The 114,649-nt window shown below is 49.0% G+C and overlaps 65 non-coding genes across 65 annotated transcripts; all 65 read right to left on the bottom strand.

The window, feature by feature from the left end:
- Positions 1 to 16,389: 16,389 nt before the first annotated feature.
- Positions 16,390 to 16,471, bottom strand: TRNAS-GCU (transfer RNA serine (anticodon GCU)). Its single transcript has one exon. It is a non-coding gene; the product is annotated as a tRNA-Ser (tRNA).
- A 92-nt stretch (positions 16,472 to 16,563) lies between these two features.
- TRNAS-GCU (transfer RNA serine (anticodon GCU)) lies at positions 16,564 to 16,645 on the bottom strand. The gene has a single exon. It is a non-coding gene; the product is annotated as a tRNA-Ser (tRNA).
- Positions 16,646 to 18,058: 1,413 nt separating this feature from the next.
- Positions 18,059 to 18,140, bottom strand: TRNAS-GCU (transfer RNA serine (anticodon GCU)). The gene has a single exon. It is a non-coding gene; the product is annotated as a tRNA-Ser (tRNA).
- A 92-nt stretch (positions 18,141 to 18,232) lies between these two features.
- TRNAS-GCU (transfer RNA serine (anticodon GCU)) lies at positions 18,233 to 18,314 on the bottom strand. The gene has a single exon. It is a non-coding gene; the product is annotated as a tRNA-Ser (tRNA).
- A 93-nt stretch (positions 18,315 to 18,407) lies between these two features.
- TRNAS-GCU (transfer RNA serine (anticodon GCU)) lies at positions 18,408 to 18,488 on the bottom strand. The gene has a single exon. It is a non-coding gene; the product is annotated as a tRNA-Ser (tRNA).
- A 93-nt stretch (positions 18,489 to 18,581) lies between these two features.
- TRNAS-GCU (transfer RNA serine (anticodon GCU)) lies at positions 18,582 to 18,663 on the bottom strand. The gene has a single exon. It is a non-coding gene; the product is annotated as a tRNA-Ser (tRNA).
- Positions 18,664 to 18,756: 93 nt separating this feature from the next.
- TRNAS-GCU (transfer RNA serine (anticodon GCU)) lies at positions 18,757 to 18,838 on the bottom strand. The gene has a single exon. It is a non-coding gene; the product is annotated as a tRNA-Ser (tRNA).
- Positions 18,839 to 29,439: 10,601 nt separating this feature from the next.
- TRNAS-GCU (transfer RNA serine (anticodon GCU)) lies at positions 29,440 to 29,521 on the bottom strand. Its single transcript has one exon. It is a non-coding gene; the product is annotated as a tRNA-Ser (tRNA).
- A 93-nt stretch (positions 29,522 to 29,614) lies between these two features.
- Positions 29,615 to 29,698, bottom strand: TRNAS-GCU (transfer RNA serine (anticodon GCU)). Its single transcript has one exon. It is a non-coding gene; the product is annotated as a tRNA-Ser (tRNA).
- A 93-nt stretch (positions 29,699 to 29,791) lies between these two features.
- TRNAS-GCU (transfer RNA serine (anticodon GCU)) lies at positions 29,792 to 29,873 on the bottom strand. The gene has a single exon. It is a non-coding gene; the product is annotated as a tRNA-Ser (tRNA).
- Positions 29,874 to 37,156: 7,283 nt separating this feature from the next.
- Positions 37,157 to 37,239, bottom strand: TRNAS-GCU (transfer RNA serine (anticodon GCU)). The gene has a single exon. It is a non-coding gene; the product is annotated as a tRNA-Ser (tRNA).
- An 8,382-nt stretch (positions 37,240 to 45,621) lies between these two features.
- TRNAS-GCU (transfer RNA serine (anticodon GCU)) lies at positions 45,622 to 45,703 on the bottom strand. Its single transcript has one exon. It is a non-coding gene; the product is annotated as a tRNA-Ser (tRNA).
- A 91-nt stretch (positions 45,704 to 45,794) lies between these two features.
- Positions 45,795 to 45,876, bottom strand: TRNAS-GCU (transfer RNA serine (anticodon GCU)). The gene has a single exon. It is a non-coding gene; the product is annotated as a tRNA-Ser (tRNA).
- Positions 45,877 to 45,969: 93 nt separating this feature from the next.
- TRNAS-GCU (transfer RNA serine (anticodon GCU)) lies at positions 45,970 to 46,051 on the bottom strand. The gene has a single exon. It is a non-coding gene; the product is annotated as a tRNA-Ser (tRNA).
- A 91-nt stretch (positions 46,052 to 46,142) lies between these two features.
- Positions 46,143 to 46,224, bottom strand: TRNAS-GCU (transfer RNA serine (anticodon GCU)). The gene has a single exon. It is a non-coding gene; the product is annotated as a tRNA-Ser (tRNA).
- Positions 46,225 to 46,317: 93 nt separating this feature from the next.
- On the bottom strand, positions 46,318 to 46,399 carry TRNAS-GCU (transfer RNA serine (anticodon GCU)). Its single transcript has one exon. It is a non-coding gene; the product is annotated as a tRNA-Ser (tRNA).
- Positions 46,400 to 46,491: 92 nt separating this feature from the next.
- Positions 46,492 to 46,573, bottom strand: TRNAS-GCU (transfer RNA serine (anticodon GCU)). Its single transcript has one exon. It is a non-coding gene; the product is annotated as a tRNA-Ser (tRNA).
- A 91-nt stretch (positions 46,574 to 46,664) lies between these two features.
- On the bottom strand, positions 46,665 to 46,746 carry TRNAS-GCU (transfer RNA serine (anticodon GCU)). The gene has a single exon. It is a non-coding gene; the product is annotated as a tRNA-Ser (tRNA).
- Positions 46,747 to 46,839: 93 nt separating this feature from the next.
- On the bottom strand, positions 46,840 to 46,921 carry TRNAS-GCU (transfer RNA serine (anticodon GCU)). The gene has a single exon. It is a non-coding gene; the product is annotated as a tRNA-Ser (tRNA).
- Positions 46,922 to 47,014: 93 nt separating this feature from the next.
- TRNAS-GCU (transfer RNA serine (anticodon GCU)) lies at positions 47,015 to 47,096 on the bottom strand. The gene has a single exon. It is a non-coding gene; the product is annotated as a tRNA-Ser (tRNA).
- A 5,015-nt stretch (positions 47,097 to 52,111) lies between these two features.
- TRNAS-GCU (transfer RNA serine (anticodon GCU)) lies at positions 52,112 to 52,193 on the bottom strand. The gene has a single exon. It is a non-coding gene; the product is annotated as a tRNA-Ser (tRNA).
- Positions 52,194 to 52,286: 93 nt separating this feature from the next.
- On the bottom strand, positions 52,287 to 52,368 carry TRNAS-GCU (transfer RNA serine (anticodon GCU)). The gene has a single exon. It is a non-coding gene; the product is annotated as a tRNA-Ser (tRNA).
- Positions 52,369 to 52,461: 93 nt separating this feature from the next.
- On the bottom strand, positions 52,462 to 52,543 carry TRNAS-GCU (transfer RNA serine (anticodon GCU)). The gene has a single exon. It is a non-coding gene; the product is annotated as a tRNA-Ser (tRNA).
- A 93-nt stretch (positions 52,544 to 52,636) lies between these two features.
- On the bottom strand, positions 52,637 to 52,718 carry TRNAS-GCU (transfer RNA serine (anticodon GCU)). The gene has a single exon. It is a non-coding gene; the product is annotated as a tRNA-Ser (tRNA).
- Positions 52,719 to 52,811: 93 nt separating this feature from the next.
- On the bottom strand, positions 52,812 to 52,893 carry TRNAS-GCU (transfer RNA serine (anticodon GCU)). The gene has a single exon. It is a non-coding gene; the product is annotated as a tRNA-Ser (tRNA).
- Positions 52,894 to 52,986: 93 nt separating this feature from the next.
- On the bottom strand, positions 52,987 to 53,068 carry TRNAS-GCU (transfer RNA serine (anticodon GCU)). The gene has a single exon. It is a non-coding gene; the product is annotated as a tRNA-Ser (tRNA).
- Positions 53,069 to 58,040: 4,972 nt separating this feature from the next.
- TRNAS-GCU (transfer RNA serine (anticodon GCU)) lies at positions 58,041 to 58,122 on the bottom strand. The gene has a single exon. It is a non-coding gene; the product is annotated as a tRNA-Ser (tRNA).
- A 93-nt stretch (positions 58,123 to 58,215) lies between these two features.
- TRNAS-GCU (transfer RNA serine (anticodon GCU)) lies at positions 58,216 to 58,297 on the bottom strand. Its single transcript has one exon. It is a non-coding gene; the product is annotated as a tRNA-Ser (tRNA).
- A 91-nt stretch (positions 58,298 to 58,388) lies between these two features.
- TRNAS-GCU (transfer RNA serine (anticodon GCU)) lies at positions 58,389 to 58,470 on the bottom strand. The gene has a single exon. It is a non-coding gene; the product is annotated as a tRNA-Ser (tRNA).
- A 93-nt stretch (positions 58,471 to 58,563) lies between these two features.
- On the bottom strand, positions 58,564 to 58,645 carry TRNAS-GCU (transfer RNA serine (anticodon GCU)). The gene has a single exon. It is a non-coding gene; the product is annotated as a tRNA-Ser (tRNA).
- Positions 58,646 to 58,738: 93 nt separating this feature from the next.
- On the bottom strand, positions 58,739 to 58,820 carry TRNAS-GCU (transfer RNA serine (anticodon GCU)). Its single transcript has one exon. It is a non-coding gene; the product is annotated as a tRNA-Ser (tRNA).
- Positions 58,821 to 58,911: 91 nt separating this feature from the next.
- TRNAS-GCU (transfer RNA serine (anticodon GCU)) lies at positions 58,912 to 58,993 on the bottom strand. Its single transcript has one exon. It is a non-coding gene; the product is annotated as a tRNA-Ser (tRNA).
- A 93-nt stretch (positions 58,994 to 59,086) lies between these two features.
- Positions 59,087 to 59,168, bottom strand: TRNAS-GCU (transfer RNA serine (anticodon GCU)). Its single transcript has one exon. It is a non-coding gene; the product is annotated as a tRNA-Ser (tRNA).
- A 93-nt stretch (positions 59,169 to 59,261) lies between these two features.
- TRNAS-GCU (transfer RNA serine (anticodon GCU)) lies at positions 59,262 to 59,343 on the bottom strand. The gene has a single exon. It is a non-coding gene; the product is annotated as a tRNA-Ser (tRNA).
- Positions 59,344 to 64,819: 5,476 nt separating this feature from the next.
- On the bottom strand, positions 64,820 to 64,901 carry TRNAS-GCU (transfer RNA serine (anticodon GCU)). The gene has a single exon. It is a non-coding gene; the product is annotated as a tRNA-Ser (tRNA).
- A 93-nt stretch (positions 64,902 to 64,994) lies between these two features.
- TRNAS-GCU (transfer RNA serine (anticodon GCU)) lies at positions 64,995 to 65,076 on the bottom strand. Its single transcript has one exon. It is a non-coding gene; the product is annotated as a tRNA-Ser (tRNA).
- A 91-nt stretch (positions 65,077 to 65,167) lies between these two features.
- On the bottom strand, positions 65,168 to 65,249 carry TRNAS-GCU (transfer RNA serine (anticodon GCU)). The gene has a single exon. It is a non-coding gene; the product is annotated as a tRNA-Ser (tRNA).
- Positions 65,250 to 65,342: 93 nt separating this feature from the next.
- On the bottom strand, positions 65,343 to 65,424 carry TRNAS-GCU (transfer RNA serine (anticodon GCU)). Its single transcript has one exon. It is a non-coding gene; the product is annotated as a tRNA-Ser (tRNA).
- A 91-nt stretch (positions 65,425 to 65,515) lies between these two features.
- TRNAS-GCU (transfer RNA serine (anticodon GCU)) lies at positions 65,516 to 65,597 on the bottom strand. Its single transcript has one exon. It is a non-coding gene; the product is annotated as a tRNA-Ser (tRNA).
- A 93-nt stretch (positions 65,598 to 65,690) lies between these two features.
- On the bottom strand, positions 65,691 to 65,772 carry TRNAS-GCU (transfer RNA serine (anticodon GCU)). Its single transcript has one exon. It is a non-coding gene; the product is annotated as a tRNA-Ser (tRNA).
- Positions 65,773 to 65,865: 93 nt separating this feature from the next.
- TRNAS-GCU (transfer RNA serine (anticodon GCU)) lies at positions 65,866 to 65,947 on the bottom strand. Its single transcript has one exon. It is a non-coding gene; the product is annotated as a tRNA-Ser (tRNA).
- A 93-nt stretch (positions 65,948 to 66,040) lies between these two features.
- Positions 66,041 to 66,122, bottom strand: TRNAS-GCU (transfer RNA serine (anticodon GCU)). The gene has a single exon. It is a non-coding gene; the product is annotated as a tRNA-Ser (tRNA).
- Positions 66,123 to 71,091: 4,969 nt separating this feature from the next.
- Positions 71,092 to 71,173, bottom strand: TRNAS-GCU (transfer RNA serine (anticodon GCU)). Its single transcript has one exon. It is a non-coding gene; the product is annotated as a tRNA-Ser (tRNA).
- Positions 71,174 to 71,264: 91 nt separating this feature from the next.
- Positions 71,265 to 71,346, bottom strand: TRNAS-GCU (transfer RNA serine (anticodon GCU)). The gene has a single exon. It is a non-coding gene; the product is annotated as a tRNA-Ser (tRNA).
- Positions 71,347 to 71,439: 93 nt separating this feature from the next.
- Positions 71,440 to 71,521, bottom strand: TRNAS-GCU (transfer RNA serine (anticodon GCU)). The gene has a single exon. It is a non-coding gene; the product is annotated as a tRNA-Ser (tRNA).
- Positions 71,522 to 71,614: 93 nt separating this feature from the next.
- On the bottom strand, positions 71,615 to 71,696 carry TRNAS-GCU (transfer RNA serine (anticodon GCU)). Its single transcript has one exon. It is a non-coding gene; the product is annotated as a tRNA-Ser (tRNA).
- A 93-nt stretch (positions 71,697 to 71,789) lies between these two features.
- On the bottom strand, positions 71,790 to 71,871 carry TRNAS-GCU (transfer RNA serine (anticodon GCU)). Its single transcript has one exon. It is a non-coding gene; the product is annotated as a tRNA-Ser (tRNA).
- Positions 71,872 to 71,962: 91 nt separating this feature from the next.
- On the bottom strand, positions 71,963 to 72,044 carry TRNAS-GCU (transfer RNA serine (anticodon GCU)). Its single transcript has one exon. It is a non-coding gene; the product is annotated as a tRNA-Ser (tRNA).
- A 91-nt stretch (positions 72,045 to 72,135) lies between these two features.
- TRNAS-GCU (transfer RNA serine (anticodon GCU)) lies at positions 72,136 to 72,217 on the bottom strand. Its single transcript has one exon. It is a non-coding gene; the product is annotated as a tRNA-Ser (tRNA).
- Positions 72,218 to 72,309: 92 nt separating this feature from the next.
- Positions 72,310 to 72,391, bottom strand: TRNAS-GCU (transfer RNA serine (anticodon GCU)). Its single transcript has one exon. It is a non-coding gene; the product is annotated as a tRNA-Ser (tRNA).
- A 91-nt stretch (positions 72,392 to 72,482) lies between these two features.
- TRNAS-GCU (transfer RNA serine (anticodon GCU)) lies at positions 72,483 to 72,564 on the bottom strand. The gene has a single exon. It is a non-coding gene; the product is annotated as a tRNA-Ser (tRNA).
- Positions 72,565 to 72,657: 93 nt separating this feature from the next.
- TRNAS-GCU (transfer RNA serine (anticodon GCU)) lies at positions 72,658 to 72,739 on the bottom strand. Its single transcript has one exon. It is a non-coding gene; the product is annotated as a tRNA-Ser (tRNA).
- Positions 72,740 to 82,312: 9,573 nt separating this feature from the next.
- Positions 82,313 to 82,394, bottom strand: TRNAS-GCU (transfer RNA serine (anticodon GCU)). The gene has a single exon. It is a non-coding gene; the product is annotated as a tRNA-Ser (tRNA).
- Positions 82,395 to 82,487: 93 nt separating this feature from the next.
- On the bottom strand, positions 82,488 to 82,569 carry TRNAS-GCU (transfer RNA serine (anticodon GCU)). Its single transcript has one exon. It is a non-coding gene; the product is annotated as a tRNA-Ser (tRNA).
- A 92-nt stretch (positions 82,570 to 82,661) lies between these two features.
- On the bottom strand, positions 82,662 to 82,743 carry TRNAS-GCU (transfer RNA serine (anticodon GCU)). The gene has a single exon. It is a non-coding gene; the product is annotated as a tRNA-Ser (tRNA).
- Positions 82,744 to 82,834: 91 nt separating this feature from the next.
- Positions 82,835 to 82,916, bottom strand: TRNAS-GCU (transfer RNA serine (anticodon GCU)). Its single transcript has one exon. It is a non-coding gene; the product is annotated as a tRNA-Ser (tRNA).
- Positions 82,917 to 83,009: 93 nt separating this feature from the next.
- TRNAS-GCU (transfer RNA serine (anticodon GCU)) lies at positions 83,010 to 83,091 on the bottom strand. The gene has a single exon. It is a non-coding gene; the product is annotated as a tRNA-Ser (tRNA).
- Positions 83,092 to 83,181: 90 nt separating this feature from the next.
- Positions 83,182 to 83,263, bottom strand: TRNAS-GCU (transfer RNA serine (anticodon GCU)). The gene has a single exon. It is a non-coding gene; the product is annotated as a tRNA-Ser (tRNA).
- Positions 83,264 to 99,527: 16,264 nt separating this feature from the next.
- Positions 99,528 to 99,609, bottom strand: TRNAS-GCU (transfer RNA serine (anticodon GCU)). The gene has a single exon. It is a non-coding gene; the product is annotated as a tRNA-Ser (tRNA).
- A 93-nt stretch (positions 99,610 to 99,702) lies between these two features.
- Positions 99,703 to 99,784, bottom strand: TRNAS-GCU (transfer RNA serine (anticodon GCU)). The gene has a single exon. It is a non-coding gene; the product is annotated as a tRNA-Ser (tRNA).
- A 93-nt stretch (positions 99,785 to 99,877) lies between these two features.
- Positions 99,878 to 99,959, bottom strand: TRNAS-GCU (transfer RNA serine (anticodon GCU)). The gene has a single exon. It is a non-coding gene; the product is annotated as a tRNA-Ser (tRNA).
- A 93-nt stretch (positions 99,960 to 100,052) lies between these two features.
- TRNAS-GCU (transfer RNA serine (anticodon GCU)) lies at positions 100,053 to 100,134 on the bottom strand. Its single transcript has one exon. It is a non-coding gene; the product is annotated as a tRNA-Ser (tRNA).
- Positions 100,135 to 100,227: 93 nt separating this feature from the next.
- Positions 100,228 to 100,309, bottom strand: TRNAS-GCU (transfer RNA serine (anticodon GCU)). The gene has a single exon. It is a non-coding gene; the product is annotated as a tRNA-Ser (tRNA).
- A 93-nt stretch (positions 100,310 to 100,402) lies between these two features.
- On the bottom strand, positions 100,403 to 100,484 carry TRNAS-GCU (transfer RNA serine (anticodon GCU)). The gene has a single exon. It is a non-coding gene; the product is annotated as a tRNA-Ser (tRNA).
- An 82-nt stretch (positions 100,485 to 100,566) lies between these two features.
- On the bottom strand, positions 100,567 to 100,648 carry TRNAS-GCU (transfer RNA serine (anticodon GCU)). The gene has a single exon. It is a non-coding gene; the product is annotated as a tRNA-Ser (tRNA).
- Positions 100,649 to 114,649: the final 14,001 nt, after the last annotated feature.

Below are 114,649 nucleotides of genomic sequence, written 5' to 3'. Positions count from 1 at the left end.
TCAGGCGGCACATTCGGCTTTGGTTTGAAGCCCACCCGCCTCCCCTGGGGCGTCTTTGTCGGTGGTCCCTCGGTGGTGCTGGTCGCACCCTCGCCTTGGTCCTTGGTCTGGTCGTGGGGGCGTTTGACCGGGCCGCCAAGAGTCTCAGTCCGGTCGCCGTCTTTCACAGCCTCGTCCTGCTGCATTGCCGTCATACAGTTGTCGGGCGGGTCTTCACTAATGGTTCCCGTCGCGGGGCCCACAGCAGTCGCGCCCTGCGCCTTCCCACTCCGCTTCTCAGTACCTTGAGCAACCGTGCCTTCTGCGCCGACGGTCGACGTCTCGCCGACTGCCGCTGTCGTTACCAGGTCTCCGATGCCTGTAGCGGCGTCCTCCGTCTCGACCACGTCCATGACGTGCTCTGCGGTCACGTCGTTCACTGCTGGGCCTGTCACGGCGGCGTAGGATTTGACACAGTCGGCGTCAACATGACCGAACCGTCTGCAGCGAGAACAGCGCGGAACTTTACACTCCCGGCGGACGTGCCCCGTGCCTTGGCAGCGCAGGCACTGCATGGGTCGACCAGGGACGACCACCAATGCCAGCTCTCCGCCGACGCGGACCTGATGAGGAAGGTCTTCCATTTTCACGCCGCTTTTCAGCTTTAGAAGCACAGTCCTGGTTGTCGACGTCTTGTCGCCCAGGCCATGGACGCGCCACCTTTCCCGGCTTACCTCCTCCACCTTGCCGAAAGCCATGAACGCCGTCCGTATGTCCTCGTCTGCAACGCCATAGAGCAGCCAGTGAAGCCTAAGCTTCACCTGCTGGTCTTGCGGGTCCACGATGACACACCGTCTTCCCTTCACTTGCAGTTCTTTAAGGGCCATGAGGCGCTTCGTCGCAGTGGCGTCAGACAGGGTCACCGCCCAGACGTGGTTTATCAGGTACGCCCCTATGCATACCACGTCCGGCAGCAGTCCCGTCGGCAGTAGGGCGTCTCTAAAATCTTCGACCTTGTAAGGTCTGGCGCGTACATCACCGTGTAAAAACACGGTGTTAAAGGCAACTCGTCCTTTCGGCAGCTGAGGCAAAATAAACGGATAATCCTTATCGTCGTCGGTGATCCTGTTTCCGCGACCAAAAGTGGCCGCTGTCGCTGCCCCGGAAGAGGCCATGACCCTACGATCCGAACAGCTCGGCTGCCGGATGCAGAATGACCACTCGGCCACCTCTCTTTTTTTTATTTATTGCCGGTCTTCGACATTACTCAGACGATACAGTTAGCACACACTTATGTATCACAAATTCCAACCATTGGAGAAAAAAACAACGGAAGGTGCGTAAGGAAAGCGACCGCACAATAGAGTCGTCTGTCCATATTGGACTGGCTTTGTCAAACTAAAATTCCTTCATGGCTGTCAGGGGTTCTAGCCTAGACAGCCAATCCGGTACACATTCTTCTATTTTCTGCATTTCAATAAATCGTGACATACATTCTTTGAAGTAAGCACGAGTCAGGATCGCAATGGTACCCTGACATACGAGCCCGCCATATACAGTGTAGAGCATTCAACATAACAAAGTCATAGGGAACCCCGCCGTCATCTTTAATGGCCAGATACCTGATACCTTGGGGGTCCACCGGTAGCTCTTTCTTCAGGGTTCGCTTTCAGACGTCCCAGAAGAAAACTGCCGCCCAGCAATGTAGGAAAACGTGATCTATATTTTCGGGCTTCTTGCATATCAAGCAGTGCGACCCCCAAGGTACGAGACAACCCCGTTCCTCCAGAAAGGTCTTCACGGAGAGCGTTCCTGTGTGTAGCTTAAAGAAGAAGGGTTTTACCCCTGGTGGCACCTGCATGTGTTTTACTCTTAAGTACATCCTGTCCTGGCCCTCCACTGTATATCGCTCTGTATAAGGGCACTGGGAAAACAATGTCGCATACATCTCTATACAATGTTTTCCTTTTCACTTCACAAAGGTAATAATTTGTAAAACGAACAGAAAGGAAGTCTACACTGTCAACCACTTCCTTGAAATAACCACGCAGCGTTCCCGTCATGCTTGCCGTGCTAACAACATGTGCCGGCAAAGCGTTACTCAACCTTAGCTAACATACGGCGTGCAGAAATGGATCGCGAACATCGCGAAAAAACAAAAATTGGTTTACAACTTGACGAACAAAAAGATGCGCCAGGCCCACACCCCCATCCTTCACTCTTCTGAACAAATTTGTTCGGCTGCACCTTTCCCATGTTGATCCCCAGATGAAAACTGCGAACACTCTGTGCAGCCTTTGCACATTTACTCTAGAACAATACAGCGTTTGCAAGACGTAATATAACTTAGTAATAAAAAACACGTTACAAACTGTCGCTCTTGCAAAAATGGACAGGTTAGTACCTTTCCATTTGTCTACTTTTTCTTTCAGTTCCTTGGTTTGGTTCCTCCAGTATTCGTAGCTGCTATTATACCTGTCGAAGGGAACACCCAGATACCTGGTAGGTGTCTTCACCCAGTTCACGTTCGCGAAATAGTCGGGTGCAGAAAACCAGTCCCCGTGCCACAGCTCTAGCGATTTGCCCGTTTACTCTGCTACCCGTTACGGCGCAGAAATGCTTTACTACAGATATTGTTTCCGTTACACTCGGTTTGTCAGTGCAACACACTGCAATCTCATCTGCATATGCAAGCAACTTCACTTCTGTCGCTGCCAATCTGAAACCACGTATTCCGTCATTTTCATTAATTGCTACACACATTGCTTCTACGTAGATAGCAAACAATAGCGGACTGAGGGGGCAGCCTTGGCGCACGGACCGCATGATGTTAATGGGGGCCCCCAGAGACTTGTTAACAATTAATCTTGTTGTGCAGTTCTGGTACGCCAAGGCCACGTCCTCAGTGATGATGGAACCGACATTAACATGATCTAAGATGACAAACAAAATAACGTGAGCGACACAATCGAACGCTTTCTCTAGGTCGAGCTGAAGAACTGCAACACCGCCACCGGTGACGTCACAGCACTCGAGCACACATCGCATCTTATGGATGTTTGAAAAAATAGATCGCGCTTTGATGCCACAAGTTTGATGGTCTGCGACTATTTCCTTGATGACTCCCTGAAGCCTGCTAGCTAAAACCTTCATAAATATTTTATAATCGACGTTTGTTAGTGAAATCGGTCTGTAGGATGACATGAATCTGAGTTTGTCTATTTGATCGCTCTTCGGTATTAGAATGGTGTGCGTTTTTCCAAAGGAAGGTGGTAATGATTTCTTTTCGTATGCGTCATTAAATACATGTGCAAGCAAAGGCGCCAGCTCTCTTTTAAAAGGTTTATATAGACCCGCGCGCTGAGTCCATCGGGTCCCGGTGATTTACCCATGTTCAAATCGTCGATTGCCTTTTCGACTTCTCCTGCCATTATTTTTTCCTCTAATCGCTTTTTTACGTCATCGCTCAAACGTGGCATGCGATGCAGAAAACCTGCTTTAAAACCCTCAACATTCGCTTCCTGAAATGCGAAGAGCGACCGATAGTACTCAAGGAAGGCGCGCCGAATGCTATCACTGTCTTCAACGACATTCCCATTAACTAAAATCTGCTCGACATGGTTTCTTCGTCCATACGCCTTCTCAAGACCCAGCGCCCTTTTCGTGGGCGCCTCTCCTGCCGCTAGTGCATCTGCTCGTGCTCGCATGATGGCTCCTTGATAGCGTTCCTTGTCAAACAGTTCAAGTTTTTCTTTGACGTTTCGCACATCGTCTTTGTACGCACCAGGCTCTTTGCACTCAAGCGTTAGCAGCTGCCGAAGCAGTGTTCTTAAACCCTTTTCTTTCATTTCCTTCTCGAATTTTTTACAACTGGATCTTTCTATCGCTTTCATTTTAATCTTTTGTTTAAAACATTCCCACTTCTCGACGGTTGTTCCCGCAGCATCACATTGAACTTCATTAACCGCATCCCGTACTAAATGTAAAAAGGGCTGGCCATTTAGTAACAAGGCATTCATTTTCCACATATCCCAGTTAAATACATGTCTCCTTTTCATTATACCTACGTTACATTTCACCAGGCAGTTACTTGACGCCCCCCTTCCAGACATTCATAAACATCATCGAGTTCATTTTCATTAATTAATTTTGACAACACTTCGCTGCTTCGGTCACGCACACAAGCATTATTGATTCTGTCTCCAGCACTCATCACACAATTAAAGTCACCTAACAGCATCACGCGCATATTACAACATACATATTGTGTAAGGTTCGAAAAAAAACGGACGCGCTCATCTACTGAATTCGGCGCATATACGCATATGACGCGGAATTCAGCATCACCCATAACAATATCACAGAGCACAATCCTTCCTGACTGACACGAAAAAATACTTTGAATCTGCAGTCCAAGCAGCTTTTTCACAAGAAGAACGCACCCTCCAGCCGTGCCTACCGCATGGCTAACCACCACAAAATACCTAGTCGTGAAACGTCGCACCATGCTCCCGGTCTCCTCCTCTCCTTCAACCTTAGTTTCCTGGACGGCTAGTACGTCTATGCCGTGGTCAGTGACCAACCGTAGGACCTGACTTTGCCTACGACTAGCCGCCAGCCCTCTCACGTTTAATGTGGCAATCCTAAGGGACGGTATTTGAGCCATCTTGATCTAAAAGAAAAGTAGGCCCGGAGGATGGTGCTTACCGCTCACGACTAGCCATCGGCTAGCCGCCTCCGGGACCTCCCTGCTTATTGGGGTCCTTAGGCGTGGGCGCTTTGTCGACAGGCTTTTTTTCAGGCGGTATGTTGGGCTTTGGCTTGTATGCCATCCGCCTCCCATGAGGTGTCTTCGTCGGCGGTCCCTCACTGGTACTGGTTGCCCGATCCTCGCGGTCCTTCGTCTGGTCGTGGGTGCGCTTGACGGAAGCAGCAAGAGCCCCAGTACGGTCGTCGTCGGTGACGCCCTCATCCTGCTGCATTGCGGTCGCGTCGTCAGGTGCGTCTTCACTGACGCTTCCCGTCGCCTGCCCCTCAGTCGTAGCGACCTGTACCGCCCTACTCGGTTTCTGGGTAGCCTCAGCCGCCTTTCCGTCTACCTCCAGAGTCGTCGTCCTACTAGTTGTGGCTGTCGACACCATGTCACCGGTTCCTTGAGCCGCATCCTCCACCTCGGCCACGTCCATGACGTGCTCTGCCGCCACGTCAATAGCTGGTGGGCGTGTCACAGCGGCATAAGACTTGACGCAGTCAGCGTCGACGTGGCCGAAACGTCTGCACCGGGAACAGCGGGGGACTCTGCACTCTCGGCGGACGTGTCCCGTGCCGTGACAGCGCAGGCACTGCATCGGTCGACCAGGAACGACGACCAAGGCCAACTCACCGCCGACGCGGATCTGGTGAGGAAGGTCCTCCACCTTGACGCTGCTCTTCAGTTTGAGAAGGACGGTCCTGGTCGTTGAGATCTTGGTTCCCATGCCTTCAACGCGCCACCGCTCCCGGCTCACCTCCTCCACCTTGCCGAAAGCCGCGAACGCCGTCCGGACGTCCTCGTCGGCAACGCCATACAGCAACCAGTGAAGTCTAATCTTCACCTGCTGGTCCTGCGGGTCAACGATGAGGCACCGTCGTCCCTTTACTTGCAGTTCCTTGAGGGCAAGCAGCCTTTTCGTTGCGTTCGCATCGCAGAGGGTCACTGCTCAGACGTGGTTGATTTGGTACGCCCCTATGCATACCACGTCCGGAAGCAGTCCCGTCGGCAGAAGGGCGTCCCTGAAATCTTCCACCTTGTACGGTCTCGCACGTACATCACCGTGCAAGAACACGGTGTTAATCACCACTTGTCCTTTAGGCAGTTGCGGCAAAATAAACGCATAATCCTTATCATCGGTGAGCCTGTTTCCGCGGCCAAAAGTGGCCGCTGTCGCTGCTCCACTGGAGCCCATGACTCTGCTGACCGCTCAGCTCGTCTGCCGGAAGCAGAATGACTCGGCCTACTCGCTTTTTTTAACTTTTATTCAGAAAAGGCATGTACATACATAAAACCCACCTTGGTCTGCTTGACCAGTGTGGTTAATTAAAAATTTTTCATTCGTACCAACTCATCAAGTACCCAAATCCAATCTGGTGGCTCGGTTAAAGTACTATATACCTCGCGCATGTAGGTTATGCTCTCTTATAAAGTTTTCTCTGGCTTACTTTGCCTTGGCGTCTGCGTGCCTGACTCCCATTCTTGTGATCCAAAGGCTATGTAGCCCCAGTATCATGATCATGTCATAGGGGAAGCTGTTTTCATTCTGTACTGAGAGATATCGAATTCCGTGTGGTGTTATTGGTAACTCTTTCTTCAGGGTTCGTTGCAAAACATCCCAAAAAAAGACTAGATCCAAACAATCAATGAACGTGTATTCGATTATTTCTGGTTTCTTGCACAAAAGGCAGTTTGTTGTCCACGGTACAAATATTTCCTTTTCATCAAGCCATGTTTTTACAGGGAGTGTGTTTGTGTGTAATTTGAAAAAGAATGTTTTAACAGCTGCTCTAACAGTCATTTTTCGAACTCTTTTTTATACATCTTGCCCTGGGCCTGCAATGTTTGGCGATCTGTATAATGGTACTGGCATCATTACATCGATTAAATCTTTATATGGTTTCTTTCTCGGTACAAGGCTCAGGTACTCGAATGAGAAGCGTGCTTTAAGTATCCTAAACGACGTGACTAATTCCCTGAAGTAACCTTTTACACCACAGTCGATTGCAGCCACACTAGACACAACAAATTCGGGCAATACATTCTTAAGGCGCATTTGCATCATCGCTCTCAAAAACGGGTCTCTCGTGTCCCGCAGGAATATAAAACACGACACAATTTGTCGGATGAACTGATGAGAAAGGCCGAGGCCTCCGTCTTTCACTGGGCGAAACAGATTAGTGCGGCTGATTCTCTCCCAGTTGGAGCCCCAAATAAAAACCGCAAATATTCGGTGCACTTTCTGCACGTTGACGCGTGACATTGACAAAAACTGCAACACATACCACACTTTGGCAATCAAAAAAACATTGCACGCACTGGCCCTAGCAAACATCGATAATTCGCGGCCTTGCCACCCTCCAATTTTTTCCTTCACCCTTGGCGTCAGGTCATCCCAGTAATCTGCAGTTTGTTTATATTGCTCGAGAGGCACGCCTAAATACGTAGAAGGACTTCTTGCCCACGTGATGGTCGCAAATCTTTCTGGTTTAAAGTCTCATATTCCGTGCCAGAAACCGACACTTTCTTCCCAGTTTATCGCGGAACCTGTCTGTTTGCAAAAATCTTTGGTGACGCTTATGGCTTCTTCTATGCTATTGCGGTCAGTGCAAAAGATTCCTACATCATCAGCGTAGGCAAGGATTTTCACATGATGCGTCTGAAGCCTGAAACCATGTACTTTTTCATTAATAATAAGACTGAGGCAGAAGGGTTCAAGATAAAGAGCGAAAAGCAACGATTACAACGCACATCCTTGTTTTATAGATGACCGGACGTCAATACTCTGGGTGAGGTTCTTGTTAACTATGATGCGTACAGTACAATCATTATAAGCCATGTTTAAACCTTCTAATAACACTTTGCCAATATTGACATGTTCAAGCACAGAGAAAAGAACATCGTGTGCGACACGGTCGAAAGCCTTGGCGAGATCGACTTGTAACATAGCAACTCGTCCCGAGATGGCATCACAACATTCCAGAACGCTGCGGCCTACATGCACATTTGTACATATCGAACGTCCTTTTATTCCACACGTCTGGTGCAGTCCAACGAGAAGCATAATAACGCTTTGCAAACGTTTAGCTAAAACTTTGGTATAGATCTTATAGCCCACATTTGTAAGAGTTGTTGGGCGATAGGCCCCTACTGATAACAGTCTAGTTGGATCATCTGTCTTCGGTATCAAAACAATATGGGCAGCGCGGAAGGAAGGCGGTAGCCGTTTTTCCTCATAGGCTTTGCTAATAACGTTATGCAAAATTGGGCTGATTTCTTCAATGAATATTTTGTAAAAGGCTGCTCCTATTCCGCCCGGCCCAGGTGTTTTTCCTGGAGTTAATTCTTTTATGGCACTTTTCACTTCCTCTATACTTATTGGCTGTTGTAATCGCGCCTTACATTCTTCATCGAGCTTAGGCATTAGATTAATAACCTCGGTTCTCAGCCTAGTTCTATCGCCTTTTTTATTCGCAAATAATTCGCTGTAATGTTCGACAAATTGCCTGCTCAATTTTACTCCTGTCTGATGTCTGTTCGTTACGGTAGTTGATCTGTCGTATTTCGTTTTGAGCCGCGTATTTTCTTTCGTCACACATCGCTCGCTTGTTGGGCGTTTCACCCAACCATATCTTTTCGGCTCGTGCCCTTATCGCTGCTGCTCTGTACTTTTCCGTTGCAATTACTTCTAGTTTGCTTTTCACATCGCGAATTGCTTTTATATACATGCCGGGATTGCCGCTTTTCATACATATAAGAAAATCGAGTTGGCACTGGAGTTCTTTTTCATTACACTTTTGCTTTTGACTAATAATGGTTCGCCTTTCAATCGCAATAATCTTGACGTCGTTCTTAAAGTTTTCCCACTCAGCTACCCACCCGTGTGGCCCTTTGGATGTCATTTGTTTAAGTCTTTTTGTTACACATTCCATAAATTTTTCATCTTGCAAAAGTTTCACGTTGAACTTCCACAAAGCCCAATCAAAATGGCTTTTTCTGAGGTTGCTTCCTAGTGTAGTCATGACAAGGCTATGGTCGCTGAAAGACACATGTTTCACTTCATAGTGGCCACAATCCCTTGCAAGGTCAACTGTGACATAGATTCTATCCAGCCTAGCACAGCTTCCGCGCTGGTAATGGGTATAGATAGGGCTACTTCCTCTTAACAATAAATAACCGAGGTCTTCTAAATAATATTCCTGGAGCAGTGAAACAAGCACTCGCGACCTTTATCTCGTACAGGGGTGTTCTTGGCTCGATCTTCAGCCAAACATACACAATTAAAATCACCAAGCACAATTAACTATTTATCACTTTTTAAAAATTGTTCTAAGTCTTCAAACAAAACAACACGCTCATAATCGATGTTTGGCGCATATATACAGATAACACGCCATTGCCTTGCGCAGTACGAAAAGTCAACAACAAGCAACCATCCCGCCTCTGACGCAACTACTTTTTCACCTTCAATGCCCACGTTGTTCCTTATATAAACTGCACAACCCCCAGAGGTGCCTATAGCATGGCTAACACAAACATTGAAGTGCCTTCGAAAAGTTCCCACCATTCGATCCGTCTGCTCCTCACTTTCTATCTTCGTCTCTTGCACGGCTACTATGTACAAGTTATTTTCCAGAAAAAGTCGATTAAGTTGATTTTGCCGTTTCTTAGTCGCCAATCCCCGTACATTCAAAGTGGCAACACGTAAGGGAAGAGCAAGTTTTTCGTCCTTAATTTGTGAAGAGCACTGGAGGAGAACAGGGACCAATTACTAACATATAATGAAATCACGAGGCATTATTACATCAACAGAAGGGAATTCCCAGTGCCACACGCTAAGCTCAATAGAGCTCAAGCGGTGACTCTGAGATTGTTGCAAACAGGAACTTATCCAAGTCCAAACTTTATTAACAAGATATATCCTGAAAGAGAGATACCAATCAATTGCGAGAAGTGTAATGGCATCATTACTCTGGATCACATGCTTTGGCAGTGTCCTGTGACTTTCACAGACTGTGACAAGGAGAGAGACTGGTGGCAGCGAGTCCTACACAGTGGAGGTCTTTTCGATCAAGTACAGGCCGTCCAGAAGGCCCATGATACGGCGGTAAAGTTAAACCTTACTGTCCCGACGTGGGAGCCGCCTGCGTCAACCTAAGGGTTGATCTTCAGGACATTAAATAAAGTTCATCATACCATACCATATCATACCATACTCGGATCGGGCAGTGTTTACCCCAGAAGTCAAGGATGCAGTGGAGTCTTCACTCTGTTGTGGCAGTAGTGGGTCAGGATGAACTCGCTGCCCATCGCCTGCTTCCTCAACCGAAGTTCGGTAGCTGGACGGGACAGCATCGTCTAGGCGGCGTCGCTTATTCGGTGCCATCTTGCTCACTCACCAAGGGGAAGCGGATCCCCGCCTTTATTTCGGCGGTTTATCCACCGGGCGTCTATCAGGAGGAATGTTTGGTTTCGGCTTTAATGACGTTCGTCTCGTGAACGCCGGTTTCAAAGGCGGCGCCCCGCCACCTGCACCACCCAGATGGTCCGGTTCGCCGACACTGTCGCTGTGCATGCGCTTTGCCGACGCCTCTACAACACCTTCCATCGTTTGACACTGCACTGTCGGTGTTTCATTTGGCGACGTCACCATAGTTTCACTAGAAGGTTTCCCTTGATGACATTTTCCATTCATTTTGTTGTGCACGTCGTCACTGTTTGCACCGGCCAGATTTTTTTCACACGTTATTGTTTCAATAGCTGGCTCACGTTGTTGTACCGCTGCCGGAGGCGTTTCCACAGGTTTTTGTTCCTTCGTCACCGTGGCAGCTGCTTCTTCAGCTTCAGCCTCGTCCATGATATTATCCAATATGTCAGCGTCCTTTCTGTGGCCCGTTATATTTGCGTACGTGGGCACGCACTCGCTTTCGTCATGGCCGAATCGTCGGCACCGTGAGCATCACGGAATCCGGCAGTCGCGGCGGATATGCCCTTTACCCTGGCAGCGCAAGCAAAGTGGCGCCTTGCCTGGAGTAGCTACGAGAGCAGGCTCCCCAGCCACACGTACTTGATATGGAATATCTTCAGTCGTAACCCCGGCCTTCAGCTTGAGGTTCAGCACGCGCGTTGTCGTACCTTTTTCAGAAATGCCAAGGACACGCCAGCGCTCCTTTGTCGTTTCCATAACCTCGCCGTATGGCTCAAAGGCCACACGTATGTCGTCGTTCGTCACATTAGGGAGGACCCAGTGGATTTTCACTCGGACATCTTGGTTGTTCGGGTCTACTACCAGACATTTTCTGCCTTTCACAGTAATATTCCCCGCAGTCAACAACTTCTTCATGCTTTCATGCCTCTTGAACGCAAGAGCCCACACACGATTCATCTGAAATGCTCCTAAGGCGTCAACCTCAGGCATCAGTTCCAAACGTCCAAGGGCATCCCGGTAGTCTTCAACTCTGTACGGCCTTGCTCGTAGGTCACCGAGCAAAAAAAGTGCATTCAAAACAATACGACCTTTTGGCAAATGAGGCAGGAGCACTTGGTAGTCCTGGCTGTCTTCCATGTCGTCCCTGTTTCCGCGGCTAAACTGGGCTGCTAACACCGCCCTGTTGGAGCACATGAAAAACACGTCCGTAGGCTTTCGCGGCCGGAAGTGTAATCCCACCACTCGGCCACCTCGCCCTTTTTTTTCATTACTGCCGGTAATGAGCAGTACATAGGAAGTACAGCATAAGGAACATATATACACAGACAGATGAACTTCTCATCCGTTAAGAAAAATTATTAAGTAAAAGCCGCCTGTTATATGTGAGCTGGCGTTGTTTAAAATTCTTTAAGATTAGCCAGGGGTTCTATCCTGGTCATCCAAGGCGGTGGACACTCATGTGTAGCAAGCACATCAAGAAAGCGTGTTATTTCTTCTCCAAAGAAAACACGGGCTGGTCTTGCATCGGGTTCGCAATAGAAGCCAGCCATGTGGGCTCCCCATATACAGTAGAGGCCAGTTAACATTATCTGATCAACAGGTGTTCCGTCCTCGTCATCTATCGGTAGATACCGTATGCCATGTGGATCAAGAGGAAATTCTTCCTTTATTCTTCACTGTAGAACATCCCAAAAGAAAACTCCCGCCCAGCAGTGTATGAAAACATGGTCTATTGTTTCTGGTTGTTTGCTCATGAAGCAATGTGAGCCCCAGGGCATGTAAAAGCCCCTTTCTTCTAAAAACGTTGCAACTGAGAGTGTACCTGTGTGTAGTTTGAAAAAGAAAGTTTTCATTCCAGGCGGTACCTGCATTTTTTTAACACGTTTCAAAACATTCTGGCATGGGCCTCGACTGTATGTGGTTCGGTACCGAGCTGGGGGAAAAGGCTGTCCAATAGATCATTGCGCAGTCTTTTCCTTGTGACCGTAAACAAATATTCTTTGGAAAACCGTACAGCAAGGAATCGAACACTCAGCACAATTTCCTTATAAAAACCGAACACTGCCCCCGGTACACTTTGAAGCATATAATAAACTCGGGTAACAAATGCGCTAGCCTAACCTAGCAGACTGTTTGAAGAAATGGATCATCATTGTTTCTGAAGTGAAAGAATCGTACAACTAACTGCCTCACAAACAGGTGGGCCCGCCCTATCCCTCCATCTTTCACCCGTCTGAACAGATTGTTTCGGCTGCATCTCTCCCATCCAGACCCCCACAAAAACACTGCAAAAACTCTGTGCAATTTCTGTATATTGGCTCTGTTACAAAAAATGAATTCCATAACGTACCATAGCTTAGCCACGAAAAACAAGTTGCAGATAGTAGCCCTGGCAAATACTGAAAGGTGTTTGGCTTTCCACGCCTCAGCCTTCTCGTTAACCCTTTTAAGCTCGTACTGCCAGTATTCATCGCTCTCTTTATAAGCTTCAAGTTGCACACCCTAGTATTTTGCTGGTGTTGTCGACCACGTGACATTCGCAAAGATAGCGGGGGTGTTACGCCACTCCCCATGCCAAATACCGTGGAACTTGCTCTAGTTTACTTTACTTCCAGTGATTTCACCAAAATTTTTGACAACATTTATCGTTTGCGAAACGCTCTCGTTGTCTTTGCTACACAGGGCTACGTCATGAGCATAGGCCAGCTGTTTCACTTCTGATGCTTGCATCGTAAACCCATGAATACATTTATTCTCAATCACTGCCAAACACAACCTCTCTAGATAAATACAGAACAAGAGTGCAGTTCCTGGCAGCCTTGACGAACGGAACGTTGAATGCTAATCGGGGCCCCCAGTGACTTGTTAATTATAAGCTTAGTACTGCCGTTCCGGTACGTCATGGCCACCCCGTCAGTAATTATGGACCCGACATTCATATGCTTTAGAATTAAAATTAAAATAACATGAGCAACACATTCAAAAGCTTTCTCCAAATCAAGTTGGAGAATTGCAACTCGCGACCTTAAGGCGTCGCAACATTATAGAATTGATCTCCTTATTTGTATTTTTGTGGTAATGGCACGTCCTTTGATGGCACATGTTTGGTGCCGACCTACTATGATTTCCATTACTGACTGTAACCTGCCAGCGATTATCTTCATGAATACTTTGTAATCATGGTTGGTAAGTGATATTGGTCTGTACGACGTTACATGTTTTAGTTTCGTAGGCTCGTCGGTCTTAGGGATGAGCACAGTGTGTGCTTCCCCGAAAGAATATGGCAATGCGTTTACTTCATACGCTTCGTTAAAGACGTCAGCGAGAAGAGGCGACAAGTCTGATTTAAACTGTTTATAAAAAGCGGCGCAAAGGCCATCCGGACCAGGCGATTTTCCATCTTTTAAATTATCAACGGCCTTTTCCACTTCATGTGCTGATATCGGTGCCTCTAGTCTGTTCTTCGTGTCATAGCCGAGTTGCAGCATGCGTCCCACAAACGTTGCTCTAAAGGCATCTACGTCAACAGGATTCGATGCAAAAAGCTATTGAAAGTGCTGGAAAGACACTTGTGCTAAGTCCTCACAGTCGGTTATTTCGTGATTATCTACTTCAAGTACATCTACGTGGTTACGCCGTGGATGCCTCTTTTCAAGACCGAGCGCACTTTTACTTGGAGCCTCATCAGCTGTCGATGCCTCTGCCCTTGCTCGTAGAATCGCTCCCCGATATCGCTCTTCATCGCATAGCTCCAATCTCGATTTGATGCTACGCAGATCGTCATTGTGTGCACCCGGTTGGCTGCACTCTAAGCCCGTTAACTTTTCCAACACCACCCTTAGTTCTTTCTCTTTAACTCTTTCTTCGTACTTTATTTTGCAGGAGCGATCGATGGCGGCTAGTTTATATCGTTGTTTAAGGTTATCCCACCTTTCGGTGACGCGCACCACGTTGTTATTTTCAACTTCTTTCAGGTGTTCCTGTGAATTCCTTAGAAAAAGCTCGTCATTTAAAAATTTGGAATTCATTTTCCACATCTCCCACGTGAAAGTGGGGTGTTTTGCTTTGCGTCCAACATATGTCTTGACCAAACAGTGATCAGTGAATGAAAGAGGCGTGACACCGTAGCTGTTACACAGGAGTATTACGTCTAGTGACACGTACATTCTGTCTAGACGAGCGTGACTATTGCCCTGGAAGTGTGTATAATGAACCTCGCGTGTTCCAACCAGACAGTCAGCCACGTCGTCTAGGTCGAACTCGGCTAATAATTCAGTAAGGACATGGCAGCCTATGTCATTTGTTCTTCGGCCTGTTCTGTCCCGATCTCGGAGTACACAATAAAAATCCCCCAGAATTATCAGTTTTCTGTTCATGCAAATGTGCGTCCTTAAGGATGAAAAAAAAACAGAGCGCGCTCTTCACAAATATTGGGTGCATATACACACAGAATACGCCACGAATCATTACCAACAGTAATGTCAACGTACACTAATCTGCCTGAAAGGCATGAAAATAATTTTCGATAGATAAAACGGGCAGTTTCCTATTAAATAAAATAACACCGCCGATTAACCTTTAGCATGGCTCACTACCGCGTAATACAAAGACGTAAACCTTAGCACCGTGCCACAGGTCTCCTCCCCCCCTTCAACCTTTGTCTCTTGCACGGCCAGAACGTCGAGGTCTTGGTCCACCATCATCCGGTACACTTGGCTTTGTTTACGCTTGGCGGCCAGACCTCTCACGTTTAGCGTGGCTAAGCTAAGCGTTGGGTTGGTTGCCATTGCTAATACGGCAAAGTGAGACAGGCCCGGAGCACGATGCTCACCACAACGTCTAGCCAGCGGCTAGACGCCTCCGGGACCGTCCGGTGGTCTGGTGTGGTCCGCGGACGGCTGTGGCTTGTCGCCGGCCTTCCTATCCCGATGAATGTTTGGAGAGGGCTTGAAGCTGCTCCTTCTCGTCAAAGTTGTCTTTGCAGGTGGCCCGTCGGCATGGTTCTTTGCAGCTGTTTTTCCGTCGGTAGCGTCTAGCGGCCTCTTAAAGGTAGCGTTGCCGCTCGTATCCATAGGGTAGCTGCTTGGAGGCGGATCCCCACCTTCTGTCTCGCATGCGGCTTCATGAACTACAAGGCAGTTTTCCTAGCTTTTTTCCCGCTCTTCCGCAGGACCCGTTGTCGTCCCATCTTTCTTTTCGAGGATAACAAATACATCTTCCGTATCTTTCGCTGCCTTCGATGTCGCCTCCGCATTTTTGGCGCTCTCCTTGTCCCCAGGCCCCTTGGCAGCGTCCTCGGCTTCAGGGGCATCCATCCTCATCTGCGCGACGACCTCGTTCGCTGGTGGCCCCACAGCTGCAGCGTACGTGCGTATGCATTGATCTTCTGAGTGCCCAAAGTTTCGACATCGAGCGCAACGCGATACCTTGCACTCGCGACGGATGTGTCCGACACCCTTGCATCCTGGGCACTGCATCGGCCGTCCAGGCGCTACGACAAGGGCCAGTTCACCGGCAACTCGGATTTGGTGCGGGAGGTCATCGACTTTCATCCCGCTATTCAACTTCGACAGAACGGTCCGTGACGTTGAGGCCTTGTCGCCTACTCCTCTGACACGCCAACGTTCTCTCGTCACTTTCGCGACCTTCCCAAAGGCTGCTAGCGCTGCCTTTATATCTTCGTCCGCCACCCAATACAGCAGCCAATGAAGGCGGAGGCGTACCTGTTGGCCTTGAGGGTCGACGATTATGCAGCGACGCCCCTTCACGTTGAGCTCTTTCAACGCCAGCATCCTTTTCGTTGCCTCGTCACTCCAGAAGGTGACTGCACATAGGTGATTGATCTGGTAGGCTCCAAGGGCCATGAATGACCAACTGCAGCAATCCAGTCGGGACGACTGCATCTCGGAAGTCATCGACCCTATAGGGCCTTGCTCGCACGTCGCCATGCAAGAACACGGTGTTTTTCACGACAGGTTCTTTGGGCAGTGGTGGCAAAATAATCTGGTAGCTCGCTTGCTCGTTATCGTCGATAAGCCTGTTACCGCGGCCAGTGGCCGCAAAAGCCGCTCCTTCAGAGCCCATGATTCACACGTCCGTACAGCTCGGCTGCCGGAAGCAGAATGTCGGCCGCCTCGCCCGGACGTCAGGTACCTCTCGTAAGATCTCAGTCAATCGTACATCTGCGCCATCAACTCAGCCTACTTTTCAGCGACAAAAAGCGCAAAAAGTTCGACGAGGGTGGGACTCGAACCCACGCGGGCAGAGCCCAATGGATTAGCAGTCCATCGCCTTAACCACTCGGCCACCTCGCCCGGATGTCAGGTACCTCTCGTAAGATCTCAGTCAATCCTACATCTGCGCCATCAACTCAGCGTATTTTCAGGGACAAAATGCGCAAAAAGTTCGACGAGGATGGGACTCGAACCCACGCGGGCAGAGCCCAATGGATTAGCAGTCCATCGCCTTAACCACTCGGCCACCTCGCCCGGACGTTTTTTTTTTTTTTTTTCTTTATTGCCTGCTTAGACATTAACACACAAAAAAAAACAAATCCATATACACAGTGCACCCACATCACATCAGGTGGGATGGTCGCTAAAATTTCTTGAGGCACACCAGCTCATCAAGGATGCTAACCCAGTCTGGGGTTTCGCTTTGTGCACGATACACTTCTCGTAATAGTGACATACTTTCAATGAAGTTCTCTCGCGCAGAGCACACATTCACATCAGCATGACGTACAGCCATTCTTGTTTTCCACAAACTGTGGAGACCCAGCAACATGAACATGTCGAACGGTGGCCCGTCATCGCTTTCAACTCAAAGGAACCGAATTCCATAGGGGTTTATGGGGAGTTCTTTTTTAAGAGTGCGCTGCAAGATGTCCCAGTGAAAGACAGCGTCCCAACACTCAATGAAGGCGTGTTCAATTGTTTCAGGCTTTTTACACAGCCGGCAATCGGTAGTCCAGGGTACGAATATTCCTTTCTGTTCTAGCCATACTTTAACGGGGAGGGTGTTCGTGTGTAGGTGGAAAAAGAAAGTTTTCGCAGCAGGTCTTACAGGCATCCTTTTGACTCGTTTCAGCACATCTTTTCCTGGGCCTCCACAATAAACACTCCTATACAGTGGGATAGGTAACATACTGTCAACTAAATCTGCGTACAGTTTCTTTCTTCTCACTGAGCACAAGTACTCCAGCGAAAAACGTGCGCAGAGTATTCTAAAAGATGCAACGACTTCACGATAGTACCCAGTCGCTCTAGTGATAGCACTAGATGTGGACACAACAAATTCAGGCAGTTCTGTTGCCATTTTCGCCTGAATGACCGTACGGAGGAAAACATTTCTTTCATCTCGCAGGAAGATGAACCGCGATACGATCTGTCTAATGAACAAGTGTGAGAGCCCAAGGCCCCCATTTCGAACTGTGCGAAAAAGATTTGTTCGACTGGATCGCTCCCAAGTGGAGTTCCAGATGAAGGTAGCAAACACTCGATGCGTTTTTTGAACGTTTACACGGGACATGAACATTACTTGCAGTATGTACCAAACTTTGGCAATTAAAAATATATTGCAAGCTGAAGCACGTGCAAACACTGACAATCCCCGGCCCTGCCATCCTTTTATCTTTTCTTTCATTGATTCTATTTGGCCGGTCCACAACTGTGTCGAGTCCCGATAGTGCTCAAGGGGCACTCCTAGATACAGTGGAGGCACTGTAGTCCACTGCATACCGGCGAATTTTGTGGGTGTCGCGTCCCAGCTTCCATGCCATATCCCAACACTTTTTTCGAAACCTCGCCCGGACGTCATGTGCCTCTCGTAAGACCTCATTCAATCCTACATCTGCGCCATCAACTCAGCCTATTTTTCAGCGACAAAAAGCGCAAAAAGTTCGACGAGGGTGGGACTTGAACCCACGCGGGCAGAGCCCAATGGATTAGCAGTCCATCGCCTTGACCACTCGGCCACCTCGCCCGGACGTCAGGTACTTCTCGTAAGATCTCAGTCAATCCTACATCTGCGCCATCAACTCAGCGTATTTTCAGGGACAAAATGCGCAAAAAGTTCGACGAGGATGGGACTCGAACCCACGCGGGCAGAGCCCAATGGATTAGCAGTCCATCGCCTTAACCACTCGGCCACCTCGCCCGGACGTCGTGTGCCTCTCGTAAGATCTCATTCAATCCTACATCTGCGCCATCAACTCAGCCTATTTTTCAGCGACAAAAAGCGCAAAAAGTTCGACGAGGGTGGGACTCGAACCCACGCAGGCAGAGCCCAAGGATCAGCAGTCCATCGCCTTAACCACTCGGCCACCTCGCCCGTATGTCAGGTACCTCTCGTAAGATCTCAGTCAATCCTACAGCTGCGCCATCAACTCTGTGTATTTTTTAGGAACAAAATGCGCAGAAAGTTCGACGAGGGTGGGACTCGAACCCACGCGGGCAGAGCCCAATGGATTAGCAGTCCATCGCCTTAACCACTCGGCCACCTCGCCCGGACGTCAGGTACCTCTCGTAAGATCTCAGTCAATCCTACATCTGCGCCATCAACTCGGCGTATTTTTCAGGGACAAAATGCGCAAAAAGTTCGACGAGGGTGGGACTCGAACCCACGCGGGCAGAGCCCAATGGATTAGCAGTCCTTCGCCTTAAACACTCGGCCACCGCGCCCCTTTTTTTCTTTATTACTGTTTTCATGGTACATACAAAATATACACACTTTACAAATGGTAAAAGTGCCACCAGTCTTTCGTGTGCACGTGGCTTTAAAAACGCCTAAGTTTAGCAAGCTCATTCAATAATCTAACCCATTCTGGTTTTTCATTTTGAGCATCGTATACTTCTTTTATGTAACAGACACTTTCAATAAAATATTCAGTACTTCGAGCATGTACATCCGCATGTCTAACGGCCATGCGCGTGCGCCACAGGCTGTGCTACCCTAATAACATAAACATGTCGTAAGGCACTCCTCCTTCGTTTTCCGTTGGGAGGAAACGGATGCCATAGGGTGTTATCGGCAAGTCTTTCTCTATAGTTCGCTGCAGGACATCCCAGTGAAACAAGGCGCCCCAGCAGTCTATGAATATGTGTTCAATTGTTTCTTGCTGATGGCATATTAAACAGTATAGAGAGCAGGGAATAAAAATACCTCTTTCCTGAAGCCACGATTTTACTGGTAGTGTATTGGAATGTAGTTGAAAAAAGAAAGACTTTGCCGATGGCCTGACAGGCATAAGTTTTACCCTTTTCAGCACATTTCTTTCAGTACCTAAACTGAACATCGATCTGTACAGCGGTACTGGCAGTACTACATCAATTAAATTTTTATACAGACGTTTTTTTAGGAACGTGACTGAGGTATTCCGTTGAAAAGCACACCTTCAGAAACCGAAATGCCCATATCACTTCTTTCAGAAATCCGCTCATAGGGCGACTGTTTACTACACAACTAGATATAATGAATTCAGGAAGAGCCGTACCTAGTCTCAGTTGCATCACATTAATGAGGAATGGGTCTTCTTGGTCTCTAAGAAACGCAAAACGAAACACTATATGTTTCACGAACAGATGTGCCAGTCCGAGCACTCCTGTTTTGACGGATCGAAATAGATTTGTTAGACTGGTTCGCTCCCACTTTGACCGACTGAATAAACTTTATTGAAACCAGCAATAGATGGTGGCTGGGCCTAGGCCTCCCACGTGGGGACGTCGAGGTGTTGCCTCCTCGCCGCCTCGTAGGCCTGCTGGGTCGCCCAGAGTTGGTCGTCAAGGTTGGGGCTACGCAGGGCAGCGTGCCATCTCGACGAGAGGGTCGTGGGGTTAGTGTCGGGGTATTGGTGTGTACAGTCCCAAAGCATGTGTGGAAGTGTGGCTGGCTGTGTCTTGCAGATATGGCACGTGGGATTGGGGTAAATGTCTGGGTAGATCTTGTTATAGAGTTGTAACGAGGGGTAAGTATTGGTTTGTAGCAGGCGGAAAGTTGTAGCCTGCGCTCGGGATAGTTTGTTGTGTGGGCCGGGGAAGGTTCTACGCTCTAAGTAGAAGGACTTCACAAGATCATTGTAGCCTGTCAGGCGATCCCTACCGGTGGGGGCAGCCTCCCCTTCTCCCGCGCGGTTAACTAGGCCTCGCGCTAGGGAGTGGGTAACCTCGTTGAGGTTGGGGAGGTGCGGGTGGACGGTGCCTACATGAGCCGGGAACCAGACGAGTGTAACCTGATGGTCGGTTGAGCGGGGCGCTTGTTGCAAGATGCGCAAGGCTTGGTGTGAAATACGGCCGTTGATATAGTTGATAACGGCGGAGCGGGAGTCAGAGACGATGGTATGGCATGTTGGGTCCAGTGTGGCGAGCGCGATGGCCACTTCTTCAGTTTCCTCAGCGTGTGGGGTTACTAGGCTGATAGCATGGTGGAGAGAGCATTCACGCGTGGTGACGGCTGCAAAGCGGGTACCGTGGGGTTATTCGGCGGCGTCGACGAAACTCACACCGTCGTGGCGAGTAAGGGATTTGGTGAGAACCGTGGCACGTGCTGTGCGACGTGCGTGGTTGTATTCGGGGTGCATGTTTTTGGGGATAGGATCGGCGTGAATCCAAGCTCGTATGGTGGAGGGGATCTGGTGGTTATGGCCGTGTTGATGGTGGTAGGTGATACCGTGCGAGGTGAGGATATGGCGACCCGTCGCTGTGAGAGTGAGTCTCTCCAGGTGAGAGCGACATTGGGCCTCGATGAGCTCGTCCAGTGTGTTGTGGACGCCTAGTTGAAGGAGGAGGTCAGTGCTGGTGCAACCGGGGAGGCCGAGGGCTTGTTTATAGACACCGCGTATAAGGATGTTGATCTTGGTTTGTTCAGCCTTGTACCAGTTTAGGTACGCAGCAACGTAGGTGATGTGGCAAATTACGAATGACTGGATTAATCGGAGCAGATTCTCCTCTTTCATACCCCCACGGCGGTTGGAGACCCGCTTCAAAAGTCTCATGGTGTTGGCTGTATTCATCTTGATTTTGACGAGGGCCATGCCATTCGCTCCGTTCGCCTCTATGAGCAAGCCGAGCACACGGATATTGGTGACGAGGGGTATGGGGCTGCCATCCATGAGATGAAGCGCAATGTCTTCGTAATGGCGTTTAGCGGTGGAGTATTTTGGACGGCGGCCACGGAGAGTAGGCCTGTAGAGAAGGAGTTCGGACTTCGCAGGGGAGCAGCGAAGCCCCGTGCCTTGGATATAGGTCTCGACTGTTTCAATGGCGGATTGTAGTGCCGTTTCTATTTCGCCGTCACTGCCTTTGTGGGCCCAGATGGTTATATCGTCAGCGTATATGGTGATGGGTGACACCGTCCACTTGCTGCAACTCCTTGGCAAGATCGATCATGACAAGATTAAAAAGCATTGGGGAGATAACGGAGCCCTGGGGAGTTCCCGCGCTGCCCAAAGTCTGGGCGTCGGAGCGGAGATCCCCCACCGAAAGGAAGGCCGTGCGATTAGACAGAAAGTCTCTGACGTAATTATAAGCGCGCGCACCGAGGCGTGAGATGCGGTCAAGAATGGTGGAATGGGCTATGCTGTCAAATGCTTTTTCGAGGTCGAGGCCGAGTATAGCTTTAGTAGTACGTGTTCTATCTTCTAGTATATGGTGCTTAAGTTGTACCATGACGTCTTGGGTCGACAGGTGGGCCCGGAAGCCAATGACAGAGTGAGAATACGCTGCAGTGTCTTCCAGATGGGTGTTAATTCGCGTGAGGAAGGCATGCTCCATAACCTTTCCCACGCATGAGGTTAGTGAGATGGGGCGAAGATGATCGAGGCTAGAAGGTTTGCCAGGTTTCGGAATAAGGATGACCTTTGCTGTTTTCCAGGCCGGCGGAATGGCACCATTACGCCAGCAGTCATTGATATAATCTGTCAGGTGGGTGACGGAGGCATCATCCAGATTACGGAGGGCTTTGTTAGTGACCCCATCGGGCCCAGGGGCAGAACGGCTGTTTAATTTATGCAGGGCGGCTTGGATCTCAGCGACACTAAAGTCTTCGTCCAGTGGGGGGTTGGGGGCCCCGGTGTAGGAGCCGTGAGATTGCACTGGGCCCACGGGGAGATACTTGTTGGTGAGGTAGTCTAATACTTGGGCGCGGCCCTGTTTCTTCCTTTCTGTATAGAGAAGTTTAGTGAGGCGATCTTGTTGGGAAGAGCGGGTGGCTTGACTATCGAGGAGGTGTTTGAGAAGCTTCCAAGAAGAGGGACAATGGATCTGTCCGTCAGCAGTATTGCACAGTTCAGTCCACTGCTGACGTCTCAGAGTGAGGCAATGGGCTTCGATTTCCTTATTAAGGAGGGCTATTTTAGCGCGGAGGCGCGTGTTGAGACGTTGCCCTTTCCAGCGGGATAGGATGGATGTTTTAGCCGCGAGGAGGTGGGCCAGTCTACTGTCCATGCGCTCGACGGGGGCGTCGGTGGTAACGGTGTGCGTGGCTGCATTGGTATCGGAGTGGAGATTTCGGGTCCATGCATCAATGTCCGCTATGCGTTCCGCGTGCTGGTCAGCGGATCGATGCTTGCGAAATGCATCCCAGTCAACCCAAGTGAACTCACGGGGTTTGGCAGTAACTGCAGCCATCCGAGGGATAAGTATGACAATGATGCAATGGTCACTACCGAGATCATGTTGTGTGTTGCTCCATTAGGCGTTGGTGACGTTCTTGGTAAATGTCAGGTCGGGGGTCGTGTCGCGGGAAGTGGAGCTACCGAGGCGTGCGGGGAACGTGGGGTCTGTAATGAAAGTGAGGCCGAGGTCTTGGGAGTCTTTCCAGAGGTTTTGAGCCGCCGTCGTCGAATAGCCATATCCCCATACCGTGTGGGGGAGGTTGAAGTCTCCACCGATAACGAGGGGGTTGGTGCCAGCTACGTTAACGGCCTTCTTGAAGAGGGTGAGAAAACGGCTTCGAACTTTGGCAGAGGGATGGCTGTACACGTTAAGGAGAAAAATACTTTCCTTACGTCTCCTGGTGGGGATAAGTTCAACGAGAAGGTGTTCGATGTTTCGGTCGTGGAGATTGTGTTCGATGGCGGTGATTCTCTTGTGGACGAAAGTGCAGAGGCGGCGAGAAGCATGTGGCGGGATGAAAGGTTGGTAACCTGGGAGGGTGACCGAATCGATATGGGTTTCCTGAATCATGATGACGTCCGGTTGCCGGGTGACGGTACGAAGGTGTTGACGGATGACTGGCTGTTTGCGGAGATAGCCTCGGCAGTTCCACTGCCAGATAAGTGTATTTCTGTTAGTGTGGGCCATGATGGGGATTGGGGGATGCCGTCAGGGGCAGTGCTGGGGTTTGGAGGGTAGGAGGAGCGGGCATGGGGAGAGCTTGTAGGTGGGTTTCAATGTTTGTGACGCGCTGTGCCAGTGCGAGAACGGCGTGTTGCATGGATTCGACTGCGTTCTGGAGTGTGGTCATCGTGTTTTGAAGTGCGACTAGCATGTCCTTAACCTCTGAGCGCACTTGGCGCGTGGCTTCCTCTTGGAGGGCCGGCTTTTTGGGGGCTGGTGTCAGTGGAGCGTCGTGGCTAGAGGAGTGGGACGCTTCGGCGGGTGGTGTAGAGGCGGGTGTCTTGGATTGTTTAAGATCGCGAACCTCTTGCGAGAGCTTGTGAATTAGGTCGCGCATAATGGCATTTTCTTTTTTGAGGTGAGCTATTTCTGCGTTATCATTGGTGTTCGTGGACTGTGGAGAAGGTGTGTTGCGACCCTCTCGCGAGGCGCCCTTAAGGGCTTCTGCGAAGCTCACCTTGTTAGTAGGAGACTTGGCGGGTGGGGCAGAAGTAGATCTGGATCGGGAACGGCGCTGCCTCGAACGTGAAGGTGTCCGGGAACAATGTTGCCTCGAGCGTGATGGAGTCCGGGATCTGGAGCGGGGCCTGGAGTTCAAGGGCGGGAAGTCGCTTTCTTGACGGGTGGCTTGTATTGCAGCTCGGCGTTCCCCAATGCGCTTGCGAATAACGTATGGTGTCTTGTAGCGAGCCGTACACGATTTGTCCGCTGTAAGATGAGGGCCGCCGCACAGGGAGCATTTGGGGTTACAAGTGTGATCGGGAGGTGGGTTGCGGACTCCGCAACCTCTGCAGATCTTGTTATTGGGAAAAGGGCAGACATCCATGCGGCGTCCGAGGCGGCCGCATTGGTAGCAAATTTCTATTTGCTTGCGGAATAATGAGCATGGGATTAAGGTAGCTCCGTAACGGACCAGATATGGCACGTCGGGGCCACTGAAGGCGATAACAACGGTGGTTGTCATTCCAATGCGTTTTGCGGCTAGCGCGAGGGGGTTGCGAGTATTGATGATATTGGCGTTGACTTGCTGTGGGGTATCGGAGAGGGGGATTCCGCGGATGACTCCCTTCGTGGTGTCCTCGGCGGCCGTCTCATACGCGTTAACATCGTGCGTGACCCCATTGACTTGAATGGATTTTATGCAGACATACCGGTCGGCGTTCTGCAGACTTGGCGTACTGACAACGACAATGTTTTATTGGGTGTTGGGGCACACCGTGTCTTGTTGAATATCAGCTGGGCTGAGCTGTGCGGCTTGGAGAACGGCTGTAGTCACGGTAGGACTACCAATTTTGGCGATGTTGAGGGCTCCCTTGGGGCGAATGATAATCTTGATTTGGTTGGAAGGTAGCGGAGGCATGCGTCCAGCCTTGAGAACTTGTGCTTTGACTGGTGGCCTGGTCTTGGAACGAGAACGAGTGCTTGAGGTTTGGGTGGAGTCAGTTTAGGGTGAAGAGTCGTCCCTCAGCTTCGCCGGTTGGCGAAGGCGAGTTGTTCGCCAGCCCGTCGCGGCGGCCACTTCGAGGTCCATGCTCGTTGCTGGGGCAGAGAAACTTGATCGGTGATACGGAGCTCGCTCGAGTGCGCGCCGCGCATCCGGCGCCCGGCGTGCACGCGCGGGGGCGGCGTAGGCGATTCACAAAAACGTTCGCAGCACAGGAAAATGTCCGTAGCACAGGGAAATGGAGTATCCCACCTGAAAATGAGGAGTCTACGGAATCCTGGTATCTTCACGGATCGACTGGTATAAAAATTAGGCCACAATTCGCAAGAAAATGCTGCAAAATCATTCACGAACACGGAGCAGAAAAATTATGAAACGCATTGCCATGGCACATCCGCTCCCACTTTGACCCCCATACATAAACTGCCAGTACCCTACGCAAACGTTGCACATGCAATCTAGTCATGCAATACTTGCAATGCAATGCAATGCTTGCAATACATAGCACACTTCTGCAACGGCGAATAAATTACAGACCGTCGCGCGGGCAAACATTGAAAGACTACGGCCACCCCATTTAACTGTTTTTTCTTGCACTTTCTTTGTTTCGTCTTCCCAGAATCCCGCAGTCTCCTTGTAGTGCTCAAGCGGCACCCCAAGATACTTCGTCGGCGCAACGGTCCACTTCACATTCACAAAAATAGGTGGGGTGTTTTCCCATGTTCCATGCCACATTCCTGGGCACTTATCAATGTTTATGACGCTATCCGTAATTTTACAAAACGATAAAACGTCCGCTACCGCTGTCGTGACACTTTCCTTATCGCTACCGAACAAAGCAATATCATCCGCATATGTTAGCAGTTTTACTTCCGCTGACTGCAAACGAAAACCTGTAATACTGTTGTTGTAAATAATTTTTCTGCACAATGGCTCAAGGTATAACGCAAATAATAAAGGACTTAAAGGGCACCCCTGGCCCATACTTGAGCGTACGTGAAAGCTCTCACTTACATCCTTACTTATTATAAGATTAGCGGTACAGTTAGCATAACACATTCTAACTCCATCTAAAAGCACCAAACCAACGATTACATAATCAATACCTGCGAAAAGGATATTGTGGGATACACGATCAAACGCTTTTTGTAGGTCAAGCTGCAGCATTGCTACATGCTCGCCTGACGCATCGCAACATTCTAGAATGGTTCGTGCAACATGAATATTTGTGTAGATTGATCTACCTTTGATTCCGCATGTCTGATGTGGTCCTACAATTCGTGTGATAACTCGCTGTAACCTCTTTGCCAAGATTTCAGTAAATATTTTATAATCAACGTTAGTCAATGCTATTGGGCGGTAAGACCCAACTGACAGCAATTTCCCTGGGTCTACCGTTTTGGAAATGAGCACTATATGCGACCGGCCAAAGGACGCGGGTGCATATCTTCGTTTATATGCTTCAGCAATTACCTGATGCAAGAGAACGCTCACATCTTTTTCGAAGGCCTTATAGAAGGCCGCTCCCAACCCGCCAGGTCCAGGAGACTTCCCTCGAGCTAAATCGTCAATGGCCTCTTCAACTTCTTTCTGGCTGATCGGTTCTTCCAGGCATTCGCGGTCAACATCATCTAGTTTTGTCATGCTAGTAAGGAACTCTCGTTCGAACTCTTCCGGGACATCGCAACTTCTTCGAAATAGTTCGCTATAGTGCTCTAAAAACACTCTCTCTATTTTTGCTTGTTCGTCAGTGACTTCATTCTTATAACTTATTTTCCGTATTACGTTTTGCCTAGTGTAAGCCTTTTCATCTGCAAAGGCTCGCTTTGTGGGCGTTTCGCCGGGCCATAGCTTTTCGGCTCTTGCTCGGACAACCGCTCCTCTGTACTTATCTTCGTCGATAAGCTCCAGTTGGCTTTTAAGTTCATTGATCTGCTTTGTGAATGTTCCAGGCCTATCGACTTCCGCTCTGTACATAAAATCCAATTCTCTTTGTATTTCTTTCTGCTTTTTCCTTTCTTCGTATTTCATTACCCTCGCTTTTTCAATTGCACAAATCTTTATTTCTTTTTTTAAAAAGCTCCCACTGTTTTATCCCGTCATCATGTCTCGCCAATAGCTGTTCGAACTCTTCCTTTACACACTCTACAAATGATTTATTATGCAACAGCTTGTCATTAAATAGCCACATTTTCCAATTAAAGCGCGAGGCCTCTTTATGCGTCCCAATTGTGACTGACACCAAACAATGGTCGCGGAATGACAGATGTTTAACGGCATAACTATGGCACGCCGCTACTAAATGCAATTAAACGTATACCCTATCCAGTCTCGCGTGGCTCGCACGCTGGTAGTGTGTAAAGACTGGCTGCGTCCCATTAGTTAATATATTTCCTATATCTTCTAGATTATGATCTTGCACCATTGCAATCAAGCGTGAGGCACTCTTATCCCTTAGTGGGACATTTTTCACTCGATCAGCTGCTAAGCCAACACAATTAAAATCTCCAAGCATAATTATTCCTCTTTCACATATCAGGTACTGCTCGAGCCGTTCAAAAAACACGTCACGTTCATTTTCGGCGTTCGGCGCATATAGGCAGATTATTCGCCAGCAAGACTCGGACATAAGAAAATCCACTAAAACAAATCTACCACTTTGGCACACAAGCACGGTCTCAACAACTATTCCTAAATTGCTTCTAATGAAAATGGCACATCCACCTGACATGCCGAAAGCATGAGAAACACAAACATCGTACCTTGGTCGGAAAGGCAACACCATGCGGTCAGTTTGTTCCTCGCTATCTATTTTCGTCTCTTGTACAGCTACTACGTCCAAGTCGTTCTCGCAAGAAAAGGCGACTTAGCTGGTATTGTTTCTTTCTAGCATTTAAGCCTCGAACATTGATAGTCGCAATTTTTAGTGCTGTGCTGAGATTTCTCGCCATATATCAAAATTACATATATGCCATGGTGCATACCTCGTGAGCGCAGGCACACCAGAAAACCCGCCAGCTTATTTCCAAGACGCAAACCTATTCCCGATGCCAGCATTCTCGAGCTTCGGCTTGGGTTGCACGGCAGAAGGCTCCAATCATTGTCCTTATTCGATGGTTGATGTGCGTCGACGTAGTCCCTAAGGAACCGCAGAGCGTCAAAGCTCGCGGCTACGTTGACGGTTTCAACACTGCTTTTCTGTCTGGTGGAACGTTGGGCTTCGGCTTCAATGACGCGCGTCGAGTCACCACCGTTTTCGTTGGTGGTTCCACAGATCCAACGACGTCTTGTCTGTCCGCCTCGACCGTTGTGGCTTCGCGTCCTAGCTCGTTTGCCGACTGCGCCTCCGGTGGATTGTACCGTGACGTCCATGCTTTCTGTGCGTTGGCTCGCTGGGTCCTTTGAAGGTTCACCGTATTCTGCGCTCACACTTGTCTTTTCAGGCACTTCCCTGACGTCGGGCTTTTCTATAAGGCTATGGTCTCCTTGCTGCTCGTTTTCTTGCGGATACGAGGGCGTGTCTGCTGGTCGCATCTCCTTTTGAGTCACTTGACACGAAGTTCCTGCAGCTTCTTCCGCGTCGGCTTCGTCCATGACGAGCTCTGCTGCGTCAGTTTTTCCAACTGGTCCTGTTGCACTTGCGTACGTCTTTACACACGAACTCTCGTCATGCCCAAAACGACGGCACCGAGCACATTGAGGGACACGGCAGTCGCGTCGTATATGTCCCGCGGTGTGACGCCGCAAGCATGGTGTTCTTCCTGGCGCAATTATCAACGCCAGTTCCGCACCAACTCGAAGCTGATGTGGGAGGTCGTCAACCTTGACGCCTGCAAGGAGCTTAATGCTCACCGTCCGCGTCCTCGTACTCTTATCGTGGATGCCATTCGCACGCCACTTTTCTTTCAGGACATCTGTTACCGTCCCTAACATGGCAAATGCAGCACGTACATCTTCATCGGGAACATTAAAAAGCAGCCAGTGCAACTTCAGGCGCAAGGCTTGATTCGCCGGGTCAACTACAACGCAGCGACGACCCTTCACCTTCAATTCACCGATGGTCAGAGCCTTCCTCACGCCTTCCGCATTCTTGAAGGTGACGGCCCATACGTGACTCATCTGGTACGCCCCCAAGGCTAGCACCTCAGGGAGGAATGCCAGACGGTCCAACGTATCCCTGAAGTCTTCAACTCGATAAGGCCTGGCCCGAATATCGGCATGAAAAAAATGGTATTCGAAACTGTACGACCTGTACGCAATGTAGGCAAGATGACATCGTAATCATCATGTTCGGCAGGCGCCGTATTCCTGTTACCGCGGCTATTCATTGCCGCAAACAACGCCCCATCGGAGCACATGATAACCACGTTCGCTCTTCGACAGACGGAAGTGGAATGACGGCCACCTCGCCCGGACGTCAGGTACATCTCGTAAGATCTCAGTCAATCCTACATCTGCGCCATCAACTCTGCGTATTTTTCCGGGACAAAAAGCGCAAAAAGTCCGACGAGGGTGGGACTCGAACCCACGCGGGCAGAGCCCAACGGATTAGCAGTCCATCGCCTTAACCACTCGGCCACCTCGCCCGGACGTCAGGTACCTCTCGTAAGATCTCAGTCAATCCTACATCTGCGCCATCAACTCTGCGTATTTTTCAGGGACAAAAAGGGCAAAAAGTCCAACGAGATGGTGGGACTCCAACCCACGCGGGCAGGGCCCAATGGATTAGCAGTCCATCGCCTTAACCACTCGGCCACCTCGCCCGGACGTCAGGTACCTCTCGTAAGATCTCAGTCAATCCTACATCTGCGCCATCATCTCTGCCTATTTTTCAGGGACAAAAAGCGCAAAAGGTTCGACGAGGGTGGGACTCGAACCCACGCGGGCAGAGCCCAATGGATTAGCAGTCCATCGCCTTAACCACTCGGCCACCTCGCCGTTTTTTTTTATTGCCGACTGCGACGTTCTAAATCATGGTTTACAAAGGATAAAACGTGTGAGCCACACTTTGGCCAACACGGTACTAAAATCTTTTCAACACCGCTAATTCATCAAATACAGAGATCCATTGTGGTGGATCAGGCAGCGCTTTGAAACGATCTCACACACACGCGACACTCTCAATGAAATTTTCCCGAACCGGTCGAACAACAATGTCTCCGTTTTGGAATTGCGGTTTAGTTTTCCACATTGCGTGGAGGCTCAGGACAATAATAAGGTCATACGGGACATCCTCGGTTTTATCGGTAAGAAGCGTATTCCATATGTGTCCAGGGGTAAGTGTTTTTTCAATGTTCTCTGCAGAACATCCCAGTGAAAGATAGCGTCCCAGCAGTCTAGGAATGCATGTTCTATGGTTTCCGGTTTTTTACATGATAAGCAGTCGGTGGTCCAGGGGATGAATATACCCTTTTCATGAAGCCAGGTCTTAACGGGAAGTGTGTTTGTTTGTAATTTGAAGAAGAAAGATTTAGCTGACGGCCGTATTGGCATTTTTTTCACTCTCTTTAAGACGTCTTGTCCTGGGCCTCCACGGTGTGGAAGACGGTACAAAGGTGCAGGGAACATCGTGTCCACGAAATCTCTGTATAGTTTTTTCTTTGTAACAGTTGACAGGTATTGCTGTGAAAAACGTACATTTAACATCCTATATGAACATACCACTTCACGCAGGTAACCAGTCACGGCTCCTGGCATGTTGTGAACAGTCGAAACAATGAATCCTGGTATTTGTCTACACAGCCGTACCTGTATCACCGTTCGGAGAAAAGGATCGTTTTGATCCCGTAAAAACACAAAACGTGACACGACTTGTCGCAGAAACAAATGAGCTAGACCAAGCCCACCTTTCTTGACAGGGAGGAACAAGTTCGTTCGACTCATCCTCTCCCAGGTAGACGCCCAAATGAAAATAGCGAAAACTCGGTGATTTTTTTGTACGCTTACCCTCGCAGCACACAACACATTCATAACGTACCATATCTTAGACACTAAAAGGAGGTTGCAGACAGTGGCTCTAGAAAACATTGACAATTGCTTTCCTCTCCACCCGTCAGCCTTTTCCTTTGCTTTCGAAACTTGATCGAGCCAGTACGATTCAGGTTCACGGTAACTTCCGAGAGGCACACCCAAGTACTGCGTTCGTAACGACGACCACATCAGTCGATAAAGGGCCTCCGGCGCGTCTTTCCAACTACCATGCCAGAAGCCGTAACTCTTATCCCAGTTTATCTGGGCTCCAGTTGAATCGCAAAACTTTTCAAGGACAGTCGTGGCCTCCTTAATGCTCGCTTTGTTTGTGCAGAAAATCGCGATATCGTCGGCATATGCCAAGATTTTTACGTGCGCTGCCTGCAGCGGATAGCCTGCTATGCGTTCGTCATTTTCAATCGCCAAACAGAGTGGTTTGGTACATAGATACATAGCAAATAGAAGGGGCGACAGCGGGCATCCTTGCCGCACAGACGAGCGCACGCGAAAGCTATCGGTGAGCTCCCCATTAACAATAATGCGCGTTGAGCATTCTCTGTACGCCATCATGACGCCTTTCGTTATGACGTTGCCAACGTTCGCATGTTCCAGTATGCAGAACGAAGCCTTGTGCGAGACGAGGTCGAAAGACTTTGCCAAATCGATCTGCATCATCGCGACTTGGTCGCCAATCGCATCGCAACACTCAAGCACACTTCGAGCCACGTGTACATTTGTTGTGATACTGCGGCCTTTAAGGCCACAAGTCTGGTGCGGCCCTACCAATATTTTAATTACACTTTGCAGTCGTTTGGCCAAAGGTTTCGTGAATATCTTATAGTCGACGTTAGCTAGAGTTATCGGGCGATATGACCCTGGCAACAAAAGTTTTTCCTCGTCATCACTCTTCGGAATTAGCACGATATATGAGGTTGTGAAAGACAAGGGCAATCTTTTTCGCTCATACGCTTCGCTAACTTCGTGAAGAACACGGGCCAATGCAAACTTGAAGGTTTTATAGAAAGTGGCTCCCAAGCCATCGGGCCCAGGTGCTTTACCGATGGACAACTCATCTATTGCGCACTCTATCTCACTCAGGCTTATTGGTAGTTCCAGCCGTGTCCTAACTTCTTCATCGAGCTTTGGTATCAATGTGAGACATTCTTTTTCGTAGCTATCTTTAAGGTCCCGCAGATGATCTAAAATGGCTTTAAAGGGAAGCTGAAACGGTTTTCAATTTCCATGAATTGCTGGGATGGGAAGAACAGACCTAATAATTTACGGTGCCGAATTTTTTTCTTCGTTTTGTTAATATAAGGGGCGGAAATCGCTTTCTAAATCACCCCAGCGGATACGCCCCCATCGCTTCCCGGAACGCCGGGTAAGGTGGTTGCCAGAGGAGAGAACCACCGAGAGTGACGTCATTCGCGGGGACCGAGCGGCCGGACCGAGCGGCCGGACCGGCGCGCTGGCATGCCTCTTTCCGTCCTGCGCTTTACTGAACGACGCTACCAGAGATCTGCCGCCGCCGCCGCCGCCGCTCACGTTTGTTTTCTTTTGCGATTGTCGTAAACTGTTCTTTCCTCCTGTGCTGCGTGAGTGCCTACAGCCAAGGGCGCCCAACATGCCCTCGTTCTGTGCAGCATTCGGCTGCGCGAACACAGGCGGGCGAGAGGATGTGGTGTTTCACAGGTTCCCAAAGAACAAGAAGCTTGCAGCGCAGTGGGTCCGTGCTGTGAGGAGAGATAAGTTCGTGCCGACGAAATCAACTGTGCTGTGCTCGGACCATTTCCGCGACAGTGACTATCATCGGAGCTTGACAACGATACCTCATACCTCAGCGTTGTACCTGAGGTATGAAATGGAATATAGACTTGCCCAGTAACTGTTTAAGGCTAGTAGCGCCGCTCAGGACGAGCAAAAAAGGACAGAGGTAGGGGTAATCAAAGGGAGCGGAAAACAGGTTTTCCGCTCCCTTTGATTACCCCTACCTCTGTCCTTTTTTGCTCGTCCTGAGCGGCGCTACTAGCCTTAAACAGTTATGACATACCAACTCGCCCAAACTGCCACGCTTTTGCCCAGTAACATTCGACGTACGGTTGCAGTTATCGTGTTTACCACACGGCGGTGCTAAAACTGCCTAATATCTATGTCAACACTAGCATGGAGCACGCATACCGATTCTTGATCAAGCCACAATCGCAAAGTCGTCGAACCATAGTATGAATATTGCACATATAATACCTCTGGCCATCTCTGGATGTGTATGATAAGCAACTTCCATGACTGTACCTCGCAGCACTGCATGTGCGCGCTTTGAAACGCGGCACTTATGTTCGCGATCGTGTATCAACACTCAAAAAACCACGGGACATTAGACAAGCAGCGGCAAGGCGCTTGACATCGCGGAATTGCACCCGTGTTTACAATCTAATGAGAAGTTAGTGCTTCGGCATTCTTCCAGCAGCAAGTTTCCAGTGACACTTTAGCGCATTTTTTCTCCCGTCATTGGAACGTCCAGCTACATGAAAAAAAAAACATACGTACCAGCCAAGGTTTCCAACGCGCGAGAAGGTTCACATATCGCTCTCGCTGTTGGCACACTCAACATCGTCGTTGCCGCCGTTGCCACCATCGTTTTTCGTATCGGCTGTCGGTTCGAACATGTACAGTCGCGATCAATTTGAAGGTGATCGCGCGAGCATCGACCGGCGGGCCTTCCAAGCAGCATAGCGGCCGATTTCGGAACTGCGAAGGTAAAAATGGCGCTGCCTTCTTCCCCTATTATGCTCTTCCAGGCTGCAACCATCACCCCCAAGACCAACTCGACCACATTTTTGTGTTTGTTTCCCTTTCATAAGAACGATCTGTGTGCGTCGCTTCCTCATGCATATCTTGGCTAACAATGACGCCTCTGTACAAAAGCTCATAACGCAATCGAAATGAATTCGCAGGTTATGCCGTGAACGGTGACGGGAGCGACAGCTTTTCAGGGAACACCAAAAGCGAGAGATGGGAGCTATCTGATGTTTCCCTCTCGACCGACGGTGATGACGTAACGTGGCGCTGCTCCCAGTTTTGGTCGCCGCTCGAGCGATCACCTTCAAATTTATCGCGACTGTACGGCGAAAATACAAACTGTCCGAGACAGCGAGAACGTTCCATAATGCTTACAACTCAGCTATCACGCCAGAACAGAACAGCGTGCTACGCTCTGAAACGGCGGCGCCGACCGGCGACTGCCGCCAATGACCTCACAGCGGCCCCGACCAACCACGGGCAACAGCGGCGTTCGCGCGATGCCCTGAGGCGCTGGTGCGCGTTTTCTTGAAAAAAGAGCCGCTTGCGTTTGTTTCCGCCCTTTTTGAACCAGATATTCATGTCCAGGGGACTCAAAACTGTAAAATGCCGCAGAGAACTCATTCTTTTTCGAAAACTGTTTCAGCTTCCCTTTAAAGTGATCGGCGATCCCTTGCTTGATGTCATTTTTGCCGCACGTAACGTGATTGCCTTTAGCTAGTTGGCGGATTTCCTTTCGACATGCGTACCTTTTCTCCTCTGATAAGGCTCGTTTCGTTGGAATTTCTCCCGCCCACAACTTCTCAGACCTTGATCTCACAAGTGCTGCTTTGTATTTTTCTGTATCTATCCTTTCTAGTTCAGTTTTAACTTTCTTTAATTCGTGAACATACACACCAGGCTCGACACTTTCCATGCTGATAAAAAATTGCAGTTGCTGGCAAAGATTTGTTTCTGCTTGTTTATGCTTGTGTCTAATGAGACTGCTTCTTTGAATGGCCAATGTTTTGACGTTCTGTTTCAATTCTTCCCATTGAATGGCAAAGCTTACTGGCTTAGCTGAAGTCAGGTTTTCTACTTCCTTCACTACGGCATCGACAAAAACATCCTCATGTAACAACTGCGCATTCATTTTCCAAAGATCCCAGTTAAAGGTGTGTTTGCTTTGTCTTTTCCCGAACGTGGAAGTTACCAAACAGTGATCGCTGTATGCTACAGCTTGCATATCATATTCGCAACATAAGGGCACTAATTCGGCTGACACGTATAATATATGTAATCGAGCATGGCTATCACGCTGGAAGTGGGTAAATCGCGGGCGAGTACCGCTGGCAAAAACACAACCCACATCTTCCAGGTCATAATCATGCACCACTGCGTTGAGAAATTCGGCACTCTTATCACGAACGCGTGAACATTTTGCTCGGTCTTCAGTATAGCAAACACAGTTAAAATCTCCCAGCAGTATTACGACCTTGGAACAGATTACGTAAGCTTCAAGACGCTCAAAGAAAGATCGACGGTCCGTTTCAATATTCGGCTCATAGATACAAATAGCACGGTAACCCACATCACGAAAACAAAAATCGGCCACTAAGAGACGCCCAGTTTCACACGAAAACACTGATTGCACACAAATGCCAAAATTATTTCGTAGGAATATAGCGCAGCCGCCTGATCCACCGACAGCGTGACAAACGCACACATCAAAGTGAGCACGAAAATTGGACACCATTATGTCGGTTACCTCATGGCTCTCAATTTTTGCTTCTTGGATTCCCACTATATGTAAGTCATTATCCAGGAGGAGACGACTTAGCTTACATTGCCGTCTTCTTGCACTGAGCCCTCTTACGTTTAACGTGGCTACACGTAGCGTTCCTTCAATATAAACCGCCATGGCTACACGGTATAATGGTGCCCATCACAGTTACACAAGGATGAGTGCTCATAAAGGTGCGCCGATAACCACGTCTAATGTCTCTAAAGGAGACGCAGCCCGACCTTCCGCAAAGGGCACTCAAGTGCAACTTGGGCCCCCCTTCCTGGCAAGGTTCTAAAAAACTAAACCCCCCTACCCCACTCGAACTAGACAGCACGGAATTTTTACCCGCCTGCCGTGGATCGACCGTAATGTTCGGCCGCAGCTTCAAGGTCGACCTCCTTATACCTGGCGTTTTGCGCGGTGGCTCGTCTCCGCCGCTGCCGTCCTGTTTCGCCGTGCGGCTAACGGTCTGGTTGCGGGGCCGTTTCCCCGTCGTTTGGCTAGTTGGGCCGGTAAGGGTGTCCATGCCTTCAGGTTCAATGAAGTAGGAGGTCAACTCCGTCTCAGGTGGGGTTTTCTCTTCAGCATTCGGCATGGCCGCGGCGCCCTCTGCAGTCGCTTGTTGGTGTCCTGTGGCAACAGCCTGAGCGACTTGTTTCTCCTGTTCAAGCCGTACCGCCGGCTTTGCCACGCCGTCAGCTGCTTCTCCCGCCGCCGACGACGTGTCTTCCATGTCCGCCTCGTCCATGAGTAGGGCAGAGTTGTCCTCGTTGCCCACAGGTCCGGTCACGCTAGCGTACATGCGCTCGCACTGACTGTCTTCATGACCGAAACGTCGGCAGGCACACACCGTGGAATACGGCACTCGCGACGAATGTGGCCCGTGCCGCGGCAGCGTAGGCAGAGAGGAGCCCTGCCCGGCACAACCACGAGAGCCAGTTCCCCGGCGACGCTCACCTGATGCGGAAGGTCGTCGAGCTTTACGCCCGGCTTCAACTTCAGCGTAACCAGCCTTGTTGTTCAGTTCTTGTTCTTGTTGAGTTCTTGAGTTCTGTTGTTGAGTTCCTTGTTGAGTTCGCTCGCGGACGACGTCGGTGACATTTCCAAACGGCGCGAAGGCAAGACGTACGTCCTCGTCAGTGACGCTGGGCAGCAGCCAATGTACATACTTTCAGGCGTACGTCCTGGTTGGCGGGGTCGATGACGAGACACAGGCGCTTTTTGACCTGCAGCTCTCCAACGCTGATAATCTTTTTCACCGCGTCGCTGTCCTTGAAGGTCACGGTCCATACATGGCTCATACGGTAGGCCCCGAGAGCAGCCACTTCCGGCAGGAGCGATAACTGAGCGAGCGCATCGCGAAAATCTTCCACCCGGTATGGGAGGGCCCTGATATCACAGTGTAGAAAAACCGTATTCAATAGAAAACGCCCTGTTGGCAGACTAGGCAAAACAACTTGATACTCGTTGTCCGAGGCAGAAATCCTGTTACCGCGGCCCGTCTGGGCCGCTGAAGCCGCTCCTACGGAGCCCATGATATACACGTCCGTCACGCTCGGTGGCCGGAAGTGGAATCCCCCTCGGCCACCTCGCCCGGACGTCAGGTACCTCTCGTAAGATCTCAGTCAATCCTACATCTGCGCCATCAACTCTGCGTATTTTTCAGCGACAAAAACCGCAAAACGTCCGACGAGGGTGGGGACTCGAACCCACGCGGGCAGAGCCGAATAGATTAGCAGTCCATCACCTTAACCACTCGGCCACCTCGCCCGGCCATCAGGTAACCCTCGTAGGATCTCAGTCAATCCTACATCTGCGCCATCAACTCAGCCTATTCTTCAGGGACAAAAAACGCAAGACGTTCGACGAGGGTGGGATCAAACGCTTTTTGTAGGTCAAGCTGCAGCATTGCTACAGGCTCGCCCCACGCATCGCAACATTCTAGAATGGTTCGTGCAACATGAATATCTGTGAAGATTGATCTACCTTTGATTGCGCATGTCTGATGTAATCCCAGAATATGTGTTACAACTCGCTGTAACCTCATTGCCAAGATTTTAGTAAATATTTTATAATCAACGTTAGTCAATGCTATTGGGCGGTAAGACCCTACTGACAGCAATTTTCCTGGGTCTTCCGTTTTGGGAATGAGCGCTAGATGCGACCGGCCAAAGGACGGGGTGCATATCTTCGTTTATATGCTTCAGCAATTACCTGATGCAAGATTACGCTCACATGTTTTTTGAAGGCATTATAGAAGGCCGCTCCCAACCCGTCAGGTCCAGGAGACTTCCCTCGAGCTAAATCGTCAATGGCCTCTTCAACTTCTTTCTGGCTGATCGGTTCTTCCAGACATTCGCGGTCAACATAATCTAGTTTTGTCATGCTGGCAAGGAACTCTCGTTCGAACTCTTACGGGACATCGCAACTTCTTCGAAATAATTCGCTATAGTGCTCTAAAAACACTCTCTCCATTTTTGCTTGTTCGTCAGTGACTTCATTCTTATAACTTATTTTCCGTATTACGTTTTGCCTAGCGTAAGCCTTTTCATCTGCAAAGGCTCGCTTTGTGGGCGTTTCGCCGGGCCATAGCTTTTCGGCTCTTGCTCGGATAACCGCTCCTCTGTACTTATCTTCGTCGATAAGCTCCAGTTGGCTTTTAAGTTCATTGATCTGCTTTGTGAATGTTCCAGGCCTATCGACTTCCGCTCTGTACATAAAATCCAATTCTCTTTGTATTTCTTTCTGCTTTTTCCTTTCTTCGTATTTTATTACCCTCGCTTTTTCAATTGCACAAATCTTTATTTCTTTTTTTAAAAAGCTCCCACTGTTTTATCCCGTCATCATGTCTCGCCAATAGCTGTTCGAACTCTTCCTTTACACACTCTACAAATGATTCATTATGCAGCAGCTTGTCATTAAATAGCCACATTTTCCAATTAAAGCGCGAGGCCTCTTTATGCGTCCCAATTGTGACTGACACCAAACAATGGTCGCTGAATGACACATGTTTAACGGGATAACTATGGCACGCCGCTACTAAATGCAATTAGACGTATACCCTATCCAGTCTCGCGTGGCTCGCACGCTGGTAATGTGTAAAGACTGGCTGCGTCCCATTAGTTAATATATTTTCTATACCTTCTAGATTATGATTTTGCACCATTGCAATCAAGCTTGAGGCACTCTTATCCCTTAGTGGGACATTTTTCACTCGGTCAGCTACTAAGCAAACAATTAAAATCTGCAAGCATAATTATTCCTCTTTCACATATCAGGTACTGCTCGAGCCGTTCAAAAAACACGTCACGTTCATTTTCCGCGTTCGGCGCATATAAGCAGATTATTCGCCAGCAAGACTCGGGCATAAGAAAATCCACTTAAACAAATCTACCACTTTCGCACACAAGCACAGTCTCAACAATTATTCCTAAATTGTTTCTAAGGAAAATTGCTCATCCGCCTGACGTGTCGAAAGCATGAGAAACACAAACATCGTACCTTGCACGGAAAGGCAGCACCATGCGGTCAGTTTGTTCCTCGCTATCTATTTTCGTCTCTTCTACAGCTACTACGTCGAAGTCGTTCTCGCAAAAAAAAGGCGACTTAGCTGGTATTGTTTCTTTCTAGCATTTAAGCCTCGAACATTGATAGTCGGAATTTTTAGTGCTGTGCTGAGATTTCTCGCCATATAGCAAAATTACATATATGCCATGGTGCATACCTCGTGAGCGCAGGCACACCAGAAAACCCGCCAGCTTATTTCCAAGAAGCAAACCTATTCCCGATGCCTGCAATCCTCGAGCTTCGGCTTGGGTTGCACGGCAGAAGGCTCCAATCATTGTCCTCATTCTATGGTTGATGTGCGTTGACGTAGTCCCTAAGGAACCGCAGAGCGTCAAAGCTCGCGGCTACGTAGACGGTTTCAACACCGCTTTTCTGTCTGGTGGAACGTTGGGCTTCGGCTTCAATGACGCGCGTCGAGTCACCACCGTTTTCGTTGGTGGTTCCACAGATCCAACGACGTCTTGTCTGTCCGCCTCGACCGTTGTGGCTTCGCGTCCTAGCTCGTTTGCCGACTGCGCCTCCGGTGGATTGTACCGTGACGTCCATGCTTTCCGTGTATTGGCTCGCTGGGTCCTTTGAAGGTTCACCGTATTCTGCGCTCACAGTTGTCTTTTCAGGCACTTCCCTGACGTCGGGCTTTTCTATAAGGCTATGGTCTCCTTGCTGCTCGTTTTCTTGCGGATACGAGGGCGTGTCTGCTGGTCGCATTTCCTTTTGAGTCACCTGACTCGAAGTTCCTGCAGCTTCTTCCGCGTCGGCTTCGTCAATGACGAGCTCTGCTGCGTCAGTTTTTCCAACTGGTCCTGTTACACTTGCGTACGTCTTTACACACGAACTCTCGTCATGCCCAAAACGACGGCACCGAGCACATTGAGGGACACGGCAGTCGCGTCGTATATGTCCCGCGGTGTGACACCGCAAGCACACTGGTGCTCTTCCTGGCGCAATTATCAACGCCAGTTCCGCACCAACTCGAAGCTGATGTGGGAGATCGTCAACCTTGACGCCTGCACGGAGCTTAATGCTCACCGTCCGCGTCGTCGTACTCTTATCGTGGATGCCATTCACACGCCACTTTTCTTTCACGACATCTGTTACCGTCCCGAACATGGCTAGTGCAGCACGTACCTCTTCATCGGGAACATTGAAAAGCAGCCAGTGCAACTTCAGGCGCAGGGCTTGATTCGCCGGGTAAACTACAATGCAGCGGTGACCCTTCACCTTCATTTCACCGATGGTCAGAGCCTTCCTCACGCCTTCCGCATTCTCGAAGGTGACGGCCCATACGTGACTCATCTGGTACGCCCCCAAGGCTAGCACCTCAGGGAGGAATGCCAGACGGTCCAACGTATCCCTGAAGTCTTCAACTCGATAAGGCCTGGCCCGAATATCGGCATGAAAAAAAATGGTATTCGAAACTGTACGACCTGTAGGCAATGTAGGCAAGATGACATCGTAATCATCATGTTCGGCAGGCCCCGTATTCCTGTTACCGCGGCTATTCATTGCCGCAAACAACGCCCCAACGGAGGAGATGATAACCACGTTCGCTCTCTGCGACAGACGGAAGTGGAATGATGGCCACCTCGCCCTTTTTTCTTTCTTTATTGCCAGTCCTCGACATAACACAACACAAATTCCTAAATGATATAAACAAAGACCAAAGAAGCAAAAAGGGATGAATACACAAACGGAACAATTAACAGTAATATTTACATTCGCTGCCGTCCGCTACTGTGGCACGACGTTGTCGGATTAAAATTCCTTTAGTGCTGTAAGGGGTTCAACCCTCGACAGCCACTCAGGAACAGGCTGTTGCATCTTGATCACTTCCACATACCGTTGCATGGATTCACAAAAGTACAGACGCGCCGGTCGGGCATCCGGGTCACAATGGTAACACGCCATTCTTGCGCGCCATAAACTGTGGAGGCCCGTAAGCATGATCAGGTCGTACGGGAAACCTTCGTCGTCATATACTGGCAGAAACCTGATTCCGTGGGGATCTATAGGTAGCTCCTTTTTTAGAGTCCTTTGTAGCACGTCCCAGAAAAAGACCCCTTCCCAACAGTGGATGAAGACGTGATCTATGCTTTCTGTTTTTTTACATATAAGGCAGTGGGTTCCCCATGGCATGTAGAACCCACGTTGTTCAAGGAAGATTTTAACAGGTACAGTACCAGTGTGTAATTTAAAAAAGAACGATTTAGTGGCTGGTTGAACTGGCATCTTCTTCACCCTTTTCAATACATCTAGGCCTGGGCCTCCACTGTACGGGGCTCTGTACATAGGTACCAGCAAAACACTGTCACATAAATCACGATATAACTTTTTCCATTTTACACTCCACAAATATGCACTTGAAAAACGAACACGCAAAAAGGAAACACTCTGAACTATTTCCCGAAAGAAACCACGGACTGGTCCTGGCATTATTTCCGTACCTACAACGAATTCGGGAAGTGATCTTGACAGCCTCATTTGGATCACCGTGCGCAGAAATGGGTCGTTTGTATCTCGAAAGAAGGAGAATCTATTCACCAGTTGACGCAAGAAGAGGTGCGCCAACCCCAGACCACCATCCTTCACGCGCCGGAAGAGATTATCTCGGCTACATCGCTCCCAGCTTGATGCCCACACGAATACAGCGAACACGCGGTGCAGTTTCTGCACATTAATACGAGAGCACTGTAGTACCTGCATTACGTACCAGATCTTTGTCACGAGAAACATGTTGCACGCTGTAGCTCTCGCGAATATTGACAAGTAACAGGCGTTCCATCGGTCGGCTTTTTCTTTTAGTTGTTTTGTCCGCTCCTTCCAGTACTCGCTACTGTCCCTGTAGGCATCAAGGGGTGCTCCAAGGTACTTAACTGGCGTCGTCACCCAGTTTACGTTCGAAAAGTGGTCTGGTGTAGACGCCCATCTTCCATGCCAAAACCCCAAACATTTCTGCCAGTTAACGTAGCTGTTAGTGACGTTACCAAACTTTTTGACGATATTAACAGTATTCAATACACTTTGTTTGTCCTTACAGCACACAGCCACATCGTCAGCGTATGCCAGTAGCTTCACTTCTGCTGATTGAAGACTAAACCCCTTAATACATTCATTTTCAATGATGGCCAGACATAGCGTTTCTATGTAGACACAAAACAGGAGTGGACTGAGTGGACAACCCTGGCGAACGGAGCGCTTCACGTTAATGGGGGCCCCCAACATCTGATTAATTATAAGTCTGGTATAGCAGCTCCGGTACGCCATGGTCACCCCTTCAGTGATTATGTGGCCAAAATTAACGTGTTCAAGGATGGTAAGCAATATGTCGTGAGAAACACAATCAAACGCCTTCTCCAAGTCTAGCTGGAGGATGGCTACTGCATCGCACATGGCGTCACAACACTCCAGCACACACTTCATTTTATGGATGTTAGTGAAAATGGTTTTTCCACGAATACCACACGTCTGGTGTGGGCCGACTACTTCCTGAATAACTGACTGGACCCGTCGTGCCAACACCTTCATCAATATTTTGTAGTCACAGTTAGTAAGCGCTATGGGTCTGTAGGAGGAAAGTTGCTTGAGCTTTTCGGTCTCTTCTGTTTTCGGTATTAGTACTGTATGGGACTGGCCAAAGGATGGTGGAAGTATTTTCAGTTCATATGCTTCATTGAAAACTGCTGTTAAGATAGGAGCTAGGTGGCTTTTGAACGATTTGTACCATGCGGCACAAAGACCGTCTGGACCTGGCGACTTCCCAGGATTCAGGTCTTCGATGGCTTTCATCACTTCATGTTGTGTTAATGGTCGTTCTAAGGTTTCTTTAACCTCACTCGACAGCTGTGGGATTCGTTGCAAAAATAATTTCTTGAAATCGTGCATGTTGACAGGCCTGAATGTAAAAAGTTCTTTGTAATGCTCAAAGAAAGCACGCCCTATATTATTGTTATCCGTTAATACCACCCCTTCATATTCGATAGCCTCAATCTGCTTACGTCTCGAGTGCTTTTTTTCTAACCCCAGTGCTCTTTTCGTTGGCGTTTCCCCGCATGATAGCCTTTCTGCTCTGGCGCGCACTAGCGCACCTCGGAAGCGATCTTCGTCGAATACCTCGAGCTTCTTCTTAACGGCGCGCATATCTTGTTGATAGGCGCCAGGTTGCATGCATTCAAGCTTCGCAAATTTTTCTAGCAATGTTGTTAAATCCTTTTCTCTGGCCTTTTGTTCATATCGCAGTACGCTACTTCTTTCGATTGCCTTCAATTTAATGCTTTGCTTCAGCAACTCCCATTCCTCACCAAATTTCGTAGAACTGTCTGTTCCAAAAGAATTCAGAGCAGCCACTACATTTTCGTTAAAAGTTTCATCCCGTAACAGCTCTGCATTCAATTTCCACAGTTCCCAGACGAACTTGTTTCGTTCTTTCTTCCTGCCCACCGTGCATTTTACCAGGCAGTGGTCAGAATATGATATGGCCGTAACTGTGTAGCACTGGCATTTTTCAACTAAATCATATGAAAGATAGATACGGTCTAAGCGTGCGTGACTTGTGCCCTGAAAGTGAGTGTAGCTTACGTCTCCGTGACCGCGAAAACATTCTGCGATATCTTCTAATTCGAATTCGTGTGTGATCTGCGCCAGGATATCACTACTTTTGTCACAAACCACGCGACGCGTAGACCTATCCTCAGCTTTCAATACGCAGTTGAAGTCGCCTACACAGGCTATCATTTTTTGCACATGTAAATGATGCTTTAAACTCAAAAAGAAATTTGCCCTCTCTTGCACAGTATTAGGCGCATAAATGCAAAACACGCGCCATTGGACATTACAATAGCTGAAGTCACAAAAGACAAGTCGACCAGAAGTACAGGAGAAGTAACCATCTATAACAAGACCAGGGAGCTTCCTCACGAACAGCACACACCCTGCCGAAGTCCCTAAGGCGTGGCTCACTACCGTATAGTAGTTATACGTGAACCTTTGCACCATGCTCCCGGTCTCCTCCTCGCCGTCTACCTTGGTTTCTTGCACGGCTAAAACGTCGAGGTCGTGGTCCACTAGTAGTCTGTAAACCTGACTCTGTTTCCTTTTGGCGGCCAGACCTCGAACGTTTAGCGTGCCGAGGCTAAGCGACGGGTTGGTAGCCATTATTGGTGAAAACCGGAGGGGAGAAGGCCCGGAGCATGGTGCTCACCTTAACGTCTAGCTGACCGCTAGACGCCTCCGTGGCCATCCGGCGGCCGTCGCCCGGGTTCCTCTTTGGTCGGCTTCGGGGTTAGCCTACGGTCAGTCTCCAGGTTCGGCTTGGGCTTGAGGGTGGAGCGCCTTCCAGGTAGCGTCTTAGCGGGTGGTGCCTCGGAGTCACCGCCGGCCTTTCCGTCGACTTTCTCCTCGTGCTGCAGGGATCTCTTGACCGGTGCCGAGACGGATTCGACGCGGGCGCTAGCAGGGGTCGCGTTGTCGTCCGCCTCTGCCTGCGTTGCATCCGTAGCTGGCTGGTGGCTCTCATTTTCTTGCGGGGCCGTCTTCACGCTCTCGACTGTAGCCGCTGGTTCTTTGGGGGGAGGGATATTCCTTCCTCCTTCGGCTTGCTTGGTCGTCGTGCCGGTTTCTGCCGCCACTTTGCCGTTTCCAGCTCCCGTGGCCGCTTCCTCCGCCTCGGTCACGTCCATTACATGGTCTAACGTCGACGGCTCGCTCTCCGCCGAACCCGCGCCTACTGCGTATGAACGCACACAGTCCGCGTCGTTGTGTCCAAAAAGCCTGCACCGCGAGCAACGGGGAACCTTGCATTCACGACGAACGTGGCCAGAGCCCCGGCAGCGCAGGCACTGCATGGGACGTCCTGGGGCTACCACCAGCGCAAGCTCGCCGGCGACGCGGATCTGGTGGGGCAGGTCGTCGACTTTCATTCCTGCCTTCAGCTGCAGCAGCACTGCTCGGGTCGTCGAGCCCTTGTCGGAAACGCCATCCACTCGCCAGCGCTCCCGGGTCACTTCCGTCACCTTGCCGAAGGAGGCCAGCGCGGTCTTGACGTCTTCGTCGTCCACCCCATGCAGAAGCCAGTGGATACGAAGCTTCACCTGTTGTTCCTTGGGGTCGATGACCAGGCAGCGACGCCCCTTCACCTGCAGCTCCTTCAGGGCCGCCAGCTTTTCGGCAGCCTCGGCTGTCTTCATCGTCACCGCCCATACATGGTTGATTTGGTATGCTCCAAGGGCGACGACGCCAGAGAGCATACCAACAGCCTGAAGCGCGTCTCGAAAATCTTCTACACGAAACGGGCGAACACGAGCGTCGCCGTGCAAAAAAACTGTGTTCAAAACAATACGTCCTGTAGGTAGGCGAGGCAAAATTATCTGGTAATCTTTATCTTCCGTCGAAAGCCTGTTGCCGCGGCTAACAGCCGCATATGCCGCTCCATTGGAGCCCATGATCCCGCGATCCGTTCAGCTCAGGAGCCGGAAGCAGAATGATGGCCACCTCGCCCGGACGTCAGGTACATCTCATAAGATCTCAGTCAATCCTACATCTGCGCCATCAACTCTGCGTATTTTGCCGGGAGAAAAAGCGCAAAAAGTCCGACGAGTGCGGGACTCGAACCCACGCGGGCAGAGCCCAATGGATTAGCAGTCCATCGCCTTAACCACTCGGCCACCTCGCCCGGACGTCGGGTAGCTCTTCTAAGGTCTCAGTCAATCTACATCTGCGCCAACAACTCAGCGTATTTTCAGGGACAAAATGCGCAAAAAGTCCGACGAGGGTGGGACTCGAACCCACGCGGGCAAAGCCCAATGGATTAGCAGTCCATCGCCTTAACCACTCGGCCACCTCGCCCGGATGTCAGGTACCTCTCGTAAGATCTCGGTCAATCCTACATCTGCGCCATCAACTCTGCGTATTTTTCAGGGACAAAAAGCGCAAAAAGTCCGACGAGGGTGGTACTCGAACCCACGCGGGCAGAGCCCAATGGATTAGCAGTCCATCGCCTTAACCACTCGGCCACCTCGCCCGGACGTCGGGTACCTGTTCTAAGGTCTCAGTCAATCTACATCTGCGCCAACAACTCAGCGTATTTTCAGGGACAAAATGCGCAAAAAGTGCGACGAGGGTGGGACTCGAACCCACGCGGGCAGAGCCCAATGGATTAGCAGTCCATCGCCTTAACCACTCGGCCACCTCGCCGGGATGTCAGGTACCTCTCGTAAGATCTCGGTCAATCCTACATCTGCGCGATCAACTCTGCGTATTTTTCAGGGACAAAAAGCGCAAAAAGTTCGACGAGGGTGGTACGCGAACCCACGCGGGCAGAGCCCAATGGATTAGCAGTCCATCGCCTTAACCACTCGGCCACCTCGCCCGGACGTCGGGTAGCTCTTCTAAGGTCTCAGTCAATCTACATCTGCGCCAACAACTCGGCGTATTTTTCAGGGACAAAAAGCGCAAAAAGTCCGACGAGTGCGGGACTCGAACCCACGCGGGCAGAGCCCAATGGATTAGCAGTCCATCGCCTTAACCACTCGGCCACCTCGCCCGGACGTCGGGTAGCTCTTCTAAGGTCTCAGTCAATCTACATCTGCGCCAACAACTCAGCGTATTTTCAGGGACAAAATGCGCAAAAAGTCCGACGAGGGTGGGACTCGAACCCACGCGGGCAGCGCCCAATGGATTAGCCGTCCATCGCCATAACCACTCGGCCACCTCGCCCGGATGTCAGGTACCTCTCGTAAGATCTCGGTCAATCCTACATCTGCGCCATCAACTCTGCGTATCTTTCAGGGACAAAAAGCGCAAAAAGTTCGACGAGGGTGGGACTCGAACCCACGCGGGCAGAGCCCAATGGATTAGCACTCCATCGCCTTAACCACTCGGCCGCCTCGCCCGGATGTCAGGTACCTCTCGTAAGATCTCGGTCAATCCTACATCTGCGCCATCAACTCGGCGTATTTTTCAGGGACAAAAAGCGCAAAAAGTTCGACGAGGGTGGTACTCGAACCCACGCGGGCAGAGCCCAATGGATTAGCAGTCCATCGCCTTAACCACTCGGCCACCTCGCCTTTTTTTTTTTTATTTATTGCCGGTCTTCGACATTACTCAGACGGTACAGTTAGCACACACTTGTGTATCGCAAATTCCAACCGTTGGAGGAAAAAAAAAAAAAAAAGAAGAAAAAGAACGGAAGGTGCGTAAGGAAAGAAACCGCACAATAAAGCCGTCTGTCCATATTGGACTGGCTTTGTCATACTAAAATTCCTTCATGGCTGTCAGGGGTTCTAGCCTCGACAGCCAATCCGGTACACATTCTTGTATTTTATGGATTTCAATAAATCGCGACATACATTCCTTGAAGTAAGCACGAGCTGGCCTAGCATCAGGATCGCAATGGTACCCTGCCATACGAGCCCGCCATATACAGTGTAGAGCATTTAACATAACAAAGTCATAGGGAACCCCGTCGTCATCTTTAATGGCCAGATACCTGATACCTTGGGGGTCCACCGGCAGCTCTTTCTTCAGGGTTCGCTTTAAGACGTCCCAGAAGAAAACTGCCGCCCAGCAATGTAGGAAAACGTGATCTATATTTTCGGGCTTCTTGCATATCAAGCAGTGCGACCCCCAAGGTACGAGACAACCCCGTTCCTCCAGAAACGTCTTCACGGAGAGCGTTCCTGTGTGTAGCTTAAAGAAGAAGGTCTTTACCCCTGGTGGCACCTGCATCTGTTTTACTCTTTTAAGTACATCCTGTCCTGGCCCTCCACTGTATATGGCGCTGTATAAGGGCACTGGGAAAACAATGTCGCATACATCTCTATACAATGTTTTCCTTTTCACATCACAAAGGTAATCATTTGTAAAACGAACAGAAAGGAAGCGTACACTGTCAACAACTTCCTTGAAATAACCACGCATAGTTCCAGTCAAATTTGCCGTGCTAACAACATGTGCCGGCAAAGCGTTACTCAACCTTAGCTGACATACGGCGCGCAGAAAAGGATCGCGAACATCGCGAAAAAACAAAAATCGGTTTACAACTTGACGAACAAAAAGATGCGCCAGGCCCACACCCCCATCCTTCACTCTTCTGAACAAATTTGTTCGGCTGCACCTTTCCCATGTTGATCCCCAGATGAAAACTGCGAACACTCTGTGCAGCCTTTGCACATTTACTCTAGAACAATACAGCGTTTGCAAGACGTAATATAACTTAGTAATAAAAAACACGTTACAAATTGTCGCTCTTGCAAAAATGGACAGGTTAGTACTTTTGCATTTGTCTACTTTTTCTTTCAGTTCCTTGGTTTGGTTCCTCCAGTATTCGTCGCTGCTATTATACCTGTCGAGGGGAACACCCAGATACCTGGTCGGAGTTTTCACCCAGTTCACGTTCGCGAAATAGTCGGGTGCAGAAAACCAGTCCCCGTGCCACAGGCCTAGCGATTTGCCCCAGTTTACTCTGCTACCCGTTACGGCGCAGAAATGTTGTACTACAGATATGGTTTCCGTTACACTTGGTTTGTCAGTGCAACACACTGCAATGTCATCTGCATATGTGAGCAACTTCACTTCGGTCGCTGCCAATCTGAAACCACGTATTCCGTCATTTTCATTAATTGCTACACACATTGCTTCTACGTAGATAGCAAATAATAGCGGACTGAGGGGGCAGCCTTGGCGCACTGAACGCCTGATGTTAATGGGGGCCCCCAGCCACTTGTTAACAATTAATCTTGTTGTGCAGTTCTGGTACGCCAAGGCCACGCCCTCAGTGATAATGGAACCGACATTAACATGATCTAAGATGGCAAACAAAATAACGTGAGCGACACAATCGAACGCTTTCTCTAGGTCGAGCTGAAGTACTGCAACACGGCCACCGATGACGTCACAGCACTCGAGCACACATCGCATCTTATGGATGTTTGAAAAAATAGATCGCCCTTTGATGCCACAAGTTTGATGGTCTGCGACTATTTCCTTGATGACGCCTTGAAGCCTGCTAGCTAATACCTTCATAAATATTTTATAATCGACGTTTGTTAGTGAAATCGGTCTGTAGGATGACACAAATCTGAGTTTGTCTATTTGATCGCTCTTCGGTATTAGAATGGTGTGCGTTTTTCCAAAGGAAGGTGGTAATGATTTCTTTTCGTATGCGTCATTAAATACATGCGCAAGCAAAGGCGCCAGCTCTCTTTTAAAAGCTTTATATAGACCCGCGCTGAGTCCATCAGGTCCCGGTGATTTACCCAAGTTCAAATCGTCGATTGCCTTTTCGACTTCTCTCTCCCTCATTTTTTCCTCTAATCGCTTTTTTACGTCATCGCTCAAACGTGGCATGCGATGCAGAAAACCTGCTTTAAAACCCTCAACATTCGCTTCCTGAAATGCGAAGAGCGAGTGATAGTACTCAAAGAAGGCGCGCTGAATGCTATCACTGTCTTCAACGACATTCCCATTCACTAAAATCTGCTCGACATGGTTTCTTCGTCCATACGCCTTCTCAAGACCCAGCGCCCTTTTAGTGGGCGTCTCCCCTGCCGCTAGTGCATCCGCTCGTGCTCGCACGATGGCTCCTTGATAGCGTTCCTTGTCAAACAGTTCAAGTTTTTCTTTGACGTTTCGCACATCGTCTTTGTACGCACCAGGCTCTTTGCACTCAAGCGTTAGCAGCTGCCCAAGCAGTGTTCTGAAACCCTTTTCTTTCATTTCCTTCTCGAATTTTTTACAACTAGATCTTTCTATTGCTTTCATTTTAATCTTTTCTTTAAAACATTCCCACTTCTCGACGATTGTTCCCGCAGCATCACATTGAACTTCATTAATCGCATCCCGTACTACCTGTAAAAAGGGCTGGTCATTTAGTAACAAGGCATTCAGTTTCCACATATCCCACTTAAATACATGTCGCTTTTTCATTATACCTACGTTACATTTCACAAGGCAGTGATCTGAAAACGACACTGGTACTACACAGTAACCGTGGCATCTTGGAATCATATCCAATGAAATGTACATTCGGTCCAAACGCGCATGGCTGCTGCCCTGAAAACGTGTAAAAGTCACTTGACGCCCCCCTTCCTGACATTCATAAACATCATCGAGTTCATTTTCATTAATTAAATTTGATAACACTTCACTGCTTCGGTCACGCACACCTGCATTATTGACTCTGTCTCCAGCACTCAACACACAATTAAAGTCCCCTAACATCATCACGCGCATATTACAACAAACATATCGTGAAAGGTTCGAAAAAAAACGGGCGCGCTCATCTACTGAATTCGGCGCATATACGCATATGATGCGGAACTCTGAATCACCCATAACAATATCACAAAGAACAATCCTTCCTGACTGACACGAAAAAATGCTCTGAATCTGCAGTCCAGGCAGCTTCTTCACAAGAAGAAGGCACCCTCCAGCCGTGCCTACAGCATGGCTAACCACCGCAAAATACCTAGTCGTGAAACGTCGCACCATGCTCCCGGTCTCCTCCTCTCCTTCAACCTTAGTTTCCTGGACGGCTAGTACGTCTATGTCGTGGTCAGTGACCAAACGTAGGACCTGACTTTGCCTACGACTAGCCGCCAGCCCTCTCACGTTTAATGTGGCAATCCTCAGGGACGGTATTTGAGCCATCTTGATCTAAACGAAAAGTAAAGTAGGCCCGGAGCATGGTGCTTACCGCTCACGACTAGCCCTCGGCTAGCCGCCTCCGGGACCTCCCGGTTTGTTGGTGTCCTTAGACGTGGCCGCCTTGTCGGCAGGCTTCCTTTCAGGCGGTACATTGGGCTTTGGCTTGTAGCCCATCCGCCTCCCATGAGGCGTCTTCATCGGTGGTCCCTCACTGGTGCTGGGTGCCCGATCCTCGCGGTCCTTCGTCTGGTCGTGGGTGCGCTTGACGGAGGCAGCAAGAGCCCCAGTACGGTCGTCGTCGGTGACGCCCTCGTCCTGTTGCATTGCGGTCGCGTCGTCAGGTGCGTCTTCACTGACGCTTCCCGTCGCCTGCCCCTCAGTCGTAGCGACCTGTTCCGCCTTACTCGGTTTCTGGGTAGCCTCAGCCGCCTTTCCGTCCACTTCCAGAGTCGTCGACCCACTAGTTGTAGCTGTCGAGACCGTGTCACCGGTTCCTTTAGCCGCATCCTCCGCCTCGGCCACGTCCATCACGTGCTCTGCCGCCACGTCATTAGCTGGTGAGCCTGTCACAGCGGCATAAGACTTCACGCAGTCCGCGTCAACGTGGCCGAAACGTCTGCACCGGGAACAGCGGGGGACTCTGCACTCTCGGCGGACGTGTCCCGTGCCGTGACAGCGCAGGCACTGCATCGGTCGACCGGCAACGACGACCAAGGCCAACTCACCGCCGACGCGGATTTGATGAGGAAGGTCCTCAACCTTCATGCTGCCCTTCAGTTTGAGGAGGACGGTCCTGGTCGTTGAGGTCTTGGTCCCCATGCCGTCCACGCGCCACCGCTCACGGCTCACCTCCTCCACCTTGCCGAAAGCCGCGAACGCCGTCCGGACGTCCTCGTCGGCAACGCCGTACAGCAACCAGTGAAGCCTAATCTTCACATGCTGGTCCTGCGGGTCAACGATGACGCACCGTCGTCCCTTAACTTGTAGTTCCTTAAGGTCCAGCATCCTTCTTGTGGCAGTCGCGTCGCTGAGGGTCACTGCCCAGACGTGGTTGATCTGGTACGCCCCTATGCATACCACGTCAGGCAAGAGTCCCGTCGGCAGTAGGGCGTCTCTAAAATCCTCGACCTTGTAAGGTCTGGCGCGAACATCACCGTGCAAAAATACGGTGTTAATCACCACTTGTCCTTTAGGCAGTTGGGGCAAAATAAAGGCATATTCCTTATCGTCACTCAGCCCGTTTCCGCGGCCAAAAGTAGCCGCTGTCGCTGCTCCACTGGAGCCCATGATTCTGCTGACCGCTCAGCTCGGCTGCCGGAAGCAGAATGACTCGGCCACCTCGCCCGGACGTCGGGTACCTCTTCTAAGGTCTCAGTCAATCTACATCTGCGCCAACAACTCAGCGTATTTTCAGGGACAAAATGCGCAAAAAGTCCGACGAGGGTGGGACTCGAACCCACGCGGGCAGAGCCCAATGGATTAGCAGTCCATCGCCTTAACCACTCGGCCACCTCGCCCGGACGTCAGGTACCTCTCGTAAGATCTCGGTCAATCCTACATCTGCGCCATCAACTCTGAATATTTTTCAGGGACAAAAACCGCAAAAAGTCCGACGAGGGTGGGACTCGAACCCACGCGGGCAGAGCCCAATGGATTAGCAGTCCATCGCCTTAACCACTCGGCCGCCTCGCCCGGATGTCAGGTACCTCTCGTAAGATCTCGGTCAATCCTACATCTGCGCCATCAACTCGGCGTATTTTTCAGGGACAAAAACCGCAAAAAGTCCGACGAGGGTGGGACTCGAACCCACGCGGGCAAAGCCCAATGGATTAGCAGTCCATCGCCTTAACCACTCGGCCACCTCGCCCGAATATCAGGTACCTCTCGTAAGCTCTCGGTCAATCCTACATCTGCGCCATCAACTCTGCGTAGTTTTCAGGGACAAAAAGCGCAAAAAGTTCGACGAGGTTGGGACTCGAACCCACGCGGGCAGAGCCCAATGGATTAGCAGTCCATCGCCTTAACCACTCGGCCACCTCGCCCGGATGTCAGGTACCTCTCGTAAGATCTCGGTCAATCCTACATCTGCGCCATCAACTCTGCGTATTTTTCAGGGACAAAAACCGCAAAAACTCCGACGAAGGTGGCACTCGAACCCACGCGGGCAAAGCCCAATGGATTAGCAATCCATCGCCTTAACCACTCGGCCACCTCGCCCGGATGTCAGGTACCTCTCGTAAGATCTCGGTCAATCCTACATCTGCGCCATATACTCTGCGTATTTTTCAGGGACAAAAAGCGCAAAAAGTTCGACGAGGGTGGGACTCGAACCCACGCGGGCAGAGCCCAATGGATTAGCAGTCCATCGCCTTAACCACTCGGCCACCTCCCCTTTTTTTTTATTTATTGCCGGTCTTCGGCATTACTCAGACGGTACAGTTAGCACACACTTGTGTATCACAAATTCCAACCGTTGGAGGAGGAAAAAAAAACGGAAGGTGCGTAAGGAAAGAAACCGCACAATAAAGCCGTCTGTCCATATTGGACTGGCTTTGTCATACTAAAATTCCTTCATGGCTGTCAGGGGTTCTAGCCTCGACAGCCAATCCGGTACACATTCTTGTATTTTATGGATTTCAATAAATCGCGACATACATTCCTTGAAGTAAGCACGAGCTGGCCTAGCATCAGGATCGCAATGGTACCCTGCCATACGAGCCCGCCATATACAGTGTAGAGCATTTAACATAACAAAGTCATAGGGAACCCCGTCGTCATCTTTAATGGCCAGATACCTGATACCTTGGGGGTCCACCGGCAGCTCTTTCTTCAGGGTTCGCTTTAAGACGTCCCAGAAGAAAACTGCCGCCCAGCAATGTAGGAAAACGTGATCTATATTTTCGGGCTTCTTGCATATCAAGCAGTGCGACCCCCAAGGTACGAGACAACCCCGTTCCTCCAGAAAAGTCTTCACGGAGAGTGTTCCTGTGTGTAGCTTAAAGAAGAAGGTCTTTACCCCTGGTGGCACCTGCATCTGTTTTACTCTTTTAAGTACATCCTGTCCTGGCCCTCCACTGTATATGGCTCTGTATAAGGGCACTGGGAAAACAATGTCGCATACATCTCTATTCAATGTTTTCCTTTTCACATCACAAAGGTAATCATTTGTAAAACGAACAGAAAGGAAGCGTACACTGTCAACAACTTCCTTGAAATAACCACGCAGAGTTCCAGTCAAATTTGCCGTGCTAACAACATGTGCCGGCAAAGCGTTACTCAACCTTAGCTGACATACGGCGCGGAGAAAAGGATCGCGAACATCGCGAAAAAACAAAAATCGGTTTACAACTTGACGAACAAAAAGATGCGCCAGGCCCACACCCCCATCCTTCACTCTTCTGAACAAATTTGTTCGGCTGCACCTTTCCCATGTTGATCCCCAGATGAAAACTGCGAACACTCTGTGCAGCCTTTGCACATTTACTCTAGAACAATACAGCGTTTGCAAGGCGTAATATAACTTAGTAATAAAAAACACGTTACAAATTGTCGCTCTTGCAAAAATGGACAGGTTAGCACTTTTCTATTTGTCTACTTTTTCTTTCAGTTCCTTGGTTTGGTTCCTCCAGTATTCGTCGCTGCTATTATACCTGTCGAGGGGAACACCCAGATACCTGGTCGGAGTTTTCACCCAGTTCACGTTCGCGAAATAGTCGGGTGCAGAAAACCAGTCCCCGTGCCACAGGCCTAGCGATTTGCCCCAGTTTACTCTGCTACCCGTTACGGCGCAGAAATGTTGTACTACAGATATGGTTTCCGTTACACTTGGTTTGTCAGTGCAACACACTGCAATGTCATCTGCATATGCGAGCAACTTCACTTCGGTCGCTGCCAATCTGAAACCACGTATTCCGTCATTTTCATTAATTGCTACACACATTGCTTCTACGTAGATAGCAAATAATAGCGGACTGAGGGGGCAGCCTTGGCGCACTGAACGCCTGATGTTAATGGGGGCCCCCAGCCACTTGTTAACAATTAATCTTGTTGTGCAGTTCTGGTACGCCAAGGCCACGCCCTCAGTGATGATGGAACCGACATTAACATGATCTAAGATGGCAAACGAAATAACGTGAGCGACACAATCGAACGCTTTCTCTAGGTCGAGCTGAAGTACTGCAACACGGCCACCGATGACGTCACAGCACTCGAGCACACATCGCATCTTATGGATGTTTGAAAAAATAGATCGCCCTTTGATGCCACAAGTTTGATGGTCTGCGACTATTTCCTTGATGACGCCTTGAAGCCTGCTAGCTAAAACCTTCATAAATATTTTATAATCGACGTTTGTTAGTGAAATCGGTCTGTAGGATGACACAAATCTGAGTTTGTCTATTTGATCGCTCTTCGGTATAAGAATGGTGTGCGTTTTTCCAAAGGAAGGTGGTAATGATTTCTTTTCGTATGCGTCATTAAATACATGCGCAAGCAAAGGCGCCAGCTCTCTTTTAAAAGCTTTATATAGACCCGCGCTGAGTCCATCAGGTCCCGGTGATTTACCCAAGTTCAAATTGTCGATTGCCTTTTCGACTTCTCTCTCCCTTATTTTTTCCTCTAATCGCTTTTTTACGTCATCGCTCAAACGTGGCATGCGATGCAGAAAACCTGCTTTAAAACCCTCAACATTCGCTTCCTGAAATGCGAAGAGCGAGTGATAGTACTCAAAGAAGGCGCGCTGAATGCTATCACTGTCTTCAACGACATTCCCATTCACTAAAATCTGCTCGACATGGTTTCTTCGTCCATACGCCTTCTCAAGACCCAGCGCCCTTTTAGTGGGCGTCTCCCCTGCCGCTAGTGCATCCGCTCGTGCTCGCACGATGGCTCCTTGATAGCGTTCCTTGTCAAACAGTTCAAGTTTTTCTTTGACGTTTCGCACATCGTCTTTGTACGCACCAGGCTCTTTGCACTCAAGCGTTAGCAGCTGCCCAAGCAGTGTTCTGAAACCCTTTTCTTTCATTTCCTTCTCGAATTTTTTACAACTGGATCTTTCTATTGCTTTCATTTTAATCTTTTCTTTAAAACATTCCCACTTCTCGACGATTGTTCCCGCAGCATCACATTGAACTTCATTAATCGCATCCCGTACTACCTGTAAAAAGGGCTGGTCATTTAGTAACAAGGCATTCAGTTTCCACATATCCCACTTAAATACATGTCGCTTTTCCATTATACCTACGTTACATTTCACAAGGCAGTGATCTGAAAACGACACTGGTACTACACAGTAACCGTGGCATCTTGGAATCATATCCAATGAAATGTACATTCGGTCCAAACGCGCATGGCTGCTGCCCTGAAAACGTGTAAAAGTCACTTGACGCCCCCCTTCCAGACATTCATAAACATCATCGAGTTCATTTTCATTAATTAAATTTGATAACACTTCACTGCTTCGGTCACGCACACCTGCATTATTGACTGTCTCCAGCACTCAACACACAATTAAAGTCCCCTAACATCATCACGCGCATATTACAACAAACATATCGTGAAAGGTTCGAAAAATAACGGGCGCGCTCATCTACTGAATTCGGCGCATATACGCATATGATGCGGAACTCTGAATCACCCATAACAATATCACAAAGAACAATCCTTCCTGACTGACACGAAAAAATGCTCTGAATCTGCAGTCCAGGCAGCTTCTTCACAAGAAGAACGCACCCTCCAGCCGTGCCTACAGCATGGCTAACCACCGCAAAATACCTAGTCGTGAAACGTCGCACCATGCTCCCGGTCTCCTCCTCTCCTTCAACCTTAGTTTCCTGGACGGCTAGTACGTCTATGTCGTGGTCAGTGACCAAACGTAGGACCTGACTTTGCCTACGACTAGCCGCCAGCCCTCTCACGTTTAATGTGGCAATCCTCAGGGACGGTATTTGAGCCATCTTGATCTAAAAGAAAAGTAAAGTAGGCCCGGAGCATGGTGCTTACCGCTCACGACTAGCCCTCGGCTAGCCGCCTCCGGGACCTCCCGGTTTGTTGGTGTCCTTAGACGTGGCCGCTTTGTCGGCAGGCTTCCTTTCAGGCGGTACATTGGGCTTTGGCTTGTAGCCCATCCGCCTCCCATGAGGCGTCTTCGTCGGTGGTCCCTCACTGGTGCTGGGTGCCCGATCCTCGCGGTCCTTCGTCTGGTCGTGGGTGCGCTTGACGGAGGCAGCAAGAGCCCCAGTACGGTCGTCGTCGGTGACGCCCTCGTCCTGCTGCATTGCGGTCGCGTCGTCAGTTGCGTCTTCACTGACGTTTCCCGTCGCCTGCCCCTGGGTCGTAGCATCCCGTTCCGTCCTACTCGGCTTCTGAGTAGCCTCAGCCGCGTTGCCGTCTACCTCCAGAATCGTCGTCCCACTACTTGTCTCTGTCGACACCATGTCACCGGTTCCTTTAGCCGCGTCCTCCGCCTCGGCCACATCCATGAGGTGCTCTGCCGCAACATCATTCACTGGTGGGCCTGTCACAGCGGCATAGGACTTCACGCATTCAGCGTCGACGTGGCCGAAACGTCTGCACCGGGTACAACGCGGTACTCTGCACTCACGGCGGACGTGTCCCGTGCCGTGGCAGCGCAGGCACTGCATCGGTCGACCGGGAACGACGACCAAGGCTAACTCTCCACCGACGCGGATCTGATGGGGGAGGTCTTCCACCTTCATGCTGGCCTTCAGCTTGAGAAGGACGGTCCTGGTGGTTGAGGTCTTGGTTCCCATGCCTTCAACGCGCCACCGTTCCCGGCTCACCTCCTCCACCTTGCCGAAAGCCGCGAAAGCCGTCCGGACGTCCTCGTCGGCAACGCCGTAGAGCAGCCAGTGAAGCCTAAGCTTCACCTGTTGGTCCTGCGGGTCAATGATGAGGCACCGTCGTCCCTTCACTTGAAGTTCCTTCAGGGCAAGCAGCCTTTTCGTTGCAGTTGCATCGCAGACGGTCACTGCCCAGACGTGGTTGATTTGGTACGCCCCTATGCATACCACATCCGGCAGCAGGCCCGTCGGCAGAAGGGCATCCCTGAAATCCTCCACCTTGTACGGCCTCGCACGTACATCACCGTGCAAAAAGACGGTGTTAATCACCAGTTGTCCTTTAGGCAGCTGCGGATAAATAAAAGCATAATCCTTATCATCGTTGAGCCTATTTCCGCGGCCAAAAGTGGCCGCTGTCGCTGCTCCACTGGAGCCCATGATCCTGCTGACCGCTCAGCTCGGCTGCCGGAAGCAGAATGAGGTACCTCTCGTCAGATCTCGGTCAATCCTACATCTGCGCCATCAACTCTGCGTATTTTTCAGGGACAAAAAGCTCAAAAAGTTCGACGAGGGTGGGACTCGAACCCACGCGGGCAGAGCCCAATGGATTAGCAGTCCATCGCCTTAACCACTCGGCCACCTCGCCCGGATGTCAGGTACCTCTCGTAAGATCTCGGTCAATCCTACATCTGCGCCATCAACTCTGCGAATTTTTCAGGGACAAAAAGCACAAAAAGTTCGACGACGGTGGCACTCGAACCTACGCGGGCAGAGCCCAATGGATTAGCAGTCCATCGCCTTAACCACTCGGCCACCTCGCACGGACGTCGGGTACCTCTTCTAAGGTCTTAGTCAATCTACATCTGCGCCAACAACTCAGCGTATTTTCAGGGACAAAATGCGCAAAAAGTCCGACGAGGGTGGGACTCGAACCCACGCGGGCAGAGCCCAATCGATTAGCAGTCCATCGCCTTAACCACTCGGCCACCTCGACCGGATGCCAGGTACCTCTCGTAAGATCTCGGTCAATCCTACATCTGCGCCATCAACTCGGCGTATTTTTCAGGGACAAAAACCGCAAAAAGTCCGACGAGGGTGGGACTCGAACCCACGCGGGCAAAGCCCAATGGATTAGCAGTCCATCGCCTTAACCACTCGGCCACCTCGCCCGGATGTCAGGTACCTCTCGTAAGATCTCGGTCAATCCTACATCTGCGCCATCAACTCTGCGTATATTTCAGGGACAAAAACCGCAAAAAGTCCGACGAGGGTGGGACTCGAACCCACGCGGGCAAAGCCCAATGGATTAGCAGTCCATCGCCTTAACCACTCGGCCACCTCGCCCGGACGTCGGGTACCTCTTCTAAGGTCTCAGTCAATCTACATCTGCGCCAACAACTCAGCGTATTTTCAGGGCCAAAAGGCGCAAAAAGTCCGACGAGGGTGGGACTCGAACCCACGCGGGCAGAGCCCAATCGATTAGCAGTCCATCGCCTTAACCACTCGGCCACCTCGCCCGGATGCCAGGTACATCTCGTAAGATCTCGGTCAATCCTACATCTGCGCCATCAACTCTGCGTATTTTTCAGGGACAAAAACCGCAAAAAATCCGACGAGGGTGGGACTCGAACCTACGCGGGCAGAGCCCAATGGATTAGCAGTCCATCGCCTTAACCACTCGGCCACCTCGCCCGGATGTCACGTACCTCTCGTAAGATCTCGGTCAATCCTACATCTGCGCCATCAACTCTGCGTATTTTTCAGGGACAAAAAGCGCAAAAAGTTCGACGAGGGTGGGACTCGAACCCACGCGGGCAGAGCCCAATGGATTAGCAGTCCATCGCCTTAACCACTCGGCCACCTCGCCCTTTTTTTTTTCTTTATTGCCTGTTTTATAACGAATACACGATTCACAGCTATTCTCCGCTGCGATTAGAAAACAAAAAAGACAGTTCAATGTGCGGGTGTACCTTCTCGATTAATTTTGGTTTAAAAAGGCTGAATGTTTCCAAGCTTTTCAAATGCTGTTAACCACTCAGGTGGTTCGCTGAGCGCTTTAAACGCTTCGCGAATGTACAATACATTTTCCACAAAATATTCTTTGGCTGGTTTAGCGTCAACATCCTCATTACGCACCGCCATTCGTGTTTTCCATACGCTGTGCATGCAGAGTAACATCACCATATCACATGGCACGCCTTCTGTCTCTTCAAACGGTAAAAAACGGATTCCAAAAGGTGTTAAAGGAAATTCTTTTTTTACTGTCCTTTGCAGAATGTCCCAAAGGAAGACTGAGTCCCTGCACTCCAGAAATATGTGCTCCATTGTCTCCAGTTTCTGACATATTTGGCAATTCACACTCCAGGGTACAAAGATCCCCTTCTCCTGCAGCCATGGCTTGACAGGAAGCGTGCCAGTGTGTAGCATGAAAAAAAAATGTTTTTGTTGTTGCTCTTACAGGCATTTTCTTAACTCTTTTTAAGACATTCTGCTCACGCCCCAGTGCATATACTGCACGGTATATTGGTACTGGACACATGATATTAACTAAATCTCGGTATAATCGCTTTCTTGCGACAGTGTTCAGGTATTCCAAAGAAAAGTGTACTTTTAGAAAGCGGAAAGAGCTTATCACTTCAAACAAAAAACCTCGGACAACCACTTGACGTATGCCATACGACGTCAGAACATATTCTGGCAGTGCGTCACCTAATCGCGTCTGGATAACGCACCGCAAAAAACAATCGCCTTCGTCGCGCAAGAACATGAAACGCGACACTACTTGTTTCAAAAATAAATGCGACAAACCCAGCCCTCCTTTCTGCACAGCGTGAAACAGATTCAGACGACTCGTGCGCTCCCATCCTGATCCCCACACGAACATAGCAAAAACCCTGTGCAACTTTTGTACACACACTCGGGATATACATAAAACTTGCAACATATAAAACACTTTAGCGACAAGAAATAAATTGCAGACAGTGGCTCTTGTGAATATTGACAGATTCTTGCCGCCCCACTTCGTTGTTTGTGCTTTAGCCCGCTCAGTTTGTTCAGTCCATTGCGTCGTGGTATCGCGATAGTATTCCAAAGGAACACCAAGATAACTGGTTGGCGTATCTGTGAACGGTACTGTTTCTAACACTGCAGGCCGGCTGTCCCATTCACCGTGCCAGAAGCCTAAGCTTTTTGGCCAGCTTATGGCACTCCCCGTTAGACTGCAAAACTTTCTTGCATCCTTGACTGCCTCCCGAATGCCCTCTTGGTCAATGCAAAAAAGTGCGATGTCATCTGCGTAAGCTAGTATTTTTACTTCCTGAGTTAAAAGACGGTAGCCGCGAATGTTTTCGTTTTCTCGTACCTTCAAACAGAAAGGTTCAAGAAAAATCGCAAAAAGTAAGGGCGACAAAGGGCACCCCTGGCGCACACTGGATAATACTGGTATATTTTCGCTGAGTCTTTTATTGATTATAAGGTGAGCGGAACAGTTCTCATAAGCCATGGCTACTCCGTCCTGAATCACTTCGCCTACATTAATGTGTTTTAGCAGGGCAAGAAGTATGCTGTGAGCAACCCTGTCAAAAGCTTTTTCTAGGTCTAACTGAACCATTGCTACACATTCGAGGTTCGCATCACAGCATTCCAATATACTCCTAGCGATGTGAATATTCGACAATATTGTTCTATTCCTGATACCACATGTTTGGTGTGGGCCTACTATGGATTTAATAACTGACTGCATCCTTTTTCCGAGCACCTTCATGTAGATTTTAATAATAATAATAATAATAATAATATATGGGGTTTTACGTGCCAAAACCACTTTCTGATTATGAGGCACGCCGTAGTGGAGGACTCCGGAAATTTAGACCACCTGGGGTTCTTTAACGTGCACCTAAATCTAAGTACACGGGTGTTTGCGCATTTCGCCCCCATCGAAATGCGGCCGCCGTGGCCGGGATTCGATCCCGCGACCTCGTGCTCAGTAGCCTAACACCATAGCCACTGAGCAACCACGGCGGGTTTCATGTAGATTTTATAATCCGAATTCGTAAGACTTATGGGCCTGTATCCAGCGACAGATTTCAGCTTTACCGTATCGGTGGTTTTCGGTATAAGCACAACATGACTTTTTCTGAATGATGGCGGCAAGTGCTTAGTTTCATGAGCTTCTGATATTACACTGTGCAGTATCTCGCTTATTTCTGCCTTGAAAGTTTTATAGAAAGCTGCTCCTAGGCCGTCTGGTCCAGGCGCCTTTCCTTTACCCAAGTCTTCTATGGCTTCTGTAATTTCTTTCGCAGAGATCGGTCTCTCGAGTCCCTCTTTTATTTCATCTTGTAACTTTGGCAGAAGTGTTAGAAAGGTGTTTACAAACTCTTCTGTTACGGGCACCTGCCTACCGAGCAACGCTCGGTAGTGTTCAACGAAAGCTTTTGCAATTACTTCTGGGTCTTTTGACATTGTGTTGTTAAAACAAATTTCTTTAATTATGTTTTTGGATGCGTAACCCTTTTCGTCACTGAGCGCGCGCTTAGTTGGCGCCTCTCCCAGCCACAGCCTCTCGGATCGTGCTCTTATCGCGGCTCCTTGGTAAATTTGAGCGTCCACCCTTTCAAGTTCGCGTTTAATTTCTCTAATCTGTTTCGAAAACAATCCCGGTATTGTGCACTCCGCGTTTAGAAAATAATCGAGCATGCTTTGCAGTTCTTTCTCTCTTTGTTTAGCTTTATGACGCATCACACAAGCCCTCTCGATCGCACTCATTTTCACTTCAATTTTAAACTGCTCCCACAGCTCAGCCCAATTTGTTGTAGCATCTATTTGCATTACGTCAATTTTTCCTTTCACCGTTTTGACAAACCATTCATCACTTAAGATCGTTTCGTTCATTTTCCACAGTTCCCAGTTAAAGTGAGACCCTCTATGTTTCGTGCCCAATGTACACGTTACTAGGCTGTGATCACTGAAGCTCACGTGCTTTACTGCGTAGCTAGTGACCGTTCGCGCAAGGTTTGCTGATACGTACAAACGATCTAGTCGAGCGTGACTCTGCCCTTGGAAATGAGTAAAAACAACACTGTTACCGCTTAATATGCTTCCAACGTCTACTAAATCATAGTCTGCCACGATTGCGCAGAGTTGATGCGCACTTGTATCCCCTATTATTTTACTGGGCACCCTATCTTCGGACATGCAAACACAATTGAAGTCACCAAGAAGAACAACATTTCTTTCACACGTCAGGTGTGACTCAACAAAGTTTAAAAAAAATTTCCTATCACTAATTTTGTTTGGAGCGTACACACAGACAATTCGCCAATCAATATTATTGAAAGAGAAATCACATAGGACCAATCGCCCATCTTGGGCCGACATTACACTCTGCGCAACAATACCTATTGAATTACGCAAAAATAAAAGACAGCCACCGGCCTTACCTACTCCATGACAAACACAAGTGTTGTAATGGGATTTAAAAACCTGAACCATTTTGTCCGTTTGCTCTCCGCTTTCAATTTTAGTTTCTTGAACAGCAAGAATATCTATGTCGTTTTCCAGCATCAGGCGACTTAATTGTGCTTGTCACCGTCTAGCCGTTAACCCTCGTACGTTAAGCGTGCCAATACGTATTGCTATTCCATGATTATTTGCCATTGAAAGAGAAGAGCAAGCGCAAACTACACTACATTTCGGAAATCAAAGACCGCCAAACTTACAAAAACAAAACCCTGCACCATCATAAGCTCCGTCACATACGGCGAAGGCATGACGTTACCAAATGCGCTACTCATCATTCACTTAAAGGTTCCGCAGCACCTAGTCCTTACTGAGCCTTCTACCAAACAGCACCCCGCTACCGCGGGGAAACTGTCGGCGTTGTCCGCTTATCTGGTGGGACAGCCGGCGTCTGTCGCCCGTCTGGTGGGACGGTCGGCGTCTGCCGACCACCTGGCGGATTGGTCGGCGTCTGACGCCCCTCGGGTGGATGTTCTCGCGTCGGCCTCCTCTCGAGCGGAACGTTCGGCTTGGGCTTGAGTGTAGACCGCCGGAAAGAGGAAGCCTTCGTGGGTGGCCCTTCGCTGCTGATACCGTCGTCTTGCTCAAGCCTGCCATCTTGATCGGGTATTTCGCGAGGTCTCTTTGAAACGGCGCTGGCGTGGTCCATTTGCTCGCCGGATTCTTCGATGAAGGCAGCGCCAGAGTTGCCCTGTCGCAGAACGCCCTCGGCAGCCTCCGCGTCGCCCCCACTTTCACGCACCGTAGAATTTTCTGCAGACGGTTCACCTTGCACTTCGTTCTTGGCCACTGCCTCGCTACTGCCCTTTCTGGGTTGGCACTTGACGCTTGCCATGACCACTGGCTTCTCTTCCGTGCCTCGTGGGTCTCCGTCCGCTCCAGCAGTCTCTTCCGCGTCCGCTTGATCCATCAAGTGCTCGTCTAACGCGTCGCTCCGGCCAGACCCGGTCACGTTAGCGTAGCTTCTCACGCACTGGGTCTCGTCGTGGCCGAAACGACGACAGCGCCCACAGCGTGGCACACGGCACTCGCGCCGTATATGGCCGGTGCCGCGGCATCGGAGGCAGAGCGGAGCTCTGCCTGGCACGATCACGAGCGCATGGTCCTCTGATACTCGTAGCTGATGCGGGATGTCTTCCATGGTCATACCAGCCTTCAGCCGTAACGATACCAGACGCGTGTGAGAACCTTTGTCGCCGCACCCTGGTACTCGCCACCGCTCCCTGGAAATTTCGGTCACCGTTCCGAACGGCGCCAAGGCTGCTCTGATGTCCTCGTCGGGAGTCGTGTGAAGGAGCCAGAACCGCTTCATTCTAATATCCTCGTTGCAAGGGTCAATGGCGACGCAGCGGTGTTCTTTGACGCTAAAGGCCTTCGCTGACAGCAGCTTCTTTTTTCCGACTTCGTCCTTGAATGTTATAGCCCAGACATGGTTCATCTGGTAGGCCCCGAGGGCCACCACCTCCGGCAACAGCTTATGACGGTCAAGCGCATCACGAAAATGTTCGACTCGATAGGGCCTGGCCTTCAAATCACCGTGCAAAAACACGGTATTACACACGGTCATACCTGATGGCAGATGCGGCAAAACAAGCTGGTAATCCTGTGAAGACGTTTCCGTAAGCCTGATACCGCGGCCCGGCTGGGCCGCATGAACCGCCCCTACGGAGCACAACATTCCGTGACCGTCCGCTGTGGTGGCCGGAAGTGGAATCCTCGGCCACCTCGCCCGGATGTCAGGTACCTCTCGTAAGATCTCGGTCAATCCTACATCTGCGCCATCAACTCGGCGTATTTTTTAGGGACAAAAACCGCAAAAAGTCCGACGAGGGTGGGACTCGAACCCACGCGGGCAAAGCCCAATGGATTAGCAGTCCATCGCCTTAACCACTCGGCCACCTCGCCCGGATGTCAGGTACCTCTCGTAAGATCTCGGTCAATCCTACATCTGCGCCATCAACTCTGCGTATTTTTCAGGGACAAAAACCGCAAAAAGTCCGACGAGGGTGGGACTCGAACCCACGCGGGCAAAGCCCAATGGATTAGCAGTCCATCGCCTTAACCACTCGGCCACCTCGCCCGGACGTCGGGTACCTCTTCTAAGGTCTCAGTCAATGTACATCTGCGCCAACAACTCAGCGTATTTTCAGGGACAAAATGCGCAAAAAGTCCGACGAGAGTGGGACTCGAACCCACGCGGGCAGAGCCCAATGGATTAGCAGTCCATCGCCTTAACCACTCGGCCACCTCGCCCGGATGTCAGGTACATCTCGTAAGATCTCGCTCAATCCTACATCTGCGCCATCAACTCTGCGTATTTTTCAGGGACAAAAAGCGCAAAAAGTTCGACGAGGGTGGGACTCGAACCCACGCGGGCAGAGCCCAATGGATTAGCAGTCCATCGCCTTAACCACTCGGCCACCTCGCCCGGACGTCGGGCACCTCTTCTAAGGTCTTAGTCAATCTACATCTGCGCCAACAACTCAGCGTATTTTCAGGGACAAAATGCGCAAAAAGTCCGACGAGGGTGGGACTCGAACCCACGCGGGCAGAGCCCAATGGATTAGCAGTCCATCGCCTTAACCACTCGGCCACCTCGCCCGGATGCCAGGTACCTCTCGTAAGATCTCGGTCAATCCTACATCTGCGCCATCAACTCGGCGTATTTTTCAGGGACAAAAACCACAAAAAGTCCGACGAGGGTGGGACTCGAACCTACGCGGGCAGAGCCCAATGGATCAGCAGTCCATCGCCTTAACCACTCGGCCACCTCGCCCGGATGTCAGGCACATCTCGTAAGATCTCGGTCAATCCTACATCTGCGCCATCAACTCTGCGTATTTTTCAGGGACAAAAAGCGCAAAAAGTTCGACGAGGGTGGGACTCGAACCCACGCGGGCAGAGCCCAATGGATTAGCAGTCCATCGCCTTAACCACTCGGCCACCTCGCCCGGATGTCAGGTACCTCTCGTAAGATCTCGGTCAATCCTACATCTCCGCCATCAACTCTGCGTATTTTTCAGGGACAAAAAGCGCAAAAAGTTCGACGAGGGTGGGACTCGAACCCACGCGGGCAGAGCCCAATGGATTAGCAGTCCATCGCCTTAACCACTCGGCCACCTCGCCTTTTTTTTTTATTTATTGCCGGTCTTCGACATTACTCAGACGGTACAGTTAGCACACACTTGTGTATCACAAATTCCAACCGTTGGAGGAGGAAAAAAAACGGAAGGTGCGTAAGGAAAGAAACCGCACAATAAAGCCGTCTGTCCATATTGGACTGGCTTTGTCATACTAAAATTCCTTCATGGCTGTCAGGGGTTCTAGCCTCGACAGCCAATCCGGTACACATTCTTGTATTTTATGGATTTCAATAAATCGCGACATACATTCCTTGAAGTAAGCACGAGCTGGCCTAGCATCAGGATCGCAATGGTACCCTGCCATACGAGCCCGCCATATACAGTGTAGAGCATTTAACATAACAAAGTCATAGGGAACCCCGTCGTCATCTTTAATGGCCAGATACCTGATACCTTGGGGGTCCACCGGCAGCTCTTTCTTCAGGGTTCGCTTTAAGACGTCCCAGAAGAAAACTGCCGCCCAGCAATGTAGGAAAACGTGATCTATATTTTCGGGCTTCTTGCATATCAAGCAGTGCGACCCCCAAGGTACGAGACAACCCCGTTCCTCCAGAAACGTCTTCACGGAGAGCGTTCCTGTGTGTAGCTTAAAGAAGAAGGTCTTTACCCCTGGTGGCACCTGCATCTGTTTTACTCTTTTAAGTACATCCTGTCCTGGCCCTCCACTGTATATGGCTCTGTATAAGGGCACTGGGAAAACAATGTCGCATACATCTCTATACAATGTTTTCCTTTTCACATCACAAAGGTAATCATTTGTAAAACGAACAGAAAGGAAGCGTACACTGTCAACAACTTCCTTGAAATAACCACGCAGAGTTCCAGTCAAATTTGCCGTGCTAACAACATGTGCCGGCAAAGCGTTACTCAACCTTAGCTGACATACGGCGCGCAGAAAAGGATCGCGAACATCGCGAAAAAACGAAAATCGGTTTACAACTTGACGAACAAAAAGATGCGCCTGGCCCACACCCCCATCCTTCACTCTTCTGAACAAATTTGTTCGGCTGCACCTTTCCCATGTTGATCCCCAGATGAAAACTGCGAACACTCTGTGCAGCCTTTGCACATTTACTCTAGAACAATACAGCGTTTGCAAGGCGTAATATAACTTAGTAATAAAAAACACGTTACAAATTGTCGCTCTTGCAAAAATGGACAGGTTAGCACTTTTCCATTTGTCTACTTTTTCTTTCAGTTCCTTGGTTTGGTTCCTCCAGTATTCGTCGCTGCTATTATACCTGTCGAGGGGAACACCCAGATACCTGGTCGGAGTTTTCACCCAGTTCACGTTCGCGAAATAGTCGGGTGCAGAAAACCAGTCCCCGTGCCACAGGCCTAGCGATTTGCCCCAGTTTACTCTGCTACCCGTTACGGCGCAGAAATGTACTACAGATATGGTTTCCGTTACACTTGGTTTGTCAGTGCAACACACTGCAATGTCATCTGCATATGCGAGCAACTTCACTTCGGTCGCTGCCAATCTGAAACCACGTATTCCGTCATTTTCATTAATTGCTACACACATTGCTTCTACGTAGATAGCAAATAATAGCGGACTGAGGGGGCAGCCTTGGCGCACTGAACGCCTGATGTTAATGGGGGCCCCCAGACACTTGTTAACAATTAATCTTGTTGTGCAGTTCTGGTACGCCAAGGCCACGCCCTCAGAGATGATGGAACCGACATTAACATGATCTAAGATGGCAAACAAAATAACGTGAGCGACACAATCGAACGCTTTCTCTAGGTCGAGCTGAAGTACTGCAACACGGCCACCGATGACGTCACAGCACTCGAGCACACATCGCATCTTATGGATGTTTGAAAAAATAGATCGCCCTTTGATGCCACAAGTTTGATGGTCTGCGACTATTTCCTTGATGACGCCTTGAAGCCTGCTAGCTAAAACCTTCATAAATATTTTATAATCGACGTTTGTTAGTGAAATCGGTCTGTAGGATGACACAAATCTGAGTTTGTCTATTTGATCGCTCTTCGGTATTAGAATGGTGTGCGTTTTTCCAAAGGAAGGTGGTAATGATTTCTTTTCGTATGCGTCATTAAATACATGCGCAAGCAAAGGCGCCAGCTCTCTTTTAAAAGCTTTATATAGACCCGCGCTGAGTCCATCAGGTTCCGGTGATTTACCCAAGTTCAAATCGTCGATTGCCTTTTCGACTTCTCTCTCCCTTATTTTTTCCTCTAATCGCTTTTTTACGTCATCGCTCAAACGTGGCATGCGATGCAGAAAACCTGTTTTAAAACCCTCAACATTCGCTTCCTGAAATGCGAAGAGCGAGTGATAGTACTCAAAGAAGGCGCGCTGAATGCTATCACTGTCTTCAACGACATTCCCATTCACTAAAATCAGCTCGACATGGTTTCTTCGTCCATACGCCTTCTCAAGACCCAGCGCCCTTTTAGTGGGCGTCTCCCCTGCCGCTAGTGCATCCGCTCGTGCTCGCACGATGGCTCCTTGATAGCGTTCCTTGTCAAACAGTTCAAGTTTTTCTTTGACGTTTCGCACATCGTCTTTGTACGCACCAGGCTCTTTGCACTCAAGCGTTAGCAGCTGCCCAAGCAGTGTTCTGAAACCCTTTTCTTTCATTTCCTTCTCGAATTTTTTACAACTGGATCTTTCTATTGCTTTCATTTTAATCTTTTCTTTAAAACATTCCCACTTCTCGACGATTGTTCCCGCAGCATCACATTGAACTTCATTAATCGCATCCCGTACTACCTGTAAAAAGGGCTGGTCATTTAGTAACAAGGCATTCAGTTTCCACATATCCCACTTAAATACATGTCGCTTTTTCATTATACCTACGTTACATTTCACAAGGCAGTGATCTGAAAACGACACTGGTACTACACAGTAACCGTGGCATCTTGGAATCATATCCAATGAAATGTACATTCGGTCCAAACGCGCATGGCTGCTGCCCTGAAAACGTGTAAAAGTCACTTGACGCCCCCCTTCCAGACATTCATAAACATCATCGAGTTCATTTTCATTAATTAAATTTGATAACACTTCACTGTTTCGGTCACGCACACCTGCATTATTGACTGTCTCCAGCACTCAACACACAATTAAAGTCCCCTAACATCATCACGCGCATATTACAACAAACATATCGTGAAAGGTTCGAAAAAAAACGGGCGCGCTCATCTACTGAATTCGGCGCATATACGCATATGATGCGGAACTCTGAATCACCCATAACAATATCACAAAGAACAATCCTTCCTGACTGACACGAAAAAATGCTCTGAATCTGCAGTCCAGGCAGCTTCTTCACTAGAAGAACGCACCCTCCAGCCGTGCCTACAGCATGGCTAACCACCGCAAAATACCTAGTCGTGAAACGTCGCACCATGCTCCCGGTCTCCTCCTCTCCTTCAACCTTAGTTTCCTGGACGGCTAGTACGTCTATGTCGTGGTCAGTGACCAAACGTAGGACCTGACTTTGCCTACGACTAGCCGCCAGCCCTCTCACGTTTAATGTGGCAATCCTCAGGGACGGTATTTAAGCCATCTTGATCTAAAAGAAAAGTAAAGTAGGCCCGGAGCATGGTGCTTACCGCTCACGACTAGCCCTCGGCTAGCCGCCTCCGGGACCTCCCGGTTTGTTGGTGTCCTTAGACGTGGCCACTTTGTCGGCAGGCTTCCTTTCAGGCGGTACATTGGGCTTTGGCTTGTAGCCCATCCGCCTCCCATGAGGCGTCTTCGTCGGTGGTCCCTCACTGGTGCTGGGTGCCCGATCCTCGCGGTCCTTCGTCTGGTCGTGGGTGCGCTTGACGGAGGCAGCAAGAGCCCCAGTACGGTCCTCGTCGGTGACGCCCTCGTCCTGCTGCATTGCGGTCGCGTCGTCAGTTGCGTCTTCACTGACGTTTCCCGTCGCCTGCCCCTGGGTCGTAGCATCCCGTTCCGTCCTACTCGGCTTCTGAGTAGCCTCAGCCGCGTTGCCGTCTACCTCCAGAATCGTCATCCCACTACTTGTCTCTGTCGACACCATGTCACCGGTTCCTTTAGCCGCGTCCTCCGCCTCGGCCACATCCATGAGGTGCTCTGCCGCAACATCATTCACTGGTGGGCCTGTCACAGCGGCATAGGACTTCACGCATTCAGCGTCGACGTGGCCGAAACGTCTGCACCGGGTACAACGCGGTACTCTGCACTCACGGCGGACGTGTCCCGTGCCGTGGCAGCGCAGGCACTGCATCGGTCGACCGGGAACGACGACCAAGGCTAACTCTCCACCGACGCGGATCTGATGGGGGAGGTCTTCCACCTTCATGCTGGCCTTCAGCTTGAGAAGGACGGTCCTGGTGGTTGAGGTCTTGGTTCCCATGCCTTCAACGCGCCACCGTTCCCGGCTCACCTCCTCCACCTTGCCGAAAGCCGCGAAAGCCGTCCGGACGTCCTCGTCGGCAACGCCGTAGAGCAGCCAGTGAAGCCTAAGCTTCACCTGTTGGTCCTGCGGGTCAATGATGAGGCACCGTCGTCCCTTCACTTGAAGTTCCTTCAGGGCAAGCAGCCTTTTCGTTGCAGTTGCATCGCAGACGGTCACTGCCCAGACGTGGTTGATTTGGTACGCCCCTATGCATACCACATCCGGCAGCAGGCCCGTCGGCAGAAGGGCATCCCTGAAATCCTCCACCTTGTACGGCCTCGCACGTACATCACCGTGCAAAAAGACGGTGTTAATCACCAGTTGTCCTTTAGGCAGCTGCGGATAAATAAAAGCATAATCCTTATCATCGTTGAGCCTATTTCCGCGGCCAAAAGTGGCCGCTGTCGCTGCTCCACTGGAGCCCATGATCCTGCTGACCGCTCAGCTCGGCTGCCGGAAGCAGAATGAGGTACCTCTCGTCAGATCTCGGTCAATCCTACATCTGCGCCATCAACTCTGCGTATTTTTCAGGGACAAAAAGCTCAAAAAGTTCGACGAGGGTGGGACTCGAACCCACGCGGGCAGAGCCCAATGGATTAGCAGTCCATCGCCTTAACCACTCGGCCACCTGGCCCGGACGTCGGGTACCTCTTCTAAGGTCTCAGTCAATCTACATCTGCGCCAACAACTCAGCGTATTTTCAGGGACAAAATGCGCAAAAAGTCCGACGAGGGTTGGACTCGAACCCACGCGGGCAGAGCCCAATGGATTAGCAGTCCATCGCCTTAACCACTCGGCCACCTCGCCCGGATGTCAGGTACCTCTCGTAAGATCTCGGTCAATCCTACAACTGCGCCATCAACTCTGCGTATTTTTCAGGGACAAAAAGCACAAAAAGTTCGACGACGGTGGCACTCGAACCTACGCGGGCAGAGCTCAATGGATTAGCAGTCCATCGCCTTAACCACTCGGCCACCTCGCCCGGATGTCAGGTACCTCTCGTAAGATCTCGGTCAATCCTACATCTGCGCCATCAACTCGGCGTATTTTTCAGGGACAAAAACCGCAAAAAGTCCGACGAGGGTGGGACTCGAACCCACGCGGGCAGAGCCCAATGGATTAGCAGTCCATCGCCTTAACCACTCGGCCACCTCGCCCGGATGCCAGGTACCTCTCGTAAGATCTCGGTTAATCCTACATCTGCGCAAACAACTCTGCGTATTTTTCAGAGACAAAAACCGCAAAAAGTCCGACGACGGTGGCACTCGAACCCACGCGTGCAGAGCCCAATGGATTAGCAGTCCATCGCCTTAACCACTCGGCCACCTCGCCCGGACGTCGGGTACCTCTTCTAAGGTCTCAGTCAATCTACATCTGCGCCATCAACTCTGCGTATTTCCAGGGACAAAATGCGCAAAAAGTCCGACGAGGGTGGGACTCGAACCCACGCGGGCAGAGCCCAATGGATTAGCAGTCCATCGCCTTAACCACTCGGCCACCTCGCCCGGACGCCGGGTACCTCTTCTAAGGTCTCAGTCAATCTACATCTGCGCCGACAACTCAGCGTATTTCCAGGGACAAAATGCGCAAAAAGTCCGACAAGGGTGGGACTCGAACCCACGTGGGCAGAGCCCAATGGATTAGCAGTCCATCGCCTTAACCACTCGGCCACCTCGCCCAGACGTCGGGTACCTCTTCTAAGGTCTCAGTCAATCTACATCTGCGCCATCAACTCTGCGTATTTTTCGGGGACAAAAAGCGCAAAAAGTTCGACGAAGGTGGGACTCGAACCCACGCGGGCAGAGCCCAATGGATTAGCAGTCCATCGCCTTAACCACTCGGCCACCTCGCCCCGACGCCGGGTACCTCTTCTAAGGTCTCAGTCAATCTACATCTGCGCCGACAACTCAGCGTATTTCCAGGGACAAAATGCGCAAAAAGTCCGACGAGGGTGGGACTCGAACCCACGCGGGCAGAGCCCAATGGATTAGCAGTCCATCGCCTTAATCACTCGGCCACCTCGCCCGGATGTCAGGTACCTCTCGTAAGATCTCGGTCAATCCTACATCTGCGCCATCAACTCTGCTTATTTTTCAGGGACAAAAAGCGCAAAAAGTTCGACGAGGGTGGGACTCTTACCCACGCGGGCAGAGCCCAATGGATTAGCAGTCCATCGCCTTAACCACTCGGCCACCTCGCCCGTTTTTTTTTTCTTTATTGCCTGTTTTATAACAAATACACGATTCACAGCTATTCTCCGCTGCGATTACAAAACAAAAAAGACAGTTCAATGTGCGGGTGTACCTTGTCGTTTAATTTTGGTTTAAAAAGGCTGAATGTTTGCAAGCTGTTCAAATGCTGTTAACCACTCAGGTGGTTCGCTGAGCGCTTTAAACGCTTCGCGAATGTACAATACATTTTCAGCAAAATATTCTTTGGCCAGTTTTGCGTCAACATCCTCATTACGCACCGCCATTCGTGTTTTCCACACGCTGTGCATGCAGAGTAACATCACCATATCACATGGCACGCCTTCTGTCTCTTCAAACGGTAAAAAACGGATTCCAAAAGGTGTTAAAGGAAATTCTTTTTTTAGTGTCCTTTGTAGAATGTCCCAAAGGAAGACTGAGTCCCTGCACTCCAGAAAAATATGCTCCATTGTCTCCGGTTTCTGACATATCTGGCAATTCACACTCCAGGGTACAAAGATCCCCTTCTCCTGCAGCCATGGCTTGACTGGAAGCGTGCCAGTGTGTAGCATGAAAAAAAAGTTTTTGTTGTTGCTCTTACAGGCATTTTCTTAACTCTTTTTAAGACATTCTGCTCACGCCCCAGTGCATATACTGCACGGTATATTGGTACTGGACACATGATATTAACTAAATCTCGGTATAATCGCTTTCTTGCGACTGTGCTCAGGTATTCCAAAGAAAAGTGTACTTTTAGAAAACGGAAAGAGCTTATCCCTTTAAACAAAAAACCTCGGACAACCACTTGACGTATGCCATACGACGTCACAACATATTCTGGCAGTGCGTCACCTAATCGCGTCTGGATAACGCACCGCAAAAAACAATCGCTTTCGTCGCGCAAGAACATGAAACGCGACACTACTTGTTTCAAAAATAAATGCGACAAACCCAACCCTACTTTCTGCACAGCGTGAAACAGATTCAGACTACTCGTGCGCTCCCATCCTGATCCCCACACGAACATAGCAAAAACCCTGTGCAACTTTTGTACACACACTCGGGATATACATAAAACTTGCAACATATAAAACACTTCAGCGACAAGAAATAAATTGCAGACAGTGGCTCTCGTGAATATTGACAGATTCTTGCCTCCCCACTTCGTTGTTTGTGCTTTAGCCCGCTCAGTTTGTTCAGTCCATTGCGTCGTGGTATCGCGATAGTATTCCAAAGGAACACCAAGATAACTGGTTGGCGTATCTGTGAACGGTACTGTTTCTAACACTGCAGGCCGGCTGTCCCATTCACCGTGCCAGAAGCCTAAGCTTTTTGGCCAGCTTATGGCACTCCCCGTTAGACTGCAAAACTTTCTTGCATCCTTGACTGCCTCCCGAATGCTCTCTTGGTCAATGCAAAAAAGTGCGATGTCGATTCCACTTCCGGCCACCACAGCGGACGGTCACGGAATGTCGTGCTCCGTAGGGGCGGTTCATGCGGCCCAGCCGGGCCGCGGTATCAGGCTTACGGAAACGTCTTCACAGGATTACCAGCTTGTTTTGCCGCATCTGCCATCAGGTATGACCGTGTGTAACACCGTGTTTTTGCACGGTGATTTGAAGGCCAGGCCCTATCGAGTTGAACATTTTCGCGATGCGCTTGACCGTCATAAGCTGTTGCCGGAGGTGGTGGCCCTCGGGGCCTACCAGATGAACCATGTCTGGGCTACAACATTCAAGGACGAAGTCGGAAAAAAGAAGCTGCTGTCAGCGAAGGCCTTTAGTGTCAAAGAACACCGCTGCGTCGCCATTGACCCTTGCAACCAGGATATTAGAATGAAGCTGTTCTGGCTGCTTCACACGACTCCCGACGAGGACGTCAGAGCAGCCTTGGCGCCGTTCGGAACGGTGACCGAAATTTCCAGGGAGCGGTGGCGAGTACCAGGGTGCTGCGACAAAGGTTCTCACACGCGTCTGGTATCGTTACGGCTGAAGGCTGGTATGACCATGGAAGACATCCCGCATCAGCTACGAGTATCAGAGGACCATGCGCTCGTGATCGTTCGAGGCAGAGCTCCGCTCTGCCTCCGATGCCGCGGCACCGGCCATATACGGCGCGAGTGCCGTGTGCCACGCTGTGGACTCTGTCGTCGTTTCGGCCACGACGAGACCCAGTGCGTGAGAAGCTACGCTAACGTGACCGGGTCTGGCCGGAGCGACGCGTTAGACGAGCACTTGATGGATCAAGCGGACGCGGAAGAGACTGCTGGAGCGGGCGGAGACCCACGAGGCACGGAAGAGAAGCCAGTGGTGATGGCAAGCGTCAAGTGCCAACCCAGAAAGGGCAGTAGCGAGGCAGTGGCCAAGAATGAAGTGCAAAGTGAACCGTCTGCAGAAAATTCTACGGTGCGTGAAAGTGGGGGCGACGCGGAGGCTGCCGAGGGCGTTCTGCGACAGGGCAACTCTGGCGCTGCCTTCATCGAAGAATCCGGCGAGCAAATGGACCACGCCAGCGCCGTTTCAAAGAGACCTCGCGAAATACCCGATCAAGATGTCAGGCTTGAGCAAGACGACGGTGTCAGCAGCGAAGGGCCACCCACGAAGGCTTCCTCTTTCCGGCGGTCTACACTCAAGCCCAAGCCGAACGTTCCGCTCGAGAGGAGGCCGACGCGAGAACATCCACCTGAGGGGAGCCAGACGCCGACCGATCCGCCAGGTGGTCGGCAGACGCCGACCGTCCCACCAGACGGGCGACAGACGCCGGCTGTCCCACCAGATAAGCGGACAACGCCGACAGTTCCCCCGCGGTAGCGGGGTGCTGTTCGGTAGAAGGCTCAGTAAGGACTAGGTGCTGCGGAACCTTTAAGTGAATGATGAGTAGCGCATTTGGTAACGTCATGCCTTCGCCGTATGAGACGGAGCTTATGATAGTGCAGGGTTTTGTTTTTTGTAAGTTTGGCGGTCTTTGATTTCCGAAATGTATTGTAGTTTGTGCTTGCTCTTCTCTTTCAATGGCAAATAATCATGGAATAGCAATACGTATTGGCACGCTTAACGTACGAGGGTTAACGGCTAGACGGCGACAAGCACAATTAAGTCGCCTGATGCTGGAAAACGACATAGATATTCTTGCTGTTCAAGAAACTAAAATTGAAAGCGAAGAGCAAACGGACAAAATGGTTCAGGTTTTTAAATCCCGTTACAACACTTGTGTTTGTCATGGAGTAGGTAAGGCCGGTGGCTGTCTTTTATTTTTGCGTAATTCAATAGGTATTGTTGCGCAGTGTAATGTCGGCCCAAGATGGGCGATTGGTCCTATGTGATTTCTCTTTCAATAATATTGATTGGCGAATTGTCTGTGTGTACGCTCCAAACAAAATTAGTGATAGGAAATTTTTTTTAAACTTTGTTGAGTCACACCTGACGTGTGAAAGAAATGTTGTTCTTCTTGGTGACTTCAATTGTGTTTGCATGTCCGAAGATAGGGTGCCCAGTAAAATAATAGGGGATACAAGTGCGCATCAACTCTGCGCAATCGTGGCAGAATATGATTTAGTAGACGTTGGAAGCATATTAAGCGGTAACAGTGTTGTTTTTACTCATTTCCAAGGGCAGAGTCACGCTCGACTAGATCGTTTGTACGTATCAGCAAACCTTGCGCGAACGGTCACTAGCTACGCAGTAAAGCACGTGAGCTTCAGTGATCACAGCCTAGTAACGTGTACATTGGGCACGAAACATAGAGGGTCTCACTTTAACTGGGAACTGTGGAAAATGAACGAAACGATCTTAAGTGATGAATGGTTTGTCAAAACGGTAAAAGGAAAAATTGACGTAATGCAAATAGATGCTACAACAAATTATGCTGAGCTGTGGGAGCAGTTTAAAATTGAAGTGAAAATGAGTGCGATCGAGAGGGCTTGTGTGATGCGTCATAAAGCTAAACAAAGAGAGAAAGAACTGCAAAGCATGCTCGATTATTTTCTAAACGCGGAGTGCACAATACCGGGATTGTTTTCGAAACAGATTAGAGAAATTAAACGCGAACTTGAAAGGGTGGACGCTCAAATTTACCAAGGAGCCGCGATAAGAGCACGATCCGAGAGGCTGTGGCTGGGAGAGGCGCCAACTAAGCGCGCGCTCAGTGACGAAAAGGGTTACGCATCCAAAAACATAATAAAAGAAATTTGTTTTAACAACACAATGTCAAAAGACCCAGAAGTAATTGAAAAAGCTTTCGTTGAACACTACCGAGCGTTGCTCGGTAGGCAGGTGCCCGTAACAGAAGAGTTTGTGAACACATTTCTAACAATTCTGCCAAAATTACAAGACGAAATAAAAGAGGGACTCGAGAGACCGATCTCTCCGAAAGAAATTACAGAAGCCATAGAAGACTTGGGTAAAGGAAAGGCGCCTGGACCAGACGGCCTAGGAGCAGCTTTCTATAAAACTTTCAAGGCCGAAATAAGCGAGATACTGCACTGTGTAATATCAGAAGCTCATGAAACTAAGCACTTGCCGCCATCATTCAGAAAAAGTCATGTTGTGCTTATACCGAAAACCACCGATACGGTAAAGCTGAAATCTGTCGCTGGATACAGGCCCATAAGTCTTACGAATTCGGATTATAAAATCTACATCAAGGTGCTCGGAAAAAGGATGCAGTCAGTTATTAAATCCATAGTAGGCCCACACCAAACATGTGGTATCAGGAATAGAACAATATTGTCGAATATTCACATCGCTAGGAGTATATTGGAATGCTGTGATGCGAACCTCGAATGTGTAGCAATGGTTCAGTTAGACCTAGAAAAAGCTTTTGACAGGGTTGCTCACAGCATACTTCTTGCCCTGCTAAAACACATTAATGTAGGCGAAGTGATTCAGGACGGAGTAGCCATGGCTTATGAGAACTGTTCCGCTCACCTTATAATCAATAAAAGACTCAGCGAAAATATACCAGTATTATCCAGTGTGCGCCAGGGGTGCCCTTTGTCGCCCTTACTTTTTGCGATTTTTCTTGAACCTTTCTGTTTGAAGGTACGAGAAAACGAAAACATTCGCGGCTACCGTCTTTTAACTCAGGAAGTAAAAATACTAGCTTACGCAGATGACATCGCACTTTTTTGCATTGACCAAGAGAGCATTCGGGAGGCAGTCAAGGATGCAAGAAAGTTTTGCAGTCTAACGGGGAGTGCCATAAGCTGGCCAAAAAGCTTAGGCTTCTGGCACGGTGAATGGGACAGCCGGCCTGCAGTGTTAGAAACAGTACCGTTCACAGATACGCCAACCAGTTATCTTGGTGTTCCTTTGGAATACTATCGCGATACCACGACGCAATGGACTGAACAAACTGAGCGGGCTAAAGCACAAACAACGAAGTGGGGCGGCAAGAATCTGTCAATATTCACAAGAGCCACTGTCTGCAATTTATTTCTTGTCGCTGAAGTGTTTTATATGTTGCAAGTTTTATGTATATCCCGAGTGTGTGTACAAAAGTTGCACAGGGTTTTTGCTATGTTCGTGTGGGGATCAGGATGGGAGCGCACGAGTCGTCTGAATCTGTTTCACGCTGTGCAGAAAGGAGGGTTGGGTTTGTCGCATTTATTTTTGAAACAAGTAGTGTCGCGTTTCATGTTCTTGCGCGACGAAAGCGATTGTTTTTTGCGGTGCGTTATCCAGACGCGATTAGGTGACGCACTGCCAGAATATGTTGTGACGTCGTATGGCATACGTCAAGTGGTTGTCCGAGGTTTTTTGTTTGAAGTGATAAGCTCTTTCCATTTTCTAAAAGTACACTTTTCTATGGAATACCTGAACACAGTCGCAAGAAAGCGATTATACCGAGATTTAGTTAATATCATGTGTCCAGTACCAATATACCGTGCAGTATATGCACTGGGGCGTGAGCAGAATGTCTTAAAAAGAGTTAAGAAAATGCCTGTAAGAGCAACAACAAAAACTTTTTTTTTCATGCTACACACTGGCACGCTTCCTGTCAAGCCATGGATGCAGGAGAAGGGGATCTTTGTACCCTGGAGTGTGAATTGCCAGATATGTGAGAAACCGGAGACAATGGAGCATATTTTTCTGGAGTGCAGGGACTCAGTCTTCCTTTGGGACATTCTACAAAGGACACTAAAAAAAGAATTTCCTTTAACACCTTTTGGAATCCGTTTTTTACCGTTTGAAGAGACAGAAGGCGTGCCATGTGATATGGTGATGTTACTCTGCATGCACAGCGTGTGGAAAACACGAATGGCGGTGCGTAATGAGGATGTTGACGCAAAACCGGCCAAAGAATATTTTGCTGAAAATGTATTGTACATTTGCGAAGCGTTTAAAGCGCTCAGCGAACCACCTGAGTGGTTAACAGCATTTGAACAGCTTGCAAACATTCAGCCTTTTTAAACCAAAATTAAACGACAAGGTACACCCGCACATTGAACTGTCTTTTTTGTTTTGTAATCGCAGCTGAGAATAGCTGTGAATCGTGTATTTGTTATAAAACAGCAATAAAGAAAAAAAAAGTGCTATGTCATCTGCGTAAGCTAGTATTTTTACTTCCTGAGTTAAAAGACGGTAGCCGCGAATGTTTTCGTTTTCTCGTACCTTCAAACAGAAAGGTTCAAGAAAAATCGCAAAAAGTAAGGGCGACAAAGGGCACCCCTGGCGCACACTGGATAATACTGGTAGTCTTTTATTGATTATAAGGTGAGCGGAACAGTTCTCATAAGCCATGGCTACTCCGTCCTGAATCACTTCGCCTACATTAATGTGTTTTAGCAGGGCAAGAAGTATGCTGTGAGCAACCCTGTCAAAAGCTTTTTCTAGGTCTAACTGAACCATTGCTACACATTCAAGGTTCGCATCACAGCATTCCAATATACTCCTAGCGATGTGAATATTCGACAATATTGTTCTATTCCTGATACCGCATGTTTGGTGTGGGCCTACTATGGATTTAATAACTGACTGCATCCTTTTTCCGAGCACCTTCATGTAGATTTTATAATCCGAATTCGTAAGACTTATGGGCCTGTATCCAGCGACAGATTTCAGCTTTACCGTATCGGTGGTTTTCGGTATAAGCACAACATGACTTTTTCTGAATGATGGCGGCAAGTGGTTAGTTTCATGAGCTTCTGATATTACACAGTGCAGTATCTCGCTTATTTCGGCCTTGAAAGTTTTATAGAAAGCTGCTCCTAGGCCGTCTGGTCCAGGCGCCTTTCCTTTACCCAAGTCTTCTATGGCTTCTGTAATTTCTTTCGCAGAGATCGGTCTCTCGAGTCCCTCTTTTATTTCGTCTTGTAATTTTGACAGAAGTGTTAGAAAGGTGTTCACAAACTCTTCTGTTACGGGCACCTGCCTACCGAGCAACGCTCGGTAGTGTTCAACGAAAGCTTTTTCAATTACTTCTGGGTCTTTTGACATTGTGTTGTTAAAACAAATTTCTTTTATTATGTTTTTGGATGCGTAACCCTTTTCGTCACTGAGCGCGCGCTTAGTTGGCGCCTCTCCCAGCCACAGCCTCTCGGATCGTGCTCTTATCGCGGCTCCTAGGTAAATTTGAGCGTCCACCCTTTCAAGTTCGCGTTTAATTTCTCTAATCTGTTTCGAAAACAATCCCGGTATTGTGCACTCCGCGTTTAGAAAATAATCGAGCATGCTTTGCAGTTCTTTCTCTCTTTGTTTAGCTTTATGACGCATCACACAAGCCCTCTCGATCGCACTCATTTTCACTTCAATTTTAAACTGCTCCCACAGCTCAGCCCAATTTGTTGTAGCATCTATTTGCATTACGTCAATTTTTCCTTTTACCGTTTTGACAAACCATTCATCACTTAAGATCGTTTCGTTCATTTTCCACAGTTCCCAGTTAAAGTGAGACCCTCTATGTTTCGTGCCCAATGTACACGTTACTAGGCTGTGATCACTGAAGCTCACGTGCTTTACTGCGTAGCTAGTGACCGTTCGCGCAAGGTTTGCTGATACGTACAAACGATCTAGTCGAGCGTGACTCTGCCCTTGGAAATGAGTAAAAACAACACTGTTACCGCTTAATATGCTTCAAACGTCTACTAAATCATAGTCTGCCACGATTGCGCAGAGTTGATGCGCACTTGTATCCCGTATTATTTTACTGGGCACCCTATCTTCGGACATGCAAACACAATTGAAGTCACCAAGAAGAACAACATTTCTTTCACACGTCAGGTGTGACTCAACAAAGTTAAAAAAAAATTTCCTATCACTAATTTTGTTTGGAGCGTACACACAGACAATTCGCCAATCAATATTATTGAAAGAGAAATCACATAGGACCAATCGCCCATCTTGGGCCGACATTACACTCTGCGCAACAATACCTATTGAATTACGCAAAAATAGAAGACAGCCACCGGCCTTACCTACTCCATGACAAACACAAGTGTTGTAACGGGATTTAAAAACCTGAACCATTTTGTCCGTTTGCTCTTCGCTTTCAATTTTAGTTTCTTGAACAGCAAGAATATCTATGTCGTTTTCCAGCATCAGGCGACTTAATTGTGCTTGTCGCCGTCTAGCCGTTAACCCTCGTACGTTAAGCGTGCCAATACATATTGCTATTCCATGATTATTTGCCATTGAAAGAGAAGAGCAAGCACAAACTACAATACATTTCGGAAATCAAAGACCGCCAAACTTACAAAAAACAAAAACCCTGCACCATCATAAGCTCCGTCTCATACGGCGAAGGCATGACGTTACCAAATGCGCTACTCATCATTCACTTAAATGTTCCGCAGCACCTAGTCCTTACTGAGCCTTCTACCGAACAGCACCCCGCTACCGCGGGGGAACTGTCGGCGTTGTCCGCTTATCTGGTGGGACAGACGGCGTCTGTCGCCCGTCTGGTGGGACGGTCGGCGTCTGCCGACCACCTGGCGGATTGGTCGGCGTCTGGCGCCCCTCAGGTGGATGTTCTCGCGTCGGCCTCCTCTCGAGCGGAACGTTCGGCTTGGGCTTGAGTGTAGACCGCCGGAAAGAGGAAGCCTTCGTGGGTGGCCCTTCGCTGCTGACACCGTCGTCTTGCTCAAGCCTGACATCTTGATCGGGTATTTCGCGAGGTCTCTTTGAAACGGCGCTGGCCTGGTCCATTTTCTCGCCGGATTCTTCGATGAAGGCAGCGCCAGAGTTGCCCTGTCGCAGAACGCCCTCGGCAGCCTCCGCGTCGCCCCCACTTTCACGCACCGTAGAATTTTCTGCAGACGGTTCACCTTGCACTTCGTTCTTGGCCACTGCCTCGCTACTGCCCTTTCTGGGTTGGCACTTGACGCTTGCCATGACCACTGGCTTCTCTTCCGTGCCTCGTGGGTCTCCGCCCGCTCCAGCAGTCTCTTCCGCGTCCGCTTGATCCATCAAGTGCTCGTCTAACGCGTCGCTCCGGCCAGACCCGGTCACGTTAGCGTAGCTTCTCACGCACTGGGTCTCGTCGTGGCCACCTCGCCCGGACGTCAGGTAGCTCTTCTAAGGTCTCAGTCAATCTACATCTGCGCCAACAACTCAGCGTATTTTCAGGGACAAAATGCGCAAAAAGTCCGACGAGGGTGGGACTCGAACCCACGCAGGCAGAGCCCAATGGATTAGCAGTCCATCGCCTTAACCACTCGGCCACCTCGCCCGGATGTCAGATACCTCTCGTAAGATCTCGGTCAATCCTACATCTGCGCCATCAACTCTGCGTATTTTTCAGGGACAAAATGCGCAAAAAGTCCGACGAGGGTGGGACTCGAACCCACGCGGGCAGAGCCAAATGGATTAGCAGTCCATTGCCTTAACCACTCGGCCACTTCGCCCGGACGTCGGGTACCTCTTCTAAGGTCTCAGTCAATCTACATCTGCGCCATCAACTCTGCGTATTTTTCAGGGACAAAAAGCGCAAAAAGTTCGACGAAGGTGGGACTCGAACCCACGCGGGCAGAGCCCAATGGATTAGCAGTCCATCGCCTTAACCACTCGGCCACCTCGCCCGGACGTCGGGTACCTCTTCTAAGGTCTCAGTCAATCTACATCTGCGCCAACAACTCAGCGTATTTTCAGGGACAAAATGCGCAAAAAGTCCGACGAGGGTGGGACTCGAACCCACGCGGGCAGAGCCCAATGGATTAGCAGTCCATCGCCTTAACCACTCGGCCACCTCGCCCGGATGTCAGGTACCTCTCGTAAGATCTCGGTTAATCCTACATCTGCGCCATCAACTCTGCGTATTTTTCAGGAACAAAAAGCGCAAAAAGTTCGACGAGGGTTGGACTCGAACCCACGCGGGCAGAGCCCAATGGATTAGCAGTCCATCGCCTTAACCACTCGGCCACCTCGCCCGGACGTCGGGTACCTCTTCTAAGCTCTCAGTCAATCTACATCTGCGCCAACAACTCGGCGTATTTTCAGGGACAAAATGCGAAAAAGTTCGACGAGGGTGGGACTCGAACCTACGCGGGCAGAGCCCAATGGATTAGCAGTCCATCGCCTTAGCCACTCGGCCACCTTTTTTTTCTTTTCTTTATTGCCTGTTTGCAGCACAAACCAAGAACACATTCAAATGCTAAAACATGTCAACCGCACTTTGGCTAACATGATATATTAAAATCTCTTGAGCTTGATCAGATCATCGAGAATTGCCACCCATTGGGGAGGCTCATTCTCGGGACCATATATTTCTCGAATATACGCGACACTTTCGATGAAGTTTATTCTCGCCGGACGGGTATCGACATCCGAATGTCGCACTGCCATTCTCGTTTTCCACAGACTGCGGAGGCCAAGGAGCATAAACATATCGTACGGAACTCCTCCTTCGTTATCAGTTGGCAAATATCGAATACCATGAGGTGTAATCGGTAGTTCTTTTTTAAGTGTACGTTGTAAGAAATCCCAATGAAATATTGGATCCCAGCAATCGATGAAAACGTGTTCCATGGTCTCTAGCTTTTTACAAAGTAAGCAGTTTACTGTCCATGGGACATATATTCCTTTTTCGTCTAAGCATGTTTTTACGGGTAGCGTGTTTGTGTGTAGCTTAAGGAAAAAGTTTTTTGAAAGGGTCTAATTGGAATTTTTTTCACCCGTTTCAGTACATCATCTCCTTGGCCGCCCCAGTTTACAGACCTGTACAATGGCATTGGCAACATTGTGTCAACTAAATCTTTATACAGTGTTTTTTCTTGACACAGAGCACAGATATTTCATGGAAAACCGCACACGCAACATACGAAGTGAATCAAGCACTTCGTGCAGATATCCCCTAATACTTCCTCCCTTCACATCACTGGTCGCTACAACATATTGCGGCAGTGCTTTTTCCAAACGGACTTGAATTACTGTGCGCAGAAAATCATTTCCCTGATCCCAGAAAAAAATAAAACGCGACACAATTTGTCTGATAAACAAATGAGACAGGCCTAGCCCACAACTGCGAGCGGAACGAAACAAATTGGTTCTGCTTATCCCCTCCCAACTAGAAGCCCATATGAATACGGCAAAAACACGATGCACTTTTTGCACACTTGAACGACACATTGATAAGACTTGCATAATATACCACACTTTAGCTACTAAAAAGAGGTTGCATACAGAGGCGCGTCGACACATTGACAAACCTCGGTCAAGTCAACCCTTTGATTTTTCACTCATTCTATCACCTTCATCGGACCAGTACTGTGCGGTATCATTATAGTGCTCGAGCGGCACACCCAAGTACTTAGTTGGCGTTGTTGACCACCGGATGTTTGCAAAGTGAGCTGGCATAATGTCCCAATGATCGTGCCATATACCAATGCTCTTTTGCCAATTGATCTGGGATCCAGATTGTTCACAGTACTTCTTTACAAGACGTACAGCTTCAAGAACGCTATCACGATCCTCGCAGAAGACTACGATGTCATCAGCGTATGCCAGTACCTTGACTTCAGAAAGCTGTAGCCGAAATCCTGGGACGTTGTCATTGCGTATCACTGCTAAACAGAAAGGCTCAAAGTACAATGCAAAAAGCAATGGACTTTGTGGATGCCCTTGTCTAAGGGAAGATCTTAGTCAAAGCTTCTAGCTTAGGGACTTATTAATTATAATCTGTGTCGTGCATTGGTCGTAGGCCATTTTGACGCCGTCTAAGATTACTTTCCCTACGTTAACATATTCCAAAACAAGAAGGAGAGCATCGTGGGACACACGGTCGAAGGCTTTCGCCAGGTCGAGTTGCAACAAAGCAACGCATCTAGCGAAAACGTCGCAACACTCAAGAACGCTTCGCGCTACGTGGCTGTTCGTAGTAATAGTGCGACCTTTTATGCCGCAAGTTTGATGCGGACCGACAACATTTGTAATGACTGTTTGAAGACTCTTTGCCAATACCTTCATGAGTATTTTATAATCGGTATTTGTAAGGCTAATTGGCCTGTGTGCCCCAACCGATAAAAACGCCATGTGGTCATCTGTTTTCGGTATTAAAGCCATGTGTGCACTTCTAAAAGAAGGTGGCAGTCGCTTATATTTATGTGCCTCAGAGTATACATGCTCCAACACTTGAGCAAGCCCAGGTGCAAATGCCTTATAAAAGGCGGCTCCTATAGGCCATCGGGACCCGGTGATTCGCCTGCAGGAAGTTTTTCGATCGCGCGTTCTATTTCTCGGACGCTTATCGGTTCCTCGAGACTGGCTTTTACCTCGTCATCAACGCGCGGCATAAAATTCACGAAACTTGCTTCAAACTCAGGTCCCACGTGGATTGGCACGCCGAACAACTTGCGGTAGTATTCGGTAAAGGCCTGTTCAATCATATTCGAGTCGGAAGTAACCTCATCCCAATAATTAATCTGTCTTATTTCATTTTTTTCCTTGCGTACCTCTTTTCATCGGCAATGGCGCGTTTGCTCGGAGTTCCGTCAACCCACAGTCTTTCCGTCCGTGCCCGAATAACCGCTGCTCTATATTTTTCCGTGTCAATAGCTTCCATCGCTCTTTTAACTGTTCTGGTTTCTTCACAAAATTTTCTCGGTTCCGCACTGTCCATGAAAATCAGAAAATTGTGTTCCTTCTGGAGCTCATTTTCTTTCATTTGTTCATTGTGTCGTCTAACGGTTCCTACTTCAATTGCAACCATTTTCACGCGAACCTTAAAATCTTCCCATACTTCTGCCCAAGGTACACTCTCATTACTCAACATGTTTTTAATTTCGTGCTTTACATCGTTTATAAATTTGTCATCACTTAGGTGTTTTTCGTTAAGTTTCCAAAGTGCCCAATCGAACCGAGGCTTTTTTTGGCTTGGCACCGAGTGCAAACCACACTATACTGTGATCGCTAAAGGACACCGGCTACACGACATCGTTATCGCATAGAGGCACAAGATCTAACGAGATGTAAGCTCTGTCAAGTCGTGCTTGGCTATCTCGTTGATAGTGCGTAAATTGCGGCTGCACAGTATACTGGCCAAAAGGCGACCAACGTCTTCTAGGTTGTAATAATTTACTAAGGTGTTCAATTTCACTGCACTCTTGTCCTGTGGGAATTTACCTTTAGCACGATCTTCTGCATGACACGCATAATTAAAGTCGCCAAGAAATATGATGTACTTGTCACAAAACGACATCTTTCATTGATATCATTTGGCGCATACACACATATAATCCTCCATTGTGATCCCTTAAAAGAAAAATCAGTATATCAGTATACTATTAGGTGATTATCGACTTCATCGATAATCACCTAATAATATACTGATCAAAGAACAACATGGGTTTCGGAAAGGTCTATCTTGCACAACACAATTAATTGAATTTTATCATGAATTGGCACTCGATGTTGACGAGGGAGGACAAACAGATTGTGTCTTTTTAGACTTTCGCAAGGCTTTCGACACAGTGTCACATCCACTTCTTCTTATTAAACTTAAAATGTTAAATATTCACTCAAGCGTACTCGCTTGGATTGAAAATTATTTGTCTCAGCGCCGACAATGTGTTGTTTTGAACGGCAAAAGCTCGGCATACGCTGATGTGACGTCAGGAGTCCCACAGGGCTCAGTCTTAGGGCCACTTTTGTTTTTACTTTATATAAATGATATCTCTGTAGGTATTTCTTCATGTATACGGTTGTTTGCCGACGATTGTGTTGTTTATAGGAAAATTAAGAGTGAACAAGATGCTGCCATGTTACAATCTGACTTAGAATGTATTAATACTTGGTGTTCCACTTGGAAGATGAATTTGACTTTTAAAAAGTGTGTTCATGTATCTTTTACAAGAAAGAAGAAACGGATTGTAAATCTTTACCAGATAAATAATACCCTGATAAAAAACGAACCTATATACAAGTATCTAGGTGTGACGCTATCATCCGACTGCTCATGGTCTGCTCATGTGGATGACGTCATTGTAAAAGCTGGTAGGGCACTCAATCTTATTCAGAGGAACTTGAAATGTTCACAGCCGAACCTGAAGAAAACTGCTTACCTAACATGTGTTAGACCAATCTTGGAATACGCCTGTGCCGTCTGAGACCCCGCGCAAGAGAACTTGATTGATAAGCTGGAAAGAATTCAAAACCGAGCTGCTAGGTTTGTCCTGGGGCGGTATGGGCGGAGAGAAAGTTGTACTAAAATGAAACTTGAATTGAATTGGGAACTGCTTTCTTCTAGACGGAAAAAGTTGAGACTGAAGTTTTTATACCTCATATTTAATAATAAGACTGGAATTAGCAGTAAAAGCTACTTGAAAGAACCACATTATATTTCTAGGCGTAATGACCATTCACTTAAAATCCGCGAATACCGTGCCAGGACGTACTTGTTTGCGGATTCCTTTTTTGTCAGAACTATTGTGGAGTGGAATCAGCTGTGTGAAGAGCAAGTGTGCTGTACGAATGAAGATTTGTTTTTTCCCTGCTCTAACCCCCCTGCTATAACGCCTTCGGGCAATGCGGGGTAATTCTTGAATAAAGAATAAAGAATAAAGAACAATAAAACGCCCACTTTCGCTCACAGTAACCATATCTTCTTTTATACCAATACCCCTTCGAACCAAGACAGCGCAACCACCAGACGTGCCGACAGCGTGACATGTGCATATGTTATAATATGTTCTGAAAGGTGTTACCATTATGTTTGTTTGCCCCTCGCTTTCAACTTTCGTCTCTTGTATAGCTATAATATCGAGTTCATTTTCAACGCATAGTCGGCTGAGCTGGTACTGCCTCCGTCTTGAAGCGTGGCCGCGTACATTAATAGTAGCAACTCGTATTCCCCTCTTCAAATCCATTGTTAATAAGCAAGAAAGGTAGGCATAAAATAAAAACGTATATAATCTCACGTAGCACTTCTAGGTATACTTATAGTTACGTCTACAAGTGCTAACGGACAGAGCAGCTGTTTCGCGACACATTGAAGTGCAGTCCACAAAATACCTAGCTTGAGCAGCAGCTGACCTCCCCGACCCTTCGGTAGCGTTTGGCACTCGCAAGCTCGCGTCTGAGTGCCTTTGCAGGCACAAGTCCCTACGGCTACTTTGGCGTCGGCGCCGCCGGTCTTTTGTCCGGCGGGATATTCGGCGTCGGCCGTAATGACGGCCGGCGCGTTACCACCGACTTTGGTGGCGGTTCCTCGCTGTTCGGTGGGCCAGTTTTCCCGCCGTCGCTTGTTGATTCTTCGTGTGTTCGCTTCCCGACCGCCACACTAGCATTGAATGAATGAATGAATGTTTGATGTTTTATGGCGCAAGGGCCAAGTATGGCCAAAGAGCGTCAAGTCCGTGTTAATGAGTTTGCAATGTAATCATGAGTTTTATGAAGTTGGCGTGACGTGGCTGTAGAGGAGCCTTAAAGATGGTTGCGCTAAAGTGCGTAAAATCTGTATAATATAAGATTATGGCGATTACTTATGACGTCTACTATGAACATTAAGACGCATTTAAAAAGAATGATATGATGTCTAAAAATATATCAGGTTATATAAGATATGCTAGAGCACTACTACCTCCTTAGAGCCCTTGAAACACAAGGGCCTGGATGCATGTGCTATTCAAAACAATTATCGCAGCAGCATCCTCTGGAGCGAGGATGCTCTACGAATTTAATGGGCTTATAACGTGTAGAACTACATACTTTAAGAAGTCGAGGACTGCCTTGGTGTTAAAAACCGGTTCCTTACCAAGAAACATAGCCGGGTGTAGAGGGATGTAATAACGGTATGCAAGCGGAAAATGTTTCTTTCTTTCAGGTTCGGCTTTCCGACACTCCAAGAGGACATGGAGGACGGTCAGCCTTTCACCGCATCTACCACAGTTTGGTGGTTCACTTCCAGTAAGCAGAAAATGATGGGTTCCAAATGTGTGTCCTATTCTGAGGCGACAGAATATGACATCTGTTAGCCGAGATTTTGTTGGGGAGGGCCAAAAACCTAACTCTGGCTTCATAACGTGCAGTTTATTATTTATTTCTGCGTCCCACATGCGTTGCCAGTGGTTTCGCAGTTTTTTTTTTTTTCGTATGTAAGGTTTCAGATCTGTGAGAGGCACCAAAGCAGTATTTTTAACAGCAAGGGGTGCAATTGACGTAGCCATCTGGTCTGCCAGAACGTTACCTTCGATTCCCCTGTGGCCAGGTACCCAGCATATGATGATATGCTGGCTAGATAGATAAGCTTTGCACAGGTCGGAATAGACCTCGGTAAGTACAGGATTTTTCTTTTTGTATGGTGACATTAAGGCGTTCACCACACTTCGGGAGTCTGTATATATTACGGCTTTTTGGAGTTTTGATTTCCGTATATGCTTTACAGCCGACCATAATGCGTAGGCCTCTGCCGTAAAGATACTTGTTTTTGGATGTAGTTCATCAGATTCCGAGGAGGATGGACCGACGGCTGCATAGGACACTCCGGCATGCGACTTAGAAGCGTCTGTGTAGGACTCTGTGCACGAGTGCTTGTACTGAAGTTGTAGGAAATGCATTCTTATTTCGACCTATGGAGCGTGTTTTGTGACTTTCAGAAAGGATACGTCACATTCTATCACCTGCCACTCCCAAGGGGGTAAGAACTTCGTTAGGTGCATTAAGGGAAGCTCAAGGAGTGGGACATGCGTTTCATCGCTAAGATCCTTCACACGCAGCGAGAAAGGCTGTCTTACAGACGGACGGTTGCGGAAAAGTGTAGCACACGTCATATCGGTAACGGTATTAAAACATGGGTGTTCTGGATTGGAGTGCACTTTAAGGAAATGTGTAAAGCTGATGTATGATCTCTGCAAGTGGAGCGGCCACTCATTCGATTCGGCATATAAGCTTTCGATCGGGCTTGTTCTGAAAGCGCCAGTGGCTAGGCGGATACCTAGATGATGGTCAGGATCCAGCATCCTTAGCGCGCTCGGGGCGGCAGAGTTATACACTACGGCCCCATAATCCAATCGTGACCGTATTAGGCTCTTGTAGAGATTCATTAGACACTTTCTGTCACTACCCCACGTAGTCTTAGATAGAAGTTTCATTAAGTTCATTGTTTTTAGACATTTTTCTTTCAGATATTTGATGTGTGGAATGAAAGTTAGTCTATCGTCAAGTATAATACCTAGGAATTTGTGCTCTTTGTTGATAGGAATTTGTTGTCCACACAGTTCTAAGCAAGGATACGGGACCAGGCCTCTCTTTCGTGTAAAAAGAACACAAGAACTTTTGTTAGGATTGATTTTAAATCAGTTTTTCTCTGCCCATTTTGATACTTTGTTCAAACCACACTGTACCTGTCTCTCGCACACTGCGAGGTTACATGATTTAAAAGCTATTTGAATGTCGTCCACATAGATAGAATAAAAAAATGACCGGTGGTAATGAAGCACGAAGCGTGTTCATCTTCGCTATAAAGAGCGTGCAGATAAGCACGCCTCCCTGGGGTACACCAGTTTCTTGTGTAAAAGGACGTGACAGTACATTGCCGACTTTTACACGGAATGTACGATTGGACAAATAGCTTTTTATTAGGTTTAGCATATTGCCATAAATGCCCATTTCTGACAATTCTCTCAAGATTCCGTAGCGCCACGTGGTGTCGTATGCCTTCTCCATATCGAGGAATATGGATAGGAAAAACTATTTGTGTACAAATGCGTCGCGGATGTTTCCTTCGATGCGTACAAGATGGTCAGTTGTGGAGCGCCCTTCTCTGAAACCACATTGATAGGGATCAAGCATGTTGTTCAGTTCAAGGAAATGTATGAGTCTGCGATTAATCATTTTTTTCAAATACCTTACAAAGGCAACTTGTGAGGGCTATTGGGCGGTAACTTGCCACTGAGGAAGGGTCGTTGCCTTGTTTGAAAACAGGGACCACAATGGCTTGTTTCCATGCGGTTGGAAGGTATCCCACAGCCCAAATAGTGTTAAAAAGTGCGAGTAGTGTAACTTGCGTGTTATTGTGTAGGTTTTTGATCATTTCATACATTATTCTGTCAGACCCAGGTGCAGAGCTCTTGCATGCGCTCAAGACAGCTCTAAACTCTGCAATACTAAAAGGACGGTTGTATGGTTCATTCTGACAACATTTTCTGATGAAAGGCTTACTTTCTTCTATTTGTTTGTATTTTAGAAAGGGTTGTGAATAATTTGTTGAACTTGACACGCTCTCGAAATACTCCCCAAGTGAGTATGCCTGGTCTTGCAGTGTATCACCCTGTGTGTTTACCAGAGGGAGTGAATATGTTTGCCGCCCTCTAATCCTATTAACCCTGTTCCAGGCTTTGGCCTCATTTTTGAACGAGTTAATACTCAATAAAAACTTGTGCCAACTTTCCCTTCTGGCATGTCGGCGGGTTCGCCTGCCTTGGGACTTTACTTTTTTAAATTTGATAAGATTCTCTGCAGTGGGAGAAGCGCGTAGCAACCCCCACGCCTTGTTCTGATTCTTACGGGCGATCCTACATTCGCTGTTCCACCACGGTACACGTCGTTTGCATGCCAAACCACTTACTTCGGATATGCATTTTGATGCGGCATCTATTATGAAGGCTGTAAGATACTCCACAGCAGCATCAATTTCTAAAGAATACATGTCAGCCCATGAAATGCTAGTGAGGGTTCGAAATTTCTCCCAGTCGGCTGTGTCTATCTTCCACCTAGGAGCTTGTGGAGGATATTCGTTTTCTTTAGATGTTTTTATCAGTATGGGGAAGTGGTCGCTCCCGTAAGGATTGTTCGTAACTTCCCATTTGAGTTCGGGCAGTATGGACGGGGAACTATACTAAGATCTATTGAAGAAAAGGTTCTGTTTGCTAGAGAGTAATATGTGGGTTCCTTCTTATTCAGCAAGCACTCACCTGAAGAAGAAAGGTACTATTCAACAAGACGACCTCGCGCCTCTATACGAGAGTCGCTCCACAGGCAGCTGTGTGCATTGAAATAGCCAAGAACAACATAAGGTTCTGGCAATTCGTCTATAAATGACTGAAATTCGTGTTTGTTTAATTTGTAGTGTGGGGGTACGTAAAGCGAGCAAATGGTGACGACTTTATTTAGAAGAACAGCTCGAACCACCACTGCTTCAAGGGGCGTTTGTAGCTGTAACGCTGCCACGAAATACTTTTATGAATAGAAATGGCAACACCGCCTGATGACACGACAGCATCATCGCGATCTTGGCGAAACTTGACATACGGTCGGAGAAAGTTTGCGTATTGTGGTTTTAGGTGTGTTTCCTGTAGACACAGCCCTTTTGGATTGTGTTTTGGATAAGCTCTTGCACGTCATCAAGGTTCCTAAGAAGACCTCTGACGTTCCATTTAATTATTTGTGTATACATATTGGAAGTAAATAGGTGCTGTGTATACGGAAACAGAAGTATTGATTACAAAGGTTTCAGAGATCCGATTACAGGGCTCTTTCTAGGCCCTGTAACCGGGGTTTTGCCCTTTTTGAAGCGTTCGAGGGAGCCTCGCCGCTCCTTAGGCGCTTGGTGCGCCTTGAGGATAGGTGTAGTGCCCATTACCTCTTGTGAGGCGCCGGACACGTGCTCATGTGAGCGAGAAGTTTCCCGAGAGAGTCCCGCCTTAGAGGGCAAGACCCCTGCGCCCACCAGCCCGGAAATCGATGGGGCTCCCTGAGGGATTTGGCTGCGCCGCCTGTTGCCAGCGCTGGAAGAGGCCGGGGAGGTTGGGGCAGTCTCGGCTGCACCCACCTTCGGGGTTGATGGTCCCTTCTGCTCGGTTGGTGGAGTAGCGCTAGCTGCGACCACCGTGGGGGCAGATGGCGTAACTGCCGACTCACTACCTGTGGGTCGGACAGCCGCCGGAGGGCGTTGTGACGCTGCCCCCTGACGCGCCACTTCGGCAAAGCTTTTCTTTGGCAGGTATGCTACCCGCCTTCGTGCCTCTTTGAACGATATATTCTCTTTTACTTTTATCGTTACAATTTCTTTTTCCTTCTTCCAGGAGGGGCACGACCGCGAGTACGCGGCGTGATCCCCGTCACATTACACAGTGGAGAGAGTTCTTACAAGCTTCAGTGGCGTATTCAAGGGCACTGCATTTCGCACATGTTTGGCGGCCCCGGCAGCTCTGCGAACTGTGGCCGAAACGCTGGCATGTGAAACATCTTAGGGGATTCGGCACATATGGTCTGACACGGAGCTTGATGTACCCGGCCTCTATAGACTCGGGCAGAATACTTGAACCAAATGTGAGTATTAAGTGCTTCGTTTGAATTTCTTTTCCATCCCTTCTCATCTTAATTCTTCTCACATTGACAACATTCTGCTCACTGAAGCCCTCCAAGAGCTAAGCCTCTGTCAGCTGGAGCAAATCATCAACCGAGATAACGCCGCGGGTGGTGTTCAGAGTGCGGTGTGGAGTTACTGTCAATGGAACATCCCCAAATGATACTAGACTGGGCAACTTTTCGTATTGTTTCTGACCATGCAGCTTTAACAGGAGATCACCACTTGCCAGCCTTGATACCTTGTAGCCTGGACCAAGGACATCAGTTAAGGACTTGGAAGCTATAAAAGGGGAAATGTTTCGTACTTGTTTATCGGATTTTTCTGAATGGATCACATGGTACCGTGAGAAGTTCGGGTTTTGGCGTCCAAAGAATTGGAAAATATCTTCGGTGCGCCCTCTTTTCTGAGGGCGATTGGGAAGGCGAGGAAAGGAGCTAGCCATAGACAAATCTAAATTTCTGCAATAACGCCAGCCACCCACCATGGAGCCCTACAAGGGGACGCTACAGGGACTGTATGGGACTACAGGGACTACAGGGACTGTAGACTACAGGGACTAGTGGGACGCTACGGTCCCACTAGTCTTGTTACAACACTTTGAAGTCTCTTTGCTAACACTTTCGTGAATATTTTGTAATCACAGTTCGTGAGGCTTATTGGTCGATAAGACTTTACTGACAACAGTTCAACCGGATCCTCGCACTTAGGGATGAGCACTGTATGAGCGGTTCGGAACGATGGCGGCATTCGCTGTGTTGCATACATTTCCTTGAAGATATTATGCAATAATTCGCTGAGCTGAAATTTGAAAGCCTTGTAAAAGGGCGCACCTAAACCATCAGGCCCGGGAGCTTTTCCTGCTCGAAGTCCATCTATAGCGCCTTCAATTTTTCACAATGTGATTGGAAATTCCAGGCTTCCTTTAATGCCATCTTCTAGACGTGGCATAAGATGAAGAAAATCTCGCTCAAACCCTTCTATTATCTTTTTCTTGTTCCCAAGCAGTTCACAATAATAATTTACGAATGCTCGCTCTATCATTGTGGGTTCGGACGTTTCCTCGTTTTGATATATTATTGCTTGTATTTCATTTTTTGTCGCGTATCTCTTTTCGTCACTTAGCGCCCGTTTAGTAGGCGTTTCCCCATTCCACAATGGTTCCGCTCGCGCTCGTACCATGGCTCCCTTGTATCGTTCTTGGTCAATAACTTCGAGCTTACTTTTTGTTTCTTTTATCTGCTTCATGCAAGATCCAGCGTTCTGACACTCTGTAGACGACAGAAATTCTAGTTCGCTAGTTAATTCTCTTCTTGTTTTTCCTTGCGGCGCAGCGCAGTTGCTTTTTCTATCGCTTTTATCTTAACGTCAGTTTTGAGAGTTTCCCATGTTTCAATACAGCGATTAGTTTGCGATGTCATAGAGGAATCAATCATTTCACTTATATCTCTCATAAAGTTTTCATCATCAAGCAGTTTGGCATTAAACTTCCAAAGATCCCAATTAAATTTCGTTTCTTTTCGTTTTTGCCCTAAATCAAACGTCACTAGACTATGATCAGAAAAGGATACATGGTTAATGTCGTAACTTTGACACAATGGCACGAGCGGCATTGCAATATTAAATTATGGGGTTTTACGTGCCAAAACCACTTTCTGATTATGAGGCACGCCGTAGTGGAGGACTCCGGAAATTTTGACCACCTGGGGTTCTTTAACGTGCACCTAAATCTAAGCACACGGGTGTTTTCGCCCCCATCGAAATGCGGCCGCCGTGGCCGGGATTCGATCCCGCGACCTCGTGCTCAGCAGCCGAACACCATAGCCACTGAGCAACCACGGCGGGTCGTTTCCGCATTTCGCCTCCATCGAAATGCGGCCGCCGTGGCCGGGATTCGATCCCGCGACCTCGTGCTCAGCAGCCCAATACCATAGCCACTGAGCAACCACGGCGGGTCAGCATTGAAATATAAGCTCGTTCTAATCGCGCATGACTTTCACCTTGATAGTGCGTATAAACGGAAGCTTTGCCTGTCGATAACAGAATACCGACATCTGCCAATTCATAATCATTCACAAGTACGTTTAAAGAAACCTGTGCGCTCGTATCCCTTCGTTTCATTTGTTTAGCTCGGTCTTGTGCTCTGCACACACAGTTGAAATCCCCCATCAAAATAAGGTATCGCTCGCACTTCTAGCTGTTCAAAAAAATTTTTACGTGCACATTCGTCATTTCGAGCATACACGCACAAAATGCACCACTTAAAGCCAGAAAAGGAACAATCAAGTATGACAAATCGGCCAGTTCCACATATAATAACTTGTCCCTCTACAATACCAGCACTGTTACGAATAAAGAGTGCGCAGCCTCCAGAAGTTCCAACCGCATGACACACGCAGACGTTATAAATTGCTCTAAATGGTTGCACCATGCAGTCCGTCTGTTCCTGGCCTTCCACCGTTGTCTCTTGCACGGCGACAATATCTAAATCATTTTCTTGAAAAAGCCGGTTTAATTGGTACTGGCGTCTCCTACTCGCCAAACCGCGAACGTTTAAAGTGCCTAGACGAAGGGGCTTCTTAAGGTTAAGTGTCATGGTTAATCCGAAACAGGTGGACCGCATGGAGTTTACCTGGATCTTTTATGTTGCCACACGGTCGATTCTTTCCGGCGACGGGCAACGTCGCGTCAGCCAGCAGTTCTCGGGTCGATGCCGCTGTGGCTCTGTTACTAGGTGACTTGACGCCATGGTAGGTGCTCGGTGATCGTAAGTGGTGGAATCGCAGCTCTGTGCGTTGATCCTCGTTGTTACGAGGGCTTATTTCCCTCAGTTTTCCGGTCAGGAGGGAAGCTGGGTTTAGGTTTGAAGCTGGCTCGTCTGCCCAGTTCAAGGCCGGTCTTCACGACTGTCTTGGTGGGCGGTTCTTCTCCGCTACTTGCACTGGGCTTGCCTATTTCATTGCCGGCATCGTCGCGCGGTCTCTTGGTAGAAGCACCAGGCTCAAGTTCCATGGGCTGAGCGTCGGCTTCTGCTTCCGCACCCAACGCTGCTTCTACAGGTTTGACTTTGTCCGCCTCTTGTGTTTCCCCCGTCACAGGGACTCCGTTTGTCTGGGGTGTGGTGTTATCAGCAAAAACACCTTTCCACGCGTCGGTAGGGGCAACTTCTTGATTTGCGCTCTTTGTGTCGGCCTGCTATCGTCCACCAGCGGCTTCTTCGGCGTCTGCTTCATCCATTATGAGCTCTGCATCCGGGTCCTTTGTTGCTTTTCCGGTGACGCTCGCATATGTGGTCAGGCAGTCTAAGTCCGTGTGGCCGAAGCGCCTACACTGGGAAAAGCGAGGTAAACGACAGTCACGTCCAATGTGGCCGGTGGTGTTGCAACGGAGGCATAATGGTGCCACGGCTGCCCGATCCTAAAGCACAAGGTGCGGCCCGCTGCGTCGCGCACGTCTCGGGCCTAATTCTCCGTGCGCCCGCTGCGGCGCCACCGCTCGGGGATGGCTGCTGATAGAAAGCGCCTTCACAGCTGCGTCGGCACGCGCAATCTCCACTCCAGTCAAGGCGTAAATAATGCGTTTTATATTTGGAAATTGGAGACAAAATCTTTTAAGTCGGCGATGAAAGTGCTGATTACGCCACAAACGCCAACAGATTGTCACAGGGGTGGAAATCTGTTCTAGAATACGCCTGAACGCTATCCGTGACCGTTGTCCGTACAATGCACGACTGGTCAATTGGTGCACTTCCATCGAGAGGTTCTGCTTGAAGCAATCTATCAGTACTTTTATTCACTTCTCGTGAACACGTACGCAAAGTAAAAACTTCACATAGGGAGAACTTGTACGAGTTTCCCAAGTAATTCAAACTAACTTAGATGAAATAAGAACGCTTATCATTGCAAATAATCATCACTAGATTGTTTCTCATGAAAACGAAGCACATTGAGTGATGCTAGAGGTTATCTAAGGAGTGCGTCCCTTTTAACGAAGCTTCAAAAGGCCTCTGCTTCGAGCATGCTCATGCCCTTTATTTGAGCACGCTTTCCATAAAACACATTCCCGCAGTATTTTTTCATTGTAGGCAGGTTTTTTTTCCCCTGAAGTGGCCACTTGGTTGCTGATAAAAACAGCAGCTTTGTCTCCTTTTTACGCTCTTTGTAATACCTGAACAAAGGACTGAATTTCGTTTTTGTTTTCATAAACTAAGAGGCGGTTTTTCATTTCGTCCCTTTCGGACTGCAATTTTTCAACTCTTCTCCTTGACGGGCAACTTTTTTTTTTAACCTTTTGATTGCTTGTTTTGACTGTTCTAGGACGTCCACAATATCTAATGTAGTTTCGCAGGCCTGTTCAACAGAAAAACTACGTTCAGAGCATGATTCTAAGGCCGTCTCTGGAACTAGAGCTTCCACCTCGTCGCTGAGAAACCGCAAGGCACTTTCGATGTTGGGGCTTTCTCCTGAGCTTCCGCAATTATCGCTTGCCTCAACTACTGTGTGATCAGTAAAGTTTCCTCGATGGCGTTTTTTGGGCTGCACATTCTCTTTTTGCAAGTACTGTGGATATTTGCAAAACACGGTCGGTACCGCATTCGGAAGCAGGAGCCTAGGTTCTGTGTTCGTTTTATAGTCACTTTGTGTAAAGTGCAGGGAACATACCAGAGATCTATCGCTCAGTTCCCACTTGCTTCCTTTTCCCGACACTCCTTGGCGAGAGATATCTTTAGCCACGCTTCTCGACGCTCCAAGTCGCATGGGAACTCGTGATATTTCACAGTCGGGTCCTTTTTGGCATTTGTGTCGCAGAGTGGCACACAACAGCTGCACGTCATCGCGCCACATGAACGAGGTTGGCTACGGCACACACGCACACCGAAAAGCCTTAACAAAGCACAGCAAGCGCAGGCAAACTTGCTCATACACACGCACGCGAAAAAGCACAAGAGTAATGCATACCGCACGAGACAAACACGTTCCGACGCGAACCGACTTGCTCACACACGTACGCGAAAAAGCACGAGATTAATGCATATCGCGCGAGGCAAACACGTTCTGACGCGAACCAACTTGCTCACACACACGCACGCGAAAAAGAACGAGATTAGTGCGTAGAGCACGAGACAAACACGTTCTGACACGAGAACCAACGCCCGCTTAGCCCCGGCGCGAAGTCGCGAAAGCATCCCCGACCGGTGGCGCCCTCACCAAGAAAAGCGGTCGCAACTGTAAACTCGGACGAGACGCGCCCGCCTATTGTCCGCGGCGCGACGTAGCTGGCCGCACCTTGCTTTGCATCGAGCGGCCGTGATGGTGCTCGGTTCGGCACAACAACTAGGACGAGTTCGCTTCCTACACGCAAGTGGTGGGTTAGGTCGTCGATAGTGACTCCGGCTCCCAGTTTTATGGCCACTAGGCGGGTTGTCGATGCTCTTTTCGTGATACCACGTACGCGCCATTTTTCCTTCGTTACTTCCGTAACCATTCCATACGGAGCCAAGGCCGCACGCTATTCATCCTCGCAGACCCCATAAAGAAGCCAGTGCAACTTCATTCGTAAGCCTTGGTCGTTGGGGTGAACTACCAGGCACCGGCGACTCTTCACTCGGAATTCCCATTTTGACAACATTTCCTTCGTTGCTTCAGCGCTCTTGAATCTCGCGGCCCAAACGTGATTCATCCTGTACGCCCCCAAAGCGATAACGTCGGGAAGCGCTCCAAGATTTTCCAAGGCATCGCGAAAATCTTCCACTCGATATGGGCGCGCACGTAAATCCGCATGAAGAAAAATGGTATCGGTAACAACCTGACGTGTTGGCAGTTGAGGCAATACAACTTGGTAGTCCTGGTCAACCGAAGCAAAAGACCTGTTTCCGCGGCTTGAAAGGGCCGCTGAATCCGCTCCTTGGGAGAACATGTTACCCACGTCCGAACACAACGGTGGCCGGAAGTGGAATCCCTCGGCCACCTCGCCCGGACGTCAGGTACCTCTCGTAAGATCTCAGTCAATCCTACATCTGCGCCATCAACTCAACGTATTTTTCAGGGACAAAAAGCGCAAAAAGTTCGACGAGGGTGGGACTCGAAGCCACGCGGGCAGAGCCCAATGGATTAGCAGTCCATCGCCTTAACCACTCGGCCACCTCGCCCGGACGTCAGGTACCTCACGTAAGATCTCAGTCAATCCTACATCTGCGCCATAAACTCTGCGTATTTTTCAGGGACAAAAAGCGCAAAAAGTTCGACGAGGGTGGGACTCGGACCCACGCGGGCAAAGCCCAATGGATTAGCAGTCCATCGCCTTAACCACTCGGCCACCTCGCCCGGATGTCAGGTACCTCTCGTAAAATCTCAGTCAATCGTACGTCTGCGCCATCAACTCGGCGTATTTTTCAGGGACAAAAAGCGCAAGAAGTTCGACGAGGGTGGGACTCGAACCCACGCGGGCAGAACCCAATGGATTAGCAGTCCATCGCCTTAACCACTCGGCCACCTCGCCCGGATGTCAGGTACCTCTCGTAAGATCTCAGCCAATCCTACATCTGCGCCATCAACTCGGCGTATTTTTCAGAGACAAAAAGCGCAACAAGTTCGACGAGGGTGGGACTCGAACCCACGCGGGCAGAGCGCAATGAATTAGCAGTCCATCGCCTTAACCGCTCGGCCACCTCGCCCGAATGTCAGGTACCTCTCGTAAGATCTCAGTCAATCCTACATCTGCGCCATCAACTCGGCGTATTTTTCACGGACAAAAAGCGCAAAAAGTTCGACGAGGGTGGGACTCGAACCCACGCGGGCAGAGCCCAATGAATTAGCAGTCCATCGCCTTAACCACTCCGCCACCTCGCCCGGATGTCAGGTACCTCTCGTAAGATCTCAGTCAATCCTACATCTGCGCCATCAACTCCGCGTATTTTTCAGGGACAAAAAGCGCAAAAAGGTCGACGAGGGCGGGGCTCGAATCCACGCGGGCAGAGCCCTATGGATTAGCAGTCCATCGCCTTAACCACTCGGCCACCTCGCCCGGACGTCAGGTACCTCTCGTAAGATCTGTCAATCCTCCATCTGCGCCATCAACCCGGCGTATATTTCAGGGACAAAAAGTTCGACGATGGTGCGACTCCAACCCACGCGGGCAGAGCCCAATCGATTAGCAGTCCATCGCCTTAACCACTCAGCCACATCGCCTTTTTTTCTTTATTACCGGTAGCAACAACACACTTACAACACATGAAAAGTCAAGACGGGGTTACAATACAATTTGTCAATACATTGAGCGAAAAGCCATCAGTCGTGTTGTGACTGACGTTGTCACTTAAAATTCCCTTAGTGTGACTAAGGGTTCTACCCTGGCTACCCAGGGAGAAAGACCCCATTCTTTTGTTTTTTGAACTTCTAATAACCGAGCAATGCTCTCTCGAAAGCACAGCCTTGCTGATCTTCCATCCGGTTCACAGTAGAAGCCAGCCATTCGTGAGCGCCATATACTGTGCAGGCCTGTCAGCATGATTAGATCGAAAGGTACTCCTTCTTTGTTGTCTATCGCAAGGTACCTAATGCCATGCGTGTCTAGTGGGAATTCTTTTTTGACTGTCCTCTGCAACACGTTCCGGAAGAACACCGCTTCCCAACAGTGAAGGAAAACGTGGTCGATCGTTTCCGGCTTTCTGCAAATAATGCAGCGACACCCCCATGGCACATAAAACCCACGATTTTCTAAGAAGGTTCTTACAGGGAGAGTTCCGGTATGCATTTTGAAAAAGAAAGTTTTTGCACTTGGTGCTACTTGCATTCTTTTAACCCGTTTGAGTACGTTCTGACCCAGGTCTGCACTGTATATCACACTGTACAACGGGACTGGCAACACTATATCACATAAGCCTTTATACAGTTTCCGCTTTTTAACGGAATATAAATAATCATTAGAAAAACGCTAATTCACAAATCGCCGACTCGCTACTACTTCCCGGAAATAACTTTGTACCGCCCCGTAAGGACTTGCGTGGTAATAACATGTTCGGCAGTCGCCCTAATCTGGCCTGGCACACCGTTTGCAAAAATGGATCGCTGACCTCACGAAAAAAGAAAAATCTATTAACTAATTGTTTGAGAAAAAGGTGTGCCAGTGCAAGTCCCCCACACTTTACACTCCTGAACAAATTTGTGGGACTGCACCTTTCCCACGTAGATCCCCCCACAAAGGTCGCAAAAACCCTATGCAGTTCGTGCACATTTACCCTAGATCAGTGCATCACTTGTATCCCATACCATAGTATAGCAATAAAAAAACATGTTACACACGGTTGCCCTCGCAAACACGGAGAGATAATTCGCCACCAAGCATTCGCCTTTTCGCGTAAGAGTTCTGCTTGTTCCGGCCAGTAGTCATTATTATTTTTGTAGGACTCAAGTGGCACACCAAGGTACTTCACAGGCGGTTTCTGCCATACAACATTGGCAAAAACGTCCGGGGTGAACGGCCACACGCCGTGCCACAACCCCAGACACTTTCCCCAGTTTACTCGTCTTCCTGTAACGTCGCTGAAAAATTTAACACTTCGAATGGTTTCTTCAATGCCTTCGTAGTCAATACAAAATACCGACACATCATCGGCATATGCGAGGAGTTTTACCTCTGAAGATTGTAAACGAAAACCACGGATAGAATTATTTTCAATTATTGACAAACATAAGGTTTCAATATATATACAAAACAAAGGGGACTGATGGGACAGCCTTGACGCACGGAACGCTGCACTTTAACGGGGGCCACCAATTCTTTGTTAATAATTAGTCTGGTAGAGCAGTTCCGATACGCCAGAGCTACACGATCCGTGATGACGGATCCGACATTAATGTGTTCCAACATTGCAAACAAAATAGCATGCGCTACGCAATCAAATGCCTTCTCAAGATCCAACTGAAGTATGGCCACACACACTTCAAGGGAGTCACAACATTCAAGAACTGAGCGCATCTTGTGAACATTCGTCGCTATAGTGCGACCCTTAATTCCAAACGTTTGGTGTGGCCCGACTATGTCTTTAACAACGGACTGAAGTCTAGCTGCTAAGACTTTCATTAGTATCTTATAATCTACATTTGTGAGTGCTATTGGTCTGTATGACGTTACACTTTTCAACTTATCTATATCCTCTGTCTTCGGAATCAACACTGTGTGCGATTGACCGAAAGATGGCGGTAACGTCTTACTATCGTACGCTTCGTTAAAAAGTGCTACAAGTACTGCTGACAATTCCTTTTTAAACCGCTTGTACCACAGAGCGCAAAGCCCATCAGGGCCCGGTGACTTGCCAGGATTCAAATTGTCAATTGCGCGTTCCACTTCAAAAAAAGTTTCGGCGTTTCTAATGCAACTTTTCTTTCTTCATTCAGTTGAGGCATGCTTTTCAAGAAGTTCGTCTTAAACCGTTCTAGGTCCACCTGCCTAAATGCGAACATATTTTCGTAGTGTTCAAAGAAGGCACGTACGATACCATCATTATCTGTAACTTCGTTACCACCCGTCTCGATCACTTCAATACGATTACGTCGCGCGTGCGTTTTTTCCAGTCCGAGAGCCCTTTTTGTGGGCGCCTCCCCTATCGCAAAGGATTCGGCTCGAGCACGAACTATCGCTCCGCGATAGCGTTCCTCATCATGCAGTTCAAGTTTCTGTTCAATATTTCGTATGTCGCTTTTGTATGCTCCCGGTTCTTGGAACTCGAGTTCTGTCAGCTTTTCCAAGATTATTCGCAGTTCCTTCTCTTTCTTTTTTGTTTCATGCATTATTGCGACGGAACGATCGATGGCTTTCATTTTAACGCACTGTTTAAACTCTTCCCATCGATCTGTTAATTCACCCTCGCTGCTCATTAGAATTTTTTTGATGCAGTCCGATACATATTCTCCGAAACTTTCGTCAGTAGTTAAGTTTGAATTCATCTTCCACAGCTCCCAAGAGAAGCTGCCGCCTTTTTTCTTCCTTCCTATGTCACATTTAACAAGACAATGATCAGTGAAGGAAATAGGATATACACTGTAACTATTACAAAGTGGTATTGCTTGAAGGTACAAGTAAATACGATCTAAGCGCGCATGGCTATTTCCTTGAAAGTGCGGGAAACGCACATCTCGCGTCCCTATCATACATTCAGCCACATCCGCTAATTCGCATTCAGTAATTATCTCGTTCAGAACATCCCTACTTTTATCGCTCCTTAATCCTCTATAAGACCGATCTCGGGCACTGAGAACACAATTAAAATCACCATCTGCTTTTCAGACTATACTCTTTTAACCAGGAAAAAAAACAAAGCCCGTTCCTCCAACGCATTTGGTGCATAAATACATGCCACAATCCATTTAATTCCACGCAAAGCAAAATCACATAAAACTTATCTACCAGATGGACATGAAAAAAAAACCTTGCACCGTCATACCGGATAATTTTCTAACAAATAGCACGCAGCCCGCCGACGACCCTAAGGCGTGGCTCACTACCGCGTAGTACCGTGGCGTAAGCCGCTGCACCATGCTGCGGGTCTCTTCGTCACGATCTACTTTTGTCTCTTGCACGGCTAACACGTCAAGGTCATAGTCCACCAGCAGCCTACACACTTGGCTCTGCTTTCGCTTGGCGGCCAGACCTCGAACGTTTAGCGTGGCCAATCTAAGCGACGGGTTGGGAGCCATGATTATAGGTCTAGTGAAAAGATTTGGCCCGGAGCATGGTGTTTACCTTTAGCGCCTAGCACACAGCTAGACGCCCCCGGAGCTGCCCGGTGGACCGGTACCACTGGAGAGCGGTGGCGGCTTCTTCTCGGACTTCTTGTCTGCGTTAGCGGTGTTCGGTCATGGCTTGTAGCTGCTGCGCCTGCCCGTTGGCGTCTTCGAAGGCGGCCCGTCTTCCCCACTTCCTTGGTTCGCTGCGCTACTGTCTGCAGCCTTCTCAAGAGGCCGTTTGACCGAGGCTCCGACATTGCTGCTCATAGGGTCGTTCTTCGCCGACTGGTCCTCAGCTGTCTCCATTTGCTCGCTGGCTTCCGTTAGGCTGCTCTTGCTTTCTTCCTCGGTCTCTTCTTCTGGCTCTTTTGCCGCACCTTCCGTAGCGTTTTCCCTGTGCGGTGGTGTCCCCGCGCTCGCATTAGGTGCAAGCACACTGCCTACAGCACATGGGGTTGCCTGGTCCCCTGCCCCTTTCGCCGCGTCTTCGGCCTCGGCCGCATCCATTACCAACCTTGCTGTGTCGTTGCCTTCGGCTGGCCCAGTCATAGAGGCGTATGTACGTACGCACTGGTCCTCGGCGTGCCCAAACCAACGGCATTTCGAGCACCGGGGAACCTTGCAGTCTCGTCGTCATGACCAGTGCCTGGACAGCGCAAGCACTGCATTGTCCTGCCAGGAACGACGACTAGGGCCAGCTCACCGGCGACCCTAATTTGGTGCGGGAGATCTTCCACCTTCACGCCGCTGTTGAGCTTGAGCAAGACGGACCGGGTAGTTGTCCCCTTGTCCTTGACACCCTGAACGCGACATCGCTCTCGGGTGGCTTGTACGGCTTTACCGAAAGCCGCCAACGCCGTTCTTACATCCTCATCGGCCACACCATGTATTAACCAATGAAGACGCAGCCGCACCTGCTGGTCCTGAATGTCGACCACGATGCAGCGCCGCCTCTTTACCTTCAGCTCCTTGACTTCCAGCATCCTTTTCGTGGCGTCCGCGGTGTTCATGGTCACAGCCTAGACGTGGTTAATCTGGTAAGCCCCCAGGGCCAGCACTTCCGGCAGCAATCCTGTTGGGCCAAGAGCGTCCCTGAAATCTTCTACTTTGTAGCTCTTCTACTAGCTCGCAAATCTTCTACTAGCTCGCACGTCGCCGTGCGAAAAAACACGGTGTTTAGCGCGACGCGCCCCTTTGGCAGTGGAGGCAAAATAATCTAATAGCCTGCGTCATCTTCGCTGTTTCACCTGTTTCCGCGGCCAACAAAGGCCGCTGTCGCCGCTCCACTGGAGCTCATGATTCGCCGTCCGTCACGCTCGGTGGCTGGAATTAGAATGACTCGGCCACCTCGCCCGGACGTCAGGTAGCTCTCGTAAGATCTCAATCCTACATCTGCGCCATCAACTCGGCGTATTTTTCAGGGAGAAAAAGCGCAAAAAGTTCGACGAGGGTGGGACTCGCACCCCCACGGGCAGAGCCCAATGGATTAGAAGTCCGTCGCCTTAACCACTCGGCCACTTTTTCTTTTTCTTTATTGCCGGTCTTTGGCCCGGTTAAAAAACGTACGAATTCACAAATAATCACAAGACACGCTCTCAATATGTTAAAAACGACCGCTGAACTTGTGCGGCCGCGCATGTGCTAAAATTCTCTTATGTCCAATAGTAATTCCACACGTGGCACCCACTCTGGGATGCACTCCAGCAACTTTTGTTCCTCTACAAAGTCCCTGTTGTCAGTTTTGCGGGGATTTTGAAGTTAATTGAAGATTTAAAACTATCGTCTTCCTGTGGTGCCGACGAAATTAATTCTAAATTTTTGAGGAATACTGCTGTCTACTCCTCCATATTTCTTATGTACCTTTTCACCCAATCTATTGAGTGCTCAACTTTGCCCGCAGACTAGAAGGTGGGGAAGATGGTCCCTCTGTTGAAATCAGGTAACCCGCATTCTCCTCTCAATTACAGAGCCATTTCACTTACCAGCGTGCCTTGCAAAATCCATGAACACGTAATATTTTCCAATCTTCTCTCATTTCTTGAATCCAACTCTTTCTTCACTTCATCTCAGCATGGGTTTCGCAAAAACTACTCCTGCGAAACACAACTAATATCGTTTATACATAACATTTCTTCCTTTTTAGACAAAGGCCAAGTCATTGACTGTATCTTTCCAGATTTTGCGAAAGCGTTTGACAAGGTGTCTCATCACTTACTGCTTCTTAAACATAGTACTCTTAATATTGACCCTAATATTCTGACATGGATAAAATGTTTTCTCAGCAATCGTACCCAGCTTGTAACAGCTAACGATTCCGCATCCCCGCACTGCGCCGTGAAGTCAGGTGTTCCTCAAGGCTCCGTCTTGGGACCGTTATTATTCCTAATTTATATAAACGACTTACCTGCCGTAGTTAATAGTTCTATTAAACTTTTTGCCGACGATTGCGTTCTATACCGTGAAATAACTAATCAGCATGATAACTTTATGCTTCAGAAAGATCTAGATAACATTTCAAGGTGGTGCTCACAATGGCTAATGTTCTTAAACCCGACTAAATGCAAAATTATGTCTGTCTCACGTCGCTCGAGCTCACCAACTCCTTTCGGCTATATTATCAATGAAACCAACCTTGAGCACGTGACTTCCTATAAATATCTTGGAATCCAGCTAAACAGTAATCTTTCGTGGCATGCGCACATCGAATATATCACGAACAATGCAAACAGATCTCTTGGCTACATTCGCAGGAATTTCTCAAAAGCCCCACCCCATTTGAAGTTACTGCTCTACAAAACACTAATTAGACCGAAGCTAGAGTACGCGTCATCTGTCTGGGACCCTGGTCAAAAAACACTAGCAGATACCATTGAGTCAGTTCAGAACAGGTTAGCACGTTTCATCCTTTCTAATTATTCCCGCACATCTAGCGTTTCATTAATGAAGTCAAACCTTGGCCTTATTAACTTGCACATTCGAAGAAAAATTTCCCGTCTCTGCCTTTTTCAAAAAATCTTTTACCAAAACAGCTCGCTTAAACAAGACATAATTTCAGAGCCTTCGTACATGTCGTCGCGTCTTGATCATCGGTTTAAGGTGTTCATTCCTTTCTGTCGCACAAATGTTTTCTCTGACTCATTTCTGCCGAAAACCAGTGCCGAGTGGAACCGCCTTCCCCCCTCCATCGCCTGCATGGAGGAGGCATCATCTTTCAAGACTGCAATAACGGATTATGTTTTGAATTTATCACCTTAATACTAATAATTCTTTGAACATGTATTTTTTATTATTATTATTGGTAACCACCCCCTCTATAACGCCCTTCTGGGCCCTGAGGGTACTGTCAGTAATTCCACACGTGGCACCCACTCTGGGATGCACTCCAGCAACTTTTGTTCCTCTACAAAGTCCCTTATGCTTTAAAATACTGGCGAGCCGCGCTTGCATCGAGATCGGTGTTCCTTACTGCCATTCTGCATTTCCAGATGCTATGCAGGGCTGTAAGCGTGATCATATCGAATGGGGCACCGTCATCACTTTATCACTTTCTAATAGCAAGTACCGAATCCCATACGCATCTAGGGGGAAATATTTTTTGATTGTGCGCTGGAGCACATCCCAGAGGAAAACAGCATCCCAACAATGCAGAAAAACATGCTCAATTGTTTCCTCCTGCCTGCAAATTGTACAATGAGTGCACCAGGGAAGAAAGAAACCTCTTTCAGCCAGCCACGGTTTGACAGTCAGCGTTCCGGTGTGCAATTTAAAAAAGAATGTCTTAGCGCCTGACGGTACTAGCATTGCCTTAACGCGCTTTAGAACACTGTGCCCATGGCCAGCACTGTAAGGAGACCGATATAAAGGCACGGGAAGAACCACATCACACAGGTCCTTGTACAGTTTTTTCCGGTTAACTTCACTCAAATATTCAAGCGAAAAACGCGCTGACAAGAACCTGCATGAAACCACAACTTCACGTAGAAAACCATAAACACCACCTGGCAAACTGCCAGCTGAGGCAACCATATTGGGCAGGTGTTTGCCCAGGCGAAGTTGGCAGACAGTGTATAAGAACGGGTTTTTTGCGTCCCTAAAGAAAAGAAAGCGATTCACTACCTGTCTCAAAAACAAATGTGACAATCCAAGTCCTCCATTTCGAACTCGAAGAAACCAATTGGTGCGGCTTGATCTCTCCCAAGACGATGCCCACATGAACACTGCGAACACCCGGTGAATTTTTTGGATGTTTACCCTCGAGCAATGCAAGACTTGGAGGACATACCAAAGTTTGCTCACGAAAAATATGTTGCAAATTGTGGCTCTGGAAAACATGGACCAATTCCAGCCATTCCAATTGTTTACTCTGTCCCGCAGCTTAGCCACTTCACTCCTCCAGTACGATTCACTTTGTAGCACTGAAGGCGAACACCCAAGTATTTCACCGGAGTCGTAACTAAACTCATGTTGGCAAAAGTGTCTGGGGCCCCCGCCAATCCCCGTGCCAGAATCCCAGGCACTTACCCCAGTTTACCGGGCTGCCGCTCACAGCACAAAAACTTTTAACACATTTGACAGACTGTGTTATGCTGTCCAAATCAGTCCGAAACCCAGCAATATCGTCCGCATAAGCCAACAGACGCAATTCAACCTCGTGTAGTTTAAAACCCTCGGACACGATTATTCTCTACGACACTCAAACAAAACGCTTCTATATATAAGCAAAACAACAGCGGCAAGAGAGGGCAACCCTGACGCACCGAACGCTTCACTTGCATTCGCGCTCCCACCACTTTGTTGACAATTAGCCGCGTTGAGCCGTCCCGGTACTCCATGGCAACTCCCTCCTTAATTATCCTATCCAAATTAACATGATCTAGAATGCACAGAAGAATGTCATGAGGCACTCGGTCGAACACTTTCTCGAGATCAATTTGGAGCATTGCCACTCGTGCACCCATCGCATCGCAACATTCGAGGATACTGCGTGCTACGTGTATATTCGAGAAGATAGTTCGGACTTTAATGGCGCACGTTTGATGCGGCCCCACGAGCTTCGAAATGACAGTCAGCAACCTCTTGGCTAAGATTTTCATCATTATCTTATAGTCTCCATTAGTGAGACAAATTGGGTGGTAAGAAGTTACTATTCACAGTGCAACGGGATCTTCTGACTTGGGTATAAGAACAGTGTGTGAAGATGAGAAGGACGGGGGGTAATACTTTGAGCTCGAATGCTTCGTTGTATACATCCGTTAAGGCTGGTGAGATCGGCCCCTTTGAAGCATTTATAAAAGGCTGAGGTTACACCATCGGGGCCCGGGGGCTTCCCCGAATGCATACTTTCAATAGCACTTTTCACTTCCTCTTCTGAAATCGTTTCTTCAAATATTTTGTCGCGGGATCGAATCCCGGCCACGGCGGCCGCATTTCGATGGGGGCGAAATGTGAAAACACCCGTATACTTAGATTTAGGTGCACGTTAAAGAACCTCAGGTGGTCGAAATTTCTGGAGTCCCCTAATACGGCGTGCCTCATAATCAGAAAGTGGTTTTGGCACGCAAAACCCCACAATTTTTTTTCCAATATTTCTTTCGTACTGTCCATCTAGCCTTGGCATCAACAACAAAAAGTCCTTTTTGAAACGATCAATGTCGCCTGAGCAGTCGGCGAATAAACCACTGTAGTGCTCGAAGAAAGCGCGCTCGATATCTTCTGCTGCGTCGCTGACTTTTCCGCGATGTTCCATTTCCGCTATCTGATTGCTGCGCGCATGCCACTTTTCTGAGCCCAACGCTCTTTTTGACGGTGCTTCTCCCATTATCAGCCTTTCAGCCCTTGCCCGCACCAGAGCACCGCGGTATCTTTCGCTATCGAACTGTTCTATTTTATGCTTCAATGCGCGAATATCGTCCACGAACATGCCGGGCATCGTACATTCTTCACTGATCAATTTTTCTAAATTCCTGCGCATCTGTTTTTCTTCTGCTCCTTTTTTCTCTGCGTATAGCACTCGCGCCCTCTAATGCTTTGATTTTAACCGCCTGCTTGAAGTTCTCCCATATTTCCCCACATGTTGTGTTACCAACAGCGTTCATTTTTTCAAGTTGCTTCATTACGTCCGCCATAAACATTTCGTCGCTTAGTAATTTCGAATTCAATTTCCATAATTGCCACTCGAAGCCCTTTTTCTTTTCTTTCGTGCTTGCTACTAAAACGCTGACCGAACAGTGATCACTGAATGAAATGGCGCTCACATGGTACTCCTCACAAAGAGTTATCAAATTGAGGCTCAGATACAATCTGTCAAGACGAGCGTGGCTGGCTGCCTGAAAGTGGGTGTACTGTGTAGTCCTCCCACCACCGAGACATTCAGCCACGTCTTCCAAGCCATCGTCCCTTATTATATCGCTTAGGGCAATGGTGCTTGCATCCTTATACGGTCGAGCGCTAGTTTTATCACGGGATTAAAGAACACAGTTAAAATCACCGGCAATAATGAGGAGCCTATTGCACCGCGTATACAGTTTTAGATGATCGAAAAATCTGCGTCTTTTCTTAGTGACGGTCGGCGCGAACAGACAAATTACACGCCATTCCAATGACGATAATAAAATATCGCAGACAATAAGCCGACCTGACGGGCATGACATCACAGCTTCTATTTTTGCTCCAAGACTATTTGGGATGAACAAAGCGCAACCGGAAGAAGTTCTCACAACATGGCTCACTATAGCACAGTATCGCGCTAAGAATTGACGCACCATGCCACCGGTTTCGTCGTCGCCCTCGACTTTCGTCTCTGGCACTGCTAGAATGTCCAGGTCGTATTCGCTAAATAGTCGGTACTGTTGACTTTGCTCCTCCTTGAGGCAAGCCCACGTACGTTTAAAGTGGCCACACGAATTGACCTATCCATTGACATCATTGCGAGGCGGTGAAAAACCCGGGGGCATGACGCTCACCTCACTACTGCGCTTTTTTCCTGGGTGCCTTTTCACAATGGAGCAGTCCTCAGGGTGGCAAAGGCGGCGTTTCCGCCGTCTTGCGCTCCGTCGAAGTGTTCGGCCGTAGCCGAAGGGGAAGACGCAGCACGGGAGTCCTTTTCGCAGGCGGCTCGTCCGTCAATTGCGACAGCGCTGGGCCCCTTCTCCTTTTCGCCTGCTTCGTGGAGCCGCTTTCCGGTCGCACTGGTACTGTCGCTTTGATGCCTGTCATCGGCACTTCCTCGGTGGGAGTCTCTACAGCTCCGCCGGAAAAAGTGTTGGCGGCACTACTTGAAGCAGCCTTTTTGCTCCGGTCTTCCACGACTCCATGCAGAAGCCCGGCTTCGGGCGTTCCTGGTGCTTCAAGGAGGGCGTCCTGTGGAGTGTTCCGCGTACCATCTTGGGTAGTCGGGTTTCGGCCCACTCCTGCTGTTTCCTCTGAGTCTGCCTCATCTATGAGGTGTTCCAATGCGTCGTTAGCCTAGACTGGTCTGGTCACGCTAGCGTACGTCATTGGGCAATCGACGTGCTCATGGCCGAAGCGGCGACAACGACGGCAGCGCGGCACTTTGCAGTCCCGACGTATGTGCCCGGTGCTCTTACAGCGCAGACACAGCAGAGTGCGGCCTGGAACAACAACGAGAGTCAGCTCTGCGGCTATATAGAGCTGATGTTGAATGTCATCGACTTTGACGTCGCCATGCAATTGCAGTCCCACTGAGCGAGTCGTCGAGCCCTTTTCAGTGATTTCTTGCACCCGCCACTTCTCCCGCGTCACCTCCAACACTTTCCCGTAGGGTGTAAGGGCCACACGAATGTCTTCGTCGGTCACGCCGCGCAGCAACCAGTGTAGCTTTAAGCGAACCTCCCGGTTATTTGGATCGATGAGCAAACCTGGGCGATCCTTTACCTTCACGTTGACGGCGAAGAGCAATTTCTGAGCAGCGTCAGCACTCGTCATTGTTACAGCCCACACGTGGTTCATCTGATACGCCCCCAACGCCAAAACGTCGGGGAGCGCACCTAGATTGGCCAAAGTGTCCCGGTAGTCTTCGACACGGTAGGGCCGGGCTCTTGGGTCGCCGTGCATGAAAACGGTGATCGCGACGATGCGACCGGATGGCAGATTGGGCAGAATAACCTGATAATCATCGGCAGTAGAAGCAAAAGACCTGTTACCGCGGCCCGCATGGGCCGCCGAAACCGCTCCGTGGGAGCAAGCCATCCCCCAAACCGCTTCGCATGAAAGCCGGAAGTGGAATGCCAACCACTCGGCCACTTCGCCTTTTTAGAGCGCAGCTCTTTGGCGTCCGTTCCTGGGTTTCGCGTCGTCGTCGGCGGTGTCGTCGGCCTCGTAACCAGCTCCGCCCCCCTTTCATCCCCCCAGCGCTAGCAGCGACCGACTGATACCGCTGGATGCCGCTGACGCCGCTAGAGAGTCAAGATAACGTGACTGCATAGAACACCGTCGCCGCCATGCAGAAAGAGGAGGAAAGGGTCCCCCCCCCCTGTTCTTGTGTGGCGGATAGGGTGCTCTTCAGTTGCCGACGCGCCGGTTATTTCACGTAGGCCCCGGCACGTCGACGAATACGTGACCACCTTCCCACGGCTAGACCTGGTTCTTAGCGCTGCGGAAGCGAGGGTATCATATTGTTTGTGTCGGCATCGGCGGCGTTGTCCCTGAAACCAACTCCGCAGCTGGGGTTGACTCACTATCGGCGTCAGCGGCATCAGTCAGTCGCTGCTATCTCTTCCCTCCTCCCTTTATCGTGTTGTCCGCTTGCTGCGCGCGCTTCTGCCCCCATCGTTTTCCGCTGGGTGTACACGCCGCCCCCCTCCCCCCTCTTCCTGCGAGTCTCCGGTTGTCAAAGCGCCGGCTCGAACTTAATTCCTTTCTTCGCTCCTCCTCCAATGCAACCCCTGTGCGGTGGCAATCAGAGAGCCAGATCGGTGGCGGCGGATCTGTATATGTGCACCGCCCGAGCCGAAATTGCCGCTGCCGTTCGCCACTGCGAAATTATCTGCCAGTTCTTTCTGAGCCATGAGCGAGACGACCGATGGAAGTCCTCCGTCTGCTGCTGCTGCTGCTGCTGCTAAACGAGCTGCCAGAGCAGAGGCCCAGCGCCGTCGCCGTCAGAATCCAGAGGTGCGTGCCGCCGAAGCAGAAGCTTACCGTCGCCGCCGTCGAGATGATCCAGGAGTACGGGAAATATAAAAAAAAAATTCTGTGATAGCGCATACATGTGTTGCTCGATTTCTTTGCCTCAATCTATCGAAAAGGTGAAACAGCTTATTTGCTGCGCTCAAATTTCGCATTAGGAAGTAACGTAATCGTCGGTAATTTTTTTTCTTATTTATTGGGGTAATCAGCAGTACATAGGAAGGACAACATAAGGTACGTATATACACAGACAGATGAACTTCTCATCCGTTAAGAAAAATTAATAAGTAGAAGCTGCCTATTTTATGTGAGCTGGCGTTGTTTAATATTCTTCAAGATTAGCCAGGGGTTCTATCCTGGCCATCCAAGGCGGAGGACACACATGTGTAGCAAGCACATCAAGAAAACGTGTTATTTGTTCTCGAAAGAAAACACGGGCTGGTCTTGCATCGGGATCGCAATATACAGTAGAGGCCAGTTAGCATTATCTGATCGAAAGGTGTTCCGTCCTCGTCATCTATCGGTAGATACCTTATGCCATGTGGATCAAGAGAAAATTCTCTCTTTATTGTTCGCTGTAGAACATCCCAAAAGAAAACTCCCGCCCAACCGTGTAAAAAAACATGGTCTATTGTATCTGGTTGTTTGCATATGAAGCAATGTGAGCCCCATGGCATGTAAAAGCCCCTTTCTTCTAAAAAAAGTTGCAAATGAGAGTGTACCTGTGTGTAGTTTGAAAAAGAAAGCTTTTATACCAGGCGGTACCTATATTCTTTTAACGCGTTTCAAAACATTCTGGCCTGGGCCTCGACTGTAGTAGTTCGGTAACGAGCTGGGGGAAAAAGGCTGTCCAATAGATCATAGCGCAGCCTTTTTCTTGTGACCTTAAACAAATATTCTTTGGAAAACCGTACAGCAAGGAAAAGAACACAGAACAATTTCGTTACAGAAACCGAACACTACCCCGGTACACTTTGAGAGCATATAATAAACTCTGGTAACAAATGCGCAAGTCTAACCTTGCAAACTGATTGAAGGACTGGATCATCATTGTTCCTGGAGAAAAAGAACGGTCCGACTAATTGCCTCACAAACAGGTGGGCCCGACCTATCCCTCCATCTTTCACTCGTCTGAACAGATTCTTGCGGCTGCGTCTCTCCCATCCAGAACCCCCCCCCCCCCAAACACGGCAAAAACTCTGTGCAATTTCTGTACATTGGCTCTGTTACATAAAAATGAATTGCATAACGTACCATAGCTTAGCTACGAAAAACAAGTTGCAGACAGTAGCCCTGGCAAATACTGAAAGGTTTTTGGCT

Source organism: Dermacentor variabilis, chromosome 1, assembly GCF_050947875.1.
Source record: "Dermacentor variabilis isolate Ectoservices chromosome 1, ASM5094787v1, whole genome shotgun sequence".
In the NCBI taxonomy this organism is placed as follows: Eukaryota; Metazoa; Arthropoda; class Arachnida; order Ixodida; family Ixodidae; genus Dermacentor; species Dermacentor variabilis.
The sequence above is the reverse complement of the archived record's forward strand: the minus strand, read 5'-3'. Positions and strand labels throughout refer to the sequence as shown.